The sequence below is a fragment of the Salmo trutta genome, chromosome 9 (genome assembly GCF_901001165.1).
Source record: "Salmo trutta chromosome 9, fSalTru1.1, whole genome shotgun sequence".
Taxonomy (NCBI): Eukaryota; Metazoa; Chordata; class Actinopteri; order Salmoniformes; family Salmonidae; genus Salmo; species Salmo trutta.
This window is the reverse complement of record NC_042965.1, coordinates 15,912,660-16,056,838: the sequence shown is the minus strand read 5'-3', so window position 1 is coordinate 16,056,838 and position 144,179 is coordinate 15,912,660. Positions and strand designations below refer to the sequence as shown.

General features: G+C 43.4%; 1 protein-coding gene across 2 annotated transcripts; it reads right to left on the bottom strand.

Annotated features, from left to right (window-relative positions):
* Nucleotides 1-24,056: 24,056 nt before the first annotated feature.
* LOC115200039 (RIMS-binding protein 2) lies at nt 24,057-138,070 on the bottom strand. Of its 2 annotated transcripts, XM_029762714.1 has the most exons (28): nt 137,929-138,070; nt 98,395-98,478; nt 63,304-63,393; nt 59,977-60,099; nt 57,523-57,627; nt 56,376-56,426; nt 55,839-55,859; nt 54,376-54,417; nt 53,821-54,031; nt 52,915-53,069; nt 52,198-52,277; nt 51,592-51,701; nt 49,986-51,257; nt 41,116-41,267; nt 40,179-40,814; nt 39,424-39,564; nt 38,924-39,076; nt 36,345-37,091; nt 35,017-35,137; nt 34,364-34,477; nt 32,752-32,927; nt 32,020-32,188; nt 31,743-31,805; nt 31,298-31,401; nt 30,693-30,719; nt 30,110-30,181; nt 29,744-29,887; nt 24,057-27,059 (listed from the first exon to the last, which is right to left on the bottom strand). In XM_029762714.1, exons 5-28 carry the CDS (start codon nt 57,622-57,624, stop codon nt 26,865-26,867), a joined length of 5,058 nt encoding a protein of 1,685 aa, XP_029618574.1. In that variant the 5' UTR covers nt 57,625-57,627; nt 59,977-60,099; nt 63,304-63,393; nt 98,395-98,478; nt 137,929-138,070; the 3' UTR covers nt 24,057-26,864. The 2 variants fall into 2 exon arrangements, with proteins under 2 accessions (XP_029618574.1, XP_029618573.1); XM_029762713.1 differs by lacking the exons at nt 34,364-34,477; nt 63,304-63,393; nt 98,395-98,478; nt 137,929-138,070 and having other exon boundaries at nt 59,977-60,060.
* Nucleotides 138,071-144,179: the final 6,109 nt, after the last annotated feature.

Sequence of the window (144,179 nt, the reverse complement as noted above, 5' to 3'; positions counted from 1 at the left end):
TAGCTTATGTTAGCTAACATTAGTCAAATATGGAATGAACAGACAAACATGTTTACTCTGCTGAAGGTAGCTACCAGTCTAGCATTGACTACCAGGACTGTAAGATTAGCTAAGGTAGCTAATTTACCTAGTCCAGCAAACATTACGTTACCTCTAATCGAGAATCTTCCGCTTTGTTGTGAAGGTTGAAAACGATGGTATCGTATCACTTCTCAGCTGTCGGCTAAAATCTTTTCAGCCAGAAAATCCATCTGATAGTCTTTGGTCACCGTAAGCATCATTCTTGATAGCCTAAACCACTGGCAGCATCTGGATAAATGGTAGATAGAACAATGAAAAATATCACATTTCCGTGCTTGTTTATAATATGCACGGCCTGAGAGAACATGGACATGATGACAAACATTCGTTACAAACAACTGTAAAAAAAAAAAAATGTCTAGAAAAATTCTGAGAATACTTTGTAGTTGTATTTTTTTATTATGCCAAGGCAGCAGCTCCTCTTCCTGGGGTCCAGCAAAATTAAGGCAGTTATACATTTTAAAAACATGACAATACATTCATAACAGATTAAGTGTGTGCACTCAGACCTCTACTGTACTACCACATATATATAACACAGAATCCATGTGTACATGTGTGAGTGCATATGTTATAATGTGTTTTTTATGCATGTGTCTATGTTTGTGTTGATTCACAGTCCCCGCTGCTCCATAAGGTGTATTTCTATCTGTTTTTTTAAATCAAATTTTACTGCTGGCATGAGTTACTTGATGGGGAATAGAGTTCCATGTAGTCATGGCTCTATGTAGTACTGTGCGCCTCTCATAGTCTGTTCTGGACTTGGGGACTGTAAAGAGATCTCTGGTGCCATGTCTTGTGGGGTACGCATGGGTGTCTGAGCTGTGTGCCAGTAGTTTAAACAGACAGCTCGGTGCATTCAACATGTCAATACCTCTCACAAATACAAGTAGTGATGAAGTCAATCTCTCCTCCACTTTGAGCCATGCATATTATTAATGCTAGCTCTCTGTGTACATCCAAGGGCCAGCCGTGCTGCCCTGTTCTGAGCCAATTGCAATTTTCCTAAGTCCCTCTTTGTGGCACCTGACCACATGACTGAACACTAGTCCAGGTGCGACAAAACTAGGGCCTGTATGACCTGCCTTGTTGATAGTGCTGTTAAGAATGCAGATCAGTGCTTTATTATAGACAGACTTCTCCTCATCCTAGCTACTGTTGTATCAATATGTTTTGACCATGACAGTTTACAATCCAGAGTTACTCTAAGCAGTTTAGTCTCCTCAACTTGCTCAATTTCCATATTATTCATTACAAGATTTAGTTGAGGTTTAGGGTTTAGTGAATGATTTGTCCCAAATACAAGGCTTTTAGTTTTTGAAATATTTAAGACTAACTTATTCCTTGCCAACCATTCTGAAACTAACTGCAGCTCTTTGTTAAGTGTTGCTATCATTTCAGTTGCTATGGTTGCTGACGTGTATAGTATTGAATCAGCCGCATATGTAGACACACCCAAAGCCAGTGGCATGTCGTTAGTAAAGATTTTAAAAAGTAAGGGGCCTAGACAGCTGCCCTGGGGAATTCCTAATTCTTCCATTAAAGAACACCCTCTGTGTTATATTAGACAATTAACTCTTTATCCACAATATAGCAGGGGGTGTAAAGCCTTAACACATACACTTTTCCAGCGACAGATTATGATCGACAATGACAAAAGCCGCACTGAAGTCTAACAAAACAACCCACACAATCTTTTTATCATACATTTCTCTCAACCAATCATCAGTCATTTGTCGGTCGTTTTAATTAAACAACACCATGAACCAAGCTTGTGGGCACGCCCCATCTACTGTACCAAGCGGGGCGATATCTGCATTCACTATGAATGCTGGACTTTGTGGTTCACTGTGAGCAGACAAATACACAGGAAGTTGAAACTGGTCCCATCTGGCCGGCCGGCCAACTGGTTCCATCTAGTCTGGCCGACTCGTACTATCTGGCCGACCGACCGGTCCAATCTGGTAAAGGACCTCATTGGAGCTGCTACTGCTTCTCAATTGGTCACAGCTTCACCCTCAAGATTATTGCCCCATCATCCTCTGTTGAGGATTGAGAAGCAGTAGCAGCTCCGATGCAGGAGTGGGCGGAACATAGCTCGGGGCTAGCCCACAGCGCTGACGAAGAAACCAGAGCAGTGATGAGTTTCACTCTATTGGAATTCTGATAGTGTGGAGCCTACATGAGTTCCTGCAGTATTGCTAATATGATCATGATTGTGTCAGATCACTGTTTCTGATATCCCACCACCACCCCAGCCTCCATCTGTCTGGGTTCTGTGTTTCTTCCTTCAGGGGATTTGATATAGCATATCATGCTCATTGCCTGTCGTTATATTATCATCTTCATAAGATGTTTGGCTCTGGCAGTGAGCTACCCTGAAGGAGCAGAGCCCTAACGCCAAGACTATGCATTGTTATATTTTCTAATAAATGGTTAAACATGCACGTGGTGTTTCCTTTCTGTAATCAATTTGTTGACTATTACAGCTTGCCTATTGATCTTATTGCAAGTGTACCACACACAATGGTGTTTGATTACATGACTAGTGTACATTTATTATTACAACATTTTCTGGTTCTGAAAACAGATTACATTAACAAGAGATTGGACCATTTCAAAGGTACAGTGCATTCTGTGTTTTATTTTATCTCATTTAACCAGCACAGACCATGGAACTTGAGCAGAGAAATAACATGAATCTATTTAAAGTAGACATAGTAAAACTGTCATTCTACATTTGATCTAATTTCTCAGTACAGCTTGGGATTTACATAGAAATATCTCATTGGTGATTCACTCCTCAACTACAGCAGAAGAGGCAACACTCTCTTTGGCCCTAAACAGTGCAGACAATAGTACGTCTTTTATATAATCAATACTTTCAGTAAAATGATAAATATAAATAAGCAGAAAAGTATGACAAACAATGGTGCATACAGATATCATGTATACTGAACAAAAATATAAACGCAACATGCAACAATTTCAATGATTTTACTGAGATACAGTTCATATAATAGCTGTCAATTGAAATAAATTCATTAGGCCCTAATCTATGAATTTTACATGACTGGGCAGGGGCACGGCCATCGGTGGGCCTGGGAGGGCATAGGCCAACCCACTTGGGAGCCAAGCCCAGCCACTGGGGAGCCAGGTCCAGCCAATCAGTTCTTCCCAATGAAATAGCTTTATTGCAGACAGAAATACTCCTCAGTTTCATCAGGTGAAGAAGCCAGATGTGGAGGTCCTGGGCTGGCATGGTTACACGTGGTCTGCGGTTGTGAGGCAAGTTGGACGTACTGCTAATTTCTCTAAAACGACGAAGGCGGATTATGGTAGAGAAATTAACATTACATTCTCTGTCAACAGCTCTGGTGGGCATTCCTGCAGTCAGCATGCCAATTGCATGCTCCCTCACAACTTGAGACATCTGTGTTGTGTGAAAAAAACTGAACACATTTAGAGTGGCCTTTTGTTGTCCCCAGCACAAGGTACACCTGTGTAATGATCATGCTGTTTAATAGGCTTCTTGATATACCATACCTGCGACGTGGATGGATTATCTTGGCAAAGGAGAAATGCTGACTAACAGGGATGTAAACAAATTTGGGAACAGAATTTGGGAAAATAAGCTTTTTGTGCGTATTGAAAATTCCTAGGATCTTTTATTTCATCTCATGAAACATGGGACCAACACTTTTCATGTTGCGTTTATATTTTTTCCAGTATAGCTTTTTAGACAAGAATAGAAGAGGAAATGATTGGTAGGACTTACAAGTAGTTCAATGACTATCAAGTCCGACTTCAATACATAGTACATAGTACTAGCTTAAATTCAGTGGAATCTTTTTGGTTTTAAAAACACATCACCAAAACAATGTGTGGCATGAATCTGGATTTATCATTTTGACTTATGTCATACATTTTTGCTAATTCTTGAGTACTGCACAGCCCTGATCATGACCTTCAATCTTAGTTGGGGTTGTCACAGGTAAATTACTGTGTGAATCCCGAATGACAACCTATTCCCTATGTAGTGCACTACTTTGGGCCCTGGTCAAAAGTAGTGCACTATATAGGGAATATGGTCCCATTTGGTATGTAACCCCATGCAGTTCTCTCATGGATGCCTGTGTGACAGGTGTCTGAAGACTGAAGAATATGACACGTCTTATCCTACTGACTGTGTTTCCACTGACTGTGTTTCTACTGTCTTGTCCTAATGACTGTTTCTACTGTCTTGGCCTACTGACTGTGTTTCTGCTGACTGTGTTTATACTGACTGTTTTTACTGTCTTGGCTACTGACTGTGTTCTACTGACTGTGTTTCTACTGTTTATACTGAACGGTCTTGTTCTACTGACTGTGTTGTAAGGCTGGGTGAATCCAGCTGCTCTGCTGTGCTGAGGGGCCAGAGAGAGATGTCAAAACCAGTTAAGGAAGATTACAGTGTGTATGTGTGTGTCTGATATTGTAATTGGTACATGTCACACAAACCCACAGACACAAGCAAAAGTGGCTGCAGAAAATATGACAACTGATTTTCAACACCAATCCCTGGGATTTGGGAATTGACAATACTTTCCTGACATTCTTCAGCCAAAACTATCTGGATAATTTGAACAAGCAGTCCCATGAGCAGAAACTGGAATAATCTACCTACACACCAGTTTGGACTAAGGAACTAGTGAGTAAACTAGGAGGACTCACCACTGGACCAAAGGTAGGAGGATTTGGGGCTTTAGCAATATCTATACTTGATAGACCCTGACCCCCCCAAGTGAGCAACGCAGATGTTCTGCGCTGTGTGTTTGCAGATGAGGCGTCTACTGTGCACAATCTCATGGAGGAAGGCCTGAAGAGACAGACGATGAACATGGAGGAAGGCCTGAAGAGACAGATTATGAACATGGAGGAAGGCCTGAAGAGACAGATGATGAACATGGAGGGAAGGCCTGAAGAGACAGACGATGAACATGGAGGAAGGCCTGAAGAGACAGATGATGAACATGGAGGAAGGCCTGAAGAGACAGATGATAAACATGGAAGAAGGCCTGAAGAGACAGACGATGAACATGGAGGAAGGCCTGAAGAGACAGATGATGAACATGGAGGAAGGCCTGAAGAGACAGATGATGAACATGGAAGAAGGCCTGAAGAGACAGACGATGAACATGGAGGGAAGGCCTGAAGAGACAGATGATGAACATGGAAGAAGGCCTGAAGAGACAGACGATGAACATGGAGGAAGGCCTGAAGAGACAGATGATGAACATGGAGGAAGGCCTGAAGAGACAGATGATGAACATGGAAGAAGGCCTGAAGAGACAGACGATGAACATGGAGGAAGGCCTGAAGAGACAGATGAAGACCATGGAGGAAGGCCTGAAGAGACAGATGATGAACATGGAGGAAGGCCTGAAGAGACAGATGATGAACATGGAGGAAGGCCTGAAGAGACAGATGATAAACATGGAGGAAGGCCTGAAGAGACATGATGAACATGCATGATGTGGCAAAGATGAAGAGTGACATCAAGCACAGGGAGCGCAAACATAGTTTTGCGCTGACGCAACTGAAGAACTCCATGCTGGTAGATGTCCATATGAGCTCTCGTTCTCTCAAGATCTAGATCAACAGAGCAGCCTTCCCTGTCCAGATGCTTATACACCAGGCACAAATGGAGGAGAGGGGTGATGGCTTCACAGCGCAAGCAGCTATCTCAACCTACCTGAACATCCTGGAAGAGCTTCTCCTTAAGTACAAAGAGTATACATCGAACACCATTTCTCTCAAATATGAAATGATGTGAGGGGTACCAGCTATAATAGGTTACAAACTTGTTGACAAAGAGCTTGGCTGTGCACTTCACAGTGGTATTGAGACCTGGGGACAATCTGCCTTTCATGTATAATTTTACATTATAGTTATCATCCCTGGTGTGAATGGCCCTTAACACTTAAATTGGTACAGTTCAAGTCGGAAGTTTACATACACCTTAGCCAAATACATTTTAACTCAGTTTTTCACAATTCCTGACATTTAATCCTAGTAAAAATTCCCTGTCTTTCGTCAGTTAGGATCACCACTTTATTTTAAGAATGTGAAATGTCAGAATAATAGCAGAGAGAATGATTTATTTCAGTTTTTATTTCTATTTCCACATTCCCAGTGGGTCAGAAGTTTACATACACTCAATTCGTATTTGGTAGCATTGCCTTTAAATTGTTTAACTTGGGTCAAATGTTTCGGGTAGCCTTCCACAAGCTTCCCACAATAAGTTGGGTGAATTTTGGCCCATTCCTCTTGACAGAGCTGGTGTAACTGAGTAAGGTTTGTAGGCCTCCACGCTTGCACATGCTTTTTCAGTTCTGCCCACACATTTTCTATAGGATTGAGGTCAGGGCTTTGTGATGGCCACTCCAATACCCTGACTTTGTTTTCCTTAAGCCATTTTGCCACAACTTTGGAAGTATGCTTGGGGTCATTGTCCATTTGGAAGACCCATTTGCGACCAAGCTTTAACTTTCTGACTGATGTCTTGAGATGTTGCTTCAATATATCCACCTAATTTTCCTGCCTCATGATGCCATCTATTTTGTGAAGTGCACTAGTCCCTCCTGCAGCAAAGCACCCCCACAACATGATGCTGCCACCACCGTGTTGCACGGTTGGGATGGTGTTCTTCGGCTTGCAAGACTCCCCCTTTTTCCTCCAAACATAATGATGGTCATTATGGCCAAACAGTTCTATTTTTGTTTCATCAGACCAGAGGACATTTCTCCAAAAAGTACGATCTTTGTCCCCATGTGCAGTTGCAAACCGCAGTCTGGCTTTTTTTATGGCGGTTTTGGAGCAGTGGCTTCTTCCTTGCTGAGTGGTTTCAGGTTATGTCGATATAGGACTCGTTTTACTGTGGATATAGATACTTTTGTACCTGTTTCCTCCAGCATCTTCACAAGGTCCTGGGATTGGTTTGCATTTTTCACACCAAAGTACATTCATCTCTAGGAGACAGAACTCGTCTCCTTCCTGAGCGGTATGACCGCTGCGTGGTCCCATGGTGTTTATACTTGCGTACTATTGTTTGTACAGATGAACATGGTACCTTCAGGTGTTTGGAAATTGCTCCCAAGGATGAACCAGACTTGTGGAGGTCTACAATGTTTTTTCTAAGGTCTTGGCTGATTTCTTTTGATTTTCCAATGATGTCAAGCAAAGAGGCACTGAGTTTGAAGGTAGGCCTTGAAATACATCCACAGGTACAATTGGTACAATTGACTCAAATTATGCCAATTAGCCCATCAGAAGCTTCTAAAGCCATGACATAATTTTCTGGAATTTTCCAAGCTGTTTAAAGGCACAGTCAACTTAATGTATGTAAACTTCTGACCCACTGGAATTGTGATTCAGTGAATTATAAGTTAAATAATCTGTCTGTAAACAGTTGTGGAAAAATTACTTGTGTCATGCACAAAGTAAATGTCCTAACCAACTTGCCAAAACTATAGTTAAATGTAGATATTCAACAAGAAACGCTGTTTAGCCTGCGTATCTTTTACATCATGTCATTTCTTGCCTCGTTGCTGAAGTGGTTTGCAAGTGATTTCCATTTTTCTAATGGATGTCAATTCATTTGAATCATCTTTTTCACTGTGCTCATCACTGTCTGTCCTGTTCACCCATTTAATACATCAGTGCAATAATGTTATCATCACTGGGCATTGATACACTCTCTCTCTGCAACTTTCCCCAACAGTTCATTTTGGCCTAGGTTTATTTTACATTCAGCAATTAGCAAGAGCAAGCCTGCTTCTCTCCATGAAAAGTCTATTAAGCCTAGTATAATAATACATCTATAGATTTGTAGCCCATAACTTTTCCTGGGATTTCCTGAGAAGAGAAAAAGCGGAGAGCCTTGCGTCCATATATCCTATTGCACACGGGAATAGCTGGAAGAGTGAGGCTAGAGTTGTGTAGCCGAAGAAGCTAAATATTAGCTTGATATTAAGCCACCCGTTACCTAAATATTACGGCTCTAAATATTTACCTGTCAAAGTGGAAGAAAAAAAGTTAGATTATAAAATGGTAGATCTGTGCATTCATCAAGACTACACTTTGCAGCAGTCAGGCACGCAAAGCTCTACTATCGATTAGTCCTACGTATTTAGACAATAACATTATTCTACCTAGGCTACAACAACACAGTGCAATGAGGAAAGTATTATTGTTATCAAGTGAGTACACAATTATTGTCTCTGGCTGTAAACTGCAGTGATTTAGGCTAATATGTATTGGGGTATTTTATTAGAATCCCCATTAGCTGTTTCTAAAGCAGCAGATACTCTTCCTGGGGTCCACTCAAAACATGAAACATGACATAATACAGAACATCATTAGACAAGATGGGTGTGTCAGTGCTGTATGTAAGTTGACTATGCAAACAATTTGGAATTTAACACACTAATGCTTCTTATAATAAAACAAAAAGTGATGCAGTCAGTCTTTCCTCAACTTTTAGCCAAGAGAGACTGGCATGCATAATATTGATTTTAGCCCTCTGATTACAGTGAAGAGCAAGACAATAACCACTCAAACATCCAGTTTTGAATGCTTCATGCCAAATGAATGGCATAAATTCAAATACATTTTTATTTGTCACATGCGCCGAATACAACTGGTGTAGACTTTACCTTGAAATGCTTGCTGACAAGCAAATCCCAACTATGCAGATTTTTTAAATATTACGAATAAAAATATGGTAACACAAGAGGAATAAAATAAAATACACAAGAATTGTGCTTATATGCAGCTTATGCTATATGCACTAGGCCTGATTATCCGACCATTTGCATCAGTTATGGGTCTAGTCTCGACAGAGTACAAGGTCCAGAAAGGTGCATTAGCAGGCTACTCACATGGTGTATTTTGATCACACCATCGCATGCGCTCTCTCGCTCAGCTTACTCCTAGCCAGGGGCGTATTCCTTACATAAACAATTTACTGTTTATAACCAAATGGAAGCAAACAGAACAAAATGAGAGTTTCTATAGGACAAATTCAGGTAGGTCTCTCCTCATTTCATTCCATTTAAGAAATGTTTTGCAATAGAAACTGTGTAATGAATACGCCCCAGTTCTTTTGGTTTCTGTATTTTACATTCATTAAGCAAGAGCAAGCTGTAGTAATAAATCAAATGTTCAAAATAAGTGTATAACAAGCTATTGTAGGCCTAGTCTAGCTTTTCCTGGGACTCCAAGAGCTAAAGAGGAATTATTAGGAATAATACTGCAGTAAATAGCCTAGGTAAAATACTGACATCTGTGATCTTCAGGTCGGAAAGTCGGAGCTTTAGGAAGATGCCAGAGTTTCCAACTTTTCAATCAGTTGGATAACCGTTCAAAACGATTTTCCCAGTCAGAGGTTTTTGTTTCCAGAGTTCTTAGTTGTCTTGAACACACTGAAGTTGGAAGTCAATGATTTCCCAGTTGTTTTGAATGCAGTATTTCTGTTGCGTGCTAGCTCCCTATGTCATCACGACAAGCGCTATTTTATTCGCCAGATACTCTACACACCCACATTCTGGATACGCCAGGCACAAAGAGGGACTCATCGAACAGCCAAATCAAAGCCAAAAGTTTAATGCCCACCCAGCCGGGCTCAGTGAGGAGAATGAGAGAGAGAGAGAGAGAGAGAGAGAGCAGGGTTGTAAACCAAAGTTACACATAGTCGAATTCAATAAGTCAATTCCAAAATGTTGACACTTAATCGATAACAAATTACATGACCCTCCCCTGGATTAAAAAATAATACAAATAAAAAATTCTCCCCTGAAATTGAAAAAGCATGACTCTCCCCCATTTTCCTCCAGATAATAACTGCTTAGATGTCAAACCTGCCCTTAGAGGTCAGCAATCTACTGTAGCAGTAGCATTCGTCAAACTACAATATAATTCATATAGTACAAGGATATTTCACTGCCATTTTATATTTTTGTATCTTAGTAGCTTTAATGGGAATTTATTTTAATCCCCTTTTAAGATATTTTTTTTTCTTATTGATTTGATTATTGTAAATGAATGACACGTTACGTTATTAGAAAACATTACTGATAGGATCATAAACCAGTGAATTTAAATGTAGGCCTATGCTGTTTTGATTACCTCCTGAATTATTTTAAGTGTAAATCTAGACTAGCCTACTAAGGGCTCTATTCAATCCACACCTCGCAAATTCAGTTTTACAGCGTGATTGAAGTGTAAAGGCAATGCTACTGTTATAGCGGAGACTGCATTTGCGGTGAACGCTGCATATGTTGGCTCAGTTGGAAATTACCTCCATTTTAAGTTCATCACAGATTTCACCATAAGGTTTTGCCTGGTGTGTGCGCACACACACACACACACACACACACACACACACACACACACACACACACACACACACACACACACACACACACACACATACACATACACATACACATACACACACACACAGAAAAAAGGAGTGACAACCTGATATTATTCTACCTCAATGTCTTATGGAGCTGTTTATTGTCCAGGCTTTCCATGCACTAATAAAAAATAAAATAAATGTTGTCCTGCAGAATTGTTACTCTAACCAGTCTTACTAGTTATAGGTTTTCATGCAGAGAATTCATAACACATAACTAACACTAAATTACCACAGGGTGGCACTCTAAACACAGAAATGATGGTTAGATGTAACGCTCTTCTCTCCTCCCAAGGGATCAGTAGTCTGCACAAGAAGTACTAGCTGAATTAGAAAGCACTGTAGGCAAATGCATGAGGGCCCAAGAAAAGACATCCCCTTTCTCGGCCATTGTAAAGGCAAATCTTTTAAGAGAAAAGCAACAGCCACTCACTCATAGAAACACATTTTCCTTATAGCACAAACTTAATTTAAATTCCAGTCAATTCAGGAAGTACATTGAAATTCAAACTCTTTTCATTGTTATGAATGAGGGTTTTGGTTTGCTTTCTGAATTGACACCTAGTGTGGTATATCTATTTCTGATAGATTTATAGGTGTCCTGCTCTGCAATAATGTTGGTTACACAGAAGATACATTCGGACGGAAGTTGTCTATATGACCTACTGTACTGATAGCCTGGATAGCCTGAAACGACAACTATATACTGTATCTCTCCGTTTTACAACTGAAACAACACTAAGTGGATTCAGTATACCAAGCTTACTGCTGCTAACCCTAAGGGCTGCACAGCCTGACTTCCCTGCCTTCAACCTGAGTTGGGGGTATCACAGGTTAATCACTGTCTGCGTCCCAAATGGCATCCTATTTCCTATATAGTGCACTACTTTTGACCAGAGCCCTATATATGGGCCCTTGTCAAAAGTAGTGCACTATAGATGGAATAAGGTGCTATTTGGGATGCAAACACATGCAGTTTTCTCATGGCTGCTGATTCCAGTCCCACGGGTGTCGGTGTGCCAGGTTGAAGAATATTTCTGTTCCTGTCTTACTGACAGTGTGTGTGTGTGTGTGTGTGTGTGTGTGTGTGTGTGTGTGTGTGTGTGTGTGTGTGTGTGTGTGGTGGGAAGAGGAATAGTTGCTCATGGTCACGTGAAGGTGTAGCCCCAACTGTGATTTCAAAATCAGCGTCTGCCCGCGGCCCAGGAGGGAATTTCCTCTTTGTCTAATGGTCAATTAAGACATTGATTTTTCCTCTTCGTCAATTGTCATTTGTGTGTGAATCTTGCTGCTGTGCTGCCGGAGGAGTCAGATAGAGTTATGGAGCATTATGGTGTGTGTGTGTGTGTGACATATACTTACAAGTTGAGTAATTACAATGTCCGAAAGATGACACACACACAGACAGACACACTCTTCGCCCCTTCTCACACTAATCTTCCTCATTAACAAAATTTTTTAATGAGATGGGAGAACACATTGGGAGGTGATCTTAGACCATTCCTCCATACAGAATATTTTAACTCGTCTGCGCTTATGGACTGCCCCTTTTAATTCACACCACAGGTTTTCAATGGGGTTCAAGTCTGAACATTGAAATGGCCATTGCAACATTTTGATTTTGATGTATGCTTGGCGTTATATCCTTGCTAGAAGATCCACTTGCAGCCAAGGCAACCAGGTTTTTGGCTAAAATGACCTGGTACTTGGTAAAGCCCCTTAACAAGGGCCCCAAGACCAGTGGAAGTAAAATAGCCGCATAACATCAAAGATCCACCACCATATTTCACAGTAGGTATGGGGTTCTCTTCTTCATATGTATCTCTCTTTCAACGCAAAACCCACCACTGGTGTGTGAGGACAAAAAGCTATTTTCAAATCATCCAACAAATCTAAACCCCCTGGAGGTTGCTAAAATGCATTGGTACTTGGATTGGAACCTGTCTGTCCAGCTCTGTTTGAATGTGGCCCGATGGATGAAAAGTTGTTCCTCTTGGGGGTGACACGCAGCCTAGGAGACACCACTTGTATTAGTGTGTGTGGGCTTGTGTGTGTGCGTGCGTATGTGTGTGTGTGGGTGTGCGTGAGTGTGTGTGTGTGTGTTAGTGAGTGAGTGAGTGAGTGTGTGTGTTTACCCTATCGGTAAACACACCGGGGCCATACTTGCGAACATAAGCAGGCATTTAGTTGTCAATGGCCCCATCATGTTTACCCACAGGGTTTCCAGTAAAACCCTGCCAAGTCCAGCCCTGTTAAAACATCACATTTACATAAAGAGAGAGACAGTAACAGCCACTCTTCCACAGTCACATTCTCTTAACAACATCAAGAAAAGCACACAGTAGCCTTATTTGGAGGTGACTTATTAGAAACTTTTCTCAGAAACAATGGGAAGCTCATCATAAAGCCCAGAGATGGCTGCATCAGCCACACAGATTGTCAACACCAATCCCTGAGATTTGACCTTACTTTCCAGATGTTCTTCAGCCCAAACACCCTGGATAATCTGAACCAGCTATGCACCAATTTGGACTACAGGACTAGCGACAAACCTTTATTTAACTAGGCAAGTCAGTTAAGAACAAGTTCTTATTTACAATGGCAGCCCACCCCAGATGACAGTGGGCCAATTGTGCACCACCCTATGGGACTCCCAATCACAGCCAGATGTGATACAGCCTGGATTTGAACCAGAGACTGTAGTGATGCCTCTTGTGCTGAGATGCAGTGCCTTAGACCACTGCGCCACTCAGGAGCATTTACCAAAGGCAGCAGGCTTCGGGGCTTTAGTCATGTCTATAGTGATTGACATAGCCACAGCTTCCATCAAGAACCTTATCCCAGTAGAGAACAGCACACACATTCTGTGCCGCGTGTTTGCAGAAGAAGGCGTCCAAAGTGTACAATGAAATGGAGTAAGCCCTCAAGAGATGTACAATGAACATACATAATGAGGCAAAGATGAAGAGCGACATTGTGTATGTGGAGCACAGACTTAATTTTGCGTTGACAACTCTGAAGAACTCCATGCTAGTTGCCCACATGAGGACTCGTTCTCTCAAGGTCTGGGTCAACGGAGCAGCCTTCCATGTCCAGTTGTTGATTCACCTAGCTCGACTGGAGGAGGGGGGTGACAGCCACATAGTGCTAGCAGCCATCTCAATCTACCAGAAAAACCTTTAGCAGCTGCTCCTTAAGTACAAGGAATCTACACTGAACAAAAATATAAACCCAACATGCAACAATTTCTAATATTTTACTGAGTTGTAGTTCATATAAGAAAATCTGTCAATTTCATTCAAGTTTATTAGGTCCTAATCTATAGATTTCACATGACTGGGAATCTGTTGGTCACGAATACCTTAAGAAAAAGGTAGGGGCGTGGATTAGAAAAACAGTCAGTATCTGGTGTGTCCACCATTTGCCTCATGCAGCCCGACACATCTCCTTCACATAGAGTTGATCAGGCTGTTGATTGTGGTCTTTGGAATGTTGTTCCACTCCTCTTCAATGGCTGTGAGAAGTTGCTGGATGTTGGCGGGATCTGGAACACGCTGTTGTATATATCGATTCAGAACATCCAAAACATGCTCAATGGGCGACACGTCTGGTGAGTATGCAGGCCATGGAAAAACTGGGACATTTTCAGCTTCCAGGAATTGTGTACAGATCCTTGCAAAATTGGGCCTTGCATTATCTTGCTGAAACATTAAGTGATGGCGGAGGATGAATGGCATGACAATGGGCCTCAGGATCTTGTCACAGTATCTCTGTGCAATCAAATTATAATAAATAAAATGCAATTGTGTTCGTTGTCCGTAGCTTATGTCTGCCCATACCAAAACCCCACCGCCACCATGGAGCACTCTGTTCACAATGTTGACATCAGCAATCAGCTTGCCCACACAACGCCGCACACGCTGTCTGCCATCTGCACGGTACAGCTGAAACTGGGATTCATCCGTGAACACCACATTTCTCTAGTGTGCCAGTGGCCATCGAAGGTGAGCATTTGTCCAATGAAGTCGGTACAACGCTGAACTGCAGTCAGGTTAAGACTATGGTGAGGATGACGAGCAAGCAGATGAGCTTCCCTGAGATGGTTTCTGACATTTTTTGCAGAAATTCTTCAGTTGTGCAAACCCACAGTTTCATCAGCTGTCCAGGTGTCTGGTCTCAGACGATCCCACAGGTGAAGAAGCCGGATGTGGAAGTCCTGGGCTCGCGTGGTTACACATGGTCTGCGGTTGTGAGGCCAGTTGTACGTGCTGCCAAATTCTCTAAAATGACATTGGAGGCGACTTATGAACATTCAATTCTCTGGCAATAGCTCTGGTGGACATTCCTGTAGTCAGTATGACAATTGCACACTCCCTCAAAACTTGAGACATCTGTGGCATTGTGTTGTGTGACAAAACTGCATATTTTAGAGTGGCCTTTTATTGTCCAAAGCACAAGTGTAATGATCATGATATTGAATCATCTTCTTGAGTTGCCGCACCATTCAGGTGGATGGATTATCTTGGCAAAGGAGAAATGCTCACTAACAGGGATGTAAACAAATTTGTGAACAAAATTTGAGCAAAATAAGTTTTTTGTGCATATGGAACATTTCTGGTATCTTTTATTTCAGCTCATGAAACATGGGACCAACACTTTACATGTTGCATTTCTATTTTTGTTCAGCGTAAATCTAAGACTATTGTTGTCAAATACGTGCCTAAACACAGTCCAGGCCCTATCATGCAGTGGTGGAAAAAGTACTCAATTGTCATAATGAGTAAAAGTAAACTACTACTCAAGTACTACTTGAGTAAAAGTATTTGGTTTTAAATATACTTACAGTTGTATACATACAGTTGTACACTTAGGTTGGAGTCATTAGAACTCGTTTTTCAACCACTCCACAAATTTCTTGTTAACAAACTATAGTTTTGGCAAGTCGGTTAGGACATCTACTTTGTGCATGACACAAGTCATTTTTCCAACAATTGTTTACAGACAGATTATTTCACTTATAATTCACTGAATCACAATTCCAGTGGGTCAGAAGTTTACATACATTAAGTTGACTGTGCCTTTAAACAGCTTGGAAAATTCCAGAAAATGATGTCCTGGCTTTAGAAGCTTCTGATAGGCTAATTGACATAATTTTACTCAATTGGAGGTGTACCTGTGGATGTATTTCAAGGCCTACCTTCAAACTCAGTGCCTCTTTGCTTGACATCATGGGAAAATCAAAAGAAATCAGCCAAGACCTTAGAAAACATTTTTTAGACCTCCACAAGTCTGGTTCATCCTTGGGAACAATTTCCAAACGTCTGAAGGTACCACGTTCATCTGTACAAACAATAGTACGCAAGTATAAACACCATGGGACCACGCAGCCGTCATACTGCTCAGGAAGGAGATGAGTTCTGTCTCCTAGAGATGAACGTACTTTGGTGTGAAAAATGCAAATCAATCCCAGAACAACAGCAAAGGACCTTGTGAAGATGCTGGAGGAAACAGGTACAAAAGTATCTATATCCACAGTAAAACGAGTCCTATATCAACATAACCTGAAACCACTCAGCAAGGAAGAAGCCACTGCTCCAAAACCGCCATAAAAAAGTCAGACTACGGTTTGCAACTGCACATGGGGACAAAGATCGTACTTTTTGGAAAATGTCAACTGGTCTGATGAAACAAAAATAGAACTGTTTGGACATAATGACCACCGTTATGTTTGGAGGAAAAAGGGGGAAGCTTGCAAGCCGAAGAACACCATCCCAACCGTGAAGCACGTCATGTTGTGGGGGTGCTTTGCTGCAGGAGGGACTGGTGCACGTCACAAAATAGATGGCATCATGAGGCAGGAAAATGATGTGGATATATTGAAGCAACATCTCAAGACATCAGTCAGGAAGTTAAAGCTTGGTCGCAAATGGGTCTTCCAAATGGACAATGACCCCAAGCATACTTCCAAGGTTGTGGCAAAATGACTTAAGGAAAACAAAGTCAAGGTATTGGAGTGGCCATCACAAAGCCCTGACCTCAAATCTATAGAAAATTTGTGGGTAGAACTGAAAAAGCGTGTGCAAGCATGGAGGCCTACAAACCTGACTCAGTTACACTAAAGGCAATGCTACCAAATACTAATTGAGTGTATGTAAACTTCTGACCCACTGGGAATGTGATGATAGAAATAAAAGCTGAAATAAATCACTCTCTACTATTATTCTGACATTTCACATTCTTAAAATTAAATGGTGATCCTTACTGACCTAAGACAGGGAATTTTTACTAGGATTAAATGTCAGGAATTGTGAAAAACTGAGTTTACATGTATTTGGTAAAGGTGTATGTAAACTTCCGACTTCAACTGTATTTATAAAGTTCTGTATCTGTTGTCACTCTGCCTACAAGTGTACAATGCATTAATCTCAATGGAAATATCCTAATTGAAGAATTACTATCAGTCAGCAATACAATCCGTTTACAAATAAAAAATCACACTAAAGCAACAGCTGTCACGGGTGTTATCTTGAAATTCCCTGTCATAAATCAGCCAAGGCGCAGCATGCCAGTAGTTGCATATATTTTATTTGTGAACCCGAACAAAACAAGAAACACGTGAAACTGAAACAAACGTGACGTTCTGGGGCTGCTCACACACAGCTGCACAAAAACATGATCCCACGAAAACACAGGGAAAAACAGGCTGCCTAAGTATGGCTTCCAATCAGAGACAACGAATGACAGCTGCCTCTAATTGGAAACCATACCCGACCAAAACATGGAACACAAAACATAGAATGCCCACCCACCTATCACACCCTGACCTAACTAAACAGAGAAAACACAGCTCTCCTAGGTCAGAGCATGACAACAGCAGGGTGTTCTTTTTGTACATTTCATCATATTTACTGTACATTTTTTTATGTACATTTCTCTTCTATAAAATATGTTCAGATAAAATATCAACATTTCATTATTCTACCTCCATGTGTTCTGGAGTGTGTTTGTTTTGGTGATTTGACTTGATCTCTTATGACATCCCGACTCTTCTCCTCCACTCTGCTGTTCTCGGGAAAGTTCAGCAGGATGCAACGTTTAAAAACATTTGTTTTAAAACATTTGGTGTGGCTGTATTGTCTTTATGGTCCTGGCCTTTAGAACCAACCTGGTCTCAGGGCATTTCATATTATTCTGTACATACAGTACTAGGCAAAGGTTTGGCCACACCTACTCATTCCAGGGTTTTTCTTTATTTTTACCTTTTTCTACATTGTAGAATAATAGTGAAGACATCAAAACTATGAAATAACACACGTGGAATCATGTAGTAATCAAAAAAAAGTGTGCAAAGCTGTCATCAAGGCAAAGGGTGACTACTTTGAAGAATCTATTTTCATTTGTTTAACACTTTTTTGGTCACTACATGATTCCGTATGTGTTATTTTATAGTTTCGAAAATAGTAAAAATAAAGAAAAACCTTTGAGTAAGTGAGTTCAAACTTTATAAAATGTTTATATTATAATTGTTATACCCCTTTTTTCATGGTATCCAACTGGTAGTTAGAGTCTTTTCTCATCGCTGCAACTCCCGTACGAACTCAGGAGAGGCAAAGGTCAAGAGCCGTGCGTACTCCGAAACACAACCCAGCCAAGCCGCACTGCTTCTTGACACAACACTCGTTTAACCTGGAAGCCAGCCGCACCAATGTGTAGGAGGAAACACCGTACACCTGGAGAACCGTGTCAGCATGCGTTGCACCTGGCCCGCCACAGGAGTCACTAGAGCGCGATGGGACAAGAACATCCCTGCCGGACAAACCCTCCCCTAACCTGGACGACGCTGGGCCAATTGTGCGCCGCTCCATGGGTCTCCCGGTCACGTCCAGCTGCAACAGAGCCTGGACTCGAACCAGGATCTCTAGTGGCACAGCTATCACTGCAATGCAGTCCCTTAGACCACTGAGCCACTCGGGAAGCCGTGTCCAAACTTTTGACTGGTAATGTATATCCGAGACACTTAGTACGATATGTTATGATTTGTATGGTATGTATTAAGTTGTGGATGTCCATCACCCATTTCGTATGATGTGTTACAAATTGCAATTTATATTATATATCACTAAATTGAAAACCATACAATATGTTACGAATTTGTAAAATGTATGATACAGTGCAAAGTATTCACACCCCTTGACTTTTTCCACATTTTGTTGCGTTTCAGCTTTATTCAAAACTTTATTAAATAGTTTTTTTCATCAATCTACACACAATATCCCATAATGACAAAGCAAAAACAGTATTTTAGATTTTTTTGCAGATGTATAAAAATTTTAAAAAACGGAAATATCACGTGTACATAAGTAAAGGGTCTGAAGCACCTTTAACAGTGTTTACAGTCTCGAGTCTTCTTGGGTATGACGCGACAAGCTTGGCACACCTGTATTTGTTTCTCCCATTCTTCTCTGTAGATCCTCTCAAGCTTTGTCAGGGAAGCGTCGCTGGACAACTATTTTCAGGTCTCTCTAGAGATGTTGGATCGGGTTCAAGTCCGGGCTCTGGCTGGGCCACTCAAGGACATTCAGAGACTTGTCCTGAAGCCACTCATGCATTGTCTTGGCTTCATGCTTAGGGTTGTTGTCCTGTTGGAAGGTGAACCTTTGCCCCAGTCTGAGGTCCTGAGCGCTCTGGAGCAGGTTTTCATCAAGGATCTTTCTGTACTTTGCTCCGTTCATCTTTTCCTTTACCCTGACTAGTCTCCCAGTTCCTGCCGCTGAAAAAACGTCCCTGCCACCATCATGCTTCACCGTAGGGATGGTGCCAGGTTTCCTCCAGACGTGACGCTTGGCAATAAGGCCAAAAAGTTCAATTTTGGTTTCATCAGAACAGAGAATCTTGTTTCTCATGGCCTGAGAGTCCTTTTGGGGATTTTGGCAAACTCCAAGAAGACTGTCATGTGCCTTTTACTAAGGAGTGGCTTCGGTCTGGCCACTCTGCCATAAAGGCCTGATTTGTGGAGTGCTGCAAAGATGGTTGTCCTTCTGGAAGTTTCTCCCATCTCCACAGAGGAACTCTGGAGCTCTGTCCGAGTGACCTTCGGGTTCTTGGTCACCTCCCTGACCAAGGCCCTTCTCTGCCAATTGCTCAGTTTGGCCAGGCGGCCAGCTCTAGGAAGAGTCTTGGTGGTTCCAAACTTATTCCATTTATGAATGATGGAGGCCACTGTGTTCTTGAGGACCTTCAATGCTGCAGAAATGTTTTGGTATCCTTCCCCAGATCTGTGCCTCGACACAATCCTGTCTCGGATCTCTACAGACAATTCCTTCAACCTCATGGCTTGGTTTTTGCTCTGACATACACTGTCAACTGTGGGACCTTATTTTGACAGGTGTGTGCCTTTCCAATTGATGTCCAGTCAATTGAATTTACCCCAGGTGGACTCCACTCAAGTTGTAGAAACATATCAAGGATGGTCAATAGAAACAGGATGCGCCTGAGCTCAATTTCGAGTCTCATAGCAAAAGCTCTGAATACTTCTGTAAATAAGGTATTTCTGTTTTTATTTTTTAATACATTTGCAAAAACATTGAAAAAACGGTTTTCCCTTTGTTGTTATGTGGTATTGTGTGTAGATTGATGAGGGAAAACAATTATTTAATCCATTTTAGAATACAGCTTTAAAGTAACAAAATTTGGAAAAAGTCAAGGGGTCTGAATACTTTCCAAATGCACTGTATGTTACGAATTCTATCCAGGTGGCTAACATTAGATAGCTGGCTAATGTTACCTAGGTTAGGGGTTAGGATTAGGGTTTTGGGTTAAGGTTAGTGTAAATTTAGGAGTTAGGTTGGCTAGGGGAAGGGTTATCTAAAAGGGTTAAGGTTAGGGTTAACTAACATGCTAAGTAGTTGCAAATTGGCTACAAAGTAGTTAAAAAGTTGCTAATAAGCTGAATTTGTCCCTGATGGGATTTGAACTCGCAAACTTTCGTGTTACAGGTCCACCCACCCTGAACAACCACCCTACTTTTGTTTTGCCTTAAGTAAACATATGTCTTATGTAACCATATCAAATGTAACATATCATACTAATTTGAGTGTCCCAGATTTACATTGACTATGTTACATCTAGTCTATGAGACCAGGCTGTTGGAACAGTCTGCTGCAGCAGCTGAGGGCGTCAGAGACAATAGACATTTTTAAGAGAGAGCTCAAGACACAAGTTTCAGAGCTCAAGACAAAAGCCAGGCTTTTACATAGGGTGATGTTATTGTGCTATTTTATCAATCGGATGTAATTTTATTTGCTTTATAAAATTGTGTTTATCTTATTTATTTTACTTCCATCAGTCTCACTGGTTTCACTGGTTTTTCATTGCCCTATTATTATTTTAATATGTTTAGTTTCATTTTAATATCTATCTTATATTTGTCAATTTTATTTATTTATTATTGAATTTTTGTTTTAAGGACTTTGAAATGCATCAACTTGTAAGAAATGTGCTCTATAAATAAAGTTTGATTTGATATAGAATTATGCCGTACTTTAGAACAACTATGTATTTTTTATCCTTAGAAGTCCTTCCTCTTCCTTAAACAGGAGCATCATCATTATCAGAAACCTGCTCGTCCATTGGAAAGCACCTGGTTTGGGGTCTATAAAGATTTGTCTTTATAGACAAAAAATACTTAAATTTGCAAAAATTTAAATGTCTCTGCAATGTTGAAAATCCAACAAAAAGGTAAATATCAAGCTACTTTAGAAGAAATAGGAAACTATTTCTGAAAAGTGCAAGGGTGTCAATATATTTGTCTCGCACTGTAAAGTCACGATATCAGGATGGTCGGACTCGGCTAGTTTGTTGCAACATCAGGCAGACTCTAATCGTCACTTTGGCATGCGAGTCCCAATAGGATAGCCATCGCAGGCCTCTGCATCAATTACTTCCTTGTATTAATTGTTTTCACTTTTAATTGGAAAATGAATAAACCTATAAATGTAAACATACACTGTGTTTTCTTTTCTCCACAGAGAAGAAATCTTTCTATATTCCCTAATAAGGATATCAGAAGCATCAGAAATATACTATTAAGTATATACAAAAGGATTCAAATTAGTGGATTCGGCTATTTCAGCCACACCGTTGCTGACAGGTGTATAAAATCGAGCACACGGCCATGCATTCGCCAAAGATAAACATTGGTAGTAGAATGGCCTTACTGAAGAGCTCAGTGACTTTCAAGAAGGCACCGTCATAGAATGCCACCTTTCCAACAAGTCAGTTCGTCAAATTTGTGCCCTGCTAAAGCTGCCCTGGTCAACTTTAAGTGCTGATATTGTAAAGTGGAAACATCTAGGAGCAACAACAGCTCAGCGACGAAATGGTAGGCCACACAAGCTCATAGAACGGGACCGCCGAGTACTGAAGTACGAAGTGTGTAAAAATCGTCTGTCCTCGGTTGCAACACTCACTACTAGGTTCCAAATTTCCTCTGGAAGCAACATCAGCACAATAATTGTTTGTCGGGAGCTTCATGAAATGGTTTTCCATGGCCGAGCAGCCGCACAGAAGACTAAGATCACCATGCACAATGCCAAGCATCGGCTGGAGTAGTGTAAAGCTTGCCGCTATTGGACTCTAGAGCAGTGGAAAAGCGTTCTCTGGAGTGATGAATCACTCTTCACCATCTGGCAGTCCAACAGACAAATCTGGGGATGCCAGGAGAATGCTACCTGCCCCAATGCAAAGTGCCAACTGTAATGTTTGGTGGAGGAGGAATAATGGTCTGGAGCTGTTTTTCATGATTCGGGCTAGGCCCCTTAGTTCCAGTGAAGGGAAATCTTAAAGCTATAGAATAAATTATATTCTAGACAATTCTGTGCTTCCAACTTTGTGGCAACAGTTTGGGGGAAGGTCCTTTCCTCTTTCAGTATGTCAATGCCTTTGTGCACAAAGAAAGGTCCATACTGAAATGGTTTGTAGAGATTGGTGTGGAATAACTTGACTGGCCTACACAGAGCCCTGACCTCAACCCCATCAAACACCTTTGGGATGAATTGGAACACCGACTGTGAGCCAGGCCTTATCACCCAACATCAATGCCTGACCTCACTAATGCTCTTGTGGCTGAATGGAAGCAAGTCCCCACAGCAATGTTCCAACATCTAGTGGAAAGCCTTCCCAGAAGACTGGAGGCTGTTGTAGCAGCAAAGGGGGGACCAACTCCATATTAATGCCCATGATTTTGGAATGAGATGTTCAACGAGCAGGTCTCCACATACTTTTAGACATGTAGTGTACATTTTAAAACAGGTTGGAACCGGTTCAGGGAACAAAACCAGAAAATAACAAACGTTTTCAAGGAATAGAAACAGAACCAGGACCGAAAGTGATCCATACTGTTCCGGAACAGAACTGCTATTTTTAAAGCATGAGAACCGGTTAATAACGTTACATTCAAGGCATTGTTTTCTAGTCCCACAACACTCATTTTTTATTCGCTAGAGAAGAATGGATTAACTTTTTCAATGCTAGTTAAGGATACTATAGGCCAAGTTCTCACGTTTCACTTGGGATTTATTAACTACAAAAAGGTAAGACATGTTTTTAATTCTGGTGCCGCACTACACACACAAGCTTGTTAGCTAGCTAGCTCAAAGGACATTCAAAGTTCCTCCATAGAAGCCGCTCTTTCTAGGTATAATTCTGTGGACCTAATTCATGTCATAACAAGATGCCCAGCGCTTCAAGCCTATTCCTCTTGCGCTCTCCCCACCGACAAAATTTCAGTCGTGCCAAAGGCTACACTTGTCTGTCCATCACATATGTTAACAACTGGCTTGCCTGCTCTATCTGCACTTATTGGTGAAGTAATTAAATGAGCTAAATGTAACAACCTGTTGATTTCAAAAGTAAAAAAAAGATCAGAAAGGAACAATATAAACCTGTACTTTTTTGGGGTTCAAACTTGTTCAGAACTTTATTTTGCTGGTCGGAACAGTGGAAGAAAACAAAAGTGGTTATGTTCAGAACTAAACTTTTGTAAAATAGTTTTGGTTACAACCTGTTTTTAAATGTATCATGGTATTACAATGATCAAGTTGCATGAGACTGTTTTGAGAAGTGTGCTACCTCTGCTGTTTTTCTGGCTGTTCTCCTTTGTTCACTATCAGAGTGAAGGTTTCCTTTTCCATTTTACTTAATAAAACAATATTATGCAAGTTGTCTTGCTTGAAAAAAATAATTGTTCAAACTTTGGAGCAAAGTTGCATTTAGGACCTAAAAATGCAGTTCAATAATTGTGTGAATCATGTTCTGTAATTTGATTACCCTTCAGTACTTTGTAGTACTGGTGTAATTGCATTACTGTCTAGCAGTAAGTATTTTAAGTTGTGATACTTACACATATCCCAATCCTTATTCAGGCCTAGGCCTGTTTAAGAGGTGCTCAATTCTGTCCATCCTCTGACTTTGCTGTTGCACCATGGCATTTGGGGAATAAAACACGGCACAACCAGCATTACAAAATATCAAATTTGTTTTATAAAAAAATTTGCACATGCACACCCACACAATATTTTGTAACCCCCAATATAGGCTATTTCTTTTCATAAAGCTAGCACACAACTGCAGACTTTTAAAACATGGTTTTGAAGACACCATGGGGAAAGCTTTGCACTGTTTGATTATAAATTTTTATGTACAAAAAAGGCAGTCTGAAAATCAAGTATAAACATTTAAAAACAATTTACAAATGGACAAAGTACAAAAAGAGCAAGTCACTCAAACAATATGTATAGAAGCAATGACGGACAACTTATTATGGAAAAAATGTACATCTATAAACTGTAGATTGAAATGCCTATTTGGCTGAGAATTGTACAGAAAGTTATACAGAATGCTTTTGATACATTCTTTTTTGGCAGTCTCAGTTCAAATCTCATGTAAGTAGTAGTTAAAAAAAACAGTGATGTAAATTGAATGGAAGGATGAAATGATTAACAAAATAGTGTAAGTAGTTATTAACAGATGGAAAAAGGTTTCATTTCACATACAAACTGGACCAGAAAACGCTGGATATCTGCATACTCATCATGGATAGTTTTGATAAATATAATACATTGGCTTTCAATGAATCATACATTCACTACTCTATGTTGGGGGCTGACACAAACGCAGTACTTCTGGGCAAACAGAAAGAGCTCAGTTTCATAAATGAAATGGAGTTGGCTTCTGTGAACATGTAGTCAAATTAGTTGGAATTCTAGGGGTCATTATGGAGGTAGACTTGTTTTGTTGAAATCACAATTTCTATGAAACAAAAATAACTTAATATGACTTACAACCAAAAAAGGTTATTCTATCAAACCTTGCGTCTGGGATAAGTCAAAAACAACATTCTCCTACTGCAAAAATGCACCTTTGAAGTGTACCCTACAAAAATGTTTTGTTTTAAACAAAATGAAAACCAACTGCACATTAATTCACACCATGCTTTGTTGTTGCACAGGAAGAATGCTGATTTAAACTTATCCTGGAAACAGTTTTGATTGAACCGGCCTTCAATTGCATTTCCTTCTTGTCCATTGTCTTGTACACAAACCTATGTCAAAATGGTGAATGCAGAACGAACACATTGCAAGTACTGTATATAACATGAAGAACAAAATAAAAGTGCCTTGAATTTTTTGTGCCAAAATAGTGACAATGTACTGACAAAAAAAACATTAAACACACCTTTACATTTTCACCACACTTCTTTCTTTTTTTTCTTTTTGTCATTTTAATGTGGACAGAACATGAAGAATGTAAAGTTGGGCCTTCTGAAGTTTCAAACAAGCTAATAATGCTCAGGTCCTCCGGAAAACATGACACTCTTACAAGTAATAAAATGCACATCACGAGCTTTGATAAACATCTTTTGCAAAAATATTTCATTTTCAGAAGTATTGCAATGACATGAATGCATACAGGACATAAAAACTCTCCACTGACTGGACACAAACAATTGTGCATTTATAAGGCAAATACATGGAGGTTGGTTTCAACTAGGCATTTCATGACCATTCAACTACTTAAAAAATAAAGAAACTGAATCTTGAAACCCTTTCCTATCTAATGTGCTTGTCCAGAGGTCTTTTGGTGTGTTTGAAGAACTAATACTTGCTGTTAGGAATTGATATTTGCTTATCTGACTTCGGTCTTTCTGGAGATGTAGCATATTTTACCACTGCTCAGATCCTGGTCGTGACTAGTCAAATGTGTACCTGGGCTTGAGTTGAACTGAGAACCAATCTGACAATTAGGTTTGTATGGAATATTCTGTATGGAGGTAAAGAAAACGATGACATGCTTTTCACTACTGCAATTCATTTAGTACATTTTGCTCAAACAGTGTAGATTCTGTCATCAAATGCACCGACAAAGCATGCACATGTGCCTTGCTAACATGTTCTGATAGAAAAGGCCATCAGTTAGCTGATTCAAACGTTGGGTGGGAATGATCATTCTGGATGTGCTTTCAGGTAAAACATGCAAACCTCCCATACAGTTCCCATACAAGGACCTCAGCTGCCTGGCCATAAAACTGCTCTTTTCCTTCCCTCATTTTGGGTACTACAACATGAAGTGTATGGTTAGGATGGGCCACCAGTAGTAGTCTCATCAAGTATGATGTTGACTGGCCATTCTGAGCTCTATTGTTTGATCTCAGCCATAAAGAGACTGGTTTAAACACCTCATATTCTGGGGGACATTGTTGTCTTCAGTCAAACACACACCTACGTACTATTGTCCAATTCAAAATTGAGAATATTTTATCCCATTGCATTGCAATCCTGTGCTTCAGATAGCAAAATATACATGACCAGAGGTTGGCTTATGACATTAAATGTCAAACTATGAGTTCCCTGGACTGTATTCAAAATACATACTTCAATTAAAAAATAAATGGTTTCTAGTAGACAACAACAGATGTGTAAGAGTACAGCATCTGACTGGTTATCAAATGCCATCAAAATCTTTGACCACTGGATTTCTTCTTCTCACAGGACTGAATTTACAGTAATGGAAGTGTTTGAGATTTAGGGCTCTATTCAATCCGCATCGAGGAAATTCAGCTTTTCAGCGTGATTGAAATTTAAAGGCAATGTACCCGCTTTAGCGGAGACTGCATTCATGGTAGGGGGGTTAAAAAGCCAGCCCTCTTGCACCGCAATCAGAAATGACCTTTACATTTCTATCACGGAATCTGTACCGCTTCAGAATTACAGATTGAATAGAGCCCTCTATGATGTGGTTGGTAATATACTTCAAGTATATGAAGGGGTTATTTTACAGTGCCAAGTCTTTTCAATAGTTTCTTCCCTTTGGAGAGTAGTCCCTTTTTCTTTTTGGAGGACAAGTCGCGGGGGCCCCTGATGGGACTGCCAGGCCCCACGGTAGCAGGGCCAGTGCCGGGGATGTGTTGGCGCACTTTGGGGTAGGCAGCTCTTCTGGGCGGACTCGATTTTTCCAACGGAACCTAATGGAAGACCCGTAAGGGACAGTTCAGGGGGGTTAAAAAGCCAGCCCTCTTGCACCCCAGTCACTACTCCCTTCCACTCAGTCCATTCTGTCTCAGCAGGGCCACCATACCTTTGGCTTCATCAGTCTAGCTCCCTTATAGTGCAGCCCAGTTCAACTTGTCAATGCTCGGATGTCGTCTCTTTAGTGTACTGAGGTGCTGTATACCCCCCTCCCCCACTGCCATGTAGACACAGTCTGTCATCAAGCTGGTTTAAAAGATAAAGACTTCAATGCCAAAGAATATGTCCACATACTACTGCTCTCTTTACCAATAGCACATTTTATGCTGAGATTCTCCAGAATGGCTATCAGTGGCAAAGGCCATGCCTTTCACACAAAAACAAGAGATGCAATATTGTATTAACATTATGGGACAACATATGACAGCAGATTTTCTTTTTAAATATAAAGGGCATTCATATTCAACTAGGTTACAGTAAACATCTAATATCTACATATTCCTTAATTGTAATCATGAGCTAAAAGGCTTCTTTTCAATTGCACTTAGGAAAGATGTAACCTTAAGATTCCATTAACATGAGACTGTAGTCTCTATCCTTAAGATCCCATTAACATGAGACTGTAGTCTCTAGCACAGTAGTATATGGCTGTAGTATATAACTACATATTAGACATTAAAAATATGGTTAGAAAATCTAATTGATGCCACTTTCTATGAGAAAAACATGTTAATAGCTCTTTTTGCCATTTCGCATCATTCCTTATGTGAAAGAAAAAGTGCACCCCACTAACAACTTAACAAGGGCATTGTGGAGCGGACCACTATCTTGGGCATCTATGGGTAAAGAAATACCAATTATATTTGTATCTGATTGACTGGATTGCCTGTCTGGCAGACATTTGATTACCATTGACTTGTTTCGAGCAGTTTGATTAGATTAAGTGTGGCAGGGTGCACTGCTTCAAGGAGAGAGGAGGTTCTATCAGAATGTTAGCTATAGAGTCTGATTGAATGTTACCACTAGTACTACGGGGAGGCAACCTAGACGTGCAACAATGGCCTTTTAGCTTACCATGATTTACAGCAGGAGGCTTATCTTGAGAGACTGACATTGTAATGTACAACACCCAGAGAAACAACTGAAGATACCATGCTTCTTGTCTAATGCATTGGCTAGGGTGGTCTTCCTTAACTTGCTCAGTTGGTAGAGCATGGCATTGCAACGCCAGGATAGTGGGTTTGATTCCCGGGACCACACATACGTAAAATGAATGCACGCGTGACTAAGTTGCTTTGGATGAAAGTGTCTGCTAAATGGCATATATTATTTATAAGTTAACACAACAACCTGAATGCTTTTACAATAAACTCATGTCAAATATTAGCAAGGACTTCGCTGATAACTACTTTACTGAGGGAACATGTATTACTACGACTGTGATATGTGGTTGTCTCAGCTAGCTATCTTAAGATGAATGCACTAATTGTAATTTGCTCTGGATAAGAGCATCTGCTAAATGACTAAAATGTAAATAAAAACTGTAAAGTATGTAAACTGGGGTCAAATGTGTCATCCTGGTGTGTTCCACAGTATTCTATCACTAATGTTCTGGTTAATTAAAAAAAATATATATATTTACATCCATTCAAAATGAATTAACTGAAACATAAACTGGCATAATAAAGGTCATAAAATGTGTGTGTGTGTGTGTGTGTGTTGCGTACCGGAAACTAAGGGAACCCATGTCATCTGCATTAGACGAGGGGAGCGTAACCTTGGTATCCTCAGTTGCTCACTTACGTGATGGAAACAGAGCCTCTAAGGTGTGAAATGAACACTCTTCTTCTGTTTTGCCAAGCGGGTGAGGAAAAGAAAAATGCAGTGATGGCATTTCAATAGTCTGCACTATGAGAATGACAAACTAGAATACCAGCCAAGAAACTTCAGATGAAACCTGTTGTTATTCAAACATTAACTTGCAATTATTTGTTAAACAAGAATTATAGTCACATTATTTTCCAGCTAGCATTATGATTACTTTCGAAATTATACTCTCAAAGAGCAACATAACCTTCTTGATATCTTGCATGCTATTTTACAAGTAAGCAATATACAAAAACAAGGCTTCGGAAGCAAATACAAAAGTTCTACTGTACTAGACTTATTTTTCACTATAAAAAGATTCAAGGGGAATTCATGCATCTTAAAGAGAAAACATGCGGTGCTAGTCTACATATTTCATCCCTCCAGTACATCAAAACGATTTCCTCTATTAGAACCTATTTTAGATTAAACACAGGTAATACTCATAAAGCATTTATTGCAATGCTAAATGTGCATGTGCAAAAAAACAGTTAAAGTTACAATTCTGCATTTATTTTATTGTTTCTGTTTATTCTCTTTGAGAACGCTATATGAATATGTCCACATTTTAAAATCCTTCACAGCAGTCAACATTAAAAATAAAAGTACCTCTGTCAAGTATTAATAGTTTTCGTTATATTTCTGAGACATCAACAACGTTTACAGCATAATGCTCCAAAGTCTGAATTCCCATCATACGTTCAGAAATGAAACACTCACAAGCACAGACAGAAAACTAAAGGAGTAAGGAGGCAAAGGGAACGGAAAAGAGTAAATGGATGACAGAGGGCTAGTACTGCGAGAGAGCATGTACCCTTTTGGTCTTTATCCGCGCTGCAGCGTCCTGCGGGTATCGAGAATCTCCACATGGAGTGTCAGTGAGAAAAACCTCAACATCATCAGGCACTTCTTCTAGAAAGTTGGAGGGAACAAGACCTTTGTGTCCATTGAGCTCGCCCTGAGGGATCACAAACACACAGGGTGACTCGCATAGAATGTACATCGGATTCCACAATATAGCAGACTAGACAAAAGGGTTACAAAATGATCATTAATTGTTTATCATATGACTACTATTACTATCACTGTCATTTCCACTGGTGTTTATTTGCGCAAAGCTGGTTGAAGACAATTTGCTCCTTAAATATCATTATGTGTAAGTCACATCTCACATACTTACATAATGAAACCCATCTTCATCAATTTCACCAAAAACTGTTATGACGTCACCAGCGCAGAATGTCAGTTCAGCCTGTCAAAACAGTGAGATGTTTGAATTAAGTTTGACCTGCTTTCTCTACAACAAAGCAGCTTGAATCTTTTGAAGATTGTCTCTACAACCCGACCACATGGGATATTATTAGGTTTTAATATGTGTGAAATGCTGTACTTCCTATTCCAATCACTGAGATGCATTGTAAATCTAGAAGTGTCAATGCAGTCTTGGCAGACTGTTGCAACTATCAAATGCATCTAGTGTTGGATGTTTGAAAACAGGATTGCAGCACAGACAAAAAGGCATACCATACTACTATCTACTATCCACTCCTACAGGCCTCTCCAAAACACACAAACCAAACATAGGAGACTGCTCAACACACAGACCAACCCGAGGAAGGATGCCAGCGCAGGCTATGAGTGAGGGGCTGTGTTCATGAGAGGGGTACACTGTAGCCTAATCCACCATGTGAAGCCCACCTCTTCTGAACACTCCACCAACAGTTACAGAGAAAACACAGAGAGCGGACGCTCCTCTAACTCACCTGCTCATTCAGCCTGTCTCTCCCATACTGTGTGGCCGTGCCAATAGAAAGGTGAGAGTGAGTGAAACCAGGGGGAAGGGCCATAAGTACAACAGGAAAAGGTTAAGCTACTAATAAATGGGGACTAAATAATGGTACAGACTGGGAGTAAATCTAGGGAGCAAGTACGGCTGGTGTATTTGTGCAATGTTGGCAAGGCAAGCAGGTAAGTGGTTAGTAACAGGATAGAACTACCTCTACACCTGACTCCATAACAGCAGTAATAGTCTTCAACAAGGCTGGTTCTCCAAAAGCATCATACACACAGTACAGCATATAGCATACAGTTGAATTATTCTCTGATGAGCTGTGAGACGTCTAATATAGGAAAAACTGAGGTGTGCATACAGGAAATACTGTGTGACCTGGACAAAATGTACTCCTGATCATATCCTTTTTCTCAGTTTATAAAGAATTGACTGTCTATTTCTGTTTATATCATGTTATACAATCAAGGGCAGGGACAGAGGCATTGAGTCACATGCATCCTGATGGTATCTGGTCTGTAAATGGGGGTGGAGCCGTGGAGAAGAGGATATCAAGCTAGAGGTCTAGCAGTACAGTACCTCCACATCCACGTTGGGGGAGCTCTCCCTGGGGTCGTAGTCATACAGGGCCACCATTCTACGTGTGGACGAGGGGTGCTGACGCCCACTCCGCCTGTTCCTCTCTGAATCAATAAGAATGATAAGTAACACACTAGAAATACTCACCTTACAGTTGTAAATTCCCACACTAAAATGACAGTATGTAATGCCTTATGATTTGGCATGAATGACCGTCTATTACCATGGCAAAGGCTGAATGAATGATTCCGTTTCAATGATACATGGTACAGGAAGGTGAAAGCCATAATGAACACCCCCACCACTTTACTGGAGACGAGCATTTTGGAGACTGACAGAAAATACCCATAATTCCCTACTCAAACACTCATAAGAAAAGTGAAGAAAGGGTGGAAGAAGAAAAGCTTGAAGATGAAGGAAGAGTGCATCTATAGAGAACACAGACCTCGCTTGGATTTTCGGGACCTTCGGTTTATTGAGCGGCCATCTTTGAAGCGGTCGCAGTTCACTTCACAGGAAAGCAGAGAGAGAAAAAAGAACGAGGGAAACGATTGTAGAGACAGAGAAATTAGAGTACCATCAGCAAAAGACATCAGTGTAGAAAAAGAAAGTTAGAGAAAGAAGAGAAGAGAAAGGATAGAGACACTCAACTGCAAAGTAGAGAGCGAAAGAGTAGCAGAGAAAAGAAAATAGAGAAAGTGGGAGTCCAGGTGCTGCACTACCTAATTTCTCTACAGGAGTGTTGAGTGGGAGGAAGCCCTGTTTGAGTAGCTGGTCCATCATCTCATCATCCTCAGTCTGGATCTCTGACACCATGTTACAGGGGATCAGACCTGGACGGTCACGGATCTCTGCCCTGTAAAAACCATCCGTGTCCTTATCCCCAAACACCTGACCAGCACAGAGAACAATGTTAGCAGGGGGGAGAGAAAGAGACTGCCACCACCATTACTGTTTTAATAGCAAATTCAAAGTGTAAATGCAGAATTATATCAAATTCTGGGCCTGTCCCTTTTAGTGAAATTTAATGACCATAATGCTGTAAGTCAGGGATCATCAACTTAGATTCAGCCACGGGACGATTTTTCTCTTCAGCAGATGGTTGGGGGGCAGGAACATAATCATTTGTAGACTGTTTGAATTGTAGACAAATTGAATGTAAGAAGCCCAAACAGATATATTTGACTAAAATATAATCATTTCAAACCTTGCTTGCTTTGGTATAAGATCACATCTCTCTATTATGCATGGGAATATGTGGGAACAGATTTCCTAAATTAGAATCACTTGGAGCCGATTCCCTGGTGTTTTTACAGTCTTCTATGTAAAACCACCCGAATTTGGCCCGTGGGCCGCCAGTTGGTGAACCCTGCTGTAAGTCATCACTAGGCCCTATTGTTGTTAGTCTGAGTGAAGCAGATTGGACTACAGCACTGTGTGGCTCAGGCAAACACCTTGATGATCTGGCCCTCTTTGAAGGGCAGCTCCTCGTCAGCAGCATCAGGGTTGGGGGACATGGACAGAGGGTCGTAGTCAAACAGGGCCACAAATATACGCGCCAGGTCCTCTGGCTCTGACTCTTCGTAGTACTCTGGCGACCGGCGCCCGCGGCCCTGCCCGCCGTACCCATCTGAAACATAGGAGAGGGCACTGCTGCTACTGCCAGCCCTGCTACTGCCAGCCCAGGACAGGCTGGGGAGCAGAGCGGAGTGGAGGGTAGGGGGACGAGAAGATGTCACTTTGTCAGAGCTGATAGACAGGGGAGAGGGCCATGAAATGTATGTGTGAAAAACAGCTTTAAAGGGGTTTGAAGAATGGTAATTCTACACTATTGTGTCCATTGCGAAGTTCATCATCCTCTCAAAGAGCACCTGGCTCAAGGTTTTTTTATAAGACCCTAATTACAGAGCAAAATCTACAAATTTGAATTTAATGACAATATGTTAGCAAGATACTTATTTTATAATTGACAGATAGCACAGATTGGCAGTTTTTTCACACATCTCTGAATGCTGGTATGACAGACAGCAAAACAACAAACAGAGTACCTTTATAACACTCACAGATACAGTTAGAGGTCAAGTAGGAGAGACGCCAGCACATGTCAAGCCAAGCTATGGGATGCAGAGGTAACTAGATGACAATGCACATGAAAATAATGGAGGGAAACAGACTGACTGTTCATTGCTGTTTTACTTCACCGTCTCACAGAGCTCAACAGATGCATGCGTTCCACTCTCCAAAATGAGGAAGTATGCTTCATTATCAATACAAGAGGGGTAAAACCATGCTCACATTAGAAATAAAGTAAAGGTAAAGGGCAAATTAACATTCCCGAAAGAAATTAGAACATCAAATGCCATAGCAGAAACCTGACTCATCAGGAGCATATCAGGGACAGGGAGGGGAAAAGAATCACCCTGATATTCATTCACTCATGGATTTCCTGGCACGAACCAACCAAATGCTTCAATAGCACAATTCTGTGAACATTTCTGTTAAATGATGTTTTCATGATACAATACTAATGTTTGGTTTAGATGACAGCAGTTTCATCACTGTGCAATGGAGTGATACCAACAAGACACCAGTCCACTTACACATCCAATGGTTTTCCTTCTCACTGGACTGTAAACAATCAGTCATGGAAAATCACAGAGTCAACAGGGGGAGGCTATTCGCCCTGGGAGGAGGGCCAAGGAGGAGCAGAGGGAGGGTGAAAAGAAGGAAGGAAGGAAGGAAGGAAGGAAGGAAGGAAGGAAGGAAGGAAGGAAGGAAGGAAGGAAGGAAGGAAGGAAGGAAGGAAGGAAGGAAGGAAGGAAGGAAGGAAGGAAGGAAGGGGAGGCCTGGAATTGAGGCTGCAGGCAGACATACAGGAAGGGGACACTCATTCTTCAGCTACAGAAAAAGTGTACATCTCGTCTTCCCGGTCAGCCTAGTGTAAAATTCACACTCAAGCTTTAGACTACCATTGACCTCTAATATCAATTAGGGTTCTTAACACTGTCTTTTCTGTCATTTGCAAGGTTTATTCATTTTGTTCTAGAGAGAAGCTGGGCCACATACCATTATGATGGTATGTCCTGTGCCGAGCTACACTGCCGTGATAGTAAACATTCTCCTTGCCAGGTGAGAGGTTCCCCTCACTCCGCTCACTGTTACTCTCCATCATGGTGATCTCTACAGACGATACCAATCAGATCACAGTGTTACTGTTAGGGACCCCCCCACACTGCTCTGGCCCACGGCTTGGCTGGACATGCTGCTGGGGGGGGGGGGGGGGGTCAGGTGGTGGGATAAGGAAACAGGTTGTACTCTGGAGTTCTTCAATGTAAAACAGCAATGCTTTGCACTGTGTGAGATAGAGGGAAGGGTTAAAGCGGTGAGCCTCTAGGATCACAGTATATAAAGTCTATAGACCTACAACCACACATCTCTTCATTTCTTCTGTTAGAAGCACCAAGTAAACAGTAGCAGCCCCTCCCCCGACCTGCTTATGCCAAGTCAGAAACACCATAAAGAGGTATGAAGATGGACTAAACTACAGGTGTAGGGCACACCACCACAGAGAACTACATGGTTGTTTAAGGTCATGTGTCTATGGGAGAGATGTTCAGCTCAGCTCACATGAGTAAGGCGACACATGGGATAAATAAATACACAACAACAGTCCCTGCAGAGGAGGACGGGGCCTCTCGTCATTTGGTGACCGCACTAACCAATGGAAGGAACCATCATGGGCCGTCGCTGTGGGGGGTTGCCGCCGTGGACCGGCCTCCTCCCTGAATGGTCCAGCCGGTCACCATGGGAGCATCCATGGGAGGGGGAGTTCCCTATAATCTTTAGAGGGAGAGAAAATACAGCTTAAGTTAAAATAAACTGCCTTCCTCACAGAACGAACCAGCCATTCAAAAGGATCGCAAAACTATAAGAGCAAATGACGTCACTTCCATTTGTCCTTAAGGAGGCAAAATAAGAGTAACAAATAAACCCATAAAATAAAGAGAACAAACAAATAAATAAACCATCAACAGAACCAAAGTAAATCAACCCCAGACACCACAACAGGATCAGATGTTTAGCTAAAGACCATTTGTTTTTTTTGTTCTGCTCATGTCAGCTCCTTAATGAGAAGAGGGAGTGAGCGAGTAGAGGAAAGAAAATAGAATGGAGAAAGGCATGGTTAGCGGAGCACAACCAGAATGGTTTCAGCCTGGGGCCCAAACCAGAGAGAGAGACTGAGGCCCAAAGGCTTCTCATCCAGTTAGTCATACAGGATATATGGGACAGAGATGGGGGCAGGGGAATCGAGCAACAAGCTGACCACTGCTGTGTGTGGTATGGGAGTAGGAGAGGATATTCTGCTGAAAAAATTTGGGGGAAAACATGAAGAGGGGAGAGTTCATTGTCTGCCAAGCACTAACATGATGCAGATGGACTGATGGCTAAATCAGCTAAAGGCTATGAGAGACTACCCTCGATGTAGTCCCACTAGGAAAGGCTTGATTTGTCATAGGACTCCAGCCTTTACGAGCAATGAGAGCCAGGACATGCTGGAATTGAGATCCCCTGTGGAAGGTGGAGCAATCATGGTAAAGTCAAAGGTGGGATAGGATGGGCAAGATGTCTGTCAGAGCTGCATATCAACTCCATTGGCTGGTTGAGAGAGGAGGGCGGAGCAGAATAGGGATAGCGCATCCCCATGCAAACTATTATGGTTGAGCTGCCATTTTGTTTTAAAATGAATCTTTCTCCTCAGAGACATCAGACACAAAAACGTTTTGAAATGGCCTTTAGGTAATCAAAAAAGCTTCACTTAAAAACTCACTGAACGTTCTAAAAACGAACAAACTACACACATGAAAAACTACAAATAAGAATCACCATGAACATGTACGAATAACTTGCCAGAATACTGCACAAAACAAAAATAAATCAATGTAAAGGTGGGAGACCCATAGAGATAAAAAAAACACCAAGAAAAAAGGTATGGTTTTACTGCTTGCTGATGGAATATACAGCAGATAAGAGTCTGAGTCACACACACCAGCGGCTGGTCCGAGACCCTGTTGAGCCTGTTCACATAGCTGGCCCTAAGGTCCCTGTGATAGGCCCTGTCCAGCTCGTGGAGCCTGCCCTCGCTCAGGGCTCCGTGTCTGGGGCTTTGCCCTGGCTCCCGCGTTGGCCCGTAGTGCACCTCCCTGTTCCTCAGGTCAGACAGGTGGCCCGTCTTAGGGCTGTCACAGTAGTCCTCATCCATGCTGCACTGCCGTGTCAGCTGCTTCTTCCTGCCAGCAGCCAGGGCCCTTCGTTCTACCGGCCCCTCACTGTGGATGTAGCGGATATGGCCCCTCATGGGGCTGCCGTGGGGGTAACCCCTGTACCCCAAAGAGCCCTCCTCCTCGCTGCCACAGTCCAGGCCACTGTCAGGACTCTTGGTGAGCCGGCGCAGACTGCGCTCCTCGAAAGCGTAGGCATAGCGGGGAGAGGAGTGCTGACGCTGCAGCAGGCGACGGTGGTTCTTGCTGGGGGAGAGGTGGTTGTGCTGATGGGGGTCCTGCTGGTAGATACGGGGGCCCCTGCGATGCATGCGGGGTGTACCAGGCCTGCCTTCGTCGTCAAAGCGCAGGCGCTGATGATGATGACCCATCCCATTGACTCCGTCAGGCTCGTCCTCGGCCACCTCAGGGATGCTGTGGAGCCGTTTACGACGTAGGGACTTCTGTCTCACCACCTCCCTCTGTAGGTTCCAGCAGTCCCTCTCCTCTCCCAGGTCCTGACGCCTGTAATACTTCTGTAGGACCAGAACGGACCAGCCACAGAGCGGAGCGCAGAGTTGATTGGTTTGGATTGGCATTTGAATGAAGAGTTTTGTTTAAATTTCAGGAGGTTCGTTTAGTTTTTGAAGGTGTTAGAACAGGCAGGAAACAACACAGTGTGTGAATAAAAAATAAAATGGGAGAAAAAAGACAAAATAAGAACATAATTAGTTATTTGTGGCAGAATGGCCAGATGTAAGGCATGCAGTGTCATTCTGTGAGCTTGGGGAAATGGAAACGGGAATCTGTGGGAGGAACCAAAGGCAGTGATAGACAGCCACACTGAGGATGGGTCTGGGAGAGGATTTCGGTAGCCAGGACAGATTAGTAAATCTGCCATATGAGAAATCCTCACAGATAAATGAAACAGGTGACAAACTCACGAAACATATAAGTGAATGAACTAATTAATAAAAGCCTTAAAACACATCGCACCAAGCACAGCCTGGGCTAGTGAATAAGAAATATATATACTAACCAAGAGGAATAAGGCAGCAAACTGAGCAAAGCACTTGCATAAGCAAAATAAGACATGTTAAAAGTATCTCAGTCTGTTCTAACATTTTCAGATATGACCCGAGGTCTGTTCTTATGACAGATTTAAATTTTCCAATAATGACTATTTGCTAAATCTCAGCTGTGCTTGCTTCTGCTTTTTGACCCTTATTGCATGCACTACTGCACAGAACTCTACTCTATTTCAAGAACATAATACAAAGACATGAATACATACAGGACATTCATTTGTTGCACAGACATGAGACATAATGATGGATGACATGAGGTACTGTCATATGAAACATAGGCAGATTCAGTATCGGCATATTGATACTAGGCCTAAAAACACTGTTCTGTTGAGTACAAGGTTGGATTCATACACTGTAAGGCATCATATTTGGCTGACTTATCAACTGAAAGTCTACTCACAGCTGAAATATAAACATGTTTCTTTGGAAGCGACTCGGAAGCCTTTCATACATCGACAATCCAAATGAATACATCTGAACACTTTACTTCGTATTTATGATCAACGCAGTACAAATTGCCTGTTTCACTACTAATAATGTCCCTCAGTAGATCTTGTTACACAATGACTACTGGCTACACATCCACGTGTCCCTTCAACATACTCAATGGAGACAGGTCCACACATCCACAAAGGTAACCATCTACACATCACGAAGAAAAAGAACTCAAACACTAAAGGTAGAAAATGAGACGAACACAACCAAAAGTGAATTATTCCATTTAAGTAGCCTAAACTCACTTAAATGAGATTCCCCTATGCATTCGATGTACCATGATGACACTTCTAGCTGATGGTACAGTACATTTTACAAGGTAAATGTTTGGCCACTGAGATATTCTGTTAAAACACAGAGTATTAACAGAGTATTCATGAACAATAATGATTACAAAATATGGACATTCTTAAACTGTACATTAAAATGCAATACATATTGAGACAAAACAACATTCCATGTTTCGATCAATACCAAGCTCAGTAAGACAACGCATATTGTGTTCACCTCTTCATACAGTACATGCTGTGTGTGTATTACAGCCATTCAGATGGGTAAGTTAAGACTTGGATGATAAAGCTGATGCAATGTGCTGTTCAGCTCCGACAAGGCTGGAGCACTCAGCAGGCAAAGCCACAGCGGGCCTGCATGTAAAGCCTGACAGTGAGAGACAGGGCAGTCTGGGCCACGGTAGATGGGATGACCCTCCCTTTCACCCAACCCCCCTCCGTACTCTCCTCTCCAGGTCAGACCCCCATTAGATGTGGTATGTGTGTGTGCTGTACCTTGAGAGTGTTGTGAGAGTTGATGCTGCGTCGACGGCCCTCCTCCAGCTGCATCTCAGAGTACAGGTCGTCCTCGTCCTCCTCCATGATGTCAGACAGGTCTGAGCCGCGGCTGCTCTCTGTCTGGTAATCTTCACTGTGGCTGTAGTGGTGCTGGGAGAAAGGGGGGTAGGACCAGCTTTAACATGAGCCACAGGTTAAAGTAACACCTTATTTTCAAACTTATAAGGTCTTTATTCATTTTTCTTTGTCCCACATCACTTTAACTCTACACAGAATAGAATAGAATGCATTTTTGCCTGGAGGAACATCTCCAGAGTGATGATGGGGAGAGATACAAACTGCCCACTGGGCACACACTGGTTGAATAAACGTTGTTTCCACATCATTCCAATGAAATTACATTGAACCAACGTGGAATACACGTTGAATTGACGTCTGTGCCCAGTGGGTGTGTTATTCTGTATTTAACATGTGACAGGGTTGTTGTTTTGTATTACCCGTACATGTCTCCCTAGTTCAGAGCCTCTGAGGAACTCGTCCACAGAAGCCCCTCTCCTCCTGGTGTGGGGAGAGTCATAACCATCCTCCTCCTCATCAGAGTTTATGCTCCGCTCACTGAAGATGTTCCTCTTCTCAATCTGACAGGAAAACAGAGACAAGAAAACCTTACATATAGCTGCAGGTCAGAGGAGGATGGTTTGAGGTGCTATAGGAGGACGGGCTCATTGTAATGGCTGGAATGGGATAAATGGAACGTATCAAACACATCAAACATATGGAAACCACGTTCGACATTCCATTTATTCCATTCCAGCCATTACAATGAGCCCGTCCTCCTATAGCTCCTCCCACCAGCCTCCTCTGCTGCAGATGCATCACACCATCTCAATGATACATGATATTAGTTCTCTATAGTATTGACTCAGTAGTACCATGTAGTGTTGAGAGTCTCGAAGGCACTTGGCACACAAATCAAGCTCTGTTGGCGCTGTACATCATCATGCCATAGGTCAATCTGAATTATAAACTTGGTGGTTCGAGCCCTGAATGCTGATTGGCTGACAGCTGTGGTATATCAGACCGTATACCACGGGTATGACAAAACATGTATTTTTACTGCTCTAATTTACTGCTCCGCGTTGCGTCGTGCCTAAGAACAGCCCTTAGCCGTTGTATATTGGCTATATACCACACCCCCTTGGGCCTTATTACTTAAGTATACTGTATGTATAGTGGCTCTGTGGCTGCTTACCCGGTTACTCTCAGCGAACACTCTCTGTGCAGCTTCCCTGGCCATGGCCTTGGCAATGGTGTTCGGGATGGGGGCTCCCTGAGGCTGGGGCAGGATCCTCTGAGGAGAGGGCGAACGGCGTCCCTGGAAGTGGGGCGGCTCCAGAGTGTGTCCACACATGGGAGGAGGGAGGGGCGAGAGGGAGCGTTCCCAGGGCAGGCCAGGCCGCAGGCCTGCCTCATGCTCTTTGGTTTCTGACTCTCTGGCACTTACTAGTTTGGGCTTAGACATGGGGTAAGGCTGGTGTTGGGGGTGGGGGTGAGGGGGTGGGTGGCGCAGGGGCTGACCATGGGGCAGGGTGTAGGGCTGGGATTGAGGGTGGACCTGAGGTTGGGGGTGTGACAAGGGGTAGGTCTGGGGGTAGGGCGGGTGTGTTTGTGTGTGTGGCGGGTGGTGCTGGGGCATAGGATGGGGGTGATGGTGGGGTGAGTGATGGGGAGGCCCCAGGATATTGTACGGTATGGTGGCCACGGGGGAGTCCTGAGACTCTCCTTCTGCTGATAACGTCCTGACAATGACCTCCCTGGCCTCCAGACACTGGATCCTGTTCAGCTCCACTGTCACATAGTCTGCCGTAGGGTACATCACCTCCGCTATCTGGACACACACAGGACAGGGACCACACACACACACATACACACACCTCTTCAATACACATATCTTATGTAACAAACATAATATATTATTTCAGGCAAAATGGAGTCTGGTTAACATCTGCTTGCAAATCACTGCATGACAAAAGCCCTGCAGAAACCAGACTGAACATCCCTGTTTCATCCACCAGATGGCGGTAGAGTATTACACACAACTCACAGCATTGAAGGTTAGAGGTTGCAGCATTCACTCCCTTTCACAGGGTTGAACATGAGGTTCTGCATAATACATCATTCAAACGCACCTTTTGTCCCTTTGTGCACACGGCATAGCCAATCACGTTGGCTCCGTTGGAGGTTCCAGTGGGGGTGAGGAGGGGGGGCTTCCATCGTACCTGCAGCACCCCAGGGTTCTGGCCCAACTGGACCTGCACCTCCTGGGGTGGGAAGGGAGGACCTAGGGAGGACAGCAGAAACACAGGAGTGTAAGGATTTAACACAATACATTATAACACTTCAAAAACAATACAATATCAGCTGAGATGTCAGTATATTCCATTAAAGGAGAATAATGTCTTGACCTGATTCCATACAATGCCTGAGAGGCACTCGATAGTTAATGTTTAATTTGATTATTTAAGCAATGAAAGTGTGTAATGAGGCAATTAGGAAACAATATGATGTGTATTGTATTGTACAGGTAATTGCCAAAATAATGGAAACACGAGTAAATGAGGGATACAAAGTACTGTATATTTAATTAAAGCAGGTGCTTCCACAAATCAAATCAAATTTTATTGGTCACACACATATTTAGCAGTTGTTGTTACGGGTGTAGCGAAATGCTTAAGTTCCTACCTCCAACAGTGCAGTAATATCTAACAATACACACAAATCTAAAAGTAAAAGAACGGAATTAAGAAATATATAAATATTAGATTGAGCAATGTTGGAGTGGCATTGATTAAAATACAGTACAATAAAATACAGTATATACATATGAGATGAGAAAAGCAGTATGCAAACAAGCTGTTTTTCAGTCTCTCGGTCACAGCTTTGATGCACCTGTACTGACCTCGCCTTCTGGATGATAGCGGGGTGAACATTTTTGATGATCTTTTTTAACTTCCTGTGACATCGGGTGCTGTAGGTGTCCTGAGGGCAGCTAGTTTGCCCTTAGTGATTTGTTGGGCAGACCACACCACCCTCTAGATAGCCCAGCGGTTGCGGGCAGTGCAGTTGCTACAGTTGATACAGCCCGACAGGATGCTCTCAAGTGCATCTGTAAAAGTTTGTGAGGGTTTTAGTGGCCAAGCCAAATTTCTTCAGCCTCCTGAGGTTGAAGAGGGGCTGTTGCGCCTTCTTCACCACACTGTCTGTGTGGGTGGACCATTTCAGATCATCAATGATGTGTACGCCGAGGAACTTAAATCTTTCCACCTTCTCCACTGCAGTCCCATCGATGTGCATAGGGGCGTGCTCCCTCTGCTGTTTTCTGAAGCCCATGATCAGCTCCTTCGTTTTGTTGACGTTGAGTGAGAGGTTATTTTCCTGCCTCCACTCTCCCAGGGCTCTCACCTCCTCCCCGTAGGCTGTCTCGTCATTGTTGGTAATCAGGCCTACTACTGTTGTGTCGTCTGCAAACTTTATGATTGAGTTAGAGGCGTGTGTGGCCACGCAGTCATGGGTGAACAGGGAGTACAGGAGGGGGAAGAGAACGCACCCTTGTGGGGTCCCAGTGCTGAGGATCACCGAAATGGATGTGTTGTTTCCTACCTTCACCACCTGGGGGTGGCCCGTCAGGAAGTCCAGAACCCAGTTGCACAGGGCAGGGTTCAGACCCAGGGCCCCGAGCTTAATGATGAGCTTGGAGGGAACTAAGGTGTTGAATGCTGAGCTATAGTCAATGAACAGCATTCTTACATAGGTATTCCTCTTTTTAACCTTTATTTAACTAGGCAAGTCAGTTAAGAACAAAATCTTATTTACAATGACGCCCTACCCCGGCAAAACCCAGACGACGCTGGGCCAATTGTGCGCCGCCCTATGGATAGGGCAGGGTGCAGTGCAATGGTGATTGCATCGTCTGTAGATCTATTAGGGCGGTAAGCAAATTGAAGTGGGTCTAGGGTGTCAGGTAAGGTAGAGGTGATATGATCCTTAATTAGCCTCTCAAAGCTCTTCATGCTGAAAGAAGAGAGTGCTACGGGGCAATAGTCATTTAATTCAGTTACCTTTGCTTTCTTGGGTACAGGAACAATGGTGGACATCTTGAAGCAAGTGGAAACAGCAGACTGGGATAGGGAGAGATTGAATATGTCCATAAACACTCCAGCCAGCTGGTCTGCACATGCTCTGAGAACACGGCTAGGGATGCCGTCTGGGCCAGCAGTCTTGCGAGGGTTAACACGCTTAAATATCTTACTCACGTCAGCTACGGAGAAGGAGAGCCCACAGTCCTTGGTAGTGGGCCACATAGGTGGCACTGTGTTATCCTCAAAGTGGGCAAAGAAGGTGTTTAGCTTGTCTGGAAGCAAGATGTCGGTGTCCACGACGTGGCTGGTTTTCCCTTTCTAGTCCATGATTGTCGGTGACCCTGCCACATACGTCTCGTGTCTGAGCCATTGATTTACAACTCCACTTTGTCTCTGTACTGGCGTTTTAACTGTTTGATTGCCTTGCGGAGGGAATAACTATACTGTTTGTATTCAGCTATATTCCCAGTCACCATGCCATGGTTAAATGCTTTCAGTTTGTGGTTTGTGCTTTCAGTTTTGTGTGAATGATGCCATTTATCCATGGTTTCTGGTTTGGGAAGGTTTAAATAGACACAGTGGGTACAACATCCTCTATACACTTCCTGATGAACTCAGTCACCGTGTCTGTGTATTCGTCAATGATATTCTCAGAGGCTACCCGGAACATATCCCAGTCCGCATGATCAAAACAATCTTGAAGCATGGATTCCGATTCGTCAGACCAGCGTTGAATAGACCTGAGCACGGGTGCTTTTTGTTTGAGTTTCTGCCTATAGGAAGGGAGAAGAAAAATGGAGTCGTGATCAGATTTGCCGAAGGGAGGGCGGAGGAGGGGTAGGCATTTTGAAAAGTTGAGTAGCAGTGGTCCAATGTTTTCCCAGAGCGAGTACTACAGTAAAATGTGTTAGTAGAACTTTGGTAGCGTTTTCCTCAAATTTGCTTTGTTAATATCCCCAGCTACAATAAATGTGGCCTCAGGACATGTGGTTTCCAGTTTGCATAAAGTCCAGTGTAGTTCTTTGAGGGTCGTTGTGGTATCGGCTTGAGGGGGAATATACACGACTGTGACTATAACCGAAGAGAATTCTCTTGAGAGGTAATACGGCAATACAGAAATAACACCAAAAAATGAAATACTGCAAAGGAGCTAGAAGCAGAGCTGCCATATTTATTGGTGCCATCTTAGGAACCACACCTGTGTGGGTTGTTAGTTAAAAAAGCAATTAAAACCTCTTAAGGATCTGCCCCTTTTTTTCAATTTTCGCCTAAAATGACATACCCAAATCTAACTGCCCGTAGCTCAGGCCCTGAAGCAAGGATATGCATATTCTTAGTACTATGTGAAAGGAAACACTTCGAAGTTTGTGGAAATGTGAAAGGAATGTATGAGAATATAACACAATAGATCTGGTAAAAGATAATACAAAGAAAATAAAAAGAAATGTTATTTTGTACCATAATCTTTCAAATGCAAGAGAAAGGCCATAATGCATTATTCCAGCCCAGGTGCAATTTAGATTTTGGCCACTAGACGGCAGCAGTGTATGTGTAAAGTTTTAGACTGATCCAATGAACCATTGCATTTATGTTTGCTGCTATAACATCCTCCACATTTCTGGGAAGGCTTTGCACTAGATGTTGGAACATTGCTGCAGGGACTGTTGGGCGATTTGGCCAGGCTCACAGTCTGCGTTTCAACTAATCCCAAAGATGTTCGATGGGGTTGAGGTCATAGCTCTGTGCAGGCCAGTCAAGTTCTTCCACACTGATCTCGACAAACCATTTCTGTATGGACCTCGCTTTGTGCATAGGGGCATTGTCATGAAGATACAGGATGGGGCATTCCCCAAACTTTTGCCACAAAGTTTGAAGCACAGATCCAGATTTGTCCGTCGGACTACCAGACAATGACGCGTGATTCATCAGTCCAGAGAACGAGTTTCCACTGCTCCAGAGTCCAATGGCGACGAGCTTGACACCACTCCAGCTGACGCTTGGCATTGGCGCATTGTGAACTTAGGCTTCTGTGCGTCTGCTCGGCCATGGAAACCCATTTCATGAAGCTCCCCCGACGAACAGTTCTTGTGTTGATATTGCTTCCAGAGGCAGTTTGGAACTCAGTAGTGAGAGTTGCAACCGAGGAAAGAAGATTTTTAGGCGACACAAGCTTCAGCACTCGGCAGTCCCGCTCTGTGAGCTTGTGTCGTCTACCACTTTGCGGCTGAGCCGTTGTTGCTTCTAGACGTTTCCACTTGACAACAGCACAGTTGACAGCACAGTTGACCGGGGTAGCTCTAGCAGTGCAGACATTTTACAAACTGACTTGTTGGAAGGTGTCACTTTGATAGTCACTGAGAGCTTCAGTACGGCCATTCTACTGTCAATATTTGTCTATGGAGATTGCATGGCTGTGTGCTCGATTGTATAACTCTGTCAGCAACGGGTGTGGCTGAACTAGCCGAATCCACTAATTTGAAGGGATGTCCACATACTTTTGATAGTGTATTCCTCAGAGCAGTCAAGTTGGTTTCCACAGTCCGTCTATCTCTGCTGTGTGCTAACCAACATGACCCATCTGTGCTGAGCTGACAGTGCCCCGCAGACATTGACACACACACATGTGTGCGCGCTTACACATGCACACACACGCGCACACTCATACAGAGGCAGCAGATGTAGTCAGCTGCCCATTCAGTACCATCTATCCCAGAGCAGAGCAGTGAATAGTAGAGCAGTGAAGGGCAGAGCAGAACAGAGCAGTGAAGTGCAAAGCAAAGCAGTGAATAGTAGAGCAGTGAAGGGCAGAGCAGAGCAGAGCAGTGAAGTACAGAGCAGAGCAGTGAAGGACAGAGCAGAGCAGTGAAGTGCAGAGCAGTGAAGGGCAGAGCAGAGCCTTGAAGGGCAGAGCAGTGAAGGGCAGTGAAGGGCAGAGAAAAGCAGTGAAATGCACAGTAGAGCAGTGAAAGGCAGAGCAATGAATAGTAGAGCAGTGAAGAGCAGAGCAATGAATAGTAGAACAGTGAAGCGCAGAGCAGTGAAGAGCAGAGCAGTGAAGAGCAGAGCAGTGAAGAGCAGAGCAGTGCAGTGAAGAGCAGAACAGTAAAGGGCAGAGCAGTGAAGAGCAGAGCAGTGAAGAGCAGTAAAGGGCAGAGCAAAGCAGTGAAGCGCAGAGCAGTGAAGAGCAGAGCAGTGAAGAGGAGAGCAGAGCAGTGAAGAGCAGAGCAGAGCAGTGAAGAGCAGAGCAGTGAAGAGCAGAGCAGTGAAGAGCAGTAAAGGGCAGAGCAGAGCAGTGAAGCGCAGAGCAGTGAAGAGCAGAGCAGTGAAAAGGAGAGCAGAGCAGTGAAGAGCAGAGCAGAGCAGTGAAGAGCAGAGCAGTGAAGACCAGAGCAGTGAAGAGCATGAGCAGTGCAGTGAAAGACAGAGCAGAGAAGAGCAGCGAAGAGCAGTGAAGGGCAGAGTAGAGCAGTAAAGGGAAGAGTAGAGCAGTGAAGAGCAGTGAAGAGCAGTGAAGAGCAGAGCAGAGCAGTGAAGAGCAGAGCAGTAAAGGGAAGAGTAGAGCAGTGAAGGGCAAAGCAGTAAAGGGCAGAGTAGAGCAGTGAAGAGCAGAGCAGTGAAGAGCAGTGAAGAGCAGCGCAGTGAAGAGCAGAGCAGTAAAGGGCAGAGTAGAGCAGTGAAGGGCAGAGCAGTAAAGGGCAGAGCAGTGAAGAGCAGAGCAGAGCAGTGAAGGGCAGTGAAGCGCAGAGCAGTGAAAGACAGAGCAGAGAAGAGCAGTGCAGAGCAGTGATGAGCAGTGCAGAGCAGTGAAGAGCAGAGCAGAGCAGTGAAAGACAGAGCAGAGCAGCGAAGGGCAGAGCAGAGCAGCGAAGAGCAGTGCAGAGCAGCGATGAGCAGAGCAGAGCAGTGAAAGGCAGAGCAGAGCAGCGAAGAGCAGTGCAGAGCAGTGATGAGTAGTGCAGAGCAGTGAAGAGCAGTGAAAGGCAGAGCAGAGCAGCGAAGGGCAGAGCAGATCAGCGAAGAGCAGTGCAGAGCAGCAAAGAGCAGAGCAGTGAAGAGCAGAGCAGTAAAGGGCAGAGTAGAGCAGTGAAGAGCAGAGCAGTAAAGGGCAGAGTAGAACAGTGAAGAGCAGAGCAGTAAAGGGCAGAGTAGAGCAGTGAAGGGCAGAGCAGTGAAGAGCAGTAAAGAGCAGCGCAGTGAAGAGCAGAGCAGTAAAGTGCAGAGCAGAGCAGTGAAGAGCAGAGCAGTGAAGAGCAGAGCAGAGAAGAGCAGTGCAGAGCAGCGAAGAGCAGTGCAGAGCAGCGATGAGCAGTGCAGAGCAGAGCAGAGCAGTAAAGGGCAGAGTAGAGCAGTGAAGGGCAGAGCAGTGAAGTGCAGTAAAGAGCAGCGCAGTGAAGAGCAGAGCAGTAAAGTGCAGAGCAGAGCAGTGAAGAGCAGAGCAGTGAAGAGCAGAGCAGAGAAGAGCAGTGCAGAGCAGCGAAGAGCAGTGCAGAGCAGCGAAGAGCAGAGCAGTGCAGAGCAGTGAAGAGCAGAGCAGTAAAGTGCAGAGTAGAGCAGTGAAGAGCAGAGCAGTAAAGGGCAGAGCAGAGCAGTGAAGAGCAGAGCAGAGAAGAGCAGTGCAGAGCAGTGAAGAGCAGAGCAGAGCAGTGAAGCGCAGAGCAGTGAAGATCAGTGAAGAGCAGAGCAGTGAAAGACAGAGCAGAGAAAAGCAGTGCAGAGCAGTGAAGAGCAGAGCAGAGCAGTGAAAGGCAGAGCAGAGCAGCGAAGGGCAGAGCAGAGCAGCGAAGAGCAGTGCAGAGCAGCGATGAGCAGTGCAGAGCAGAGCAGAGCAGTGAAAGGCAGAGCAGAGCAGCGAAGAGCAGTGCAGAGCAGCGAAGAGCAGTGAAGAGCAGAGCAGAGCAGTGAAAGGCAGAGCAGAGCAGCGAAGGGCAGAGCAGAGCAGCGAAGAGCAGTGCAGAGCAGCGATGAGCAGTGCAGAGCAGAGCAGAGCAGTGAAAGGCAGAGCAGAGCAGCGAAGAGCAGTGCAGAGCAGCGAAGAGCAGTGCAGAGCAGTGAAGAGCAGAGCAGTGAAGAGCACAGTCTGATAATGTGCGTCAATACGTCTTAAATCACATCTCTCCACTAGATGAGTGTCATAAGATATATACCTACCTTGTACACCCCTTTCTGAAGAGGATTCAGCAGTAGACATTCTGAGCGTTCAGCTATTTTAGTCATTAAACTATGACTATTATAAATCATTAGTGTCAGTGAGAGCTCAAATGTGCATTTAAATCCTGTCAGTGTAACCCATCCATCTATGTACATTCATGCAGAGAAAAACAACTAAGATGAATAACCCTTGTATGACATTTAGACTGCATGATACATCCACTTATTTCTAACCATCTCTGGTTAAGCAGTGGTCCTGGTTAGAACTCCACATGTGGCATGCTTTATACTCAAATACAACAGCGTAACAAAAGTCAACACACAGAGTACTTTTGAAGAGAACAATTCCATGCATAGAACCAACCTCCTAGACACTAGTGTTGGAGGCTGATGCTGAGACAGTCTGCTCCAGGTGACTCTCTGTGTTCAATGAGTTTAACGGACCATGTGATGAGCTCACACCCAGTCACACTGTGGACAGACATTACTATTGATTCTAACATGTTCCAAGCTCCAGTATTACAATGGAAATGACTGAACGTAAAGACAAAGGTGGGACGGTGGCATCAAATACATCAACGGAGAGAGGACTGTAATACCTTATGTCACGGCAGAGAGCACAAAGTGGATCATGTAACTGGTGACTTTATCCTCAGGAACAAGATCAATCCCCAGTAATTGAAAGCCTCACAAATGCTGTCTTTATCAAGCACCACCATCACATTGTGAGGTGAAGGCCCACTGTGTTTGCGGCAATAAGCCCCCCTCCCTGCTGCAGCTGTCTTCACACTGTCCCTCCTGTGCTGTCCTCTCCCTCAAACCTTATCCTCCTCTTCCTAACCAACTCCCTCACACACAGCACGGCTAGACAGTACAATAAGTCAGCTCAATTCATTTCAGGATTGCAAAAATGTACAGTTGGACTTAGCAAGCTTGTTCTTTAGTTGATCAGTATTTTAGACGCACTCAGTCTTTTTTTAGTAGGATTGATTACTAAAGTCCAGACAGAGGGAAATCATTGGTAGTATTCTTTTTAGGTGGTTGTAAAGTGATTTTCTTATAAATTGAAAGCCGAGCAGGAAGAGTCCTTCTCTCTCTCATCAAGAGGGGGGTCTCAGGGGACCAATCCCATAGAGCTACAGAACACACTATTTACACCCATTAGGCATCTAGAGTTTCCCTCCCGAATCGGTTTCCTCTCTAGTCCACTGATGATATGCAGCCTCCTGCGGCAAACGCTTCTTGGACGTCTATTCATCACACTTTGTTTTTCCCTCCATCTTTAGCATGTGCATCTCTTATCAAAGCCAGAGCATACAAATCCTTGAGGGCAATCAAAAAAAGTGACAGAAATATGAAAGCGAGCCTTTTGATGTCTGTCAGGTACAAGGCTGTAAATATAATGGCCTCAAAGCTTGTCAGAGATAAAGTAAATAGATTGCTGTGTTTACCCTACATTGCCTGATGCTTTCCAGACAGAAATGGTTTTGAGAGCAGGAGAACTCAGTGTATAGGGCTGTGCAGGCTGGATATACAAAAGACAGCAGAAGCAGCAGGAACTAGCTACACTTGCACAGCCTCCTCGATACCCCATGAAGAGACAAACAACCAGGCCAGTTATGCTGAGTACACCTCTTTTGGAGAAATGAAAGCAGACCGATCCATCAACACACCTATCCATTACACCAAGCAATTCTTACAATTATGCAAAATGTCACCTGATGACTAAGTTTGGGTTTTAATGATGGGGGAGAGGTAGTAGGAGGGCTGACCTGCAGGCTGGGTGCAGAACTCCACAGAGATCTCCCTCTTGTCCCTGTGCTCCAAGGGCAGCTGCCAAGGCATCTGGTGTGTCCGCGCCACAGCCTTCACCTTGTAAACGGTCATGGGCTTCAGTTGGAAGAACTGGTACTTGTAGGCCCCTGCCTTCACCATGTCATACTCAGCCTCGTTCAGGAAGATGGTGTGGCTGTAGTTGCTGTTGCTAGGCTGCCAGGAGAGCTCAGCAGAGGTCTGTGTGATGTTGTCCACCCTCAGGTAGTAAGGAGCCACCACCACGTCCCTCCCCACCAGCAGAGTGCAGCGTAGCTCGTCAGACGGGCCTTGCTCCGTGATGCTCTGCACCGAGATGCGGTAGGTGTTGGTGGCCAGGTTGAGCTTTTCAATGAGCGACTTTGTCCTGCCTCCAAAAGGCACGCTCATCCTCACCTCCTTGTCCACCAGGACGTTGTAGCCACTGATGGAGCCCCAGCCGGGCGGCACCACCGGTGGGTCCCAGCACACGATCACACTCTTGGCCAGCTGTTTGATCAGATTGATGCGGCGAGGGTAAGGCACGATGTTTTCACCAATCTCGTCAATGCTGACATCCAGGGTCCCCGTCCCGTTACTGCAGGAACCCATGGAGCCCAGAAAGTCCATGCCCAGGCTGCTGCTGCCCAGGCTAGTCAGAGTGCTGCTCAGACTGGAACCCAGGCCAGTGGAACCGTGACTGGAACCGTGACTGGAACCCAGAGTGGAACCCATGTGGTTGCCTAGAGTGGAACCGTGAGTGGAACCCATGTGGCTGCCCAGAGTGGAACCCATGTGGCTGCCCAGAGTGGAACCCATGTGGCTGCCCAGAGTGGAACCCACGTGGCTGCCCAGAGTGGAACCCACGTGGCTGCCCAGAGTGGAACCCACGTGGCTGCCCAGAGTGGAACCCATGTGGCTGCCCAGAGTGGAACTGTGAGTGGAACCCATGTGGCTGCCAAGAGTGGAACAGTGAGTAGAACCAAAAGTGGAACTGAGGTTGCTCCCCAGGTTTCTCTCCATATTTCTCTCTAGGCTGGTCTCCAGGTCCAGCTTACTGTCAGACAGCAGGCTGCTGATGCTGCTCAGGCACATGCTGCCCAGCCCTGTGGAGCCCAGGCTGCTGTGGTTACTACTGAGGTAGCCTGACTCTTTGGCCCCGTCCCTGTGCTGAGCAGAGGGCATTTCCTCATCCTTAACAAAGTCCACAAAGTTGGAAGGGACAAGGCCCTGCTGTCCATCCAGCAGCTCTCCTGAGGAACAGAGAGAGAGAGAGAGAGAGAGAGAGAGAGAGAGAGCAGTAAGTAGTATTGACAACAACACTCACTGTGAAGAGCAGTAAGTAGTATTGACAACAACACTCACAGTACAGTGAAGAGGAGATAACAATCGTAAAAGCCATATTAGCACTGATTGATCCACAACTGCCTAATCCTCGTCTCATCTAATGCCCTTACAGTAAATACATACCATAATCCATGCCGTCTCTTAGCAACATCATTCTGTTCTGAAATTATTATTATTATTTTTAAATCATGTGGATCGGTTTGTAACCAAGAGAGGGTAAAATACAGTGAGATATCAAACCTTCATAGAAGCCGTCATCATCCATGGTGCCGTACACATAGAGGTATTTCCCTGCCACCAGGGGGAGCTCTGCCTCAGGATGCTCATTGGGCCCATTACAGGGGTTATAACTAGGGGAAATAAAGAGCAGAGTGCAATAGAGTCAAACTGATGAACTCACTGTGTTGCTCCTCTGAACCCATCACAAGTGGAAATATCTCTGGCTAATTATCTCAAGCTAGATGATGAATTCAGGTTCAAATCCAAGCACAGTCTTAAGTTTTGCCACAAACCCTGCAGTACACGTATGTGACTCTGTGAAAGGGGAATTGCTGAAAGCTGCATTAAAAAACAAATGCAAAATATAACATTTTCCAACATACTAAAAGAGAGAAGCAGCGTGGGTGGACAGCACTGGGTTTCATTAATGTATATGCCTTTGTTCTGGGGGATTCCGTTTTTTTTCTGCTGCCAGTTCATTTTCTTTGGTGAGAGCAGAGCACGGCATCATTATTAAGCGGTGAGTTCAAACCTCAGTGGGACACACTGTTGAAATGGGCTGTGCAGGGATGCATTTTTATATGACTCTGTAGTGTAAGGCATCTCAAAGCAGCTCCCGCCTCTCACCTGTACCGGGCGATGCACAGACGGACCTTGCCTGTGAACCTCTTCTTGGTCCTAGTCGTTGAGCTCAGTTCTTTGTCCATCTGGTGAGAGAGCAAACCTTGAGAGAATTAACAGCCAAATATAATCGATTTATTTTTTTCCACTTATCATATTATTTTCTTAGGATGACCCTAGGTTTTCCTTATGCAATTTAAATACATGTTATGCTCTCTATTGTGGAAATCAGTGAGACTGATTTGGTCTTTCATGATAGCTGAGACTATAATCTTCTCCTTTAAACACTGTGTAAACCTGCCAATCCTCCCAGCAGAGGAGAGTAAAAGTAAACAGATCGGCCATTTCACACCCCATCCTCTCTGCCTCACTGTTTCCTCAGTCCTGCCTCTCGACAGGAGTGGGACTTCAGCTTACACTTTCATGACAGGAAGCTATTTTGCAAACATGTAATAAATGCTGTAATTATGAAACATTAGTGTAATACATTCTTTTCCATCTTCAGAGGAGTCGTTAGAAAGAGCGAGCAAACTATTTAGGTCCATCCCCATTAGGCCTATACAAGCAGGGCCATCCATGCACTCTCCTATTTCAAGAACAGTATATTTCATGTCAGAGGCTTAAAATGGAATGACACTGAATGAGTGGTTAGATTGAGTTGGAATGAGTGGAGGGAGGGACATGCAGATGGACGCTGTTAGTAGGGGACCTAGTAGGGCCCACCTCGGTGAGGAGGGCCCGTTGGGAGCTCCCAGCTTGGCTGCTGCTGCGGGTGAGTAATGTTGGCTTTACAGACAGGAGCTCCGGCTTGTCCCCACTGATCTGGAGCGGTCGGATGAACTCAGAGATCACAGATCTGCTCAGCGGACTCTCATTGCCTGCGGGCAAAACAAAGGAACAGCGCCGATCTGACACATGACCGCGCCTGCTAAAATCATACTTCTATCTGTGAGTAGTAATAATAATGTCCAAAATGGAGTGCTATATATCACTGACTATCCGTCATGTGATGGTAATTTGTTATCATCACCATTCATCATCCATACTTCATTTGATAAGATACATGTAATACATGATACCATATAACATTGCAAGAAACCACAGGATACAACCCATTAACAATTAGAGAAATAATAATCAGAATTGTATTAGTGTTATAAAAAACATGGTCTAAAATACAGATCCTTATGTAATCAGAAGGAGAGTCAGATCCCAGGCACAGGCCCAATGTAAAGGTCAGTATTATTGGCATGTATTTAGTTATTTAAGTTAACAACAAGCTTTTGCCAAGCTGTGGTAAAGGCTATGTCACACAGTATCATGATTGATTATTTCATTACTTGCTCTATGTTCATCCATGTACGTCACAAGCGTTGCCTTCCAGATCTCCAATTTCAGTAGCAGCTGCACGTTTCTCTTTCCATCCTCATAATACTGGACTGTTTATTTAAAATGTGCTCTGGAGTCGTTTTGCTCTACTGCTCCCACTGTCTGATTCAACCGTTCAAACCTCCCACATACAGCTCACAGATAACTGAAATAACGGTGATATTGTTGTCTATGGGCTGTGGTCTATGACGTACAGTACACAGGCAAGCTAAAACAAAGTTCTTCTGGGATTCCTCTAACCTTTCACTGTGGGGGCAGCTAGCCCATTGAGGAGCTGGGAGAGGGATTTGTTGGGAGAGCCGGGGGTTTCACGCGCTGTTAAGGGATTGGTGCCACTGCCAAGGATATCAAGCTTTCCAGTCTGTAGCCGGAACTTCTCCAGCTCTTTGGACAGGAGGTTGAACTGCTCACTCTGTGTCCGACATTTCTCCTCCAGCTCTCGGACTTTTGCCTGGCGACAGAGAGCGATTTATAGAGAAAGAAAGAGGGATAAAGAGGTAGAGAGAGACAAAAGAGAAAGTAACAGAAGGAAAGAAAGTGAGAGAAGGAGAAAAATCGGTATACTTGTCTAAATACACACACACAACATGAGGTAGGATGAGATATTGGACTTTAAAAACGTGGGTTTCATTCCTTACAGAGAAAAGGGAGTTGACGCCTTAAAGTTCCTATCAGGCAAAATACAGTCCAGTCATAAACACCTAAACTAGTGACAGTAAGCAGATCACATGCAGGACTACAGTTAATGCACATTATTCTATAGAGCAGCCTCTTGCTAAGAGGAAGTATGCATACCAAAAACTGCACTGTGTTCAAAGCGCGGGGAATGCTCCTCAACTTCATTGCACAGAGATAGTAAAATAAAGGCAAGAGTCATCATGAGTTACGAAGCTGACAAAAGAGGGGCAAGAGCAATTCAAAACATCATAGAACCATGCAGTCAATTCCTTGGCTTTCTACAGTGAAATACTGTCTGTAACCACACACCGGCCCATTGATAGGAGACTACAGTGCAGTGGGAGCATGGGCAGGCCTAGCAGAAACCCCAGATATGCCCAGCTCATGATCTTCTCTTGGGCAGGGGTAAGTGTTGAGTGTTAACCATCAAATGTAGACAACCCCTTATCACATAAACCCAAATCAGCCCCTTCATCAGATTCCTGAGAGGTTTGCTAAAGTTACCATGTCATTTCCTGCATGCACTCCCCAAAGCAAAGTGATGCCTAATGCACAATGTCTGTGGCGTTTCGTTCAGCTCTGACTTTCATACAGACAAGTTACTGTTTGCCAGCGCGTGAACATGCTATCAGAGGAGTGACCTTTGCAATCGCTGCATATGATTCAATGGGTTTGTGCATTAGCACAGAGGGTGGTTAGCCTATCACCATCTCAAAGCCCTCCCCTGGGTGTGTATGACCAGTACTGTAGCAGCCTAGTGAAACACACCGCATGCAACGCCAACCAGAATGAACTCGTCAGAGCAGGATGATAGGATCAAATTGGTCTTTCCCTCTTTACGTCTGGAAGTCTGCTTATTTTTGTCAAATCAGAATGTTAGAACGTCCTCATAATTGAAATAGTTTCCATTATGCCAGCATCTAAGCAGAATCCCCTCAGACATTAGAATGAAGCCATAACTAAAGTCAGGGATGATAAGAGCCTCTCCTGTGTCCCAGCCAGCCCTTCTGTCCTGCTCTGTCCTGTGACAACCCATATCCCCAGCATCTGTCCGGTAAGCAGTGCGGGCTACGAGCCAAGTGGAGTGTGGATGCTTGCACATGCTTTGATGTCAAGCTGAATGGAGGAGGCGAGTATGAGTCATCACTGTTTGGAAAGGACAGCCTTGCCTTTGAAAAGCAAACATTCAAGAACCGGAAAAGAATTCGGTCTGCACTGATACAACACTGCAGCTAGCTACAACAGCAAAACCTCAGCAATGAATAAATGACTGGCCATTGTTTCACGTCCACTATACGACATTGTTCAGCTCTTGAATCTCATGTTTTAAAATGAAAATAAATCTAAAGCAATATCTCCCATCAAAATCAGCATGACCTCTTGATGGACTGCCACCTTGGTTTGACTTATGCATAAAATATCACAAGCAATTTAATCCCAAATCATTACCACTTTTAATTCTGAACTGTCATTCCATTAACATTTATTTCCAGAGGGCCAAAGGAAAGGGGGGATATACCCCTGATTAGTGTACAGGCAGAGATTAAAATATCAAGTAAATAAAAACTCTTCTGAAATACCTGCATGCTGTCCAAGTGGTTCTGTATATGCATAAAACACACACCAATAACACAGTGAAAAGAAATTAAGCACAATTCCACAAAACAGAAGATTTTCAGTAGCACTCAAGCAAAATAATTTGTTATTAACAATAAACAACAACAAATATCAAATAATATAATGATCAATAACGATATACAGCATGTGGATATACTGTTTGAATATACTGCATACACATTTACAAAAACACAATAGCTAATTTGTCATATCAAAAGCACTGTTATGTTCTTACTTTGCACTTGCTAGTTACATGGGTATACGTTATAGACTTCAAATCATCACAATAGAGTTATCACGTGAAAATGAGCAAGAATCTGTTATTCCATCTGGCCTTTGGTCTTTATGCATGCCACATTCACAACCTTCAACAGAGCGCACATGGTCTCACACACTGAGCTAGTAGAGTTAAGAGGAGTAGAAAATGTCAGACACACACACACACACGTGACAACACGGCCAGCCAACCTCCCGTCACCCCCCAGTGCCCCGACACTCACCTCTAACAGATGGACGGCACCCTCATGCTCCTTCTTAGCCTCAACCTGAGCCTGTAAAACATAACATGGGGAGGCTGTGTTCCATTCAGCACACACACACAACAAATGACCTCTACAAGTGGACAACTAGGACCTGGCTGGACAGCACTGAAAAACACTCAACAAGTTGGAAGACACTGTTTGAGCTGTTACAAAGGCCATTTATGACAACAATGGTGTGTAAACATTCAAACCATTATAACAAACTATTCATAATGTATCTTCAATATACATCTGTAGTGCTCTCCTGAAACTAGACTGCAGGGCTATTCTAGAAGATTCATCTTTGTGTGATATAAACCCATTGCACTGTATAATACAACATAAAATAATGCTTGCTAGTTTACTTAATGTGACTGGGAACATCTGTTGAGAAAACTAACGTTCCACATGAATAGGAGAACATCTGCACACTTTACAATTTCATGAATCCACTTCGCAGGCAATTAATTGTATAGCGAATGCAGAAAGTAGCCAGTGTCTATAGAAAGAGAACGCTGTAATGAGCTCATTTTGCTCCTTGAGAGAAAACAGAGACTGCATGCATATTTATGGCCAACTTGAAAATAAGCAGCACAAACGGCAAGACACATACACAGAGAGAGCGAGAGAGAGCGTGAGAGAGAGCGTGAGAGAGAGCAAGAGAGCGAGCGAAAGGGGCTGATGATTCCAGATGAGGTGTTTATATGACACTTCCTATCACGTTCACACTCTCCTGTAATTGCTGCGCTTGCTTGACGTCAGCTCCTCTGCTCAGAGGAGGCCGGCAAAACATCAAATCATCCGGGCCAGCCTTTTAGCAAGCCACCAAAAAACGTCAAGTCTGATCTAAGTTTTCACTGTGCTAATCTGCTCCCCATAGCAGAGTAAGAGCCTGTTACTGAGTTACTTGGCTCCAGGACTCTCTCGCCACTGCCTGGGGGGCTGACAGACAGGCAGACAGACAGGCAGACAGACATCTGAAGGAGGGGATTTAAGAGGATACTCTGTAACCGTAATAGTGCTCAACGCAAAGCTCTTTGACCTCTGACCCAGCACTGGGCTAACAAGATGGGTCACCCCCCTCCCTGTGCAGCTAGCAATGGCATGGGGACCTGGTGTGCCTTACCTTCTGCAGAAGGTCAATTTCCTGCTGCTTTGCATTGAGTACAGCCAAGGCTTGCTCATGCTCCAACTCTAGCTGCTGCCTCCGCTCTGCAGCCTCGCGCATATGCTGTCCGAGGAGGGCGTGGGGGGAGGGGCATAGAAAGGGCTGCTGTTAGTAGAACTAAAAACCCTTGACATCAGGATTACATACCACAAGTCTCCAGTCCTCTGTCCTAAAAAAACTCCTAGCTTATAAATTACAAATAATGAGCTTGTTGACATTTTACTGGACCTCCAAGTCTTACACACTTCAGGCAGATGTTAGCCTGTCAAAACACCAATGTGACCAATGTCAAAAACAAATGTCAATTTACAGCTGGTATCAAATTATCTAAATTACAGAGATCAAGTTAAGGTGTACCCCCCAAATCCTGGATATTAACTTCCAAATCCATACTAGAATGTACAGTATGTTGGAACAGACTTTAAGGACGGGAACTGGAGAAGCTTTGCTGTGCATGATCAATCAATCATCAATCAACCATTTTAAGTTTGCTGTCCCCTTTCGGTAACACAATACCTCTGTTTGAAGTCTCATTACAGAAGAGCGGTCCTCATCAATGTTGTGTTTGCATGATCAATACATGGTTTTTAGTTACATGAAAAGGGTTAGCAAACTCCAAGGCATGCTCACTTGTCCGTGGTCATCCATAACAACAAAAGAAGCCAAACAAAACCAAGGCTTAATGTAAAGCCTTCCTCAACCATTATGTCAAAGTGCCATCCAATTATCGTATTGCTTTCATTTAAATGTAAAGAATCAGAGTTCCAGAGTTGATAGAGGGGAGAAAGCAAAGGACATTTTCATGCCGCCCGATATACATCTGGGTCATTCCACCAATTCGGTGCCTTTTGAGATGTGTAAAAATTTCACTTAATTTTAACATTCTGTCACAAAGGGCACATGTTCAACTTAATAAAAACATGTTCTCATCTAAAGAGGTTAAATGAAAAATAATAAAAGACTTAGTACCTATTAAGTGCCAAATAAAGTATCAGGGTTGATGATTTCCTATTAAATCAGCCCCCTCTCGTGACAGGGGAAATGGAAGCTTGTTGTGTACCTCAGGGAGGGGCAATTGAAGACAAGTTTTGGAAAAAATATGAAGTTGTTAAAACATTCTAGCCTGTCCATCTACGGGTAACAGGGTTGACGTGTTATGCTTGACCCACTTAGTTTCCCACCATAAAACACCAGAAAATGGGCAAAAAAGACTAGAACCAGATCACCTCCTTTACGCTATGATTTTACTTTTAGATGTTCAATGTTTTTTTAGTAAAATAGTTTCACCATTATCAAATGAGAGTTCAGTTCACATAACAGAGTTCACATTAAAATGAGGGATAGTATAGTTGCATTTTTTATGAATCACATGAAACAAATAATCTTCAGAAAATAATTTGTCAAAGCAACAAAATAACTAGGGCTTTACAATAATGGTGAAAACTTGGAGACATTTTGGGGTTAAGTGGGTTAAAATCATCCTGGAAGTCACAGAGCGCACAGAGGGACATGTCAAAATGATGCATTTTGGCACTTTAGCAAGTCTTTATTCATATAAAAAAAAATCTATATTAAAGGGAACTTCATTTAGTATAACATGCTTTTAAAATTCAATATGGCTGCACAATTTCTACTTAAAATATCAAAGGGATGCAAAAGGCACTTATTCCGTGGAACAACCCATCTATCCCCTAGTTTCCTTTCCTTTCATTGTCATCATGAACAGTGATCTCTACCCCGGCTCTCTAACCCCCCTGGTCCCACATACCCACTGAACCAATAGACTCGCCTCATGCACATCCACATTCCACAGTGCGCTGGACTGGTCCTAGCCAGGTGCCCATTCATGTCATAGGAAAGCAGCCCAGAGAAATGAGGAGAGCTAGCATGGCTACTGCGGTGGAGAAAAGCATTCAAAATGGGGCTACAGTGGACTGCTCCCCATACAGATGGGCATAGCAGTGATACCTGATCAATCTAGCAGGGGAGTGAGGGGATGGAGGGGAGGGACAGAGGGGATGGAGGGGAGGGAGAGAGGGGATGGAGGGGAGGGAGAGAGGGGAGGGAGGGAGAGAGGGGATGGAGGGGGTGGGGCCAGGGTAAGAGAGGGGAGGACCGACTGCTCCAAGCTTCCTAGTCTTTCACAGCTTCTGGTTAAGCTTCCTCCCACATCGGCACTGGAAGGCAACAGACAGGTCAGGGATATTAGAGAGAGGGAGAAAGGAGAGGAAGGTAGAGAAGTGATGGTGCTGAAAGGGTAGAGGCTGGCAGAGAATCAGGCTCTGTAAAGGAACCGGAGCTTGGGCTCCGCTTCTCATTATTCACAGGAGTACACAGACATACAGTAAACATACAGTAAACATACAGTAGACAAAAGGTAAGGTTCTCTACAGTGTGTCTCCAGACTCTCACCTTTAGCACCTGCTCTAGGTTCTCCAGTTTGCCTTGGAGCTGGGTCTTCTCCCGCAGGGCTGAATCTCTCTCCTGAGTCACAGCACCAAGGGTCTCTTTGAGCTGCGCATACTCTGACTTCACCTGATCACACAGAACACAACACGGGGAACCACAGTGAGACAAACAGAACACACACACGTACACCTCTGCTCTAAGGGAGGAGATATCAGGGTACAGGCCGGAGTGCTTAATGGGCAGACAGGAGGGCTGGCTGGCTGGCAGCTACAGTATAATAATGAGGGAGTAACAGAACAACATGTTCTAACTGTCATAGATGTGTACTGTAGCATTCAACTGGGTCTGGGATCAACTACTGTATCTATGCATTTGCTCAGTTGTTGTCCAACAATGAAACAGAGTTGAATGAATCAACGCACTGGGCAAAAATTGGTTGAATCAACGTTGTTTCCACGTCATTGTAACCAATAAATTAAACGTGGTGACGTTGAATCAACGTGGAAAACTGATTGTATTTGGGGAAAGAAATCATCAACGTAAAGGAATTCCGTATTTATTCCACCCAACTTTGAACCTAAATCCAATGAGATTGTGATATTTCTTGTTGATTTCACATTGAATTCACTTTAGTTGACAACCAAATGTAAATCAAAACTAGACGTTGAACTGACGTATGTGCCCACTAGGAAGTTTCTAATGTACTACTATAGCTACTGCTCCTGTAAAATACAACTAGAAAAGGGATGGCTGCCATGCAATCACACCATTTATACTGTGACTCACACAGACAGCAGTGAAGCCGTCTCATCCCCTGATCATTTTCTCAAACAAAGGTAGTGGTGACTAGTGGAGCCTTTCTTCAGTGCATCCATAACTGTTACAACAGCAACACACAGAGCTACATTCAGAGTGGTCCACCTCCACACTGTGTGTGGGGGGGATCTGTCTGTAGTAGGAAGAAAAGGCATTGTTGTGTCTCAGCTAATGTGGCCAGATAGGACTGAACAGTATGGTGTAGAAGGGGAGCCAACTCAGACAGACAGGCTGATGAGAGGTGTTGTTACCATGCTCCGCCCCTCCTCATTAGTCCACTCAGAGATAATGATCAGAACGCAGAGGTACAGGTGTAGCAAGGGGTCTAATATCCACCCATGCAGCTAGCAAAGTGCTGCTCTCATATCAGCCTCAGTGATAACACTGGCAGATGGCTGACTTGTTTGAGAGCCCAGTGTCCTGATAAGACATTAATAACCAGCATCCTCTGTTCAAATCCTGAACTCCCTTGACTCCCAGCAGCTACCTGCCAATCAGGCTTTATGCTTCCTAGCGTGATCTGATGATCTCCCTTGTCTTGGTGTCATCAGCTGGGCAGGAAGGAAGGTCTGTGAGGTGTGAGGGGCCAACAGGAAGGTGATAATACAATCAGAGGCTCAGAGTCCTAGCCATTTAATTGTTTGTACCTTTATTTAACTTGGCAAGTTAAGAACAAATTCTTATTTTCAATGACGGCCTAGGAACAGTGGGTTAACTGCCTTGTTCAGGGGCAGACTGACAGATGTTTACCTTGTCAGCTCATGGATTCGATCTTGCAACCTTTCAATTACTAGTCCAACGCTCTAACCACTAGGCTACCTGCCACCCCATGATCCAGATGAGGCTGGAGACACTAGCAGCTTCAACATCAGCACTGCGCTTAAAGGAAAAATCCACTCAAACACTATTTTTCATTAGTCCACTGTTGATACAGTCCCAAAATGTTTTGCATGTCAGCAGTCTTGTTTTCAAGATATAGGAAGTTTTACTTGCCACATCATGATGATGATGCATTTTGCATGTGTCACTTTGCTTCTTGAAAGTCCAATATCTTGAAAACTTGACTGCTGACATGCAAAACATTGTTGGACTGTATTAATAGTGAACTAATGACAAAAATACCAACATATAGTTTGAGTGGATTTTTCCTTTAAAAGCCCCACCTTATCTCAGCTCACTGGTCACCATAGCAGCACCCACACGTAGCACGCGCTCCAGCAGGTATATTTTACTGGTCACCCCCAAAGCCAACTCCTCCTTTGGCCGCCTTTCCTTCCAGTTCTCTGCTGCCAATGACTGGAACGAATTGCAAAAATCACTGAAGCTGGAGCCTCATATCTTCCGTAGTATCTTCGCTACTATGGCCTATTTATTGCTATACCTCCCTAATCTTACCTCATTTGCACACACTGTATATAGATTTTTTTATATTATGTTATTGACTGTACGTTTGTATATTCTGTGTGTAATTCTGTTGTTTGTGTTGCACTGCTTTGCTTTATCTTGGCCAGGTCGCAGTTGTAAATGAGAAATGGTAAATATCAACTGGCCTACCTGTTTAAATAAAGGTGAAATAAAATAAATAAAAAAGACACACATTCATCTATACTGAACAAAAATATTAACGCAGCATGCAACAATTTCAATTATTTTTCTGAGTTACAGTTCATGTAAGGAAATCAGTCAATTTAAATAAATTCATTAGGCCCTAATCTATGGATTTCACATGACTGGACAGGGGCACAGCCATGGGTGGGCCTGGGAGGGCATAGGCCCACCAGCTTGGGAGCCAGGCTCACCCACTGGGGAGCCAGGTCCAGACAAAAATAATGAGTTTCACCACAAAATGGCTTTATTACAAATACTCCTCATTTTCATCAGCTTTCCGGGTGGCTGGTGCAGGTGAAGAAGCCGGATGTGGAGGTCCTAGGTTGGCGTGGTTACACGTGGTCTGCCGTTATGAGGCTGATTGGACGTACTGCCAAATTTGCTAAAATGATGTTGGAGGCGGCTTATGGTAAAGAAATGAACATTACATTTTCTGGCAACAGCTCTGGTGGACGATCCTGCAGTAAGCATGCCAATTGCACGTCACCTCAACTTAAAACATCTGTGGCACTGTTGTGTCACAAAGCTGCACATTTTAGAGTGGCTTTTGTCTCCAGCACAAGGTGCACCTGTATAATGATCATACTGTTTAATCAGCTTCCTGATGTGCCACACCTGTCAGGTGGATGGATTATGTTGGCAAAGGAGAAACGCTCACTAACAAGGATGTAAACAAATTTGTGCACAAAATTTGACTGCAATAATCTTTTTGTACGTATGGAACATTTGATTTCAGCTCAAACATGGGACCAACACTTTACATGTTGCATTTATATTTTTGTTCAGTATATATAACAGGAGAGAGAGAGAGGAAGGGCAGAGTGAAAATGGAGTGAACCCCTAAGATGGGGTGTGCAGATAAGGGGTTTCATTGTGCAGCTCAGTGCTCTCTTCTACACTACCTACCTGTTCATATTGGACTGTGTTCTGGCTATTGTTGAACAAGTGGAGACTCAAGTGCTTCTTCTCCTGGAGAACATCTTGAAGCTCATTCTCCTGGAGAGAGAGGGACGACATAGAACAGATAGTGAACAGTGTTAAGACCTCAGGAGAGGAGCTCCTGAGTAAGGTAATGCTGCAACTGCACTCAACAAAGCAGACATGTTGCAGCCATAGGTGCTGCATTATTCATCCAAATGAGGGTTGCTCATCTGTGATAGAAAGCATGACTAAAGTAACAAGATGCCGGCATCAAAAAACAACATTTATACTGTGCATTCGGAAAGTATTCAGACCCCTTGACCTTTTCCACTTTTTGTTATGTTACAGCCTTATTCTAAAATTGTTTAACTCGTTATTTTTTCCTCATTAATACCCTGTAATGACAAGTTTAGCAAATTTATACAAAATAAAAAACTGAAATAACACACTTACATAGGAATTCAGACCCTTTTCTCAGTACTTTGTTGAAGCACCTTTGGCAGCGATTACAGCCTAGAGTCTTCTTGGGTATGACGCTACAAGCTTGGCACACCTGTATTTGGGGAGTTTCTCCCATTCTTCTCTGCAGATCCCCTCAAGCTCTGTCAGGTTGGATGGGGAGCATCGCTGCACAGCCATTTTAAGGTGGCCTCTTCAGAGATGTTCGATTGGGTTCAAGTCCAAGCTCTGGCTGGGCCACTCAAGGACATTCAGAGACTTGTGGAGAAGCCACACCTGCATTGTCTTGGCTGTGTGCTTAGGGTCGTTGTCCTGTTGGACGATGAACCTTCGCCCCAGTCATGTCATGAGTGCTCTGGAGAAGGTTTTCATCAAGGATCTCTCTGTACTTTGCTCCGTTCATCTTTGCCTCGATCCTGACTAGTCTCCCAGACCCTGTGTAACCGATGTGAAATGGCTAGTTAGTTAGCGGTGGTGCGCGCTAATAGCGTTTCAGTCGGCGACGTCACTCGCTCTGAGACTTGAAGTAGGGTTTCCCCTTGCGTTGCAAGGGTCGTGGCTCTTGTGGCGCGATGGGTAACGATGCTTCGGTGGGTGTCAGTTGTTGATGTGTGCAAGGGTCCCTGGTTTGAGCCCGGGTTGGGGCGAAGAGAAGAGAGGGACGGAACCTACACTGTTACATTGATGCTGTTGACCCGGATCATTGGTTGCTGCGGAAAAAGGAGGAGGTCAAAGGGGGGGGGTGAGTGTAACCGATGTGAAATGGCTAGTTAGTTAGCGGTGGTGCGCGCTAATAGTGTTTCAAATCGGTGACGTCACTCGCTCTGAGACTTGAAGTAGGGTTTCCCCTTGCGTTGCAAGGGCCGCGGCTTTTGTGGCGCGATGGGTAACGTTGCTTCGTGGGGTGTCAGTTGTTGATGTGTGCAGAGGGTCCCTGGTTCGAGCCCGGGTTGGGGCGAAGAGAGGGACGGAACCTACACTGTTACACCTGCAGCTGAAAAACATCCCCACAGCATGATGCTTCACCATAGGGATGGTGCCAGATTTCCTCCGGACGTGACGCTTGGCATTCAGGACAGAGTTCAATCTTGGTTTCATCAGACCAGAGAATCTTGTTCCTCATGGTCTGAGAGTCTTTGGGTACCTTTTGGCAAACTCCAAGCGGGCTGCAATGTGCCTTCTACTGAGGAGTGGCTATACGGACAATTCCTTCGAGCTCATGACGTGGTTTTTGCTCTGACATACACTGTCAACTGTGGGACCTTATATAGACAGGTGTGTGCCTTTCCAAATCATGTCCAATCAATTGAATGTACCACAGGTGGACTCCAATCAAGTTGTAGAAACCTCAAGGATGATCAATGGAAACAGGATGCACCTGAGTTCAATTTCGAGTCTCATAGCAAAGGGTCTTTATACTTATGTAAATAAGATATTTGTGTTAATTATTTTATGCAAACATTTCTAAAAGCCTGTTTTCGCTTTGTCATTATGGGGTACTGTGTGTAGATTGCTGCGGATATTTTTTCTTCATGTAATCCATTTTAGAATAAGGCTGCAACATAACAAAATGTGGAAAAGTCAAGGGGTCTATGACAGCTTGCATAAAAAATCTGATCTTACTGCAATACGTTAGATACAGTTGGTGGGAAGAGTAATGCATCCATTTACACTGAATGCAAATAAGAGTTGCATTTTTAGACCCCCTCATGGCATCCTCCTCTGCCCTTCTTCCCACCATGTGTGTCAGTGGGAGATTAAAAAAAAACATCCCTTCATTGCAGAGGAGGAAAACTTAATTACATACAATCAACAGCCACAAGGCGTGCCGCAGATGCAATCTGCAGAGCTTCTTTCTGCTACGGCGGCAGGCAAAGCAAAGGCAGTGTTGTTCTGAAAGAATCTAAGAAGCCTTTGCCGCTCATGCATGATACATTTACTGTAAGTACAATGTGTCTTTTATTGGCTAACTGACTGCTAACTCACTGTGTTGCCCTGGTATTTTCGGATGTTTTAATTATGAAGGTCAGACATGTTGGTATAGAGGACAAGTGTGAAGACACACACACACACACACACACACACACACACACACACACACACACATACCAGCACTGAGGCACAAATGCACACAGGCACGCACGCAGCCACAAACAGCCTAACAGAGAGATATCACACCTAGAACATGTCATAACATATCAGACAGCAGAAATGGTTCTCTCAGCGCAGAGGGGCCACACATCAAAGAGACATATGAAACAGTCTCAAAAGACACAGCTCTGCGAGAGGGCTGGCTGTACAGTACTTCCATTCATTTACATTCCCTGTCAAAAACCCATTGGCGCTTCAAACTGCATCACTTCACTTGAGTCAATCCCTCCTGTATAAGCACATGACTGCATTGGCATTTCAATTCATGCTGATGTAGGTTGGTTTTCTAAAGGACACAGGTCCAGGTGTACATGTATATGAAGTGAGACCAACTAAAAAACTAAAACAGAGATGCTGCTACGTCAGACTGCTGAGGGGAGTCATCATAACAATAAGACATACTTTATGCTCTGAATGCACAACATGCACTAACTTTATCTCTGCCAAGCTGAGGCTAGCAAACCCAGAGAGAGAAAGGCAAAGTGAGATGCTACTCCCCACACTCTGACAATTCATTTCACTGAACGATTTGTAATGTTTGTAGTTTGTTTGAAAAATACCGTAGTGAACGTGCAAACCAGACAATAGCTAGAATACCCTGTCGTCTCACAACGCTTAGATGGAATTTGCAAGCAACTTTTGAGATGGGAAAGCCGAACAGTTGTCAATCTCCCATCATCTTTGGCTTGACTAATAACTGTATAAAACTACAAGGACAGATATAAATTATGAAGATAATGAGGCTGGGAATATCTATGCAACAAGTAACTACTTAAGAAACAAGGATTTTCGAACTGGGGTCCACTAAGGTACTTCAGGGGGTCCGCACATTTTCTAAAATGTTTTTGGACAAATTCTTTTGGGGATTTGTGGGAAAAATTATACATTTTATGAACATCGCTAACTGCAACAGAATACCACCATGGATACCATTATTTTTTTTATTTTATTTTATTTCACCTTTATTTAACCAGGTAGGCCAGTTGAGAACAAGTTCTCATTTACAACTGCAACCTGGCCAAGATAAAGCAAAGCAGTGGGACACAGACAACAACACAGAGTTACACATGGAATAACATGGAATAAACAATAAACAAGCCAATAACACAATAAACAAGTCAAGGACACAGTAGAAAAAAGAAAGTCTATATATAGTGTGTGCAAAAGGCATGAGGAGGTATGGCAATAAATAGGCCATAGTAGCGAAGAATTGCAATTTAGCAGATTAACACTGGAGTGATAAATGAGCAGATGATGACGTGCAAGTAGAGATACTGGTTTTCAAAAGAGCAGAAAAGTAAATAAAAACAGTATGGGGATGAGGTAGGTAGATTGAGTGGGCTATTTACAGATGGACTATGTACAGCTGCAGCAATTGGTTAGCTGCTCAGATAGCTGATGCTTAAAGTTAGTGAGGGAAATGTAACTCTCCAGCTTCAGTGATTTTTGCAATTCGTTCCAGTCATTTGCAGCAGAGAACTGGAAGGAAAGGCGGCCAAATTAGGTGTTGGCTTTGGGGATGACCAGTGAAATACACCTGCTGGAGCGCGTGCTACGGGTGGGTGTTGCTATGGTGACCAGTGAGCTGAGATAAGGCGGGCTTTACCTAGCAAAGACTTATAGATGACCTGGAACCAGTGGGTTTGGCGACGAATATATAGTGAGTGCCAGCCGACTAGAGAATACAGGTCGCAGAGGTGGGTGGTATAAGGTTGATTTGGTAACAAAACGGATGGCACTGTGATAGCAAACTGGATGCAGTCTGAGTAGAGTATTGGAAGCTATTTTGTAGATTATGTCTTTGTGTCCAGTATGAAAGAAGTTTGAGGTAGTTTCACGAGCCAATGCTAACTATACTAGCTGTTCCTGTTCATCTGACTCTAGGGAAGAAGACAAATGGCTTCATTGCCAAAATCTCAAACTATCCCTTTAATATGGAAGAAAGCACAGTCATTAGAGTGAACATTCTAAGTGGGCATGTCATGCCAAATAGTGTCCACTTGCCAAAATGTGTCCACCCCCGCGTCACAATGGGATTCAATTAGCTATTAGTGTCCGTCATTAGGGCCGTTGCTAGAGCTTGCCAAATTCTGCAGTCATCTGATAAACGAGTCAGTGAATGCATGTGTTTATGTACATTTTGCATATACTTAAATGCAGACTCAGTGATATGACGTGACCACAAGCTGTAGTGTGAGATATTGCAAACTGAGGGAAAAGTAAATGGCTACACTTGTCAGCACCCATACAGATAATGGTAAGCATCTGCACATGTGCACAGGAGTTTTTCCTCATTCTCCTGCAACCTGATGTGCAACAGCAGTCAGTAATTATGTGATTATGTGGCTCTTATTTTATTTTTCTCCCTCGTATCCTCTCTCTTCACCTCCTCAGAATGCATTGGAGGAGAATGTTTGAGGGGAGGAACCTCAGATATTCTCCTCCAATCCGTTTTGAAACGGGGGCAAAGCGAGAGGACGTGAGGAATCGAAAACAGACAAATTCAGAAAGAGCCTATCCCTAAATCCCAAATCAAGCCCTAGCCCTTACACCCTATGCACTTGTGTTGACCTGAGTGGGTTCGATAGGTGTAAGCAATATGGTGACAATTCTACCTGGTCTATCAGAGGGCAAGATGGAGCTACTGTAGCCCAGCGTATGTGAGTGTACTTACTACTGCCTCCAAGGACTGGGATGTTCTACATGTTGGAGAGGCATGTTGGTTCTATATAACATATATTTCTATCTGAACCTTCCAAAACGTTGAGTCCTGCTGAAGGCGCCCCTGATCTACCTGTAACCTGTGTGGTTGCTTTCTGCATCCTTCTACACCTCTGCCTCTTCCCTTGCTACTCTGCTCCTGTTCTCCAGGAGCTACAGTAGGGGTTCTGCCATGCTCCAAGAAGCCTACCATATCCCTTTCCCAAACCTGGATCCACCTGATGTCCTCATGACCAACCACCCTCCAACACCCCACTTTCATTACATTATCTACAGCTACTGTTATTGGCATGTTGTTTCATCTAAATCTGCTAACAAACTGTGTTTGCCTTATCATCCTGGGCACAGTGAGATAGATGCACTACATACACTAGCACTGCAAACACTCCAAGAGCAGCTGTGCCTGCACTACGCAATCTCCCTCTTCAAGTCCCCCTTCTGAGACTGGCTGCTTGTCGAGGGAAAGTTACGGGCAGAACCACCCGTGGCACCCACCTTCTCTCTATCCAACACGCCAGAAAATATAAATAAATCACCCATCCTCTACTTCTGTCAAGACTCTAAGGATCCCCCTCTCTCAAATTATGTACTTTACTTCTGTTTTCGCAACTAAATGGTATTTTATTGTTTATGTGTTGATGTTAGCCTATACCCATATACTTCAGTCTATAACTGCCATGTGGGTATATTCAATAAAATAAACAAGTTCATGACACACCTGTTCCACAAAAAGAGCAACGTTTAAATATTGCCTGGTTGGTTCACAGGGTGTTCATTTAATTGATGATATTCATTACATTAACCACACGTGTACTACACCCTGTAGTACTGAGCTACACCTATGCCATGTGGTGGAGGAAGGGAGATCATAAAAGGACTAATAGCATACGTTAGTGTAAGACAAGACGATGTGAGTGAAGCTCAAAAGAAAAACATGCCAGCCAGCTGAGCCAATGTATGTATTGAACTGATTTGCACTTTAATTAAGTGATAATAGCTGCATAGGAGCTCACTTTGCGATCTGAAATGTAAGTTAATGTTCAGTTTACACGTTTCTTTGCTATTCGAAGCATAGAAACGTTTAAGACATGGATTTGAATGTGCTTAAAATGTTAACAGCGTAGTCAAAAGTAGATTGAAGTAATGTATTCATCTGATCAGCTTAACAAAACTCGTTTTAGCAGCGAAACACAGTGGGATGAAAATGACGCATCAGAGGGTACTCTATCCAACTCCTGGGCCTTTGTGGATGACCTGAACCTCACCGAAGCGATACACATACAGTACCAGTCAAAAGTTTGGACACATTCCAGGGTTTTTCTTTATTTTTACTATTTTCTACATTGTAGAATAATAGTGAAGACATCAAAACACATATGGAATCTTGTAGTAACCAAAAAAGTGTTAAACAAATCAAAATATATTTTAGATATTAGATTCTTCAAAGTAGCCATCCTTTGCCTTGATGACAGCTTTGCACACTGTTGGCATTCTCTCAAACAGCTTCATGACGTAGCCACCTGGAATGCATTTCAATTAAGAGGTGTGCCTTGTTAAGATGTTATTTGTGGAATTTCTTTTCGTTTAATGCTTTTGAGTCAATCAGTTGTGTTGTGATAAGGTAGGGTTGGTATACAGAAGATTTGGTAAAAGACCAAGTCCATATCATGACAAGAACAGCTCAAATAAGCAAAGAGAAACGACAGTCCATCATTACTTTAAGACATGAAGGACAGTCAATCCGGAAAATGTCAAGAAGTTTGAATGTTTCTTCAAGTGCAGTCACAAAAACCATCAAGCACTATGATGAAACTGGCTCTCATGACGACCGCCACAGGAAAGGAAGACCCAGAGTTACCTCTGCTGCATAGGATATGTTTATTAGAGTTACCAGCCTCAGAAATTGCACCAATAAGAAGAAGAGAATTGAAGAGAATTGCTTGGGCCAAGAAACACAAGCAATCGACATTAGACCGGTGGAAATCTGTCCTTTGGTCTGATGAGTCCAAATTTGAGATTTTTGGTTCCAACCGCCGTGTCTTTGTGAGACGCAGTAGGTGAATGGATCTCTGCATGTGTGGTTCCCACTGTGAAGCATGGAGGAGAAGGTGTGATGGTGCTTTGCTGGTGACACTAACAGTGATTTATTTATAATTCATGGCACACTTAACCAGCATGGCTACCACAGCATTCTGCAGCGATACGCCATTCGATCTGGTTTGCACTTAGTGGGACTATCATTTGTTTTTCAACAGGACAATGAACCAACACACCTCAAGGCAGTGTAAGGGCTGTTTGACCAAGAAGGAGAGTGATGGAGTGCTGCATAAGATGTGCTGCATCAGATAACCTGGCCTCCACAATCACCTAACCTCAACCCAATTGAGATGGTTTGGGATGAGTTGGACCACAGAGTGAAGGAAGAGCAGCCAACAAGTGCTCAGCATATGCGGGAACTCCTTCAAAACTGTTTGAAAATAATTCCTCGTGAAGCTGTTTGAGAGAATGCCAAGAGTGTGCAAAGCTGTCGTCAAGGCAAAGGGTGGCTACTTGGAAGAATCTCAAATATAAAATATATTTTGATTTAACACTTTTTTGGTTACTACATGACTCCATATGTGTTATTTCATAATTTTGATGTCTTCACTGTTATTCTACAATGTAGAAAATAGTAAAAAATAAATAAGAACCCTTGAATAGGTGTGTCCAAACTTTAGACTGGTACTGTATGTGACACAACAACCATACAGCAGGACCTCAACCAACTAGCTGACTGGTCAGAAAAACACAAGATGAACCTCAATCCAACAAAATGCAAAGTCATGTACACCTGTTTCGACGACAATCCTGACCAACCTCCGCCATTATCCATCTACGGCCACACACTTGAGGTGGTGTCCAGCATCAAAGCACTCAGTGTGATATTCCAAGTCAACCTAAAATGGGACACACACACACACAGAGATCTCTGACATTACCACCAAAGGCTCTTCATGATGAACCATCTTCACCACTTCAACTCTGCAGATCCTTTGTCCAGAAACTTGCAAAATCCCAGGATTACAACAAATGGCTGCCTCTGATGAGATGCCATGTCAGATCTACCCGATCCAGTCACAAACTGAAACTATCCCCTACTCAGACTGACAAATACTACAACAGCCCTATGCCTTACTTTGTGAGACTGTTTAATGCTGCTTAACAGTAATAATTTATACTTCATCTCATATTTATTTTGCAAGACAGTCAGGAGAATTGAAAATTCCTCAAATTGGGCATTCAGGGCGCATTCCCATTAATTTGTAGAATGTTTGACCAGAGGAACACAGCATTAGCCATGGCAAAATTCATAAAATTGCTGGAAATTTGCTAAAGAAAAGCTACATTTTCTCTACGCCGACAAGACACCTTAATTACATTTTTATTCAACCTTTATTTAATTAGGCAAGTCAGTTAAGAACAAATTCTTAGTTACAATGACGGCCTACCAAAAGGCAAAAGGCCTCCTGGGGACAGGGGCTGGGATAAAAAAAATATATACACACTACCGTTCAAAAGTTTGAGGTCACTTAGAAATGTCCTTGTTTTTGAAAGAAAATACTATTTTTTGTCCATTAAAATAACATCAAATTGATCAGAAATACAGTGTAGACATTATTAATGTTGTAAATGACTACTGTAGCTGGAAACGGCAGATTTTGTATTTAATTTTAAGAAAACCCTTTTGCAGTAACAGTTGAAGTCGGAAGTTTACATACACCTTAGCCAAATACATTTAAACTCAGTTTTTCGCAATTCCTGACATTTAATCCTAGTAAACATTCCTTGTCTTAGGTCAGTTAGGATCACCACTTAATTTTAAGAATGTGAAATGTCAGAATAATAGTAGAGAGAATGATTTATTTCAGCTTTTATTTCTTTCATTACATTCCCAGTGGGTCAGAAGTTTACATACAATTAATTAGTATTTGGTAGCATTGCCTTTAAATTATTTAACTTGGGTCAAACGTTTCAGGTAGCCTTCCACAAGCTTCCCACAATAAATTGGGTGAATATTTTCTGAGTTCTTGGCTGATGTCTTTTGATTTTCCCATTTTCCCACAGTCAACTTAGTGTATGTAAACTTCTGACCCACTGGAATTGTGATACAGTGAATTATAAGTGAAATAATCTGTCTGTAAACAATTGTTGGAAAAATTACTTGTGTCATGCACAAAGTAGATGTCCTAACCGACTTGCCAAAACTATAGTTTGATAACAAGAAATTTGTGGAGTGGTTGAAAAACTCATTTTAATGACTCCAACCTAAGTGTATGTAAACTTCCGACTTCAACTATATGTTAGCACAGCTGAAAACTGTTGTTCTGATTAAAGCAATAAAACTGGCCTTCTTTAGACTAGTTGAGTATCTAGAGCATCAGCATTTTTGGGTTCGATTACATGCTCAAAATGGCCTGAAACAAATAACTTTCTTCTGAAACTTGTCAGTCTATTCTTGTTTGAGAAACGAATACTATTACATGTGAGAAATTGCCAAGAAACTGAAGATCTCATACAACGCTGTGTACTACTCCCTTCACAAAACAGCGCAAACTGGCTCTAACCAGAATAGAAAAAGGAGTGGGAGGCTCCGGTGCACAACTGAGCAAGAGGACTAGTACATTAGTGTCTAGTTTGAGAAACAGACGCCTCACAAGTCCTCAGCTGGCAGCTTCATTAAATAGTACCCGCAAAACACCAGTCTCTACGTCAACAGTGAAGAGGTGACTCCCGGGATGCTGGCCTTCTAGACAGAGTTCTAGAAGGCCAGTGCTCTTTTGCCCATCTTAATATTTTCTTTTTATTGGCCAGTCTGAGATATGGCTTTTTCTTTGCAACTCTGCCTAGAAGGCAGGAAACCTTGGTAGCAGTAATCTATCCGGTTCATTTTGACCAAACTTAGGTTGTAGGTTTGGAGTTTTTATCTGGAGCGAAGGCCATGCTGTAGAGGGTAGCATCCTGATATATCTATCCTTTTGTAAAAAAAAACATGTTGAAAAATGTGAGAACTCACATGCAGGTGTGTGTCTCTCTCTGCCTCTCCATACCATTACCTTTATAGCTAATGGACTATGTTAGAGTTTCCTCTTCCAATGAATTGTCAAAATAATGAAACTGTCTACCAAATCTAGTATTTTAAAATGTTGATTACTACAGTACTTGCTATTATTATTCAGCTGACAAGACGTGACTATTACTATTTTTTGCTAACATACAGTGCATTCGGAAAGTATTCAGACCCATTCACTTTTTCCACATTGTGACATTACAGCCTTATTCAAAAACGGATTAAATCTTTGTTTTTCTCATCAATCTATACACAGTACCCCATAATGACAAAGTGAAAACCGGTTTTTAGAAATGTTTGCAAATGCATTAAAAATAAAGCTAAAATACCTTATTTACATAAGTATTCAGACCCTTTGCTATGAGACTCGAAATTGAGTTCAGGTGCATCCTGTTTCCATTGATCATCGTTGAGATGTTTCTACAACATAGAAACTACTCAAATGGATGCATACATGGATATCCAAACCATTTTACTCTAAACCTGATTATCTAATTTCACGTCATGATGATACCCGATAGACAACACATTAGAACTTATGATTCATGTATTTCATTTTAACCCGAAAATTGCTGGCAATGACATGGCAGATGATGGGATTAGCTAAGGAGAGGAGCGCCCATTATGGCCGAGCTGCAGAGATCTGACTGGACATCCATGATGCTGCTGGACACTGGACCTGTCCAGTCCTCACTGGGAGGGGGAAGTACATCATTTAGAGAACAGATAAATGCATTCCTCCCCTCCCATCATCATCATCATCTGCTGGCCACAATAACCCAGGTCTGGGTGGCAGGTAGCCAATCATTAAGAGCGTTGGGCCAGTAACCAAAAGGTTGCTGGTTCAAATATACCAGCCGACAAGGTGAAAAAAGCTGTTGATGTGCCCTTGAGCAAGGCTCTTCAACCTAATTTGCTCCAGGGGGTGTTGTAATACTACCTGAGTGGTGCAGCGGTCTAAGGCACTGCATCTCAGTGCTAGAGGCTTCACTACAGGCCCTGGTTCGATTCCAGGCTGTATCACAACCGGCCGTGATTGGGAGTCCCATAGTGCAGCGCACAATTGGCCCAGCATCGTCCGGGTTTGGCCGGGGTAGGCCGTCATTGTAAATAAGAATTTGTTCTTAACTGACTTGCCTAGTTAAAAGGTTAAATAAAAAAATACTATGGCTGACCCTGTAAAACAACACATTTCACTGCACCTATCTGATGTACTGTGCATTCAGAAAGTATTCAGACCCCTTGACTTTATCTACATTTTGTTACGTTACAGCCTTATTCTAAAATGCAATAAATAAAATAGATTTCCTCATCAATCTACACACAATACCCCATAATGACAAAGCGAAAACTGGTTTTTAGAAATATTCACACATTTTTACATAAGTATTCAGACCATTTGGCATTAGACTCGAAATTGTGCTCAGGTGCATACTGTTTCCATTGATCCTCCTTGAGATGTTTCTACAACTTGATTGGAATCCACCTGTGGTACATTCAACTGATTGGACATGATATTGAAAGGCACGCACCTGTCTATATAAGGTCCCACAGTTGACAGTGTATGTTAGAGCAAAAACCACGTCATGAGGTCGAAGGAATTGTCCAGAGAGCTCCGAGACAGGATTGTGTTGAAGCACAGATCTGTGGAAGGGTACCAAAAAATGTCTGCAACATTGAAGGTCCCCAAGAACCCAGTGGCCTCCATCATTCTTAAAGTGGAAGAAGTTTGGAAACACTAAGACTCTTCCTAGAGCTGGCCGCCCACTCAAACTGAGCAATCGGGGGAGAAGGGCCTTGGCCAAGGAGGTGACCAAGAACCTGACGGTCACTCTGACAGAGCTCCAGAGTTCCTCTGTGGAGATGGAAGAACCTTCCAGAAGGACAACCATCTCTGCAGCACTCCACCAATCAGGCCTTCACGGTTGATTGGCCAGATTGAAGCCACCCATAAGTAAAAGGCACGACAGCCTGCTTGGAGTTTGCCAAAAGGCACCTAAAGGATTCTCAGACCATGAGAAACAAGATTCTCCGGTCTGATGAAGCCAAGATTTAACTCTTTGGCCTGAATGCCAAGAGTTACGTCTGGAGGAAACCAGGCACTGCTCAACACCAGGCCAATACCATCCCTACAGTGAAGCATGGTGGTGGCAGCATCATGCTGTGGGGAAGTTTTTCATTATGGGGTATTGTGTGTAAATTGATAAGGACTATCTTTTTGTTAAATCTATTTTAGAATAAAGCTGTTACGTAACAAAATGTGGAAAAAGTCAAGGGGTCTAAATACTTTCCAAATGCACTGTGTGATGGGTGTCCCTGGGTCACTGCTTTTCCTGGGCAGGGGTCCCTGGGCAAGAAAATGTGAAAACTCCTACTCCGCAACACAAAAGTCTGAGGAAAAATAAATAAGGTATTTGATGCTTTGCCAATGGGGAGGTCATTCAAATGTATTCTATTAATTATTCAGGGTGGATCCAGGGAAGCCTTGTGAATAATGTATTTGGACTGTGGCCAGTGGGTAATTAGGTACATGTGCAGAATACCTGAATCTTCTCTCCTGTTAAAAGACTATCAGAGAGGAGCCAGCCAGCCGGTTATGTGTTGGACCAGACAGAGAGAGAGAGAGTCTGGGTCCAGCTGGGCTGGTGCAGGGGCTTGGTATGGGTCTGGGGCTGGACACTGCTGGGTGGCTAATTAGACCAGGACTGAGGAGTGGATTCTCTCCCAATCTCCTCCAAGCAGCCAAGCAGGCACCACTAACCTTTTTAAGAGAGACACTGTGTTCTCCTCCTGTGTTCTCATTCAGATGACTGTTTACTCTTCAGCACCTCCCTTACATAGAAAACTTCATGCATCCGCTGGGAGAAACTGAAACTGATATTGTGCAATTCCAATATATGAATAGAACAAGTCAAGAATGAGGCAATACAAGAGAGCATCTGTGACTGTCTTGAAATGTGATTGCAATGGTTGTATGTACATACAGAATGTGTGTCGAAACAATTAAAGTGCATTCGGAAAGTATTCAGACCCCTTGACATTTTGTTATGTTACAGAATTATTCTAAAATGTATTTAACATATTTTTTCCTTCACCAATCTACACACAATAACCCATAATGACAAAACAAACAGTTTTGGGGGAATTTTAGCAAATGTATTAAAAATATAAAACAAGTTGAGCTCAGGTGCACCACCTGTGGTAAAAACAGGTTTTTATACATTTTAGCAAATTTATAGAAAATATATAATGGAAATTTCACATTTACATAAGTACACAGACCTTTTAATCAGTACTTTGTTGAAACACCTTTGGCAGCGATTACAACCTGGAGTCTTCTTGGGTATGATGCTACAAGCTTGGTACACCTGTATTTGGGGCGTTTCTCCCATTCTTCTCTGCAGATCCTCTTAAGCTCTGTCAGGTTGGATGGGGAGCATTGCTGCACAGCCATTTTCAGGTCTCTCCAGAGATGTTCGACCAGGTTCCAGTCCAGGCTCTGCCTGGGCCATTCAAAGACATTCAGAGACTTTTCCCGAAGCCACTCCTGCATTGTCTTGGTTGTGTGCTTTGGGTCGTTGTCCTGTTGGAAGGTGAACCTTCGCCCCAGTCTGAGGTCCTCAGCGCTCTGGAGCTGGTTTTCATCAAGGATATCTCCGTACTTTGCTCCATTCATCTTTCCCTCGATCACGACTTGTCTCCCAGTCCCTGCCGCTGAAACAAGCTGCCACCACCATGTTTCACCAATGGGATGGTACCAGGTTTCCTCCAGACGTGACACTTGGCATTCAGGCCAAAGAGTTCAATCTTGGTTTCATCAGACCAGAGAATCTTGTTTGTCATGGTATGAGAGACTTTAGGTGCCTTTTGGCAAACTACAAGCGGACTGTCATGTGCCTTTTACTGAGAAGTGGCTTCTGCCTGACCACTCTACCATAAAGGCCTGATTGGTGGAGTGCTGCAGAGATGGTTGTCCTTCTGGAAGGTTCTCCCATCTCCACAGAGGAACTCTGGAGCTCTGTCAGAGTGAAAATCGGTTTCTTAGTCACTTCCCTGACCAAGGCCCTTCTCCCCCGATTGCTCAGTTTGGCCGGGCGGCCAGCTCTAGGAAGAGTCTTAGTGGCTCCAAACTTCTTCCATTTAAGAATGATGGAGTCCACTGTGTTCTTGGGGACCTTCAATGCTGCAGAAATGTTTTGGTACCCTTCCCCAGATCTGTGCTTTGACACAATCCTGTCTCGGAGCTCTACAGACAATTCCTTCAACCTCATGGCTTGGTTTTTGCTCTAACGTGCACTGTCAACTGTGGGACCAAGACAGGACAGGTGTGTGCCTTTCCAAATCATGTCCAATCAATTGAATTTACCACAGGTGGACTCCAATCAAGTTGTAGAAACATCTCAAGGATGCAACAGGATGCACCTGAGCTCAACTTCGAGTCTCATAGCAAAGGGTCTGAATACTTATGTAAATAAGGTATTTGTTCTATATTTTTAATACATTTGCTAAAATTCCCCCAAAACTGCTTTTGTTTTTGTGATTATGGGGTGTTGTGTGTAGATTGATGAGGAAAAAAAATAATTTAATCCATTTTAGAATACTGGTGAAACGTAACAAAATGTGGGAAAAAAAATCAAGGGGTCTGAATACTTTCCGAAAGGACTGTACGTGCGATCACTAGGCAACAAGAGAAAATTAGATGTTGACTTCGTTATTTGTATTTGTAAACAATCCCTGAAAAGAATCAATGAGTGTTCAGATTAGAGCTGGGATGATAAAAGGAAAATTATCTAAACTTAACGCAGGCATTTTGCTGATATCGTGCCTGTACCATAGAAATGTGAAGTTTGAAATGAAATATGTTTGCTAATATGTGTGATTATTAAATGGAACAATTGATGCCTACAATCAAACTAGTAGTAGTTTAAAGGATCATAAAAAAAGACAATACACAAAATGTGGTGCACATTAATGTAATAAACGTATTGTAATATTTAACATTATTGCTCTAGTTCAGATGTTCTGGGGCTTTCATGAACACAGAAACAACATATCAGTTCATCTGAGAAAGAGAAATATACCTGGAGGAGAAAACCAATTCCCGTTTCCAGTCTGTATGCTGTACACACCCAACCGTGGCGACATTACAAACCCTCACCAAGAAGATAACAAGCGTATGAGGCCAATAGCTGGATTAAATGGAATTATCAGCCCAGATACCTCGCACATTTCCCTCAGTTCAGGGTCATTCCATATCATTTCAAATCACTTTGACTGTACCAGTGGCAACCTGTCATTCAGGGCAGGCGCGGCAGAGCCCCAGATTTTCAGCAAACAAAAATAATAAAACAAGGGGGTTGCCTGTTTCGCATGTTATTTTGGCATTAATACATGTCACATATCAGTTTGCAAACAATGTAAAAAAAAATATATATATATATACACACACACTACCGTTCAAAAGTTAGGGATCACTTAGAAATGTCCTTGTTTTTGAAAGAAAAGCACATTTTTTTGTCCATTAAAATATCAAATTGATCAGAAATACAGTGTTCTTTTGCCCATCTTAATCTTTTATTTTTATTGGCCAGTCTGAGATATGGCTTTTTCTTTGCAACTCTGCCTAGAAGGCCATCATCCCAGAGTCACCTCTTCAGTGTTGACATTGAGACTGGTGTTTTGTGGGTACTATTTAATGAAGCTGAGGCCTGAGTTCATATTGGAACTCGGGCCTCTTTCTAGAGTTACGTACGCCCTGAAGATCACTGATGTCATCATGATTCAACCTTATTTTTTCCCCAAGTTCCCAGTTGTCTTGAAAGCACCATAAATCTAGAGAATGCTAGACTTTGATGACAAAATTTGCCCACGAAGGACCGCCGCGCCACCTTCCTGTTCAAGGTGAGTCCAAAAATGTATTGTATGCCTCTGCCTAAATTATGTAATATGCCAGAGAGATATGTATACTGTAGCTAAGAAATACTAAGTCTATGTTGTGTAGTAAGCTATTAGTAGCCCATGTGCCTCACCCTAATAATTTGGTCTATTTTCCCCTCTTAATTTTGCCTACTGTTTTGACTTGGTGCACATCTAGCCTATAACCTGTTTTCGAGAAATGTGATCATTGAATATTGTAAGAGCGTTCATTGTCTGCTTATATGCCCACTTTATATATTCTATGGTTCTGACTTGGTGTGCAGGGAGAACACTAAGAACGGCCCATGTTCTAAATTCTGCCGCTGTACATTTCAAAAGTGCTGAACAAATAGTTATATTGACAACATTCGTCCTAGCTCACTCATTAATGTCTTTATCAAAATTGCCTCTTATCCGCTCGTCATACCCTTATGCCATAATTTGTACATCTCAATAGTAAGTAGAAACCACATTTGTTTATGAGGCTGAATGAACTGTTTCACTGCCAGACAAGGCTCCGCTGATAGCCAGGTGTAGGAGTAGTAAGGTGTTGGGACTGCTGTTGGGACTCTGCTATTGGGACAACTTTATTGTCACGTCCTGGCCACTATAAGGGTTAATTGGTATTGTAGTTTGCTCAGGACGTGGCAGAGGGTATTTGTTTTATGTGGTTCAGGGTGGTGTTTTGGGAAAAGGGCGTTTGATTTAGTATTTCCGGGTTTTTGGTTTATGATCTATGTTTAGGTAATTCTATGTCTAGTCTAGGTAGTCTGTGTTTCTATGGTTGATTAATTGGGGTTGGGACTCTCAATTGAAGGCAGGTGTTTTCTCTTTGTCTTTGATTGAGAGTCCCATATATTAGGGTGTGTTTGTGTTTGGGATTTGTGGGAGATTGTTTTTGCATTGCGTGTTTTTGTGAGCCTGCAAAACTGTCATTTGTCGTGCTTATTGTTTTCTTGTTTTCTCGTGTTCAACGTTCTTTAATAAATTAAGAAAATGAACACCAACTCTACTGCGTATTGATCCACACTTTCAGACGACGATTTCGCTATATCATCGGATGATGAAGAAGTGCGTGACATTTATGTAGGCCCTAACAGTTTGTGGGCACCGTTTTTCACTGTTATAGTACAATTAATTTATTGTTTAGTGTTGTGTTGTGTAGTGGCTTTGCTGGCATGCCTCCCCAATTTTTTGGTTTTGTTTGCCCCACTAAGATTTACATGTTCAAATCGCCACTGGAATGTATCCCTTTTGATTTGAACGAAACCTTCCATTCATGTTTGCCCAATATAGAAGTGGTCAGAAAGGGACTTTTGGGACCTAAATGCCAAAACATTCAGGAGATAGAGGTGATCAAAGTTGACACATTTTTCATACCCCACCATGAGATATCCATGTCTTCATCACTGAAAAAGATAAACAGTTGAGTTTGATATCATTTCAACGCTTACAAACATTGTTGTCAAACTATTCAATGATTTCTTGAAAAATAATTACGTCCTTTTTTTACCTTTATCGTCAATTATCTTAAAACACGTAAACTCATATTTTCACAAATGTTTTAGTTTTTACTATTTTACATCATCTGGGGTGTTTGTGTTGGGCCCATCATCGATTGAGACATAGTATACTCTTAAATACAGGCTGGGTGTCATTTTAATCATAGAAATATTATTAATAGAATTGACCTATCCCTTCAGACCACTGCAATTATGCTGGAACACTATTGAAATATAAATTGATTCGAAACTAACATACAATTACTTAAAATGGTAGTGTTCACGGATATTGAAATTGAATGTGAATGTCTATTCTATTACCTATATGTCTATTATTGCAATAGGTTTACTATGGATAATTTAATTTATAACAATGGATATTCCCACTTAAGTCAACATTCTCTAATGTGTGGACCTCCTACCATCTTTGTGATAGCATTTAAAAGTTGAAATCCACGAGTATGTCTCAACCAATGGCACACACAACACAAACACCTCAGATGACGTAAAACAGGGTCTAAGATACAACCTATATGAACATGAAAAAAATTCTATGAAGATTAAAAAAATCTGAGTTTAGACGTTTTTAGATAATTGACATTAAAGCTTTCAAATTATATCAATGATAAAGACATGGATATCTCATTGTGGGGTGGGGTATGCAACATGTGTCAACTTTGATCACCTCTATCTCCTGAATGATTTAGCATTTAGGTCCAAAAACATTCTGACCACTTCCACCAGGGACAAACATGTATGGAAGGTTTGGTTCAAATCAAAAGGAGTGCAGTCAGAAAGTGATTGAAATCATATGGAATGACCCTCCACTGAGCAAATGACTATATTATTGTTTATCTCCGTTGAACTAAACGCAGTCTAGTGTTTTTACTTCTTAGTTATCCAGTAGTTGATAAGACAAGCTGCCTCATAGATAGTACAGTAGGCTGTTAAAACAACTATGTGTGAAGAGAAGAATATTGTAGAGGTGTTAGTATGGCTAATGCCATCACCAAGGTGACTGGCATGAGCTGTGCCATGCTTTATTCCACATCAGTGATCAGGGCAGCAGCAAAATACACACTTTGTCCCTGGGTACTACTGGGTAGGATGATGTGACAGATGGTCCTGCCACTCACTACACACTCTAACATCAAGTGTTTCGTTTTTACTGAAATGTGTTTATGCAGTCTTTACTAAAATAATGTTTATGCAGTCTTTCATATGGCACCTTGCCAGAAAAAAAAGAAAAAAACACTAATCAGACATACCTTATCAAACCGACACAAAAAACTAAGAAAAGCGAGGCTGGCATGGTTTGGCTAGTGCACTGACATGACCCTGGCTCTGCATTTACATTCACCTGGAGAGAAACACAGAGAGGTCAGCCAGTATAGGCCAAACAGACTGACACTAATGCCTTCCCCCTATCCTCACTCCTCTCACATGGACACAGTGTTTCTCACTACTGCCTCTGGTCCTGTCTCCGTGTCTGCCTGGCTGCATGGCTGTGTTTCTGTTTCTCTCTGAGCTCAGTCCATAGGGAGATAAGAGCAGCGCTGCAGTCTCTGTAGAGGCTAGCCTGCCTGCCATTCTGCAAGTTATTTGGGGACAGTTTCTCCTCTGGGTAATTCCTGGGGACTCAGGAGGTTGACAATGGGGACAGACAGGACAGAACAGGGGAGCAGCGCAGTGGAGTGGTGTGCTGCTGTGCTGTGGGGACGGAATATGAGAGGAGTACAGAAAGCACACAGCCTTAATGGAGTGATTATTTGGGGCAGAGCACCACATACAAAGTCAGCCCCTCTAAAGAGAGGAGGAGGAGGCCCTTGGGGCAACGAATTGTGAATTCTAATGGTCCAGCTGCAAAGGCAGCGCCATTTAGCTTACTGATGAAACCTTACCCTTGCAGCACTCTGCAGACTTCCACAAGAAAATAATGCACACAAAGTGTTGCTTGAATCAGTCTATCTACATTATTCTAGGCTTACTATCTAAACAGGTTGGAATGAATAATACATCTGACAATGACAAAATTATAACAATTGCTATATAATAATATGAATAGCAAATACAATGTCAGTACAAATGTCATGCTTAAACTAGTCTCTTGTGACAGACTTAGCATAAATGTAAACAAATGTTATCAAATTGAGTAGCTTGCGCATGCAACATTTGGTTCTGGGCTAAGGAATGATGCTTAAACTGATATGATGAGACATGCGCTGTAGTCAGACATCCACTCAGTTGCACGTGACAAGAGCTGAAATACTGCAAGTCTTACTGTGAGCGTTCTCTTGGTAACAAAGCCTCAGCACTAGGGATGTGGAGGTCACACATTTTCGTCAGCTGGTGATTGTCAAGCAAATAAGTGTCGGTCTCACGGTAATTGACAGTTAATTAACAAACACATTTAGAATCTCCTGGCTTCCACACGTCACCTACAAGCCACTCATTCTGACCTTTGGAACATCTACATTTTAAAGTCTAATAAATCCATATAATATAGCCTACACCATCACAATAAATCCATGTAATATAGCCTACACCTTCACAATAAATCCATGTAATATAGCCTACACCTTCACAATAAATCCATGTAATATAGCCTACACCTTCACAATAAATCCATGTAATATGGCCTACACCTTCACAATAAATCCATGTAATATAGCCTACACCTTCACAATAAATCCATGTAATATAGCCTACACCTTCACAATAAATCCATGTAATATAGCCTACACCTTCACAATAAATCCATGTAATATAGCCTACACCTTCACAATAAATCCATGTAATATAGCCTACACCTTCACAATAAATGCATGGAATATAGCCTACACCATCACAATAAATCCATGTAATATAGCCTACACCTTCACAATAAATCCATGTAATATAGCCTACACCTTCACAATAAATGCATGGAATATAGCCTACACCATCACAATAAATCCATGTAATATAGCCTACACCTTCACAATAAATCCATGTAATATAGCCTACACCATCACAATAAATCCATGTAATATAGCCTAAAACTTCACAATAAATCCATGTAATATAGCCTACACCTTCACAATAAATGCATGGAATATAGCCTACACCATCACAATAAATCCATGTAATATAGCCTACACCTTCACAATAAATCCATGTAATATAGCCTACACCATCACAATAAATCCATGTAATATAGCCTAAAACTTCACAATAAATCCATGTAATATAGCCTACACCTTCACAATAAATGCATGGAATATAGCCTACACCATCACAATAAATCCATGTAATATGGCCTACACCTTCACAATAAATCCATGTAATATAGCCTACACCTTCACAATAAATCCATGTAATATAGCCTACACCTTCACAATAAATCCATGTATTATAGCCTACACCTTCACAATAAATCCATGTAATATAGCCTACACCTTCACAATAAATCCATGTAATATAGCCTACACCTTCACAATAAATCCATGTAATATAGCCTACACCTTCACAATAAATGCATTATTTAAGAAAGAATCATGATATGAAGAAAATGTAGTCTATTTCAGAAGAACAGAATAGCATAGAGTTGTCATTATGTTAGGTCCTGATCTGGCTATGCTAAATGGCTGTGGGCAACACTAGTTCATTTAGCAGACATGATTTGCTTAGAATTCCGTGGCAATATTTTATAGTATGAAGAATACAACTGAACAAAGCTGAATTAAATAGAAAGGATTTTTTCCCCAAGCGATTTGAGGGAGTGCGCACATACGGCTATTCTGTGTTGAGTGGTTAACAAAGAAATAGGTACTCCTATATGCTTAATTTAGAGTTATTAATGTAACTTTAGTTGTTCTACAAATGTTGAGCTATATGTTTAGATTTTTAATTCATTGTAAGGCTGCATGATGCGACTCTAAATTATGATTTGAAAAAAAGAGTTCTGCTTAGTTTTCTGTGCAGGCTGTACACACTACATCAGTCACTCGCAATTTGACAAGCACTTGATAATGCCTGGAATTTCACGTAATGCACCCTAAAAAAATCCATTCCTTTTGCAGCCAGTGGCCTTTGTGCCCTTCTCCCTGAGTGCTGAGCGCTCCATCACTTGATCGGGTCTTTCTCACAGGCTTTCTGTGAGCAAGCCTTTCTCACATGTGATCTATGCAGTTAAATACTGAATGGAGGATGCTTTTCCCAGTGGTTCATTTTCATGCCAGCCAGGTAAGCTATACTCCTGTTGTAAAGAGAAGCAATGTGCTTAATATTAGGAAAGTTGAGAAATAAATATAGTAGGCCTAGCCTATAGAAAGCTGATGGGATCCACTTTTTAGTAAAGGCCATCACTGTTTTCTCACACAATTTCATAGCCTATTGAAATGTTGTGCAACATGAGCTATCATGAAGTGTTTGATTAGATTTTTGATTACATTTGAATTGATGTCAGACTGATTAGAGGGACAATAGTGCTGAGTTCCAGGCAGTTAGCAAGTTTGGTAGGCTACTAATGACCATCAGCAGCATCAGAGCTTGGAGAAGCATAATTACCGTGAGTAAATGGTCACGTGGAATTTGACTGCCTTCATGACTCGTAACTGTCACACTGGTATAAAGGATTTGGAGACAGGCACAGGAATACACAATAGGGGTTTTAATACACCCAAATCAAACACGTATACAAAAACACTGGGCTGTACCCAAACAAAAGAGCGAGGGTAAACCTCGTTGAATGACACGGGACGATACCCGTAATACGCAACATATAAAGCACGCAGCATAACAGCTGCACCAACACATAGGTACTCACACCACCAACGGACATGGGAACAATAACCGACAGAGGGAACAGAGGGCACATATATAACATACTAATCAGGGGAAATGGGAACCAGGTGTGTGTAAACAGACAAGACAGTCCGGGGTTGATGATAATGAATCCCGTTCAGTGAAGCCTAGAAAGCCGGTGACAAAGACCTCCGGAACTGGTGAACAGAATGAGCAGCAGTACCGGGGGGATCCGTGACAGTAACCCCCGGTGTGGCAGTAATACGGTCACCGCAACAGCCCTACTCAAATACAATCCCATAGCAGAGTGAAAACAGAATATTCAATACTCATAACACATGCGGCCCTCCACATAAAAGTCCCTTCAGAGGTGGCACTGTTCCTTTCAATTCTTCTGTGTCGGATATTGGGGCTGAAAGGGGACTCAGCTCAGTACTTATGGAGTGATTACCTACTGTAGACCATGCAGGCCCCCCTGTGGTTCTGATGGGGAAACCCCACCACCGCACACATCCAGTTAGCTGTGCTGTGACTCACTGCTCCCCTTTTCTCATGCAGTGAAAGACAGAATGGGTGCGGGGACGTACTGACAGCTCATCATGGCTTCCTTTAAATCTAAGATATTGTGTGTTAGACTCAAGCAATGTAAAACAATAGAACACTGCAATACAACCAATGAGCCATAGCTAAATCAAAACAAAATGTCCATGCACTATATCTCCATTTTACAGCTTATTCCAAAGCACAAAAACCTACTATGTAATTACATGTGAAATATGCAGAAGGAACTGGACCATAAACGACATGAAATACCACAGCGTGCCATCACATCAGCAAGATTTGTGCCACAAGAAAAGGGCAACCAGTAAAAGAACAAACACCATTGTAAATACAAGCCATATTTATGTTTATTTATTTTCCCATTTGTACGTTAACTATTTGCACATTGTTATAACACTGTACATAGCCATAATATGACATTTGAAATGTCTCTATTCTTTTGAAACTTTTGTGAGTGTAATGTTTACTGTTCATTTTTTATTGTTCATTTAACTTTTGTTTATTATCTATATCACTTGCTTTGGCAATGTAAACATATGTTTCCCATGCCAATAAAGCCCTCTGAATTGAAAGAGAGGAGAGCGGGAGAGAGGAGAGTGGGAGAGACAGAGAGGAGAGCGAGAGGAGAGAGGAGAGCGAGAGAGCGGGGGAGAGAGAGAGCGGGAGAGAGGGAGATGAGCAGGAGAGAGAGAGATGAGCGGGAGAGAGAGAGCGGGAGAGAGGGAGATGAGCGGGAGAGAGAGCGGGAGAGGAGAGCGGGAGAAGAGAGCGGGAGAAGAGAGTGGGAGAGAGAGCAAGAGACAGAGAGAGGAGAGCGGGAGAGAGAGGAGAGTGGGAGAGAGAGAAAGGAGAGCGGGAGAGGAGAGTGGGAGAGAGAGAGGAGAGTGGGAGAGAGAGAGGAGAGCGGGAGAGAGAGCAAGAGAGGAGAGTGGGAGAGAGAGAGAGGAGAGCGGGAGAGAGGAGAGTGGAAGAGAGAGAGGAGAGCGGGAGAGAGAGAGCAAGAGAAGAGCAGGAGGGAGAGAGAGAGGAGAGCGGGAGAGAGAGAGGAGAGCGGAAGAGAGAGAGAGGAGAGCGGGAGAGAGAGAGCAAGAGAAGAGCAGGAGGGAGAGAGAGAGGAAAGCGGGAGAGAGAGAGGAAAGCGGGAGAGAGGAGAGAGCGGGAGAGAGAGAGGAAAGCGGGAGAGAGGAGAGAGCGGGAGAGAGGAGAGAGAGCGGAGAGAGAGCCAGAGAGGAGAGCGGGAGAGAGAACAAGAGAGGAGAGTGGGAGAGAGAGCAAGAGGAGAGCGGGAGAGAGAGAGAGGAAAGCGGGAGAGAGAGAGGAAAGCGGGAAAGAGAGAGGAAAGCGGGAGAGAGAGAGGAGAGCGGGAGAGAGAGAGAGGAGAGCAGGAGAGAGAGGAGAGCAGGAGAGAGAGAGAGTGAGGAGAGCAGAAGAGAGAGAGGAGAGCGGAAGAGAGAGAGAGGAGAGCGGAAGAGAGAGAAAGGAGAGCAGGAGAGAGGAAGAGAGGAGAGCGGGAGAGAGAACAAGAGAGGAGAGCGGGAGAGAGAGCAAGAGAAGAGCGGGAGAGAGAGCAAGAGAAGAGCGGGAGAGAGAGAGGAGAGTGGGAGAGAGGAGAGCAGGAGAGAGAGCAAGAGAGGAGATGCCATCAGCCTGCGGACCTGATGGCATCCTAAATGAGATGCTCAAACTCACTAGTGCAAAATTTCAATTGGCTATATTAAAACTGTTTAATTTGATCCTGAGTGTAGGTTATTTCCCTGACATCTGGAATCAAGGACTCATAACCCCAATCTTTAAGAATGGAGACAAATTTGACCCTAATAATTACAGAGGCATTTGTGTGAACAGTAACCTGGGGAAGGTTTTCTGTAGTATCATCAATGTAAGAGTTCTAAACTTCCTTAATAAGCACAATGTCTTGAGTAAAAGCCAAATTGGATTTATACCAAAACATCGCACAACTGATCATATTTACACCTTACACACCCTGATAGATAAACATGTCCACCAAAATAATACCAAAATATACACTTGCTTTATCGACTTCCAAAAAGCATTTGATTCTATTTGGCATAGAGGACTGTTCTACAAAGTTATTGAAAGTGGTGTAGGGGGTAAAACATATGACATAATTAAATCAATGTATACTGGCAATACGTGCAGCATTCAAATTGGTAAGAAAAGAACAGAATTCTTTAACCAGGGGCGGGGCCTTCGTCAGGGTTGCAATCTGAGCCCTGCACTCTTCAATATTTACATTAACGAATTGGCCACTATTCTAGAAAAATCCTCAGCCCCTGGTGTTAGTCTCCACAATTCAGAAGTTAAATGCCTACTCTTCGCAGATGACCTATGCCTGCTGTCACCCACAGCACCTGGCCTACAGCAGAGCCTGGACCTGCTAGAGCAGTACTGCCAGACCTGGGCCCTGGCAGTAAACCCCAAAAAGACTAAAATAATGATTTTCCAGAGAAGATCCAGATCTCAGGGAATTAGACCAAAGTTTTCAATTGGTACAAAATATATAGAGTACTGTACACACTACAATTACTTAGGTTTAAAAATAAGCTCAACTGGACACCTTAATGAGGCAGTGAATGAACTGAGAGAGAAAGCACGCAGGGCATTCTACGCCATTAAAAAGCAAATTCAAATTGAAATACCTATTAAAATTTGGCTAAAACTAATTGAATATGTCATTGAACCAATTGCACTTTATGGCAGCGAGGTGTGGGGTCCACTTGCAAAACAAGATTTCATCAAATGGGACAAACACCCCATTGAAACCCTACATGCAGAGTTCTGTAAGATTCTCCTACGTGTCCAGAGGAAAACTACAAACAATGCATGCAGGGCAGAATTAGGCCAATATCCACTAATAATAAAAACTCAAAAAAGAGCAATTAAGTTTTGGAAACATCTAAAATACAGTGACCCCCTCTCATATCATTACCAAGCCCTGCAATGCCAAGAGCTGAGCAAAGAAAAGAGTCCCCTCATCCAGCTGGTCCTGGGGCTGAGTTCACAAACCTGTTCTACTAACACACTGAAGCCTCAGGACCAGAACATCCAATCAATCAGAATAAACCAAATTACAACACAGTCAAAACAAAACTACATTGCCTATTGTGAAACACAAGCACAAACACAAAGCAAAATGCAGTGCTATCTGGCCCTAAATCGACAGTACACTATGGCTAAATATTTGACCATGGTTACTGATCAAAACCTTAGAAAAACCTTGACAAAGTACAGGCTCAGTGAGCACAGCCTTGCCATTGAGAAGGGTAGACACAGGAAAACCTGGCTCCCTGTAGAGGAAAGGCTGTGCAACCACTGCACAACAGCAGAACCTGAGACGGAGCTGCATTTCCTGACAAAATGTCAAAAATATAAAACAATTAGAGAGTGTCATTTCCCCAAATTTGAAACCCTTATTCAAGGTTTCAAAGACCTCTCTGATGAGGATAGGCTACCCATCCTGTTGGGGGAGGACGCAGAGAGCTGTGGGTTGGCAGCGCACTACATTGCTGCCTGCCATAAGTTGAGGGACAGTGTCTGACAGACCAATAAACCTGCACATGTCCTCAACTGTATGATTATTGTTGAATGTATGGTTATATTGACCGTTGGTTATTGTTGTTACTGTTGTCCCGTTGACAATTTTTGATTCTCATTTTAATTTATTTTTATATTGTAAATATCCAAAGTAAGCTTTGGCAATATGTACATTGTTACGTCATGCCAATAAAGCGAATTGAATTGAATTGAATTGAATTGAATTGAATTGAGAGAGAGAGAGAGAGAGGAAGAGACGTGCCATTTCCAGGCCCAGGGAAATGTGCTCATCTGTTGGGACACAAATGCGCGCACAGGAACACTACCTGATCTAACGAGCACACGAGGGGACAGCTTTATTACAGGCCATACTGTTTCTAACTGTCTTAATCTCCCCCATAGAAACAACAGTGACAGCATCGTTAACAAAAACGGAAGGGATCTTTTGCAGCTCTGTAGAAGCCTGGGTCTGTACTTTGTCAATGGTAGGTTACGGGGGACTCTTTGGGGAGATTCACCTACTGCTCACCTCTTGGCCACAGTACAGTAGACTATATGATCACAGACATTGACCCTTTCTCTCTCAGCTCATTCACTGTCAAGCCACTAACACCTCTGTCTGATCACAGCCAAATTACATTGTTCCTCAAAATAACAGACATGGAAACAACCACACATTCACAGCCCAGTAAGCTGTACAACATCAGCAATTCATACAGATGGGCCCAAAACAGCACAGAAGAATACCAGAAAGCAACCTGGAACCAAAATATCCAAACACTCTTAGATAATTTTCTGGATACCACATTCACTCACAGTAAAAAAGGCATCAATCTAGCAGTACAAAACATCAACTATATATTCAGGCAAACGGCAAAAGAAGCATAATTGAAATTGATAAAAAACTAAACAAAAAAGATCACAGATGACAACTGGTTTGATGCAGATTGTAAAATTATAAGGAAAAAACTTAGAACACTATCCAACCAAAAGCACAGAGACCCAAATAATGGTGAATTACACCTTCATTACTGTGAGACTTAAACTCTATAAACGTACACTTAGAACCAAAAAAGCACAGTACAACAGAAAGCAGCTGACACTAATTGAGGAGTCCATAAACACAAACAACTTCTGGCAAAATTGGAAAAAACGTAAAAAATCTAAACAAGAGGAATTAGCGATTCAAAATGGTGACATATGGACAACCCATTTTAAACCACTCTACAACACCGTTCAAATTGACACAAACACAGAACAACGCCAAATTCATGAGAAGTTGAAGGGATTAGAAAAAGCTATAAAGGACAATCAAAATCCATTGGACTCCCCAATTACTGACCAGGAGCTCTATAAGAAACTTCAGGCTCTCAAATTTAAAAAAGCATGCGGACCTGATGGCATCCTAAATGAGATGCTCAAACTCACTAGCGCAAAATATCAATTGGCTATATTAAAACTGTTTAATTTGATCCTGAGTGTAGGTTATTTCCCTGACATCTGGAATCAAGGACCCATAACCCCAATCTTTAAGAACGGAGACAAATTTGACCCTAACAATTACAGAGGCATTTGTGTGAACAGTAACCTGGTCAAGGTTTTCTGTAGTATTATCAATGTAAGAGTTCTAAACTTCCTTAATAAGCACAATGTCTTGAGTAAAAGCCAAATTGGATTTATACCAAAACATCGCACAACTGATCATATTTACACCCTACACACCCTGATAGATAAACATGTCCACCAAAATAATATCAAAATATACGCTTGCTTTATCGACTTCCAAAAAGCATTTGATTCTATTTGGCATACAGGACTGTTCTACAAAGTTATTGAAAGTGGTGTAGGGGGTAAAACATATGACATAATTAAATCAATGTATACTGGCAATACGTGCAGCATTAAAATTGGTAAGAAAAGAACAGAATTCTTTAACCAGGGGCGGGGCCTTCGCCAGGGTTGCAATCTGAGCCCTGCACTCTTCAATATTTACATTAACGAATTGGCCACTATTCTAGAAAAATCCTCAGCCCCTGGTGTTAGTCTCCACAATTCAGAAGTTAAATGCCTACTCTTCGCAGATGACCTATGCCTGCTGTCACCCACAGCACATGGCCTACAGCAGAGCCTGAACCTGCTAGCGCTGTACTGCCAGACCTGGGCCCTGGCAGTAAACCCCAAAAATACTAAAATAATGATTTTCCAGATCTCAGGGAATTAGACCAAAGTTCTCAATTGGTACAAAATATATAGAGTACTGTACACACTACAATTACTTACGTTTAAAAATAAGCTCAACTGGACACCTTACTGATGCAGTGAATGAACTGAGAGAGAAAGCACGCAGGGCATTCTACGCCATTAAAAAGCAAATTCAAATTGAAATACCTATTAAAATTTGGCTAAAACTAGTTGAATATGTAATTGAACCAATTGCACTTTATGGCAGCGAGGTGTGGGGTCCACTTGCAAAACAAGATTTCATCAAATGGGACAAACACCCCATTGAAACCCTGCATGCAGAGTTCTGTAAGATTCTCCTACATGTCCAGAGAAAAACTACAAACAATGCATGCAGGGCAGAATTAGGCCAATATCCACTAATAATAAAAACTAAAAAAAGAGCAATTAAGTTTTGGAAACATCTAATATACAGTGACCCCCTCTCATATCATTACCAAGCCCTGCAATGCCAAGAGCTGAGCAAAGAAAAGAGTCCCCTCATCCAGCTGGTCCTGGGGCTGAGTTCACAAACCTGTCCTGCTAACACACTGAAGCCACAGGACCCTCATCCAGCTGGTCCTGGGGCTGAGTTCACAAACCTGTTCTACTAACACACTGAAGCCTCAGGACCAGAACATCCAATCAATCAGAATAAACCAAATTACAACACAGTCAAAACAAAACGACATTGCTTAGTGGGAAACACAAGCACAAACACAAAGCAAAATGCAGTGCTATCTGGCCCTAAATCGACAGTACACCGTGGCTAACTATTTGACGATGGTTACTGATCAAAACCTTCGAAAAACCTTGACAAAGTACAGGCTCAGTGAGCACAGCCTTGCCATTGAGAAGGGTAGACACAGGAAAACCTGGCTCCCTGTAGGCGGTAAGGCTGTGCAACCACTGCACAACAGCAGAACCTGAGACGTAGCTTCATTTCCTGACAAAATGTAAAAAATATAAAACAATTAGATAGTGTCATTTTCCCAAATTTTAAACACTTATTCAAGGTTTCAAAGACCTCTCTGATGAGGATAGGCTACCCGTCCTGTTGGGGGAGGACACAGAGAGCTGTGGGTTGGCAGCGCACTACATTGCTGCCTGCCATAAGTTGAGGGACAGTGTCTGCCAATAAAGTGAATTGAGAGGAGAGCGGGAGAGAGAGAGAGGAGAGCGGGAGAGAGAGAGAGAGAGGAGAGCGGGAGAGAGAGCGAGAGAGAGAGGAGAGCGGGAGAGAGAGCGAGAGAGAAAGAGGAGAGAGAGGAGAGTGGGAGAGAGAGCGAGAGAGAGAGGAGAGCGGGAGAGAGAGCGAGAGAGGAGAGCGGGAGAGAGAGAGAGAAAGTGAGCGGGACAGAGAGAGAGAGAGGAGAGCGGGAGAGAGAGCAAGAGAGGAGAGCGGAAGAGAGAGAGAGAGAAAGTGAGCGGGACAGAGAGAGAGAGAGAGAGAGAGCGAGAGGAGTGCGGGAGAGAGAGCGAGAGAGGAGAGCGGGAGAGAGAGAGAGAGAAAGTGAGCGGGACAGAGAGAGAGGAGAGAGAGGAGAGTGGGAGAGAGAGCGAGAGAGAGAGGAGAGTGGGAGAGAGAGCGAGAGAGAGAGGAGAGCGGGAAAGAGAGCGAGAGAGAGAGCGAGAGAGAAAGAGGAGAGAGAGGAGAGTGGGAGAGAGAGCGAGAGAGAGCGGAGAGCGGGAGAGAGAGCGAGAGAGAGCGAGAGGAGAGCGGGAGAGAGAGCGAGAGAGGAGAGCGGGAGAGAGAGAGAGAGAGAAAGTGAGCGGGACAGAGAGAGAGAGAAAGTGAGCGGGAGAGAGAGAGAGAGAAAGTGAGCGGGAGAGAGAGAGAGAGAAAGTGAGCGGGACAGAGAGAGAGAGAGCCCCAGCATTATCCATCCTGATGAAATACTGTATATGTTTTAAAATGTCATGGAAAGGCGAGCACAAAGGGAGAAAAGCTCCTCTTTAAAACGCCTTCCAGAGTAGTCAGAGTGGATTACTCTCAGCACTAGCTGCTTTCTGCCTTGTCCTTTCTTCTCTTCCTGACCCTTTGTATAGAGCCAAGGCCATGCAGCCCAGAAGGCACACTGACATTTCTGCTACTTTCTGAGAAACGGTCCTTGGGGTGCAGAGGTAGGAGAGAGGCAGCAGAGGAGAGGCAGAGAGCAGCACATGGGAGCAGAGGGCTTGTGTAACACACAGCTGACCTCCTGTGAACAACCATGACATCTACACAACCTGAACTGTACACAATACCACTCAAAAGTCTGGAAAAACCTACCCATTCAATATATATATTTATTTTTACTATTTTATGCATTGTAGAATAATAGTGAAGACATCACAACTATGAAATAACACATATGGAATCATGTAGTAATCAAAAAAGTGTTAAATATATTTTATATTTCAGATTCTTCAAAGTAGCCACCCTTTGCCATGATGACAGCTTTGCACACTCTTGGCATCCTCTCAACCAACTTCATGAGGTAGTCACCTGGAATGCATTTCAATTAACAGGTGTGCCTTATTAGAAGTACATTTGTGGAATTTCTATCCATTTAATGCGTTTGAGCCAATCAGTTGTGTTGTGACAAGGTAGGGGTGGTATACAGAAGATAGCCTTATAAGAACAGCTCAAATAAACAAAGAGAAACAACAGTCCATCACTACTTTAAGACATGAAGGTCAGTCAATCTGAAAAATGTCAATAACTTTGAATGTTTCTTCAAATGCAGTCAAAAAACCATCAAGCGCTATAATGAAACTGGCTCTCATGACGACCGCCACAGGAAAGGAAGATCCAGAGTTACCTCTGCTGCATAGGATACGTTTATTAGAGTTACCAGCCTCAGAAATTGCAGCACAAATAAATGCTTCAGAGTAGAGGTCGACCGATGATGATTTTTCAACGTCGATACCAATATCGATTATTGGAGGACCAAAAAAAGCCGATAACAATTCATCGGCTGATTTAAAAATATATATATTTGTAACAATGACAATTACAACAATACTGAATGAACACTTATTTTAACTTAATATAATACGTCAATAAAATCAATTTAGCCTCAAATAAATAATGAAACATGTTCAATTTGGTTTAAATAATGCATAAACAAAGTGTTGGAGAAGAAAGTAATAGTGCAATATGTGCCATGTAAGAAAGCTAACGTTTAAGTTCCTTGCTCAGAACATGAGAACATATGAAAGCTGGTGGTTCCTTTTAACATGAGTCTTCAATATTCCCAGGTAAGAAGTTTTAGCTTGTAGTTATTATAGGACTATTTCTCTCTATACGATTTGTATTTCATATACCTTTGACTATTGGTTGTTCTTATAGGCACTTTAGTATTGCCAGTGTAACAGTATAGCTTCCGTCCCTCTCCTCGCTCCTACCTGGGCTCGAACCAGGAACACATCGACAACAGCCACCCTCGAAGCAGCGTTACCCATCGCTCCACAAAAGCCGCGGCCCTTGCAGAGCAAGGGGAACAACTACTCCAAGTCTCAGAGCGAGTGACGTTTGAAACGCTATTAGCGCGCACCCGCTAACTAGCTAGCCATTTCACATCAGTTACACCAGCCTAATCTTGGGAGTTGATAGGCTTGAAGTCATAAACAGCGCAATCCTTGAAGCATTGCGAAGAGCTGCTGGCAAAACGCACGAAGGTGCTGTTTGAATGAATGCTTACGAGCCTGCTGGTGCCTACCACCGCTCAGTCAGACTGCTCTATCAAATCATAGACTTAATTATAATATAATAAACACACAGAAATACGAGCCTTAGGTCATTAATATGGTCGAATCCGGAAACTATCATCTCGAAAACAAAACGTCTAAATATTCCTGTTACATTGCACAACCTTCAATGTTATGTCATAATTAAGTAAAATTCTGGCAAATTAGTTCGCAACGAGCCAGGTGGCCCAAACTGTTGCATATATCCTGACTCTGCGTGCAATGAACGCAAGAGAAGTGACACAATTTCACCTGGTTAATATTGCCTGCTAACCTGGATTTCTTTTAGCTAAATATGCAGGTTTAAAAATATATACTTGTGTATTGATTTTAAGAAAGACATTGATGTTTATGGTTAGGTACACATTGGAGCAATGACAGTCCTTTTTCGCGAATGCGCACCGCAACGATTATATGCAACGCAGGACAGGCTAGATAAACTAGTAATATCATCAACCATGTGTAGTTAACTAGTGATTATGATTGATTGATTGATTGTTTTTTATAAGATAAGTTTAATGCTAGCTAGCAACTTACCTTGGCCTCTTACTGCATTCGCGTAACAGGCAGGCTCCTCGTGGAGTACAATGTAAAGCAGGTGGTTAGAGTGTTAGACTAGTTAACCGTAAGGTTGCAAGATTGAATCCCTGAGCTGACAAGGTAAAAATCTGTCGTTCTGCCCCTGAACAAGGCAGTTAACCCACCATTCCTAGGCCGTCATTGAAAATAAGAATGTGTTCTTAACTGACTTACCTAGTTAAATAAAGGTGTATAAATAAATAATAATAATACATTTTTTATCGGCAAATCGGTGTCCAAAAATACCGATTTCCGATTGTTATGAAAACTTGAAATCGGCCCTAATTAATTGGCCATTCCGATTAATAAGTCGACCTCTACTTCAGAGTTCAAGTAACAGACATCTCAACATCAACTGTTCAGAGGAGACTGCGTGAATCAGGCCTTCATGGTCAAATTGCTGCAAAGAAACCACTACTAAAGGACACCAATAATAAGAAGAGACATGCTTGGGCCAAGAAACACGAACAATGGACATTAGAACAGTGGAAAGCTGTCCTTTGGTCTGATGAGTCTAAATTTGAGATTATTGGTTCCAACCACTGTGTCTTTGTGAGACGCAGAGTAGGTGAACGGATGATCTCCACATGTGTGGTTCCTGCCGTGAAGCATGGAGGAGGTGTTGGGATGGTGCTTTTCTGGTGACACTGTCGTGATTTATTTAGAAATCAAGGCACACTTAACCATCATGGCTACCACAGCATTCTGCAGCAATACGCCATCCCATCTGGTTTGCGCTCAGTGGGACTATCATTTGTGCATCAATAGGACAATGACCCAACACACCTCCAGGCTGTGTAAGAGCTATTTGACCAAGAAGGAGAGTGATGAGTGCTGCTTCAGATGACCTGGCCTCCACAATCACCCGACCTCAACCCAATTGAGATGGTTTGGGATGAGTTGGACCACAGAGTGAAGGAAAAGCAGCCAACAAGTGCTCAGCATATGTGGCAACTCCTTGGTTGAGAAAATGCCAAGAGAGTGCAAAGCTGTCATCAAGGCAAAGGCTGGCTACTTTTAAACAAATCAAAATATATTTTATATTTGAGATTCTTCGCACTTTGTTGGTTACTACATGATTCCATATGTGTTATTTCATAGTTTTGATGTCTTCACTATTATTCTACAATGCAGAAAATAGTAAAAATGAAGAAAAACCCTTGAATGAGTAGGTGTGTCCAAACTTTTGACTGGTACTGTACACCTGTGCCAACATAGCCAGGCCCCAAGGATACATTTTACTAGCTAAGTGTATCTCTATAATGTATCACATCTAGAATAATGTGTGTGGATATTGTCATCTGTGGAAAGAGCAGTGTAAACAGGAATGCATTAATACTGTACAGCCTAGCATTATCAGAATGTAGCACAGAGATGATCAATGGATTTTTTTGTTGTAATGCTAGACAAGCAAATACAATTAATGTGAGTCTATTTGTCCATTTCTACAATCACCTCCAGAAAGCCAGCAGTGTGACAAACCTCTCTCTCTCTCTCTCTCTCTCTCCTCTCTCTCTCTCTCTCTCTCTCTCTCTCTCTCTCTCTCTCTCCTCTCTCTCTCTCTCTCTCTCTCTCTCTCTCTCTCTCTCTCTCTCTCTCTATCTCTCTCTCTCTCTCTCTCTCTCTCTCTCTCTCTCTCTCTCTCTCTCTCTCTCTCTCTCTCTCTCTCTCTCTCTCTCTCTCTCTCTCTCTCTCTCTCTCTCTCTCTCTCTCTCTCTCCTCTCTCTCTCTCTCTCTCTCTCTCTCTCTCTCTCTCAGCCAGATGTACTGTATTTTTAGAGCACTTACCAAAGTCTGACATGTTTGATTATTTTTCTTCACTGCCTCGTCTAGATCTTCACACTCCTCCCTTTTCCTGCTGCTCTCAGTCTCCTGAGAAAAAGAAAAGACTGTGGATGGCTTTTCTGCTTTGGCAGGGACAATGACTTAAATGTTGTCATGCCACAGTATGACAACACAGTGTCCTGAGAGAGAACACGGTCTGACAACGAGACTTGTCAGTGGGGGACAGAGCTTTTCATTTATTCAGTGCTGTCTCGGCGTGTGTGAGTGTGTGCGCATGTGAGAGGGCGGGCTAGAGAGATAAGAGGGAGAAAGACTCCATTCAACTCTTTTCTTCTTCATTGCAATCCCAATGCCACTATAAAAAGGTGTCAACCACCTGCCTCTCAATTCTGGGAGCCTCAATGTTCAGCATAAGTGCAGTTCCGATTGAAGAGAAAAATTAAAAAAGCCCTTCACTTTTTCACTTGTAAAAAGCCTCATTCAAAAGATCTGTGATATACAATAAGCATTTAAATTAAAACCCAATGACCCATATCCTGTCCTCATTTTCAGTGATCAATACTGAGCTGTTATTTAACACTCCAGAGAGAGGGCTGGGTTATAATAACATGCTGTCTTTAGAGTCACTCCTATAAAACACAAGCTCAGAGCCTCCTTTCCCAGCAGCCCCTCTGCCACCAGGCCAGGCAGGGTCCACATGAAAGCTGCTGATACTCCTTCCCCACATGTAATGAGATGCGTTTCCCAACCAAGCCTCTGGTTTTCACAACACCCATCTATCGATCAGCTGTTTAATTGAGTTGTCAATTGAATAGGAAGTCTTCCAGGGAATACGTAGTTAGAGAAAATAGGTGGGATGAAAGCCAGCCTCCCATAAGTGGTCCCAGGATCCACAAATATAGATGTATAATGACAGAAACAATGGGATGAATTCTCAGGTGGACTGCCTGGTACAATATAACATTTTAATATCAGCATTGACAGCTTTTACTGGGTCCAGGTGTCACCTCAAACTAAGTCCCCATAAAACAAATGAGGAGACCTTGAAAGCCCTAGTGGTGTTATTTCTAGCTGCAGATTTAATCAGATCTAGAGTTACCATTTCAATGTCTTTATCCACGATGAATTGACACATTTTATAGGAACCTATCAAAACACATGTCCTAACTGTGAACAGCAACTGGCTTGTGTCAATATTGTTTCCTTCTGGTCTTCAGTAGATTTTGGGCTCCCGAGTGGCGCAGCGGTCTAAGGCACTGCATCTCAGTGCTGGAGGCGCACTACAGACCCTGGTTCGATTCCAGGCTGTATCACAACCGGCCGTGATTGGGACTCCCATAGGGCAGTGCACAATTGGCACAGCATTGTCCGGGTTAGGCTTTGGGCGGGGTAGGCCGTCATTGTAAATAAGAATTTGTTCTTAGCTGACTTGCCTAGTTAAATAAAGGTTAAATAAATAAAAATAAAGATTGCGCTCCAGCCAACAGATTGCTGTGAAGCATAAATATGGAATGCCCTTGCTAGGCATGCTGAGAGTGAACGGGTGCAGAGGAAGTGCAGCTGGATATTAAGATTAGTGTGTAGAATTAAAAGGGATTTTAACTGTGTCAATGTGGTCCACTACTGTACACTCCCTGGTGGAATGGAGCTAGACCAGGGGAGAATGACTGCCCCCTCTCATTGAAGCCACGACAGTTCAAGACCGACCATGGTACTACAGGCATTGTTAGGAGAAAACTGGATCCTCCATTATAGTGAATGGAAAAACTGCAATCTTCATGTAAATAAACAGACATTAGAAGAAAATCATGGTACCAATAATTGCTTCTAATACACCAGATGTATGTACTTCCAGAAGAAGTTATAAGGATAATTGAGTTGCTAATGGCAGCCTGCAGTACCCCGGCCAGCCTTCAACTGGAGCTACTCAATGAGATCTGTGCATGTTATGTCTCCAAGAGACGCCATCTTAACAGACTTCATTTGGCTTTAATAGAGATAGAGAGATAGAGAGATGTCATTGAGCTAGATCCCTAGACAGGACCACAATAAGCATCAGTATAGACCACAGCACACAATGCATATGAAAACACATTCATATGCACATCAGTCATTTCAAGGTGGGATTTTCCCAATATTTCTGAAAAATACATATACTGTCACTGTCTTTGTAATAGAAAGTAACTTATTTGATTTTTTTATATCAATATGATGCTATGTTGGTTGTGCTTTTGAGTTGGCACAGGGGTTCTCCAGCAATATGTCAGAGGCAGAACGAGAGCGGATGGAGGGGGAGGGACCAGCTTTGCTCTTTGACCTTGTGCTGCTTAACCCCAGGCAACTGACAGTTGCTATGACTGCATCTTTGACCAGCCTTCTCTCTCACAACCAGTCTACCAGACTGTGATCAAGTTCAATTATGCGTGTGTGTATGCTGTACGTGGTTATGAGTAGAGGGTTACATTTTTCCACCTACATTATTAACCATAAGTCAATTGCACACACCCACCACAAACATCTCTCTCTCCGCCTGTGTCCCTGGTGTGCCGGTACAATTTGTACAGTTTTTAGAACCAGACAGCTTGACATCGGGCTAAGCATTCCTATGAATATTTCACACACACGCACGCACATACATACATAGCTCCCAAGCTGCTCAGGCCCATTTGTTTGGAACGCACAAGCCAATGTTCAATTAAAAAGCCCTCCGATAAAAGATTCAAATGGCTGCCATTGTGAGTAATGAGCTCCAGGATAAAGTGTATAGGCGTTTACTGCACATTAAATGAAGACAGATGAGGGCGACGAACCCCCTTAAACTGGATATATTGTTTGGGCCACAATAACATGAATATACATACAATCACAACAGAGGAGGGTTAAACAGTATAGTGAACTACTTCCTCCGTGTCCACCCACATGTACTAACTACAGTGTGTGTGGGAGTCATGTGTTCTCCAGACTGTGTTAGAATGTGAGCCAGGAAAAAGATAGACATGGAAGGGTTGAGTCTCCAGTGTGAGTCTCCTGTTGCATCCAGGAACCATGTGTCTTAATTGTGAATCATATGGGACCACTCCAGTACTGAGAGACATGGAGGAGGGGAGAGAGGCACTGGGATTGCTACAGACACTACAGTACAGGCAACCAAAATAATGAATAGCAAAATAGTCAACTGTTGTCATGGCTTGAATCATATTGTATAGGACGCTCATACACAGTATGAAGAGTATTGTGGCAAGTAGGGTTGAATCAGAGCAGAACACTCATAACAGAGCATGATGCCACAACAGTGACCTGACATAATGGTCTGTAGAGTGTTCAGCACCATAGAGAGCACTCATGTTGACAGAACAGGGAAAAACACTTGCTATCCTGTGGTAGTTTCCTCAGGCTCTCAGCTTCTGGTTGGGCTGCAGTGGCCTGGACACATCTTTCAGAGGATATGTCCCTCCCTCCCTCCTATTGACAAATATACTGTCAAAAAGACCATTCAGCGGTAGTCATTCAAATGTACTGAGGCAGGCAGTCACACAGTGCCAGAACATTTTACCTTTTACTGAGGGAGTAACACACAGAAACACACAGTACATCATCTGTGACAGGAGAGCAGAGCTTTCCAGCTAATTTGTTGCCTCTCAAAATGCCAGCCGAAGATATATACACACACACACACAACGGAAGTGACCAGGAGACTCCTTGTTGTTCTTTGTATCCCTGCTTTCCCTCTCCATCTGGGAGGGCAGGGTTAGGGAAGCTCTGTATGCGCTAACTCCACAGTGAGGATGGGAGACAGAGTTGGCTCTGAGGGGAGGCAGTAGCCTAGAACTGCTTAGCGTTAGCGTGCGACTGCGCTGCACTTGGCTCTAAACAACCTCAAAAAGAATCTCCCTCTTTTACCTACACCCCAGCCCAGGCAGCTACACTCAGGATCCGCAGAGCAGCACTGACTACACGTCTCATACTGTAACCCCAGCCCAATTACACAGTAATCCAACCCAGCACATAAAGCAGTTATGATCAGAAATCATTTGAAATGGCAGAGTAAGTTACATAACTGCACAGCTTTAGTCTGTGTGCGCAGGCGCAGATGCCTGCGCTGTTAACACTCTACTCGTCTGGCGCGCGTGTGTGTGTGTGTGTTGTGTGCCTACTGAATCACAGAACAGACAGTGCAACTCTCAGACACCCTCAGCCCCTCCCTGCTCCCCTGTGAGTCCTGTGGCAACCTCCCCTCAGCTGCTCAGAGCACACTGACAACACTCCTCTCACATGCAGAGACACACACAGTGATACTCACACAGCCTGGAGCAAAGAGAGAGTGAGAGATGAGACAGAGTGAGAGAGAAAAGGAGCGATGAGAGAGGGTGAAAGAGTGACAGCAAGAGTGCGAGTGAGTGAGTGAGTGAGTGAGTGAGTGAGTGAGTGAGTGAGTGAGTGAGTGAGTGAGTGAGTGAGTGAGTGAGGGAGTGAGTATTTCCTTGACAATATGAAGAAAGACACAGAGACAGAAAGAGAGATGGACAGAAAGAGAAAAAGTGAGAGAAAAAACAATGAGACAGGGTGAAAGAGTGACAGCAAGAGTGTCAGTGTGTGAGAGAGAGAGAGAGAGAGAGAGAGAGAAAGAGGAGGGTAAAGCATGAAAAGGAGGGAAATGGAGATGGGAGAAATAGAGAAATGGTGGGAGGCAGGATTTACCGTATAAGCTCCTCAGCTCTGCAGCATTTTGTGCTGGGTATCAGTATAGCTTTAGCCCTTATCGAGGTCTTCTATACTAGACGTCCAGTATTAAGTGTCATGCAGCAGTAGCAATAGTGGCAGCAGTAGCCCCAGAATCAGCAGTATGCTCTCCTGGGCTCTGGTCCCTCTCTCCCCTGCACAGAGTGGCAGCAGTAGCCCCAGAATCAGCAGTATGCTCTCCTGGGCTCTGGTCCCTCTCTCCCCTGCACAGAGTGGCAGCAGTAGTCCCAGAATCAGCAGTATGCTCTCCTGGGCTCTGGTCCCTCTCTCCCCTGCACAGTGGCAGCAGTAGCCCCAGAATCAGCAGTATGCTCTCCTGGGCTCTGGTCCCTCTCTCCCCTGCACAGTGGCAGCAGTAGCCCCAGAATCAGCAGTATGCTCTCCTGGGCTCTGGTCCCTCTCTCCCCTGCACAGTGGCAGCAGTAGCCCCAGAATCAGCAGTATGCTCTCCTGGGCTCTGGTCCCTCTCTCCCCTGCACAGTGGCAGCAGTAGCCCCAGAATCAGTAGTATGCTCTCCTGGGCTCTGGTCCCTCTCTCCCCTGCACAGAGTGGCAGCAGTAGCAGCAGCCATAGCAACAGCAGTAGCCATAGCAGTAGCAGCAGCAGCAGTAGTAGTAGCAGTAGTTCTGCAGCGACAGGACTGACCCCCTCCCCCTCCACATAAACTTTGTATTTACTCCAAAAATGAATTATCTACAGTAACGAGTAAGTAGCTAAACTTTACATTTATTGAATGATCGCTTATCATAAACCTCTATGAGAACGACCGTTAGTGGGTTTATGTTTTCACATTAGCCCAAAACACTATAAAGCCTATGTTTATTTATCACAATGTCTGTGGGATGTTCTATTCTGCAATGTAAGGTGACACAATGTCTATTGTCTCTCAACCCCCCTGTCATAAATACATAGGACCCATGCTAACCTGTAGAGCACCTCGGCCTCTACATCTACATTTATGATGCACTGGTAATAACCCAATAAGAACACCTCAAACTTCAAGAATCAGGTTAGGCTACATACCTTCGCACGTTTGCTTTGACGCTTTCTCTTCTCAAACGCGATTTTTTGGCACTGCGCCAGATCCAGTCCATGGAAATACAGTAGCAACAGTTGTACCTTGTCCTTTCCGATTGCATCTCTCGTTCATATGCATCGTCGCCGAAGTACTTGCTACACACATGCAGCGATGCAAGGTTGGCTGCTGGATTATTTACAGTAAATCTAATTTACTATTTTGAATTGCTACTAACCATCTCCTGCAACTCTCCGTACCTTTTATAGGACAACAGCTACATGTGGTGCCTTCTTCCCTTGATTTCCTGTATAAAGTGCAGCCAGGGACCGAACACCAGCTTGCTCTTGCTGCCATCTATTTGTCCACTTTGCGTAACTCACTTTTTACATGCGATAAGTGTAACAGTGTAGGTTCCGTCCCTCTCTTCGCCCCAACCTGGGCTCGAACCAGGGACCCTTGCACACATCAACAACTGACACCCACGAAGCATCGTTACCCATCGCGCCACAAAAGCCACGGCCCTTGCAACGCAAGAGGAAACCCTACTTCAAGTCTCAGAGCGAGTGACGTCACTGGTTGAAACGCTATTAGCGCGCACTACCGCTAACTAACTAGCCATTTCACATCGGTTACATAAGCCTAACTATCAACTTTCGCACCAGCTCGTTCTCCCCCCCAAAAATTACAACTTGAATCGGTGACGTCAAGCTCCATATAAGGGCATTTCATGACGTTTCTACGTAGCAGGTATCTTGTTTTGCACGCTTTGTACAAAATAATAAAATGCAGTACTACAGGATATTTTTTAACGTAGCTCTTTATTAGCTAGCTACAACGGGCATGTTCACTTATCTCCAACCATGATCAACTGACCATGACCTAACCCTCTGGGTGGTCTTAACCAATCATAGCACAGTATGATATGGCAGTAAAATGCATCTAATTATAATTCAGTATGTTTACACATATGAATATTACATCCCCCTTCTTTTAAAACAAAAGAAAATGTTTACATATTCTAAGCGTTTCTTTTGAATACATGCTCTGCAGTTTGAACTCAAGGTAAGTAACCATTTATATTGCATACTACACCAACTGAATCAACATAGACTCTGAAACAATGATCCAACATACTGTTTCTTTTCGAACAAGGGATTCTCAGCAACTCAGCTTTCACTGTAGAAATGACATCTTAACATTTCAACAAATACAATACCAAAGCATTTCAAGTGAACTTTCAATAACAAGTTTACAGTCTGGAACTCTTTTAGGGCAGCGAGCCGCCTACACCCTTTGACATTTCACATGTCAAGGACAGCTCTGGGCTTGACCTCTCTTCCTGACCTTGTGCGATATGATGCTGAGCATGCTTCTGTGTCAGTCAACAGCTCTTGTGGTGTTGCAGGTAAGTATGGTGTATGTTGTGTTGTATGTGTGTTTAGTCCATCACTTTCTCTGTCAGTGGAACAGTTAATCTCATCAGTGTGTTGTTCTTTTGTGTTCAGTAAGTGACGACGATTGCGGCGGTACACCGCTCCATCTGCAGTGCAGACATGATATGAACGTTCAGTGTCAGCTGGCTGGATGACGACTGCTGGCTTCCAGCAGTCTGCGCGTGGTGGGCTGTAGCTCGCACTCAGATGTCAAGCTGCGGTACTTATTCAGAGGAATAATGTTTACCTGTGCACCAGTGTCTAGTTTGAACTTTAGCTTTGTGCCTTGTGTTCCTATCTCAATGTCAGCAAAGGCTTGCTCTGTCTCTGATATTTGACTTTTCTGTGTCACTGAATCAATAAACAGTTCATCAGCATTTGACTCTTTGATTGACATTTCATCTTCACTCACTGTGTGTACTGTTTTTCCACGGTAAACTCTGCACACTTTTGCAAAGTGATTCCATTTACCACATTTAGTACACTGTTTGCCTTTAGCTGGGCAATTTCCTTGTTCGCCATGCACTTTGTATCCACAATATCCACATGTTTTGGGGCATTTTGAGTCTGTCTCTCTCTGTTTTGGAGTTATGTCTCTCTCCGTTCTTAAACGCGCTCTCTGTGCACCGGAGGTGTGCTTTGATGTCTGCCTGACTGTGTGCACTGCTTGTTCACGTGATGCGCTCGTGCTGCTGTGCGAAATGCTTTTCATCTGAGCCTGTGCTAGCTCGTGAGATCTGGCTATGTCAATAGCTTTGTCCAGCGTTAGCTCAGACCCAACATTCAAAAGTTTCTCTCGCACTCGCGGTGATTGTATTCCAAATACAATACGGTCCCTGACCATCTCATCCTTGTTTGCATAATCACAGTCTTTCACAAGCAGACGCAGCTCAGTCACAAACTGTTCAAAAGACTCGCTAGCTCCCTGTACTTTCTCATGGAATTTGTACCTAGCGAAAATCGTATTGGTCTTCGGCACAACATATTCTTCAAAACGATCGTAGTATGTTTTCAGTACCTTTGATTCAGCCTCGGTAAGTGTCCATGTGTTGTAAATATCTCTCCCTTTTTCACCGATCCAGAGGAGCAGGTAGCTACATTTTTCCTCTTCTCTGTCCTTCAGAGGACCCGCGAACATTAGCTCCACATGCTGTTTGTACTTAAGCCATGCATCGGGTAAGTTTGAAGACTCCCAGTCCATTCGAGGTGAAGGAACTCCAGAAAAATCCATCTTTTAAAACCTTTTACTCTGACACCATGTCTTGTTTTGCACGCTTTGTACATAATAATAAAATGCAGTACTACAGGATATTTCTTAACGTAGCTCTTTATTAGCTAGCTACAACGGGCATGTTCACTTATCTCCAACCATGATCAACTTGACCATGACCTAACCATCTGGGTGGTCTTAACCAATCATAGCACAGTATGATACGACGGTAAAATGCATCCAATTATAATTCAGTATGTTTACATATATGAATATTACAGCAGGGTCTCCCCAAGAGGACGCACATGCTCACTTGTTACCCATCTCTGCTGCTGTGGCATTCCGCTACAAAAATTACATAAAATAATCACACTTTATTTGGTGAAAAACTAACAATACTTTCGACTAAAAGAGATCTTAAGGCCGTAAGCTTTTAATAAAACAACAAACTTGTCCACACTTCGCAAATTTCTGAATTCACTGGCAACGGAGCAGAGCGAGGCCTGCATCCAGCAACATCATGCTGTTTTTGACCCGTTTTTGCATCTGTTTCCGTACAGCACTACAGGGAGAGAGAGGAGGAGAGGGCAAAGTCCACTGAACTAGTTTCAATGTTGGAATCACTTGGGAGTTTCTGGATTTTGGGTAAACTTCTTCTTTAAGGTTGGAAGCATAGGCAACTGAGGATGTTTGAGTGTTTTTGTATGTGAACAAGTTTTGTGGAGTAAGGCTCACACAGAGAGAATCTGATGACTAGCATCATTATAGCCTTGTTCCCACTCCCTCCTGCCTCTGCTACCCACTCAAGTACTCAGAGGCTTACTCACTCTCAGACCATGACAATTCAAACCTCTGCAGATGCACTATCTGTTCACATGGTAACACTCGCCTCCAATTTCAGATCATTTACCTGTGCACAGTAAACATCTCCGGTATTCACATAACCAATACACACCACTGAATTATCTCCATTCTCCAGTGTTCACAGTTCCCCAGCTCAGGCTGAGGCGGACTCAATCATTGTGCCAGCGGGTCAGTACGTTAGAGTGGGCAGTAGCCAGACAGCCAGGTAGACAGCCAGCTGCGGAGGGGAGCTAGGTAGGTATTCACTCACTGTTCTCTTTCTGAGCAGGAAGGACTCAGTGTTCATCACATCAGCCCAGCCAGAGGAGAGAAGATAGGAGAGTAGAACCTCCAGGTATGTGTGGGGAGCACTGAGCATGTGTGGATGATGTGTGAGTGAGGGGACAGAGGGAGCCTAAGGCTGCATCTCAACACAGACGTCCACAAGTGACCTAGAGAGTGACGTCACAAAATCATTACCAGGCTGCCACTACATAGTCATAACACACCCACCCACACATTCTAAATACAAGCCAGAATGACACACAATCACTCTCAGATCTCTCACCCATCTCTCACCCACATAACAGTGTCCATGTTGTCCATTATTCAGGGGGACTCAGGGCACATATTTTCCATGGTCCGTCAGTGAGGTTGGCAGCCTCCCTCATTCTGTTCTGCAGACAGACAGTGTGTCTGGTCTGTCCCTTCATCTGAGTCCCTCTCTCTCTCATCACAGGCCCGTGGAGAGACTTAGAGAGAGGAAACATTACAAGCCCTGCCATGAACACATTCATTCACATCCAGGCCTGTTTGTCTGGCTGGACACTTGGGCTCTGCCCAGATAAGCTGATTATGACACAAAATATTACATGCTGTCCTATTTGTTCTGATCCAGTGTTATCACAATGTCTCTGGTAATGTAAAATCACTGACCCATCAAACCGGGAAGATAAGACCGTCTTAATTAACCTCACATTTACTAAGGTAGCTAACACAAATTCACCATTTTTATACAACGTAGTACACTTTTCCACCCACTCACTATCTGATTTTGATCTGTTAATGCCTGTCTCACTCCAGCAGCAGACCTCTCTCTGTGATAGAACATTCTGTAGTATTGAAATTCACATCACGAGAGCGGCAGCTAGCTTTTGAAGTGGAATCTGCTCTAACTAATGTATGCTTCTCCGCTGGTCTATCCTCATCCCCTTCCTCTGCCTCAGATGAAGGTCCGCTCCTCAGGATGAAACACTTGAACACTAGCAAAGGCTAATTCACTGATGTCTCTCCCTGCAATCATTTGCTGTGTTTTCTTCCAGCCCCAGAGAGAGAGAGAGAGACAGAGAGAGAGAGCAGGGGCTCTTCCAGGCAGAGTGGAGGTACAGTACTGCGACTGCATGGCGGAGGTAGGCAGTGTCTCCCTTTGATCTTGATCCAGTTAGAGCTACAGACTTATGTTCTGCTGTTCAACTCTACAGGGAGGAGACAGATGTGAGGAAGAATATCCAATTTGAATATACCCAATTATACCCAATCCACTATTTGTTTATGGCTTATTAGAAAGGCACTCTCGAGAATGCTGAACAAACATCACATTGGCCTACACTACAGTACAGTACCCATCACCTGTTCAGACTTGCAGGGACAGCTTCTGTCGTTTTCACATTGGTATTGTCATGAATCAACTAAAAAACTACAGTGCCAATGCCGCAATGCTGGTATATTTTTTGCAGATGATCAACTTGCAGCTTTGGGCAAACTGTCTCACAGTTTCACTAAAGGCATGAGTGAATAGTCAGAGGGAAGTCCCTGGCTGAGTCTATCCTGAGTCTCAGTTTTAGTGGCAGCCAGGCCAGGCTAGGCTAGGACAGACCAGGCATTCACATCCCTGCCTGCATCAACCCAATCGGCAGCCTGCCTGCGCCCTCACACTGTTCTCTATTAGTGGAACCATCAACAATGACCCACCAGAAAGAGACAGGGGGAGGGAGAGCGAGAGACAGGGGGAAGGAGAGCGAGAAGGGGGGTTTGAAGGGAAAGAGAGGGAGGAAGGGCCTGGAATATTTCTTTGACGATATGATTTGACCTGGGAAAACACTGGGTCCTACTTATAGTATAGTATCAGAGGAGATGGTAGTAGCTAGAAGCAGGCAGGGCCCGTTAATGGGTGCTGGGTGAGCGGTCTGGGTCTGGGAGGAGAGACCAGTCCATGTAGTAGGGCCTGTAATGGGAAGCAGGTGGTGCTCAGGAGGACATAAAGAGCTACACTTTCACCCCTCTGGAGCCTGGCACAGGAGCATGAGAAACAGACGCCACCGCCACCAACTCCAGCCCATCTGAGCCTGGCCAGACTGAGACGCTCCCTCTCTCCACTCCCTGGAACTGCCAATTTACTACAGGACACTCCGTTACTGGACAGACATTACCTTAGCAGAGGACAGTGAGTGTCCACTGCTTCCTCTGAGCCAAATCACACAGACAGACAAACCCAAAAGTTAGCTACTCAGGTGACAACCAGACTTCATTCAATTTTCAACTACTTAATCTGAGAGTAGTATGCAACTAGTAGTATGCAACTACTTAATCTGTCAGCCTGTATGCAATAATACAGATATCACAATATGCACTTTACACAATTTGAAGTACATATGGCGTTATTAACCAACACAACCCTGTGTGGGTGTATGATTTGAGTTGTTCAAAGGTGCTTCCAGTCATTTTCCTCATCAGTCCTCTTAACAAAAACTAAAAGAGAAAGGAGCTGGGCCAATTAAATTAATGGAGTGAAGCATACACAGAACATTGCACAAATGAAAGAGCAACACACATGGCCACAAACACGCATCACACACACACACACACACACACGGCAGAGTGGAACAACTGAGGAAGCGTCCCTGCTGAGGCTCAATTGAAAACAAATGACTTTATTTTCTACAACAGAGCCCTGTATCTCCAGGGTATTTGAGGATTGCTAATCGGAATCAAATTCTCTCGGCCTGCATGTTTTCTCCGTAAGCCACAGGGAAACAACATTTGCAATCAAAAGATCTCGACTGGCAACTAAATTTAGTAGGTATTGTAACAAGCCTTCATGATCTCACCGACATATAAAAGAGAATATGATTATCATGAGACCAGGGCTGTAGCCAGGATTAAAAACTATAATTGAATACATACAGAGGGATCTGTTAGCAGAAAAGTGTTTTATAAACAAAAAGGTAAACAAATAAGTTTACAGAAGAAGAAATATGTGTACAGTTGTACAGCTAATGTCCTGCAATTCTACAAATCTAGTCATTACCTATGCCATGTCAATATGATTGTGAGTGAAAATTACTAACAAAATCAATTGGGGCACCTGGGCACGTGCCCTGCGTGCCCGGTAGGTAATTCGGCCATGATTACTACAAGTTTAGATAGATGGCTAGACAAATGAACTAATCAAAACAAATTTAACTGACATGGGCTAAGTGAGTGTCGGTGAGTGACATATAACAAGAGGAAAATTACTGATGCAAAACCAGTTTTTCAAAATTGCACCTTGTGTATTCTACCTCTCAACAATAATAAATTATTATTATTTATTTTTTACATTTGAAAAAAAAAGACAAATGTCCTGACCATGGTGTCCTCTTATGGAGCTACGGCCATGCATGAGACAAAAAAATTATGTCCGGCACAGATAGGATCCTTAGTTGAGATTTACATAAAGAGGCAATGCTTTGTATGCAAGACCAATAGGATAGCAAAGGCAGAGTCAGTCACGCAGGAGTCACAGTCCAACAGCATAAACTATAAGCGTCAGTGAATGGCTAGATGGCTGCTGTTGTTGTTATTGCTAAGGACTCAGTTGTCAACATGCTCTGGTCCTTATCCAAAGATCAGAGAGGGGTTGACAGAGCTTTGATTTCTGCACACCGGGAGGGGATAAACAATAAAAACATGACCACCACCTCGCCTGTCACTCACTCCGATAATGGCACCCTTCACAACACTATTCACATGTCACATCCAGTTTTATGAACAGAAGAAGATTTACAAGAGAGGGTTGAGAAAGAACATTTGAATTGAGAAACAGGTTGGGAAATAGTGAGTGAGTGAGTGAGTGAGTGAGTGAGTGAGTGAGTGAGTGAGTGAGTGAGTGAGAGAGAGAGAGAGAGAGGGTAGAGTAGGGGGTAGTAAAATAAGGTCAGCTGGCGAGTGAGAATGTTGACCTTTGCTAGATAAGGCTTTCTTCCCTTCCTCGTTGGATACGAACAGGTGGTGAGACTAATTATATTGCAGTTATGTCCTTGACAGGAGAAAAAAACACATCTAAGATACATTTAAAAATATGTTCCAACCTACTCTGTTTTCACACTCTTTGTGCCTTGGTGAATGGTTTCTGTTTTAATGTTGACGGTAATAAAAAGGAGACAGTATAGGTTTGTAGACCATGGGACCCAACGGACCTGGTTGATAGCAAGGGAACGTGCCTTATTGTATCATGCAGTGGATATTAGCGGATTACACCATAGCTAGTGTGTGTGTGTATATGCATGTATTTTTTTATTTATTTAACTATGTGTGTATTAGGTGGGTGGGGACCTCAGGCCCAGAGCCAGCCAGACCTACACCGATCAACCAGTATACAGACCCCAATATCATCAAAATAATGCTCCCTCACAAGAAAAAGCACAAAATCTGTTAGCAACCAATCCTTAGATTGTCAAAGCAGAGTCTCTGTGGGTGAACTCAGAGTCCAGAGACACAGGATCTCATTTAGCCTCACTGTGAGAGGAGTGTTCTCAAAGTTGGTCCACAATGTGATGTGACTGTGTGGCCGGAACACAACCCCCATCCTCTGATCTGTCTGACTTTCCCTAGACCAGACACTCTGTACCAGAGACGCTGAGTGTGCACGGGAGTGTGTGTGTCTCCCCACTGCTTCCGCTCTGAAGCCAAGCCCTTCACTTCACATCGTCCTACCTCTGGAAGTAACGACAGTGGATAAGATATTAAATCCTTCCCCACTAGAAAGGATAAATGATCAAATCAAACTGTATTTGTCACATGCACTGAATACAACAAGTGTAGACTTTACCATGAAATGCTTACTTACAACAGTGCAGTTCAAGAAGAGTTAAGAAAATATTTAACAAGTAGACTAAAATAAATAGTAATAATAAAAAGTAACACAATAAGAATAACAATAACGAGGCTATACACGGGGGCACCGGTACTGAGTCAGTGTGCGGGGGTACAGGTCATTTGAGGTAATTTGTAGGTAGGGGTGAAGTGACTGCATAGATAAACAGCGAGTAGCAGCAGTGTACAAAAGGGAGGGGGAGTCAATGTAAATTGTCCGGTGGCGATTTTATTAATTGTTCAGCAGTGTTATGGCTTGGGGGTAGAAGCTGTTGAGGAGCCTTTTGGTCCTAGACTTGGCGCTTCGGTACCGCTTGCCGTGCGGTACCAGAGAAAACAGTCTATAACTTGGGTGACTGGAGTCGCTGACAATTTTATGGGATTTCCTCTGACACCGCCTATTATATAGGTCCTGGATGGCAGGAAGCTTGGCCCCAGTGATGTACTGGGCCGTTCCCACTACCCTCTGTAGCGCCTTATGGTCAGATCCGGAGCAGTTGCCATACCAGTCGGTGATGAAACCAGTCAGGATGCTCTCGATGGTGCAGCTGTATAACCTTTTCAGGATCTGAGGACCCATGCCAAATCTTTTCAGGCTCCTGAGGGGGAAAAGGTTTTGTCGTGCCCTCTTCACGACTGTCTTGGTATGTTTGGACCATGATAGTTCGTTGGTGATGTGGACACCAAGGAACTTGAAACTCTCGACCCGCTCCACTACAGCCCTGTCAATGTTAATAGGGGCCTATTCGGCCCGCCTTTTCCTGTAGTCCATGATCAGCTCCTTTGTCTTGCTCACATTGAGGGAGAGGTTGTTGTCCAGGCACCACACTTCCAGTTATCTGACCTCCTCCCTATAGGCCGTCTCATTGTTGTCGGTGATCAGGCCTACCACTGTTGTGTCGTCATCACGCGCTGAGGTAGTGTGAGATGTCAAAGGAGGAATCTTCAGCACAATAATGAACGGTCAGTAGAATTTACTGAGAGAAGTCCCAAACCGAGCCTCCCGGTGTACTGTACCATCCACTCTCTCTCACAGCCAGAGTCATCAAACTTCTCACTAAAGGCCTGAACGGATTGCGATCAATGAACAGCCACCAAAATAGTATTAGGCTCGTAGAAACTACTCAAATGGATGCATACATTGATATCCAAACCATTTTACTCTAAACCTGATTATCTAATTTCATGATGATACCCGATAGACAGCACATAAGAACTTATGATTAATGTATTTCCTTTTAACCTGAACATTGCTGGCAATGACATGGCAGATGATGGGATTAGCTGAGGAGAGGAGCGCCCATTATGGCCGAGCTGCAGAGATCTGACTGGACATCCATGATGCTGCTGGACACTGGACCTGTCCAGTCCTCACTGGGAGGGGGAAGTACATCATTTAGAGAACAGATAAATGCATTCCTCCCCTCCCATCATCATCATCTGCTGGCCACAATAACCCAGGTCTGGGTGGCAGGTAGCCTATCATTTAGAGCGTTTGGCCAGTAACCGAAAGGTTGCTGGTTCAAATACCCAAGCCGACAAGGTGAAAAAAGCTGTTGATGTGCCCTTGAGCAAGGCTCTTCAACCTAATTTGCTCCAGGGGTGTTGTAATACTACCTGAGTGGTGCAGCGGTCTAAGGTACTGCATCTCAGTGCCCCGCACCTCTCTGATCAACACAACATGGAATAAGAAAAGACAAACACTGTCTGTCAATACAATCCAAAAGACTAGCTGCACATGAACAGAGAGAGAGAGAATGTGAGAGTGGGACTGTAGCTCCCATTCTGGCCCTGCAGCCCAGTGGCTGAATGCACACACAGGGTTGCGTAATGGGCCTGCTCACATCACTGTGTGAAACCCAGCCAGGGCTAGTGCACATGTAGCTGAAGAGACCACTCGAAGCCTTGAGGGGAAGATAGGGAAGTGGAGTTATTTCAGAGGGCATGCACAGGATGAGACTGCCTTGTTGTGACACAATGTACTAAAAATAGCCCTATCTTAATAGAAAAAAACAGAGTGCCAGTCAAATCCTAACTGGCATGAGGGAGGAGCAGAGGAGCAGGTGGGGGAGGAGCAGGAGGAGGCAGATGAGGAGGAAATTAAGTATTTCAGTTAAAGAGAGAAGGCAGTGAGGGTGAAGCCAAGGGCGCAGTAAACAACTGGGAGGATGTACAAGCCACAGTGCCAGAACAGACCAGGCACAACTCAACACTATATCAAAGGCAGCGCTTTCCCCTGACATGTCAGCTGCATTAAAACCATGATGAAATGGGTGAAATACATGAAGTAAGCCAGAAGGTATCAGGATGATTTAAGTAAGATATATTATGCTATATAATATAATGTAAAGCCTGTGGGGTCTGACTATGCTGTGTGGTAGGGTAGGGAAATTGTGGCCTGGCCAGGCCTGGTAGTGTGTTTTCTGCTGCACATACAGTATGACCATTAATCACCCTCAGCTACTTTTCTCTATCTATTTCCAGAAAGAGAGGCAGTGCAGAAGCCAGAGGGCAGACAATCCACAACAGCACTACACTAGAGCACGTGTGGACCGTGTGGCTGGCTGCGGCAGCTAGCAGTCACTGTGAATGTCACACTGTGTTAGGTTAGCTAGCCCACTGGAGGGAGGGGACCCTACAGTGACAACTGTGGGGATGGGATCAGTGTAATGGCAATCCAGAGGACACTACTGTACGCATTGCATCTTCACATCTTCATATGTGATGCTGGTTAATTCTTTAAGTTGACACAGAATTTTCTATGGCAGAGAATTACCCTTATGCGTCAACTGCAGTTACTTAACTCTTCCTCCTCATAAGCACTAAACGTACCTGATTAAATGTTAACACATGTGTAAGGTGCTCAACTGCAGATAAGAGCATCTGCTAACTGAATGAGCGAATGGATGTAAATGTACTGGGGTTTATAGTAGAAAAACACCAGCTGCATTCCAGCCCTGGAGGAAGTCATAGGGAACTACACAGAATGTGTGTGTGTGTGTGTGTGTGTGTTTGTGTGTGTGTGTTCTGTTAAACACGGAGACACACACAGAGAGAGCAGGTAGAAAAGAGCATGTTTCATGTAAGATATCCTGTGTCAGAAGAGAGGCAGAAAACACGTTTATCTCCCTCTATCTCCCCCTTTCTCTGGGGCACTGGAGTAGAGATTTCTGCAAGGGTGTGTAGAGTGTGAGTCATCAGTAGTGCAGAGGGAGAGAAAGAGAGAGAGATGTATTCTTCAAGTCCAAGAGGGAGCTCAGAGCAGCAATGCAGCAAGGAAACACCCAAAATCCCAATCTAAACGACCAATACAGTCTTATCAAAAGTCTGTAGAAAGATACAGTAATAATGGAGCCCTGAAGGTGAGAATATGTGCAAGCTCAGAGTTATGTTACAGCACATGGCACCATAGATCCATGGATTGGGTGATCAGAGCATCATTAGACACCACTGGGCAGGGCAGAATGAGACTGACGCCTGTGCTCAGATTACTGTAATGAAGATAGCCCTGGTGAGTCACCACCACACGGTACACACTGCTTAGGGTGCAAGTACTGTACTACAAACTAGCCCTTTGTAAGTGTTATGATTTCCCTGGGAGCACAATTGTTTTATAACATGATCATAGTACAGTATACAGGCAATCACATAATGGGTTATGTGCTATATTGTGAAGAATGGATTGGCAACTATTTTTTTCATGAAAAATATTCCCAGTCTAAAATTCTTAATGACTTCTCTGAAAGGGAGTGTGAAGTTACTGTAAGTTTATGACTGTTAGTCACTCCATTCTCCCTCTTCCTCTCCTCCTTTATACATCATATATCCCTCCTACCTCTCCTTATCCATCATCAGTAGGGTTGCAAAAAACTTTCAATGAATTCCCTTGTTTTCCAGCATTCCTGGTTGAATTTATTGACATTTCCCAGAAAATTACAACCCTAACCATTACACACACTTAATGATCTACCTAGTTTTCCTCCCAAATCAGCCCTTTCCCCTTACCTTCACCTAAACACATATAGTGCAGGACTGGAAGACTAGTTCCCTATTGTCCTCCTCAGACAGATACAGTAAGCCAGGTTGCAACAGCACAGCAGGACTGTCTCCCAAGGGCTGTCTGTCAGTGGCCAGTGTAATGCGATGCTACTGGCGGCAGAGAAGTCAGACCCGGCAGAGGGAGGAGACGACAGGACTTAGAGAAACGATCCACAATGACCAAGATCGCGGTGTTACCCTGTGAGAGTGGAAGATCAGTCAGAAAATCCACCGACAGGTGCGACCAAGGCCGCTGTGGAACGGGTAAGGGGTGTAGCTTACCTCTGGGCAGGTGCCTAGGAGCCTTACACTGGGCACACACCGAGCAGGAGGAAACATAAACCCTCACGTCCTTGGCCAAGGTAGGCCACCACTGATCACTGTGCATTGACTCAATCGCTGTGGCTATGAGGGGTAGCGGGTAACTATACCTCACAGTGATCTGGTTCAGACCCCGATAGTCAATACACGGGCGCAGACCTCCCTCCTTCTTCACAAAAAAGAAACTCGAAGAGGCGGGTGAAGTGGAGGACCGAATGTACCCCTGACGCAGGGATTCGGAGACATATGTTTCCATAGCCTCCGTCTCCGCCTGTGAGAGGGGATACACGTGACTCCTGGGAAGTGCAGCATCTACCTGGAGATTTATCGCACAATCGCCCCGTCGATGAGGTGGTAATTGAGTCGCCTTCTTTTTAGAGAAGGCGAGAGCCAAATCGGCATATTCAGGGGGAATGCGCACGGTGGAGACCTGGTCTGGACTTTCCACCATAGTAGCACCAACGGAAACCCCTAAACACCTCCCCGAGCACTCCCGCGACCACCCTGTGAGAGCACTCTGTGGCCAAGAAACAGTGGGGTCATGACAAACTAACCAGGGTAGGCCTAGCACCACGGGGAACTTAGGAGAGTCAATAAGGAAGAGACTAATTCTCTCCTTGTGCCCCCCCTGCGTCACCATGCCCAGAGGAGCGGTGACCTCCCTAATCAACCCTGACCCTAATGGTTGACTATCTAAGGCGTGAACGGGGAAGGGTACAGCCACAGGAACAATGGGGATCCCTAAACTATGGGCGAACGCTCTATCAATAAAATTCCCAGCCTCGCCTGAATCGACGAGCACCTTATGCTGGGAATGCGGGGAAAACTCAGGAAAAGTGACATAGACAAACATATGCGCAACAGAGGGCTCTGAGTGAGAATGGTGCCGGCTCAGCTGGGGTGACGCCAGAGCGCCCTGCCTGCTGCCTCGATCCCCAGAGGAACCAACCCGGCACCGACCGGCAGTGTGACCTCTGCGGCCACAGATGGTGCACGAGCTGGACCCCCCCTCCGGTCTCCCTGCGCACCGCCCCTCCCAGCTCCATAGGTATTGGAGAGGGGGTGCGGGGGGATGGAACCACCAGACCCCGATCTGAATGTCTGTCAGCAGGTTGTCCAGCCGGATGGACAGGTCCACCAGCTGTTCGAACGTAAGGGTGGGGTCTCTGCAGGCCAACTCCTGACGGATGTCCTCGCACAGACTGCAGCAGTAATGGTCGATCAGGGCCCTGTCATTCCATCCCGCGCCGGCAGCCAGGGTGCTAAACTCCAGGGCGAACTCCTGGGCGCTCCTTGTCTCCTGCCTCAGATGGAAGAGGCGCTCACCCGCCACTCTACCCTCGGGCAGGTGGTCGAAGACCGCCCGGAAACGGCGGGTGAACTCCTCAAACTGGTCCAATGCCGCATCTCCCTCTCTCCATACGGTGTTGGCCCACTCCAGGGCTTTCCCGGTGAGGCACGAGACGAGGGCGGACACCCTCTCACGGCCCAACGGAGCAGGGTGGACGGTGGCCACGTATAGGTCCAGTTGTAAAAGGAACCCCTGGCAGTTCGCAGCCTTCCCATCGTATTCCTGGGGCAGGGAGAGACGAATCGCACTGCGACTAAGATGAAGAGGGGCGCTCAGTGGAGACCCCGGTTGTGCTGGTGGAGGCGCTGGAAGAACTCCCTGTCTCTCCCAGCGGTCCATTGTCTGGACAACGCGGTCCATGGTGGTGCCAAGATGTTGGAGTATTGCTGCATGCTCCCGGACACGCTCCTCCACCCCTATACCCGGGGTACCTGCTCCTGCTGACTCCATAGTATTGGTCCGTAATTCTGTAATGTGATGCTACTGGCGGCAGAGAAGTCAGGCGCAGGAGAGCGGAAACTGATTTACAACGGTTGTGTTTAATAACCATAAACCACCGTCAACAGAACAATAAAATAAATGGGTCAAACAAAACCCGTTAAATACCAGCATACCGTGCACCAGCACTACAACAAACAATTACGGACAAGGACATGGGGGGGAACAGAGGGTTAAATACACAACATGTAATTGATGGAATTGGAACCAGGTGTGCTGGAAGACAAGACAAGACCAATGGAAAATGAAAAGGGGATCGGCGATGGCTAGAAGGTCGGTGACGTTGACCGCCGAACGCCGCAAGAACAAGGAGAGGGACCAACTTCGGCAGAAGTCGTGACAGCCAGAGCATAGAGATGGAGAGGAAAAACTGTAGCTATCTGTACACCCCTGTTCACGTCAGCTTGAAACCAACACAGAGGTCTGTAACGTAATCCTGGAGATCAAATGAAGTCTGCCATGTTGCCATCAAATCAAATCCAGTTTTATTGGTCACATACACATGGTTAGCAGATGTTAATGCGAGTCTAGCGAAATGCTTGTGCTTCTAGTTCCGACCATGCAGTAATATCTAACAAGTGATCTAACAATTTCACAACAACTACCTTATACACACAAGTGTAAAGGAATGAATAAGAAAATGTACATAAAAATATATGGATGAGCGATGGCTGAACGGCATAGGTTGATGGTATAGAGTACAGTATATACATATGAGATGGGTATGTAAACATTATATACTGCTCAAAAAAATAAAGGGAACACTTAAACAACACATCCTAGATCTGAATGAAAGAAATAATCTTATTAAATACTTTTTTCTTTACATAGTTGAATGTGCTGACAACAAAATCACACAAAAATAATCAATGGAAATCCAATTTATCAACCCATGGAGGTCTGGATTTGGAGTCACACTCAAAATTAAAGTGGAAAACCACACTACAGGCTGATCCAACTTTGATGTAATGTCCTTAAAACAAGTCAAAATGAGGCTCAGTAGTGTGTGTGGCGTCCACGTGCCTGTATGACCTCTCTACAACGCCTGGGCATGCTCCTGATGAGGTGGCGGATGGTCTCCTGAGGGATCTCCTCCCAGACCTGGACTAAAGCATCCGCCAACTCCTGGACAGTCTGTGGTGCAATGTGACGTTGGTGGATGGAGCGAGACATGATGTCCCAGATGTGCTCAATTGGATTCAGGTCTGGGGAACGGGCGGGCCAGTCCATAGCATCAATGCCTTCCTCTTGCAGGAACTGCTGACACACTCCAGCCACATGAGGTCTAGCATTGTCTTGCATTAGGAGGAACCCAGGGCCAACCGCACCAGCATATGGTCTCACAGGGCTCTGGCAGTGCTTCTCCTGCTCCTCCTTGCACAAAGGCGGAGGTAGCGGTCCTGCTGCTGGGTTGTTGCCCTCCTACGGCCTCCTCCACGTCTCCTGATGTACTGGCCTGTCTCCTGGTAGCGCCTCCATGCTCTGGACACTACGCTGACAGACACAGCAAACCTTCTTGCCACAGCTCGCATTGATGTGCCATCCTGGATGAGCTGCACTACCTGAGCCACTTGTGTGGGTAGTAGACTCCGTCTCATGCTACCACTAGAGTGAAAGCACCGCCAGCATTCAAAAGTGACCAAAACATCAGCCAGGAAGCATAGGAACTGAGAAGTGGTCTGTGGTTACCACCTGCAGAACCACTCCTTTATTGGGGGTGTCTTGCTAATTGCCTATAATTTCCACCTGTTGTCTATTCCATTTGCACAACAGCATGTGAAATGTATTGTCAATCAGTGTTGCTTCCTAAGTGGACAGTTTGATTTCACAGAAGTGTGATTGACTTGGAGTTACATTGTGTTGTTTAAGTGTTCCCTTTATTTTTTTGAGCAGTGTATAAAGTGGCATTGTTTAAAGTGGCTAGTGATACATTTATTACATCCAATTTTTTATTATTAAAGTGGCTAGAGATTTGAGTCAGTATGTTGGCAGCAGCCACTCAATGTTAGTGATGGTTGTTTAACAGTCTGATGGCCTTGAGATAGAAGCTGTTTTTGAGTCTCTCATCTAAGCCCATTGATGAAATTATTGCATGATGCCTGCTGTCCAGACATCCCACAATACACCAGAGCCCCACCAGTGGACATGCCCTATCAGATGAAGACTGTGTTTGACACAGCAAATTAATTTAGACTCACAATAGAAGTCTGAGTGGTGAAGTGTACTCTTTCCTAGGGAATGTATTTAGATCTCAAGAGTTATCGCATGGACCATAGAGTAACTTTCAGAGCTGGACATACAGTTGAAGTCGGAAGTTTACATACTCTTAGGTTGGAGTCATTAAAACTCGTTATTCAACCACTACACACATTTCTTGTTAACGAACTATAGTTTTGGCAAGTCGGTTAGGACAGCTACTTTGTGCATGACACAAGTAATTTTTCCAACAATTGTTTACAGACAGATTATTTCACTTATAATTCATTGTATCACAATTCCAGTGGGACAGAAGTTTACATACACTAAGTTGACTGTGCCTTTAAACAGCTTGGAAAATTTCAGAAAATTATGTAATGGCTTTAGAAGCTTCTGATAGGGTAATTCACATAATTTGAGTCAATTGGAGGTGTACCTGTGGACGTATTTCAAGGTCTACCTTCAAACTCTCTGCCTCTTTACTTGACATCATGGGAAAATCAAAAGAAATCAGTCAAGACCGCAGAAAACAAATAGTAGACCTCCACAACTCTGGTTCATCCTTGGGAGCAATTTCCAAAAGCCTGAAGGTACCACGTTCATCTGTACAAATAATAGCACAAGTATAAAGTACAAGTATAAACACCATCTGTACAAGTATAAACACCATGGGACCACACAGCCGGCATACCTCTCAGGAAGGAGACGCGTTCTGTCTCCTAGAGATGAACGTACTTTGGTGCGAAAAGTGCAAATCAATCCCAGAACAACAGCAAAGGACCTTGTGAAGATGCTGGAGGAAACAGGTACAAAAGTATCTATATCCACAGTAAAACGAGTCCTATATCGACATAACCTGAAAGGCCGCTCAGCAAGGAAGAAGCCACTGCTCCAAAACCGCCATAAAAAAGCCAGACTACGGTTTGCAACTGCACATGGGGACAAAGATCGTACCCTTTGTAGAAATGTCTTCTGGTCTGATGAAACAAAAATAGAACTGTTTGGCCATAATGACCATCGTTATGTTTGGAGGAATAAGGGGGAGGCTTGCAAGCCAAAGAACACCATCCAAACCGTGAAGCACGGGGGTGGTAGCATCATGTTGTGGGGGTGCATTGCTGCAGGAGGGACTGGTGCACTTCACAAAATAGATGGCATCATGAGGCAGGAAAATTATGTGGATATATTGAAACAACATCTCAAGACATCAGTCAGGAAGTTAAAGCTTGTTCGCAAATGGGTCTTCCAAATGGGCAATGACCCCAAGCATACTTCCAAAATTGTGGCAAAATGGCTTAAGGACAACAAAGTCAAGGTATTGGAGTGGCCATCACAATCCTCAATCCTATAGAAAATGTGTGGGCAGAACTGAAAAAGCGTGGGCAAGCAAGGAGGCATACAAACCTGACTCAGTTACATCAGCTCTCTCAGGAGGAATGGGTCAAAATTCACCCAACTTATTGTGGGAAGCTTGTGGAAGGCTCCCCGAAACGTTTGACCCAAGTTAAACAATTTAAAGGCAATGCTACCAAATACTAATTGAGTGTATGTAAACTTCTGACCCACTGGGAATGTGATGAAAGAAATAAAAGCTGAAATAAATAATTCTGTACTATTATTCTGACATTTCACATTCTTAAAATAAAGTGGTGATCCTAACTGACCTAAGACAGGGAATTTTACTCTGATTAAATGTCAGGAATTGTGAAAAACTGAGTTTAAATGTATTTGGGTAAAGTGTATGTACATTTCTGACTTCTACTATATAAGGCCACAAATAACTTTCCTCCTCATCTAATATGAGCTAACTTCAATGATGAGGTCTTATTGAAGGGTTTCCCAAACTTTTTTAGTCTACGACACCATTTTGATATCTGAAAATTCTCACGACCCCAACCATGTGAAAAAAATTATGTAATTAACAGCCAATGTTTACTTTTGGGGGGGGGGATATGGCAGTCAATTGCAAACATTCCAACAGTATTTCTGACTGCCTTCTCAACTCACGATCACATACTTTTAATGTGGGTCTATGACAGTCAATTGCAAATTAGTCTGACATGTCTCTAATGCCGCATTCAAAATGATTGGGAACTCGGAATTCTCAGACTTCCGACCGTTTTGAACTGTCACCCAACTCGGAATTCCAAGTCGGGAATTCTGGCTTCTTTCTAAAGCTCTGACTTTCCGACCTGAAGATCACTGGTGTCATGATTGGACCTTGTTTTCTTTCCGAGTTCCCAGTTACCTTGAAAGCACCATTATCTCACCACCACTAATGAGATGGGTGTGCTTGATGCATGTCGCGTCAGAGCTTCTCAAAGTCAGAGGGTGTGGACAACAGTGCGCACCTCATCTCTGCTGTCATATCCAACCTGGATCAATATTTGGTTTTAATGCAGACGAGAGCACTGCTGAATCCAGCTACACACAGATATGACCTGGCGAAGGGTACCATGAGTTTTAATACTCTGAGGGAGACGGCAGGGTATTCCCTTTGAGTCAGGAACAAAAACTCCTCTGTAGTGACCCGTGAATGCATTGTCTGCAACATTTCGGTCACATGACAGCTGACTCAAAGGGAATACCCTGATTCAAGCGCAATGGTCAAGTGCTGCCTTTTCCCACGATACAAGTGCACTCTGTTGTTGATTTTTTATATTTTTTTAACATTGATTTAAATTTTTAAGGTTGACCACAATACAATGATTTTGAGATACAAAAAACATATATTATTTATAATTATTTTTGGGAGGATTTTGGAAATTCTCCCACGACACCATTTTTATATCAGGCGACCCCATGCGACCCCTAGTTTGGGAACCTCTGTGTTATTGTATCACTGCGATAATGGAAGATAATGGGTTAAAAAGGTGTTTCAACCTTCTGGTCAAAAAGGTGTTTCAACCTTCTGGTCAAAAAGGTGTTTCAACCTTCTGGTCAAAAAGGTATTTCAACCTTCTGGTCAAAAAGGTATTTCAACCTTCTGGTCAAAAAGGTATTTCAACCTTCTGGTCAAAAAGGTATTTCAACCTTCTGGTCAGGTTTTCTGGAAATGTACTTTTTTTTCATATTGTCTGATTTTAACTATCCCTTTGTCTTGCTACTGCATGTCTTTTCTCTAACTCCCCATTGTCACTCAAAGCTAGAGCCAGGCCTCTCAACCAGCAATTCAATTTAGAGTGACTCATCCCACTGTGTTTGAGAGAGATAGACAGAGAGAGAAAGAAATAACAAAAGTACAAGCAAACACAATTCCTGGCTCTGCAAGTTTGTCATGCTATTTCATTTAGTTCTCTTACTGCTCAGCTCTGTGTTGTGTCGACTGAGACACTGTTCTGGGAAAAAGCATGATTGTTTCTTTGACGTTTCTTTTGAATGTAGATTTACATGGTCATTCACTCTATAATTTGCCCACACACACACACGACCCAACCCCACACACACCCAATCACACACAGACACAGACACAACCACACAACCACACACAGACACAACCACCCACACTTTCATGCTCAGAGATCATTTCACTGGAAAGCAGTGTGACATCTAAGCCATCAGTTGAGTTTCAGCAGGAGAGGACAGGGGGGGGGGGTGTGGAATCGAAGCAAATGACCCAGAAAACAATCTTTTCTTGGTGAATTCCTGGGACGAAAAGATATCAGCATTCTGAGTCATCCTGAGTCTGCCTGTCAGGACCACTCGGTCTTCACGCTTTTCCTCTGCAGTCTCCAAAGAGCAAACGTCACAAAGGAAAACGTCCAGAACCCATTGCTGTCTAGAAACTGCAGAGAGAAAAAAGCCTCACTGTCACAACTTCAAGAGCTTAGGAACAAAAACAATGGGCCAGCTCCCCACAACCTCTCTGAAACAACAGTGCAATAAACAAGTAGAGCAGTAAGACTGGTAACAGTCAGGTGAACGGTTCATCTTAAAGGCTCTGAGTGAATGGCTTGGTGAGCCACACACTGGAACAAAAGTAAACTCTTCAACCTTTCTCACAGTCTGTGAGCAGAGCCACAGTCAGCACAACACCTCTGATACCTGGAGTGACTCTTCTTATAGTCAGCTCCTCTCTCTCCCAAGGAGAAACGCTAGCAGCCGTCTTCGCCCTTTCCCTCCACACAGACAGCAATCTAATTAAGGAACGCTAGATTGAACCCATCCCACCTTCTGATGGCGTTAAATTAGATGTTACAGATTTGGAAAAGCAATCTAACTGTGACGTTGTGTTCTGTCTGCTGGCGATAGAGAATTGTGTAGGGTGTCTCGAGTAAGGGAGGGGTGTGTGAGAGAGAGAGAGAGAGAGAGAGAGAGAGAGAGAAAGAAAGAGTTTGCATTTAAAACTGTATAGTGATGCTACACTACATGTATGTGCATACATAAGGAGAGAAAAGGTTACATGTTGAGGACTTGACATAGGAAAACCAAGGAAAATATATTGAAGTCATCACTGTATTTTAAAGCCATCAATCCAGCTTGGGGACCACCATCAAACACACAAAAAAATGTAATCGGCGTCACTTAATGGGAATTACCCATTTTGCTGCTACAGAAGCCCATTTACGTTACCAACAGCATTCTCATTTCATACCAGTAGTTGTTTTTATGAGGTGACTGCTGTGGCTCCTACTTTTTTCTGTCTTAAGAAAGTCCAGTACACTTTCACGTCTATGTCTTAATATACTTTGGAGGACTTTTTGGGGACCAACAATTGATTCCCATTCAAAATCCTATTTTCCCAAACCCTTAAACCTAAACCAAACCCCTAACCCTAACCCCTAAGACGAAAATATCCTTTTTACAAGTGGACAAGCAAAATGTCCTCACTTCTCTGAATTTGAGTTTGTTTACTATTCTTGTGAGGACTTCTGGTACCCACAAGTATAATAAAATGTGTACGCACACACACACACACACACACACACACACACACACACACACACACACACACACACACACACAGCATCAGATCTTCTTTGAGAGAGCAAGTATCAATATTTATGTACTGGCTGAGTCCATAAATCTTAGTGACTGGTCCAAAAATCAATGCACGCCTGCTACATATTTGAATCTGCTTATGAAGGTCACATTACTCCAGCAGAGGCTGGGAGGACAAGGCATGCAGTAGGCTAAATCACCCAGGATAACTTTTATTTATCCTGCCCCTACATTGGCCCCAGCTCCATTCAACCCACACTGATGCTCTACCACCAATCTAGATGTGTAAAAACCAGCCACAAATAGACTTTACCTAACATGATAGGCCCTCTTGCCATGCTTAAGCAAGACTTTTCAGGGTTGATCCCTGTGTAACACATGTGCATTATACACTGACTGAAACAAAATTCAACAGAACATGTAAAGTGTTGGTCCCATGTTTAATGAGCTGAAATAAAAAAAGATCCCCAAAATTTGACATATGCACACAAAAAGTTTATTTCTGTCAAGTTTTGTGCACAAATTTGTTTACATCCCTGTTAGTGAGCATTTCTCATTTGCCAAGATAATCCATCCACCTGACAAGTGTGGCATATCAAGAAGCTGATTAAACAGCATGATAATTACACAGGTGCACCTTGTCCTGGGACAATAAAAGGCCACTTAAAAAATTTGCAATTTTGTCACAACACAATACCACAGATGTGTCAAGTTTTGAGGGAGCGTGCAATTGGCATGCTGACTGTAGGAATGTCCACCAGAGCTGTTGCCAGAGAATTTAATGTTAATTTCTCTACCGTGTAACCATGCCAGCCCAGGACCTCCACATCCGGTTTCTTCACCTGCGGAATCGTCTGAGGAAGGGGTGGGGTGCTGAGAAGTATTTCTGTCAGTAATCAAGCCCTTTTGTGGTGAAAAACTCATTCTGATTGGCTGGGTACGGCTCCCCAGTGGGTAGGTAAAGTATACTGCTCAAAAAAAGAAAGGGAACACTTAAACAACACAATGTAACTCCAAGTCAATCACACTTCTGTGAAATCAAACTTTCCACTTAGGAAGAAACACTGATTGACAATACATTTCACATGCTGTTGTGCAAATAGAATAGACAACAGTTGGAAATTATAGGCAATTAGCAAGACACCCCCAATAAAGGAGTGGTTCTGCAGGTGGTGACCACAGGCCACTTCTCAGTTCCAATGCTTCCTGGCTGATGTTTTGGTCACTTTTGAATGCTGGCAGTGCTTTCACTCTAGTGGTAGCATGAGACGGAGTCTACAACCCACACAAGTGGCTCAGGTAGTGCAGCTCATCCAGGATGGCACATCAATGCGAGCTGTGGCAAGAAGGTTTGCTGTGTCATCAGCGTAGTGTCCAGAGCATGGAGGCGCTACCAGGAGACAGGCCAGTACATCAGGAGACGTGGAGGAGGCCGTAGGAGGGCAACAACCCAGCAGCAGGACCGCTACCTCCGCCTTTGTGCAAGGAGGAGCAGGAGGAGCACTGCCAGAACCCTGCAAAATGACCTCCAGCAGGCCACAAATGTGCACGTGTCTGCTCAAACTGTCAGAAACAGACTCCATGAGGGTGGTATGAGGGCCCGACATCCACAGTTGGGGGTTGTGCTTACAGCCCAACACCGTGCAGGACGTTTGGCATTTGCCAGAGAACACCAAGATTGGCAAATTCGCCACTGGCGCCCTGTGCTCTTCACAGATGAAAGCAGGTTCACACTGAGCACATGTGACAGACGTGACAGAGTCTGGAGACGCCGTGGAGACCGTTCTGCTGCCTGCAACATCCTCCAGCATGACCGGTTTGGCGGTGGGTCAGTCATGGTGTGGGGTGGCATTTCTTTGGGGGCCGCACAGCCCTCCATGTGTTCGCCAGAGGTAGCCTGACTGCCATTAGGTACCGAGATGAGATCCTCAGACCCCTTGTGAGACCATATGCTGGTGCGGTTGGCCCTGGGTTCCTCCTAATGCAAGACAATGCTAGACCTCATGTGGCTGGAGTGTGTCAGCAGTTCCTGCAAGAGGAAGGCATTGATGCTATGTACTGGCCCGCCCGTTCCCCAGACCTGAATCCAATTGAGCACATCTGGGACATCATGTCTCGCTCCATCCACCAACGCCACGTTGCACCACAGACTGTCCAGGACTTGGCGGATGCTTTAGTCCAGGTCTGGGAGGAGATCCCTCAGGAAACCATCCGCCACCTCATCAGGAGCATGCCCAGGCATTGTAGGGAGGTCATACAGGCACGTGGAGGCCACACACACTACTGAGCCTCATTTTGACTTGTTTTAAGGACATTACATCAAAGTTGGATCAGCCTGTAGTGTGGTTTTCCACTTTAACTTTGAGTGTGACTCCAAATCCAGACCTCCATGGGTTGATAAATTGGATTTCCATTGATTATTTTTGTGTGATTCTGTTGTCAGCACATTCAACTATGTAAAAAAAAAAGTATTTAATAAGATTATTTCATTCATTCAGATCTAGGATGTGTTATTTTAGTGTTCCCTTTATTTTTTTCAGCAGTGTATAATAAGTTTAAAAATCTTTCAAATTGTTGCATGTCACGTTTATATTTTTGTTCAGTATAGATGAGGCAGAGGAGAGGGTGAGTGTTCAGTGGAATGCTATCAGTTAGGCCTACCACGAGGCTAATCTCTCCCTCTCTCCCCAACTCCCTCCCTCTCAGCAGGCTAAACATATTGTAGCGTTTTTGGTGCCGGGTTCTTTGTAAGACAGATTTTACACATACAGCCACACAACACCAGTCCAAGTAAAGGATTAAACCTGTTTATTATTATCAGGCTTTGCAGTTCTTGATATCCAAAACCCAAAACAAACAAAAGTAAACACTTTGCAACCAGTGGATGATCCTCCAAGCTTTGTCTTTGGGAGTTTAATCTTTGTTGAAATCACATTTTATTTTTCACAACCAACTCACGTAACTCCTAGGTCTGGGAAGGCGATACATCTTTGAGGGCAACCTTTTCCAGCAGGAAGTGGCCCGAAAATACTGAAGTCTATATGTTTGTTCCCCCCACAGTGCTTCTTGACTCACCCACTTTTTTAACAGGTTAACATGATACATCTGTTCTGGCTTCCTTCTCCCTGGCTGACGGATGAGGTAGTTCACAGGCCCCATTTTCTATAACACCTCAAAAGGGACCCTGTCATGTGGCCAGGAATTTACATTCAGTTGTGAGTACTAACTCCATAACCCGTTCCCCTGGGGGCGAACTCTCGGGGTTGAGCAGGACGATTATACACTCGACTCTGGGCTTCTTGGGCCTGCTGTAAATGTTCCTTCACAATGGGCATTGCACTGTTTATGCGTTCTCTCATTTCTTCTATGTGTTCTATGACAGTGTTGTGGGGACTGGTCTGTTGTTCCCAGTTCTACTTTGTCACATCTAACAATCCCCTGGGCCTGTGGGAAAACAATAGCTCAAATGCTGAAAAACCAGTGGACGCCTGCTCTCTTATGGTAAACATTTAAAAAATGGCAGCAGCTGATCCCAGTTTCGCCCATCCCGCTCCATGATCTGTCTGAGCATGGATTTCAGGGTTCTATTAAATCTCTTGACTAGGCCATCGGTCTGGGGGTGATATACAGAAGTGTGCAGTTGTTTGATTTGAAGCAATTTACATAAATCTTTCATCACCTTGGACATGAACACCGTACCTTGGTCCATCAGGATTTCTCGGGGTACCTGGGAGAGCATCTGTAGCAGCTCTCTGGCGATGCTCTTGGTGTTAGCACTACGCAGGGGAATGGCCTCGGGATACCTAGTGGCATAATCTACCACAACCAATATATGTTGAAAGCCTTTCGCAGACCGTGGTAATGGTCCAATTAAATCCATAGCAATTCTATCGAATGGCGTGTCTATCACTGGCAACGGGATTATTGGATTTCAGGAAGGGATGAGGTTCTCTGACAGTCAGGACACCCGTGGCAATACCTTACCAAAACTGCATACCTGCATAAAACTGCAACCCCGGCCAGCAGAAACATTGTAACACCTGTTGTGTTTTTTCTCTCCGTATATGTCCTCCCAACAAATGGCTATGGGCCCGGCACAGCACTGTTTGCCGAAACAGGGTTGGAACCAACAGCTGCTCCACTGTGACGTCATTCGACTTCGTGACCTGGTATAAGAGATTATTTATAATGGAAAAATTAGGAAAAGTGAGTACATTAGCAGGACTTATAGATATACCATCTACTACCTTGACATTCTGTCTTGCGTTCTGTAGTGTGGGGTCTTCCAGCTGAGCAGTACCAAACTTTCCCCTATACTGTGTTAACTCAGGAGGAATTTCCAGGCCCCTTGCCCTGCTCTTCCTGTTCCTCTTCTTCCATTTATCCCTTCTGGGTTTCCTGTCTCTTCGTCGTTTCCTTCCCCTTCTTCTCCCAGGAGAACTCGAATGTCGGCTACGGAAGTCGGGCAGGTAAGTACCAATTTGTTAGTTTTCCTTTCATAGGACAGGGAGTTCTCTTTGGTAGCGGTTTCATTTTCTTTTCACTGGAAAATGTAAATGGTACCTGGCATGTCCTATTACTGGCACAGCCATCTTTTGTCCTGTAGTCTTTTCCACAATTCTTGAAAATATGAACAGTCGTGACCCACTTTCACGGGATATGGCAGATTTTCAATCAACCCTACAGTAGGTTACCTTTCTACATCTGCAGTTGGGCACGTTTTTGGTGTCCCTATGTACACAGGTGATGTCCATGTTTGGAGTGGCAGTCCTTCCTCAGCTGGGTTAGTAGTGAAGGCATGATGAGGGAGACCCTGCTCCCGGAGTCTACAAGAGCATCTACTTCTTTCCCTTGGACCTGTACCCGACAGGTGCGGTGGGTGGCGGTGGGCTTGGACATGGGCAGAAATGACATGGCAGTGGTGTAGATTGGAAATGTCAACCTTCATGGGTTCCTCCTTCTTGGGACAGTTCCATGTGGTGTGTCTTATTTCACCACAGCGGTCCGGGCGCCCACGTTCCCCCTCTGCCCTTTGGATTCTTTCTTTCCAAACCTGGGGAGTCTGTAGTTGGGATGTCTTTCTTCCTCCTTCTTTGAGGCCTCCCTTTTCCTGGGTGGTTCTGTCCAGACGGCTGGGTTTAAGCAGTTTGTCAGTTGCTCGACATCTCTCAACGAGGTCCACCACTCCGTCCGCTGTGGTGGGACTGCCCTGGCTGACAACCTTCTTTAGCGTGTAAGGTAAGCCCCGGATGTAGTGGTCAATCACTATTCTTTCCACGATGGCCCCAGTACTGAGGGTCGCAGGCTCCAGACATTTTTTGGCTAGGTGGACCAGGTAAAACATCTGTGACCTGGGTGCCTTCTCGGGTTTATACGTCCAAGTATGGAACCACTGTGCCCTCAAAGAGACAGTGACTCCCAACCGTGCGAATATTTCCTTCTTCAGTGTGTCATAGTCATTGGCTTCTGTTGCTTCCAGATCAGATCACGCCTGTTGTGCTTCCCCACAAAGAAAAGGAGCCAGTATTCCTGCCCACTTTATCTGTGGCCATGCCGCTCATTCTTCCGTGTGTTCAAATGTCTTTAGGAAAGTCTCAACGTCATCATTTGGCATCATTTTCTGCAGATACCGAGTGGCCATCATGGGTAAACCAACGGTCTGTTGAGCAATTTTCACCACAGTGATTTCAGCAGGTAACTTCTGCATGTCCATATTGATCTGCAGTTGACACTCCCTTTGTTCCTTCAATAACAAGCGATTGGTTTCCGCTTGTTACAAAAAATAAAATAAAAATTGGTGAGTGATTATCCTCACTGCCTTGCCCGCATTCTCCACCAATGTAGGGTTTTCGGTACCGGGTTCTTTGTAAGTTGGGTTTTACACATACAGCCACACAACACCAGTCCGAGTAAAGGGTTAAACCTGTTTATTATTATTATCATCATCATCATCATCATCATCATCATCATCATCAGGCTTTGGCCGTGTTCCTGATATATCAATTTGGCTAGAAGTTTCCCCTGAGCTGTCCGTGGTCCTGCCTCTGGGGAATACTTCGCATTGCTGTCCGTGGTCCTGGCAGCCAAAAACAAAGAAACCTCGCAGGTACATATCCACAACACAACCCCTGAAACCGCTACAGTATGTACAGTACAACTCTCCAGCCTCCATAGGGGCTTCTCACTCTTACTCATTGCTCTTCTCTGTGGCACCGTAATAGCCTCGGATGCCATGGCATGAATTCGTCACTGGGCTAACAGGCTTATGAAAGTTAGATGAACGTTATACGATCTTGTTAAAACCAGTTACATTATTAAAAGGGCACATTCATTCTGAGAAGGCAAGAAAGGGAGCCTCCAGCAGATTGGAATTTTAATAACCTCAATACAGTGATTGAGAAACTTAGCAGAGCTTTAACTCTACCACCCAGTTATATGGGCACTGTGGTGACTTTGTCCACTCTCTCTAGAACAAATACACACACACAAGGTAAATAAAAGCCAAAGATTTTTACATGAACCGTTGATACGTCCACTGATTGTACCACATAGATAGTATATGTTTTATCAGATAACTAATGATTCAGGTGTATGGTCATGACAGTGTTGTAGTATTAGCAGGCTGGAATTAACTCAAATGTATTTATAAATCCCTTTTTACATCAGCAGTTGTCACAAAGTGCTAATACAGAAACCCAGCCCTAAAGAGCAAGCAATGCAGATGTAGACGCATGGTGGCTAGGAAAACACCCTAGAAAGGCAGGAACCTGGGAAGAAACCTAGAGAGGAACCAGGCTCTGAGGGGTGGCCAGTCCTCTTCTCGCTGTGCCGGGTTGAGATTATAAGACTACATGGCCATTAAGGCCAGATCGTTCTTCAAGATGTTCAAACGTTCATAGAAGATCAGCAGGGTCAAATAATAATCACAGTGTATGTAGAGGGTGCAACAGTTCAGCACCTCAGGAGTAAATGTCAGTTGGCTTTCACAACCGAACTGAACCTGATCCTGGGGGAGTGTTATCTCAGCATCTTCAATGTAATCTAGTAAAGACTCTTGCACTAGCTGTGTGTGTGTGTGAGCGTGTGTGTACATGTGTGTTTTCTTTATCTGGCTCAACTCCAACCTCTCCTTTTATCTCCCTGTACAGTACAAGTATGGCACACATGTCAACTCCTGCAATGCACTTAACCTGTTACAACACAAGAATGGGCCTTGTTCCAACCAAAGTCATAAAGTACTAGCTAATACTGCCCAGTACAGCACAAAGCATTAATGAATACAAAGACACAGTTCTGAATACAAAGCAGTCAGTATTTTGAACATTCTAGAGTGAAAACAAATGTTGAGAATGTAAAGGTTCTAGAGTCAGTGAGGAGTACTACGGAGTGAATGGTGTGTTTATCTTCAGACTCAGAGCAGCAGCATAGTCCCGGGTCCCAGGTCGGCTGGGTTGGCCGGCTGCTCCAGAGCGTTAATAAGAAGGCTAATTGAATTACGGCAGCGGTGGAGGCCTGTAGTGTGGGCGCCACGCCGCTCTAATTTCATTACTACTCTAGTAAACATGGGCATGGGGAGGCAGCCCCCCAGTACAGCAGCCTGCCCTGCTGCATCACACACACAGTTTTTGTGAGGATTGTGTAGCATCATCACCCTAACCCCATCTGAATATTCCTGTGTGTGTTTGTTCGGGTTCTGATGCCGCAATAAAGAGAGATCAGAGGGAATAAATGCAGAGGAGCGTGGAACAGGAAGAGCAGAAACACACACACCTTCAGGCTGCGTCACTGCTTGAGCAGAGCAGTGGTGTCAGCGCTTTCACCATCCTCTGTTCTCCTATTCTAAAATATATATTCACAACCACTGTATACAACAGGATGCCTTTTAGACAGGAGTCCTCCTTCCTTTGCATTCCTAACTGTTGCTTTATCATGGGGAGTTATTCAGAGGTTGATGATGAACATGATTGTGAGCAGTAGTAGTAGTGTGATTACTGTGAGACTGACATGCTCTTATGCCTCGTTCACAATGCCAGTTGTGACTCAAATCCAATTTGTGGCATATCCGATTCAAATCTTATCCGATTCAAATCAGATCTTTCGAGCCACATTTCCAACCACCTTTGTAGGTGGTTTGAAGTCAGGTACAAATCTGATTCCTGGCCATGCAACGTGTCTCTGAACGGTCAAATCTGATTTATTTATCCTAAAGTGGTTTTTAGACTATTATTTGGTATATCTTGTTGCTTGCCAGCTACTCTGTTGACAGTTTGTCAAGAACATGTAGTAGCTAACTAGCTTGTTAACTGTTTACAAAACAAATTAGTGAATATGCTTGAAAGCTAAACAGCTACCTACCTAGCTAGTTCAGGGTTTCCCAAATGTGGTCCTTTGACCACGTTTTAGTTAGTTTTCTTTGATTAAGGTTTTAGTTAGTTTTTTAAATGAATCTCTCCTAGGTCATCCTGTTTCTTCTTCATCTGTGGATTTTATATAGCAGTTGGCAACCAACTTTAACTTGCATTACCGCCACCAACTGGACTGGAGTGTGTCTTTCAATCACCCATGTGGGTTAGTATGCTCATAAAAAACAATGAGCGCTTGCAGCACGTCAAGCGTCTAAAATAGAAAACCCAATGCCCCCCTTGTTAAAAATATTTTGTGAATACTCTCTTATCTCAGGATATAAAATGAACGTGATGGCAATGGGAAAAACACAAATAATAACTCATGATCTACAGCAGGGGTGTCAACCTCATACCATGGAGGGCTTAGCGTCCGCAAGTTTTATTTTTTACTTTTCAATTAAGACTTAGACAACCAGGTGAGGGGAGTTCCTTAGTAATTAGTGACTTTAATTCCTCAATCAAGTACAAGGGTGGAGCAAAAACCCACAGACACTTGGCCCTCCGTGGAATGAGTTTGACACTTGATCTACAGCAATCCTTTAAGAGGACCACAAAAAAAGATGAAATACACAGGATGCTTAATAAGTGACAAACATGTAAAGATAACTTTCTCCCATTACTCAACAACATGAAAGCATATCTAACTAAATTAAACAATCTCCCCATAAATCTTCCAGGTAGAATAAATCTCTTTAGAATGGCATGGCTCTCAAATGTTTAATATTTATTTTCAGTAATACCAATTACCCCACCAAAGACATTCTTTCATTTGTCTATTTCAAGACATGGCAATGGGTTGGACAATATTAAAGAAGCTATTACTTAAATACTGGAAGTGTCACAGGCGTCGAAAGGATTAGACCAAGGTGCAGCGTGTATAGTGCTCATCTTTAGAATTTTAATGAATGCACTTGAAACAACAAAATAACAAACGCGACCAACAGTTCCGTCAGGTACAATAACTAAACAGAAAATAAACACCCACAAAGCCCAAAGAAAAACAGGCTGCCTAAGTATGGCTTCCAATCAGAGACAACGAAAGACACCTGCCTCTGATTGGAAACCATACTCGGCCACACAAGGAAAATGAAACATAGAAACAGAAAACTAGAACAAATTCCCCTAGAAACAAACCCACCCCAAAACACACAAAACAACCCTCCTGCCACGCCCTGACCATACTACTATGGCAAAATGACCCTTCTCACTGGTCAGGACGTGACAGGAAGTTAAACGTTGGATACTCCAACATTAAGAGAATGGAAGAATCAAATGCTTTATTTAAATATTGAACAAAATCTGGCTACAGACAAACATAACACAATTTGAAATCATATGGGGCAGTCTTACAAGCATTAAAAATAACATTGGGTGTGAATACGGTGGGAACATGTGGGTGTAAGCAAGTGTGATGTCATTCATGTTGGTGGAAATGTATGTAAGTAAATGTCTATTGTTTTTGTCTATGTACCTTTTTGTTTATTGTCAAAAAATGTAATATACACAAGACATCCTTCCTTATCGAGCTAGCATTAAACATGACAGGAATGTTTTGTGGTGGTCACATGTTAATGTTAGCAGACAGCCATGTACATGAAAAGTGATACCTTTGCTAACATGAGTCTGCGGCTTTGCTGATTGTATCTCCATTAGAAGATAACAGAGTTGGAGGCTAATGGGGCTTGCTACAGAAGTACCACACGCTCTGTTAGTTTTTCATTACCACTTCACTCAGTCTTCCATGGGAGCATCCAGTATCAGTAATTACCGATGCCACGACAATCATTTCAGAAACCATAATCTGCAGTTCTCTCACTTCAGGGGACTAACATTCCTCCCCTTGTCTCTTTCCCGTTCCTCCCATCCCATTTCTCTGTTGACTGAGAAATGTAAAACAACAGCTTAATGAAATTCTAGGATGTAAGTTGACTTCAGAAGCACTCGTTTCCTAGCAACTTCCAGGTAGAGGGGGCAGGGGTTTGTGTGACCAGAGCTAGTCTAACCATGTCACCGAAACAGGACAAATCACAGAACAAATGAAGACAACACCTGGCTGGCGGCTAATAGCCTGCTGGACAGCTTTCTCTAGCACTATATCGTGTGGGTAAAAGTCGTGTTTTATAACATTGGCCAAATCTACATTGCTAGTTAGAGGCTCTAGGAGAATGAGGTTTCAACTGAATATTACATGAGTCTAGGGCCGAGAATGTGTTCAAAATAATTCAGTTTGATTCGGCAGTGGGATTAAATAGCTGACAGAAGAATGGTGAAAAGACAGACTATTTCTTTGAAGGCTAAGTATCACATAGCTGAGAATTGAAAAATACAATTTAACACCTTCCTGTCTTTGCAAACAACACACAGAACCCCCGACCTCACACCCTTAGACTGTAGCTGTCAGACTGAAAGCCACAATATCTCATTATATCTCAACACTATTCAAGTTTGTGAATAACCTTGAAAGCTGTTAGACCTTTTCTCTATTTCCATTCAGCACACGCAATTGATGGAATCTTACAAACAGAGAAATCAAACTGATAGTACAAACATCCACTGACAAGAAACGGTTGTACACCAATCTAGCTATCGTTCAAGATTTCAAAGTAACAGTACAGCAAGTTATAAAATCACACACACGTGCACACACGCACACACAGCTAATCCCCATCCCCTCAACACAAGCAGTGCCCTGAAAGCTAATCGATGTAGCTCATTCATATTAAACAACATGAAGACATCAGGGGAAGCCTGGGGAATTACACGCAGTCTCCGCTGTGAAGACACAGCTTGGGATCAGCCTGAGGACAGGAGGATACATTACATGCTTGCCCCCCTCCCCTCCCTCCAATAACCTGTTTAGTCCCAATGCCATTGCCCTGCTGCATACAGGCCAGTAGCATATGGCTAGTGTAATCGGCTACTGCAGCTTCCACTTGTTAGGGCTGGAAACTGTTGGCTAAATAAGGAGAGTGGTAGACTGTGGCTTCCAAACAGATCTTAGCCTTCACTTTCATGAGAATAGTTTTTGCATAGAGGATTTTTATTAGGCTTCAGAGGTTGGGTCTAGAGCCACAACATCTTAAAGCTTTGTCCATCAGCAGCAGTGACATCACCAGTAACTATTCAAACTGTCCCCAATTAATCCGTCAGCCTACTACTCCAAACAGACAAACGAACAGACAGTCAACTTATTTAAATCTTTAGCAGAATTAGCAGTCTAGCTGTAGGAACAATTATTTATGGTTCACAGGTTCACATTCCAGAGCAGGAAACAAAGGGGGAAAATACAGCTTCTGACTGCTATGGGTGACTGCCTTACCTTGCCAAGAAGACAGCAGCCTCTTGCCACTGAAAATAATATCCATCACTACAGCCTCAGACAGATAGAGATAGAGAGGCAATGACTCACCAGCAGTATATGCTGTAGCTTGTGTTGGTTGAAAGCCCCAGGCTTCAGTTTCAGGGCTCTATTGTCCTCTAGAAGATGTAGTCTATCCCCCCGCTGACACTGGGGCGCTACATCTGGGAAGTGGAGGGGCACAACTTCCTTTCTCAACTGTGGAGTAAACATGAGATAAGTTTAAAATTCTGTCATGGTCATCTGAATTATTTCAGCGAGTCATTATCAATGACCTGAAATGGTTTTGACTAGCTGAGGAACGCTCAACTCCATTCTCTTATTTTGAGGGGAAGTTTAATATTAATAACTGGTCGCGCGATTCACTAGCAACAACATTTAGTCACCATCAGTTGATACTTGTAAAAAAAATATATATATATATATAATCTGAAACGGCTTACCTGTACCTTTGTAACTGTGATCCTTCCACAGGGTGTTGAAATTCATCCTTTTAATAAAAACCTTTTTCAAATACTACTGACTTGTACCAATTGAATCTCAGTTTACATACTGTAGAACACAGCTGTCAAACTCATTCCACGGAGGGCAGAGTGTCTGCGGGTTTTCGCTCCTCCCTTGTACTTCATTGATGAATTAAGGTCACTAATTAGTAAGTAACTCCCCACACCTGGTTGTCTAGGGATTAATTAAAAGTTCAAATCAAAAACTTGCAGACACTAGGCCCTCCATGGAAGGAGTTTCCCCCCTGCTGTAGAACATCTCCAGTTGAGCAACAAAATTAGGAAAAAGTCAGTGGTTGTATTCTATACGTTTTTATTAAAAGTATGACTTTCAGAACCCTGTGGAAGGCCCAGAGATGTACAGGACAAACATATGTACAAGTAAATGTTTTCAGAATTGACATTTTTATCGACTGATGGTGATTCAATGTTGTTGGTAGCAAATTGTGCGACCAGTTATCAATACTCACCCCCACCTTAATATAAGAGAACGGGGTTGAGCGTTCCTCAGCTAGGTTATGACCTGCCTATAAGCATCTATTCAACTTACACAAAACGTTGCTAATGTTTAAGGTGTCCAGTCAAAAACGCATCTGTTGACCAATTGGGTAGATAGATAACACCCTAAGAAAACCAATGGTCCAAACCTAATGTCTTTATCATAATCTGATCAAAATGTATTATCGTTTTTACCCTTGTAGGATGGTCAAAATTAGGGTGACTAAATCAATGGAAGCCAGATACATTTTGGGGCCATAAATCAGGAAAATAACATGGCGTCAGATAGGCTGGATGCTGTGTGAGAATTAAAGCTACCGGACAGGCTTACCATTGAACTCGTCATCTTCTCAAATCCGGAGGACATAAAACAATATAGAGGTAAGATACTGTAGATATCGATTTTGAGACATGACATGTAGTATTTTCATATTTTAGTATAGCCTACGCTGTTCATATTCATGCCAAGTTCCTGTTCGTTTTCTAAGATATTACAGTTGAGTGTTGCTGACATATAGCTACACTATTCACCATGTTAGTTTCCCTGTGTCCGCCCAGTGGGTTATAGAGTAACCCAGAACAGGACTAGCAGGTGGTCTGAGTGGAAAAACAACCTGTCTTGCTGCTGATGCTGGGCTAATTATGAGCACTTTTCCCCCTGATGCTCCAGTAAGGCTCCAGTTACAGCATACAAAGGATTGTGTAGACTAGACCACCTGCACATCTGTTGCCTTGAGCAAACATACAGCTCTAAAGAGATCGGACTATACATGCAAACACACACACACACACACAGACAGAAAAACACACACACACACACACATAGACAAGCAAAAGCTCACTAAAAGAGAAATCGTAAGCAATTGTCCATGAAGGCATAATCTACAGAGATGTAGGTCTACTGCAGGCTAAGAAAAAATAATATTTGTTGATCATTGATAATACTAGGTCAAGTCTGTAACATGCTTGTAACGTCATGCAGATATTGTCCATAAAACATAAACTGAAACATACTGTACAATACTGAGCTCAGGGACAGAGATATGAAGGTAGGAAAGCAATCCACAAACACACAGATGGTCCAAGGCTGTTTACATACAATTCCCTCCATTCCAACACCAGGCAAAGGAAACATCTACATATCTAGGTAACAAAGCACCGCAACACTCACTCAACCTAATTCTTACAAACCCACACAAGTATAAGTTGCCAACGACGTGGTAAAATAACATCCTCTCTCCATGTTGGACCGCTTAGCAGGCGGTGCTGATAGCAGTAGCTAAACTACTTATTATTGCCAAGCCAGTGAAGCTAGCTCAAAAATAATAATGCCCTCTTGAATTATTCATGATTTCAGTCAGGTGGAACCAGATGCTGCTTCTGTGTCATAGACTAGAGAAAGAGCTGTAACTCGACTCAGCCAGGGCAGGCCAGCCGGGGAAGGCCAGCCGGGGAAGGCCAGCCGGGGAAGGCCATCTCTGCATGGGAGAGGGGGAAATGCCTACATCATGGGAACACAGCCTGGCTTTAGCTAGCTGGGGACAGAAACACAACACTACCATGTCATGACACCAGCAGCTTTGCTGTTTATATGTGACATTCCCTCCCAGTGTATAGAGGACGATGGTTCAGTAGGCCAGTCCATATGGAGCAGCTCACCCAAAGGGGTTGCTGGCAATTTACCGGCCCCAGTGTTGGTGTCGCTCCCTCCTCTGCCCTGACATTTGTGGAAATGGCCGGAAGATGTCTGTGCCGGTGCCATCCTCTGCCACTGCATACTAATGCAATGGTGCTGTATGCCTGCCTGCCGCTCATGGGAATGGAACAGACAGGGATATTTTTACCACTAGTCCCCAGCTGCACATCTCCAATCAGAGGCCAACGGGCAATTAGTGTTTGTTTCTTTTGGCAGGAGGCAGCTCGCCTACCTCCATAACACAAACGGACATCTGGACCCAGGTTGTTCTTACCCCACCGCATGCCCCTGTCCAATAGCCTTGAGATGAAATATTTCTGCTCTATAAATGCTCCATAAATTTGAGCAACACTGACTTGTTTTTTTTCATCAGATACTTATGCTTGTCAGTAGCCACATTCATGGACAACCTGAAATGTGGTTGAGAACATTTATACGTTCAGGAATGATTCATAAGTGCATTTTTGTTGAAAGGTAGTGTAGCACTCACTCACTGTAAGTGTAGGCAATAGGCAAGGGATGTATGTGAGAGTGTCGTATTCCTGGACCATAAAGAAAAATGATTCTGTCAACTGTGATTGCCAGGACTGAAGGGTAGGTCTCCCTATATACCTTAATCAGAATGAATTAAGTCATAGACATGCTATATCAAGATCAATATGTACAGTGCTGCTTGAAACTATCTGATCCCTATAGGGCTGGTCATTATTTTGCTATAAAATATTAAAATTAACAAAATCCTTATCTAAACCCCAATTCGTAATAAAAACATTCCAAGTAAATGACAGAAACTAAAAAAATATATATTTTCATTGTTTATATAACGAAAGTGGTTTATTTTACAGAAACTCAGATTTGATATGTGCAAAACCCTTCAGTCAATTGTCAAGGCTGTGGGTAACTGGTGAAAGGAGTCAGGCGCAGGAGAGGTGAGATGCATATTTAATTATTTAATTCAAGAAAACATCAGTATAAACACAATACTATGGTGCTGGAAAAATACCGGTACCACGAAATAAACGGGTGTAAATACAAAACCCGGTAACAAATTACCAGCCGTCAGATACAGCCTTACAATAAAACAAACACGCACACAAACATGGGGGAAACCAGAGGGTTAAATAATGAATATGTAATGGGGGAATTGGAACTAGGTGTGTAAAAAACAAAGACAAAACAATTGGAAAATGAAAAGTGCATCGGTGATGGCTAGAAGGCCGGTGACGTCGACCGCTGAACGCTGCTCGAACAAGGAGAGGGACCGACTCCGGCGGAAGTCGTGACATCAATAGCTTGTGGCACCTCCATTAGCAGTGATAACTTGGATTAAACGTCTCTTATAGCCACTAATCAGTCTCTGACATCAGTTTTGAGGGATTTTTGCCTACTCCTCCTTATAGGAGGGGTGTCTGGTATGAACTGGCTGCTTCAGGTCCTGCCGCAGCATCTCGATTGGATTTGGGTCAGGAATTTGACTTGTCCAATCCAAAACAATCTTATTTTTCCTGAGCCATTGTTTGGTAGATTTTCTTGAATCCTTTGGGTCGTTGTCTTGTTGGAAGACCCATTTTCATCCCCAGCTTTAGCTCCTTGACTAATGGCCTAACGTTCTGTTCAAGAATCTCCTGGTATACCTCAGAATTCATGGTTCCCTTAATGATGCAGAGTCGTCCAGGTCCAGAGGGGGGAAATCAGCCTGAGATCTTGTCATTCCCATCACCATGCTTGACTGTTGGGATAAGGTTATTTTGGTGGTAGGCAGTGTTGGGTTTTCGCCAAACATAGCGGTGTTGATAGTGACCAAAAACGTCAATATTGTACTCATCGGTCCAGAGAATGGACTTCCACAAACCTTCAGGTTTGTCCAGGTGGTCTCTGGCAAAGTTAAGATGGGCAGTTTTTTTTTTTTTTGACAGCAGAGGCTTCTTCCTAGCAACCCTCCCATGAACGCATTTCGATTCAGTGTTCTTGTTGAAGCATGCAGTTACCTGAGGTGCACCGAGGACTGCAAATCTCTAGATGTTATGTTTGGGTTGGCTTTTACCTGATTTATTATTGTTCTTGTGGCTCTTGGGGATATTTTGGAAGGGCGTCCACTTTCAGGCCAAGTTGCTGTCATGGTAAATGCTCTCCATTTGTAATTCTTTTGCCTCACAGTGCTGATAGAGATCAAATCTTTTTTAGATGATTTTATAGCCTTCACAAGACTGATGTGCTCTCCCTACCCTCGTCCTGATGTCCTCTGAGATCTCCTTTCCTCTCGGCATGGTGTGCTTTGCATTCACATGGATGGGTCACACCAAACTAACCAGGTTTCTTATCTCTATTTATCAGAGCCCCGCCCAAACGCTTTCCAAACGATCTCTCCTTTGATTGGTTCATTTGGTACCCAATTATTTACCCACCTGATTCTACTTACCTACTTGATTTAACCAACGCAACTTGGGGTTCACTTATTTTTGCAACTGCACTAATTCCTTTATTTTTTTTCAATTATACTACAAACATGATTTCCTATACACCAACATATGGTATTGGTAAATATAAACCTGTTATGTCAGATCAAAAGACTGGTTCTGATTAAATTAAGATTTCATGGTTAAAAACAAAAAAAATCTGTAAATGCACAACATACTTTCAAGCAGCACTGTATTTGCATTTCTGGCTCAGGCAGTCTCAATCAAATTCTCCATTTGAGGGATAGTGTAGACCGGTATAGTGTAGACAGGGATAGTATAGAAAGGTATAGTTTCGTTAAGTATAGTATAGTATAGACATGTATAGTAAGGTATGGTATAGTATAGACAGGGATAGTATAGACATGGATTGTATAGTATAGCACGGTGTAGTATTGCAAGGTATAGACAGGTATAGTATAGACAGGCATAGTACGGTATAGTAAGGTATAGTATGGACAGTTATAATATAGTATGGTATACTATATAACATCAAGGCGGTGACCCGATCCTGTAGGTTCATGCTCTACAACATTTGCAGAGTACGACCCTGCCTCACACAGGAAGCGGCGCAGGTCCTAGTCCAGGCACTTGTCATCTCCCGTCTGGATTACTGCAACTCGCTGTTGGCTGGGCTCCCTGCCTGTGCCATTAAACCCCTACAACTCATCCAGAACGCCGCAGCCCGTCTGGTGTTCAACCTTCCCAAGTTCTCTCACGTCACCCCGCTCCTCCGCTCTCTCCACTGGCTTCCAGTTGAAGCTCGCATCCGCTACAAGTCCATGGTGCTTGCCTACGGAGCTGTGAGGGGAACGGCACCTCCGTACCTTCAGGCTCTGATCAGGCCCTACACCCAAACAAGGGCACTGCGTTCATCCACCTCTGGCCTGCTCGCCTCCCTACCTCTGAGGAAGCACAGCTCCCGCTCAGCCCAGTCAAAACTGTTCGCTGCTCTGGCACCCCAATGGTGGAACAAGCTCCCTCACGACGCCAGGACAGCGGAGTCAATCACCACCTTCCGGAGACACCTGAAACCCCACCTCTTTAAGGAATACCTGGGATAGGATAAAGTAATCCTTCTAACCCCCCCCCACCAAAAGATTTAGATGCACTATTGTAAAGTGGTTGTTCCACTGGATATCTTAAGGT

Coding starts and splice junctions, on each gene's coding strand:
- LOC115200039 (XM_029762714.1), bottom strand. CDS start 57,624: ATGCGCGAGGCTGCAGAGCGGAGGCAGCAGCTAGAGTTGGAGCATGAG. Junction 56,427..57,522: donor AAATTGACCTTCTGCAGAAG/GTAAGGCACACC, acceptor TATGTTTTACAG/GCTCAGGTTGAGGCTAAGAA. Junction 32,189..32,751: donor AAGAGGGCCAGATCATCAAG/GTGTTTGCCTGA, acceptor TGTGCTGGTCAG/GTGTTTGGGGATAAGGACAC.